This window comes from Mesoplodon bidens (genome assembly GCF_964165515.1).
Source record: "Mesoplodon bidens genome assembly, chromosome: 7".
In the NCBI taxonomy this organism is placed as follows: domain Eukaryota; kingdom Metazoa; phylum Chordata; class Mammalia; order Artiodactyla; family Ziphiidae; genus Mesoplodon; species Mesoplodon bidens.
In genome coordinates, this window is record NC_138164.1 from 3,986,833 (window position 1) to 4,115,571 (window position 128,739).

Below are 128,739 nucleotides of genomic sequence, written 5' to 3' on the forward strand. Positions count from 1 at the left end.
TGAGATTTTGAATATCAAGTACTTAATGACTCACAACAAATGCTCAGTAAGTGAAAGCTATTCTTATTACAGTAATGCTTCCATAATTTAATACATTTCTGAAAGTTTTCTTTTGGAACCACCTTCAAAGCCCTTTTATAAGCCACATGTAAAAGTCATGGGGGTTTTTTTCTAATTTTTTTTATTCCTTATTTTGTGCTAAAATATTACCATATTTGAGTCTCCATTTTATTAATCAGATTTATCTAAAAATTATATTTAGAGGTTCACAAAAGTCAAATCCACTGTTTAAAGAACAAGTGTTGCAATCACTGACTATACACTTTAGGTACTTAAGGAATTCCAAAGGCATGGTTCAAAACTCAAATGTTGTATAAAAAGCACTTACATCTTACTCAAACAGCCCAGACCCATTCTCCACAATATCTAGAAAAAGGTTAGAACCACTGTTCCCAGCTTAATTCAAATCAAGTATTTACTGAATAAATATATGAAGGTTATTGAGGGATGACAATTGTAAAAATCAGGTCTTCTGAATCCATAGACTAGAATGCCAAGAAACCCAAAACTGTGGAAGCAACCCAGCGTGGAAGCTGAGTTAAGCTGCCGTTCTAGATGGCTCCAGGGCACTTCAGTGGAGGCATAGTCTCTGAGCTCCCTTCTGGACCTCAGAATAACTTTAATTATTACCTCATATTCCAATTTTTCACTGCTTAGCCAGAGAATATCCTTGAAAGGTCACTGGATTCACTCACAGACACTGCCAAAGCTCTGATTTTTCAAGAGTGGATTATTATTCATTCAATCAACAAGCACTTCCTGGCTCCTCTTGTAGATACAGCACTTAACACCGTAGGAGTTACAAGGAAGATAATGCATGAACCCTGACCTCATGGGGATTCCACTCTAGAGGAGACTAGAATCTAGAATTCCAATGTGAAAAATGTCAGTTCTAATCAGTTTATAAGACTACAAAGAATCTATCATAAGTAATGTAATGACTCTTTGCGTAAAGAGTAGAAACAATGCACGCTATGGAGAGAAAGACACCAGTGGGAGTGGTCATGGAGGTCTCGGAATGAAACTCAGCCTTAGAGGATAGAAATGCTTTCAACAGGCAGCGAGAAGGGGGACTATTCCAGGGGAGGGGACAATTACAACAATGGCATAGTGATATAAGTGGCCTTGGAAAATGGAAAGTGGACCAAGACTCAAACAGGGGCTACAGTAAGGACATAGTGGTTATAGAATGGGAAAGGTAGTTTGGGACCATATTGTAAAGAATCTGAATGGCAGGAATTCATACTTTATCCTATAGAGTCTAGGACGGGACACTCCCCTGTTGTACACTGGAGAAAGTTAGGCAGGAGATATGGAAATGCTAAGCTTTCAATGGGTCCTTGTGACATGAGCTCCAGAGTCAAAGGACTTCACAGGCAAATGGGTCTAAATTTTCTGCCTGGAAAAAAAAAATGGGGGATTAGCTGTACATTTTAGTCTTCCGTGTTCACCCTGGCCTCTCTGACTGAGGGTCACCAGTAATGGGCAGCTGAAGCAGGAAAAGCCAAAGAAACTGAGAGCTGCTGGTGGCTGGAAAGAAATTGTTCCTGGCAGTGAAATCTGCCCCATCGATGCCTGGGATAAAGCAGTTGGGATTAGGTGGTTTGCTGGGCCCCGTGGCATGGTCTGTGGTGCTGTCAGCAGTCTTTCATCAAAACATGACGGTGTAGCGCGCAGTGGTGGCTGGTTTATGTTCTGGATATGAAATGCAGGCTTACGTGTCCGTCTATTTATATGTGCACCCAGGCCTGCTGGATGACTGCCATTCCATTCAAGGGAGGTGAAATAAAACCCTCTGGTATAGCACGCTGAGATACACACCACACATTCCTGGAAGCAGCAGGCAAGAAAGGGTTTGACCTGCAACCACAAAAAAGAATACAGTAGGGGAAACCACACAGTGGCATAACAGACCACAAAGAGAAATCCATTCTCGGAGTGTGGAAAGCTGGTCTTGGAAAAAGCAGTAGGTGGGATTTTGAACAAACCACACCGATTCTGAAAGCAACATGAAGGGCCCTGGGGCACCACCTGTCCCATCTGCGTTAGCTTCATTGTCCAACTCCAGTCCTGTCGAAATCCTTGCATTGGGAGCCCACGTGGTTTGCGCTGACTTCACTCCACCATGCCTTAGGCATACCCTACAACAGAGACTAAGCCAATTTCAACCCAAAGGAAAGCAGATTGCAGAAGTCAGCATGGTTGGTTGTGTGGGAAATGGCTAAATGGAGTTTGAAGGCTCCCAGAGTTACCACGGGTCGGCGGCGTACCCTGACGAAACCCACTGCTTGTGGACTTTCAGTTCCAAACACCAGCCTCCCGCTCCTCTCGGATTCCCCACCCTTGAGCATTTACAGACAGACCCATATTTTATTTTATTGGCTACCCCCTGCCTAATGCTTTCCCAGGTTACCAGGACTGAATGCTGCCTCTTTTGAACTGGTGCTCATCTCATGGCACTTTTCACATACCTCATTTTGTCTGATTATTTACATACACAGCTTTTCCCCCACTAGTTTGTAAACTCCTGTGGGTGAGATATAATTGCCCTCTCCCCACATCACCTTAAACATCAGAGATGTTCAATAAACTCTTACTGAAAGTATATACAAATATATTTTGTATAGTTGGGAAACTATAAATCATCTAAAAAAATGGAAACTGTTGAAGATTTGTGAGTGGGAAACCAATTAGGAGACAACTGCCATAGTTCAAGGGACAGTTAGTGAGCGTCTGAAGTCAAGGGGGCGGAGAAGGAGACGTGAGGCCTCAATACCTGTTGCTGACGCCACTGACTTTTAGAGCAAAGTGACACTTAAGCAAAGCACAAATCACCTCCAAGATGAAGATCACAGCCAAATAGTATCGCTGTTTGTCCAAACTCTGACTTGCTCTGAATGGATAATTGGGTATTAAAACCAGTACTATTTTAATAAAAAAGTAGAGAGACAGTCAGGTTTGGGGAGGTGACCACCAACCTTGAGGAAAAGAAGCAGATGTGAGGATTCTTCCCTCCAGCCTCCCTCACCTCCATCCCTTCCTTTCCATCCCCACAGTCATCCTTTCCCCAGCCAGTCCTCACATCCCGTCTCTCCCCTGCCCCTTGAGCTAAATGCTCACTAACTGTCCCTTGAACTGTGGCAGCTGTCTTCTAATTGGTCTTCCACTCAAATATCTTTGACAGTTTCCAGTTTTTTTCCTAGGTAATTTATAGTTTCCCAAATATGTCCCACACATTTCCACCCCCAGATCTTTGCTCAAGCCTTTGTGGGGCCTCTGGACTATTTTCCCCCATATCTGCCTATTCAAATTTTATTTATTCTTCAAGATTCAGTCTCACCACATCATCCTTCATTGAGTCTTCCCTGAAATTTCCTCCTGGAAGCAATTTCTCTTTTTCTGAACTCTCATAGCACTTGGCACCTTTCTTACTGTATTTAGCACACTCTGTATTACAGTTTTCCATGTACATCTTTGCTCTCCAATTAAAATGGAAATTCCTGGGGACACAAACTTGTATCTTATCTCCCATAGTACCATGCATTGTTAATTTCATACAATATGTCCTCCATGAATACTTGTTGAGTGAAGGAATGTATGAATGAATGAGGATATAAAGCAATACAAATAATTGAATGAATGGGATGGATTGTCAGTATTTCCCAGACTTAAGGAAAAAGGAAGGTCACTCCAGATGCTTATCAGGTTGAACCTCTTACCTTTACTTAGGTTAATTATTATTAGCCTCATTTTACAGACAAAGTAACCGAGGCCAGTGTAGACCAAATGCTTATGGAAATCATATTGCCCAATTCAAGGCTCTTTATTCTAGGCCATTCTGCTCAATATTAGCCTCTATTTTTTAATCTCTGGCACGTATGTCATGGGATTATCTTCAAGAAGACCAGAAAAGATACCCTAGCTCTTTTTATTCCCTTCTCATTAGCCCCTCTTTTTAGTCCCATGCCTTCATAGCGGGTACAGATGAGCACTTATAATAGGAAGATGTCCTACTCTCTATAAACAGGGCAGACAGGGTCTAAATACATCCCAAAAGCAAAAGTTTTTCGGGACCAAAAGTAATTCCCAAAGAATCCCCTGGCGGTCCAATGGTTAGGACTCAGCACTTTTACTGCCGTGACCTGAGTTCAGTCCCTGGTCGAGGAACGGAGATCCCGCAAGCCAAGCAGCTCAGCCAAAAAAAAAAAAAAAAAAAGTAATTCCCAGATTAGAGTCTATGGATACAGTGAGGAGGGAATTTGATCAAAAGAAGCAGCCTAATTGTGCAGAATGTGAGAAATCAGCCAATCACAGACGCCTCCATCAGCAGGCAGGGCCAGGAAAACAGCTGTCTGCAAGTGTTCCTGTCTCTCCTGGCCACAACGCCACCAGGACCCCCTTGGTAGATGGTTCCCTGGACTTGGTTCAAAGCCCATGAATGGAAACTCTCAGGACAAGCTTTTTCTTCTTGCGGCTGGCAAACTGCCCCAGAAGCATTCCAACCCCCTGGGCTCCACCGGGAAGCAGGCATCACATCACAAGAACAGAGCACCAGCTACCAGGGACAGGGTGGACCTGGCTTGGTAGAGGCCCCAGGCTCCAAGAAGTGAGAAGATCACTAAACAGGCTAGTTCGGCTACAGCATGAAGAGTTAAGCCTGCTCCTGAGAAATCTCTGGCAAATGTTCTCATGGTATCATCTGTGAACAGCAGCTCCTGATAAAAGCTCAGAAAGAAGATAGTAGTTATTAACACCCTTTGGTCTGAGGCCTGCACCTCTTTTGACAGTTTTTCTGCATGGTAGACAAAAGGGTGCGGAAAATCAGAAAGATTTACAGGCAGTTGGGGGTTAGTGCCGCAGCCTGGAATCAGAAGGTAGTTCTCACCTGGCCTTTCTAAGAGATAAAAAGCTAAATGGTTCTGTGCCTCTATGTCCCCAGCCGTAAGATGGGTTTTCCTGGACTGGGACTGTTGTGCTTGTATGTAAGATGCCAGATCTACGCTCCGAGCATCAGTCGAACGTCCTCAAGCCACATCAGCCTGGAGTGGGAACCGTGATGGTCACTTCAGGCTCAGTTCTCAGCAGTAACAAGAACCTTCCTCGTGGGCTGCTTCCTCCCGGCAGCTCAGTCCCCGGACGCCGTGCCCTTCCTCTGGCTGCGGCAACGCCACTGGAGCCCCAGTCTGGGCTGTGGGCCGTGCTGACCTTACAAACCCTGGTGTGGCATTCTAGGGCTCGGCTCCAGCACTCCCCTCCCCAGAGGGCCCAACTGCTCCTCTCCGGTTTCATTCCATTCTCTTCTTGGGCTCCCACATCACATAGACCTTGAAGTACCTGACTGGTTTCTGCAGTTCACTAAGCTTCCTTGAAGGGTTGGGGTAAAAGACTATTCGAAAGGTGTCTCACCATGTTACACTCTTTTTTTTTTTTTTTTTTTTGGCCAAGTCCCCTGCATTGGAAGCGCAGACTTGACCACTGGATGGCTGGGGGAGTCCCAGTACACTCTTCTAAAGTGTCCTTATCTTAACGTTGAGGGCATTTTAAAACATAATCACTGTGCCTTCATCACACTTATCAAAAATAACAATAATTCCTTAAAGTCCTCTCCTACCAATCCCTATGCATATTTCCTTGATTTTCCCAGTCTTTTTATTGTGGATTTGTTTCCATCAGGATCCAAACAAGGGCCTCACAATGCATTTGGTTATCTCTTCTGAGTCTATTTTGTCCGATAATAACTCACCCTCCCTTTTTCTCTAATGCCATTTTTGTTGGAGCATAATGCATTATTAGTTGGAAAAACTGGGTCATTTTTCCTACAGAATGTCCCATCTTTTGGATTTAGCCAATTGTATCCTTGTCATTTAAGTAGTTCTTCCATCCCCCATATTTCCTATAAATTAACAGCAGTTCTAACGACTTGATTAAAATCAGGATCAGTTTTTAGGCAAGAAACATTATAAGAGATACTTCCTGTTGCATCACCACATATAATGTTTCTGTTGTCCCACTTTTAGGGAGGCTAAGGTTGATCACAGGGTGTAGGTGGGGTCAGCCTGACCCTTCCATCATAATGCCCCCCACTGACATTTCAGCTAATAGTTTTAGCCTCATTAATGGAAGTTGCCTAGATCAATTATCTCTTTAGAGGTGGAAAATGGTGCATTTTTAAAAATTCTATCATTCCTTCTGCATTTATTGGTTGGAATTCTCCTATTATAGGACCCACTTGTATCAAAGATTTAGTTACCCCATAATATATGGCATAGGAAAGATAAAATACTTTCTCATCATTTATTCATTTTCAGAATAAAAAAATATTGCCCTAGCAACTTCCAATGGCAAGCCTATTAGGTTGTTTGTGATGTTTTTGGTTTCATTATGAACTCATGGTTTTTATGTATTTGATGGTTTTAATCCATTGAAGTTATTATTCTTTTCGATGCAGAAATTGCCCTATTTTGGCCAATAAGGGCCCCTTTAAAGTGGTTCCTGTGTTGTTTTGACATGACCTCTAATAGTCTGGGAGAGTTTCCTTGCAAAACAAGTGGTCCATGGCTCATCATGTAGATTTCTTGTCCCAGGCCTGGAATCAGCCATTTCACCATGGGAAATGGTATTTAGAGACCCATGTCAGGATTTTTTTTTAATTAAGCATTGCAAACATAATTGAGACTTTCTGTGTGGACATCTCTTGGATCTCATTGCCCTTTTTTTTTTCCATTGGAGGTAAATACTACCATGAATGTGTTATTTATCCTTCTTGTTTAAGTTTTAATTCTTTTACTACATATTCTGTATACATACATATTGAACGGCATTGTCTTGCAGATATTTAAATCTTGTAAGATGGTATTACACTGTGTATCTTATTTCAACCAGGGTTTTCCACACAATACTATATTTTTTATATTTACCCATATTGGTAGATATATTGCCAGTTCATATTAACTGCTGCGTGTTCTTTCCTGGTATAAATATACCACAGTTATTTTCCTGTTGATGAATTCTTTGTTTTTCAAATTTTGCTATTACAAACAATACTGCAATGAATATTCTCCATCACACCTCACTGTGCATAGCATGAGAATTTCTCTAGGGTATATTTCTAGAGAAACTGCTCAGTCTTTGGGTATGAGCACCTTCAGATTTACTAGATACTGCTAATTGCTCTCCAAAATGGTTGTGCAAATTGATACTTTCACCAGCAGTGTACAAAAGTTCCCACTTTCTTCCTACAATCTCACTCAAACTTGGTATTATCAGACTTTTTAATTTGTGAAGTGATTTCTCCTTGGCATCTTAATTTTCACTTCTGTGACTGCTAGCAAGGTGTGTTGGCTCCTTGCGTGGTTGTTTCTATTGTGTCTGAGAGCATAGTTGTTAAGACCATAGGAACTGAAGCCAGACTCCTAGGCTCAAGCTCAGCTCTATCACTTAACTATCAGTGATGTTAGGCACAGTTTAGCCCTTTCTGTGCTCGTTTCTTCATCTGTAAAGTGGGGGTGATAAACACCTATCTCATAGGGGCATATCGTAAAGATTAAATGAGTTAATAGATCTCGAGTGCTTAGGACAGTGCCTAGCCATCATCATCATCATCATCATCGTTATTGGCTTGCCAGGGTTCTTTCTATATTCTGGATACTATTTTCTTTGTTAGATTTTGCATTTTAAATATCTTTTCCCAAATGTCTGCAATTCATCTTTTTACTTTGTTTTTGGTATCTTTTGTTTTGGCAGAAAGTTTTTTTGTTAATACGATGTAATAAAATTTGGTCCTTAGTTTTTCCTATACGGTTCAAGGTTTTGGTATAAAGCCTAAGAAATCTTTCTATACACAAGGTCATAAAGACCTGTATTTTCTTACAAAAGTTTAAAGTATTTTTTGTTTGTTTGTTTGTTTTTTTACTTTTAGGGTTTTAACCCACCTGTGATGTAAGAGAGGGATCCAACTTTGCATTTTTCCACAAACATAATCAATTTTCCAAGCACCATTTATTGAACGGTCTTTGTTTTCCCATTTATTTATAATTCTACATTTATTACATATTGTGTCCACATATGCGTGAGTGTGTTTCTGGGCTTCCTATCCTGTTCCATTGATTCATTTTCCAATTCTTGCACCATCCCACTATGTCCGAATTTCTAAAACTTTTATTTTAAAAGAAGCCTTCATATCTCATAGAACAAGTCCCAACTCTTCTTTTTTTTAAAAACATCTTTATGGAGTATAATTGCTTTACAATGGTGTGTTAGTTGCTACTGTATAACAAAGTGAAACAGCTATATGTATACATATATCCCCATATCTCCTCCCTCTTGTGTCTCCATCCCACCCTCCTTATCCGACCTCTCTAGGTGGTCACAAAGCACCAAGCTGATCTCCCTGTGCTATGCGGCTGCTTCCCACTAGCTATCTATTTTACATTTGGTAGTGTGTATATGTCCACGCCACTCTCTCACTTCCACCTCTTCTTTTTTGAAATGGAATCTCAGTTCTTGGCTCCTTGCTCCTCCACAGAGTCTCCCGGAGCCTGAAGGACACTGTAGACTGTGTCTAACGTCTGAGAAATCTGGCTGGTAGCTGCTCTGACAACGGAGCAAAGGGAGGCATTAGGGAGATCCCACATCCCCAGAATTTATCTGAGTAAAGTGTGGAGGTATTTCCCCTGAGCCAGTTGTGGGCCATAGGAAAGACTTGCCTTTGTGGGATCATCTTAGACCCATGTAAGAGGGCCAGCTTCTATAAAGAACTAGAGCTGACGGTAAGCTAAGTAACCCGGTGGAAAAGATGCACTGTCCCATATGAATGAAATTGGGGATGAGAGATTCCCAGAAACAGCAGGTGCCCCAAAATGCCCACAGAAGACCTCCGTGATAGACAAAGTCAGCTTTAAACCTCCTCCCAGTCCCGGGTGGTCTGATAACCAGCTCATAACAGGGCTGGGCCAGTAGGACCTTTCCTTTTGCTCCCCTCTCTTTCCCTGCTTCAATTCTAGAGGAGCCAGAGACCACCTAATGAGTGCAAGGGGAGGAGGAGAAAATCTAGTCGAGGAAACAGATGGCACGCAGACCATGCTGTCTATTCCCACTGCAAGCTTTCCACCTGTTGCAGACTCAGGCTGGGGATGAAGATAAGCTTCAACTTTGTGATGCTGGAAGTTTTGACTATTACCTGGGACTATATATCTTAATTCATAAACTGAGACCATTTCTCATGATCAAAGGACTTTTTAGTTGGAGTGGCCAAAAAAGTGAATGAGTTTTCGTTTATTCAGTGGCAAGAAAGAACTGGTCCACAATTCAGCTTACAAGGACAAGAGCAGGAGGCAAATGATGACACTGCACAACTGTACTCCATGGATCCTACTCATTTGAAGTACTTATTATCTTTATTACGTTGCTGAATTAAATTTGCTAATATTTTACCTAGGAACCTTGCATCTACATTCTTAAGTGTGGTTAATAGATAATTATCTTGTCTTGTCCTTGTCAGCTTTGGTATCGAACTTATACTAACTTCATAAAAAGATCTGGGGAGCTGTCCCCCTTTTCTATCATCTGAAACAGGTATAATATAAGGATTCTATGTTTGTTGATGACTTTGTAAAACTTGTCTCCAAAACCATCTGGGCCTGACTTTGGGGTGACTTTGGGGTACAGGAGACTGGGTCATATAACCTATAATTCCACTTAGTACAATAAGGTCTCAATCGCTGGGAAGCAAACAAATGTGGGGCGCCATTCTCCCTCTGCATCGTGGAACCCTCACCCTCCTCTTAGGCCCCCTCAGGTAGCATGGGTAGCCCAGGGCTCATGATGGAGGGAGAGTGCCAGTGCCAATTTAGATATCAAATTTTAGTAAAGCTGGATTTCTTTTTCTTTTTAGAAAAAATTAAATAGAAATTGAAGAGAAAGGAAAAATATTGCCTCCCATACACCAGTGGAACCTCTTATGCACCCCATCTTTGGAGACCACCGCACTAGAGAGTGGACTGAACATGACCAGCAGCTAAAGCGGTCTGCGCAGAGCCTCTGCGGGGAAAGGGAGAGGCAGGAAGAGGGGCTGGCAGTGGCAGCAGCCACGTGCAGGCTTTACCTGTGAGTCTGATCATAAGAGTCCCTGAGCGCACTTGTTAACAAAAGAGACTCCCAGACTTACCAAATCAGAATCTCAGAGTGGGATGTGGGTGGGTGCCTGGAACCTGTATTTTCATTTTAATAACCACTCCAGAAGTCTTGTAAATGGGCAAGTTTGGGAAACACACAAAAGGAGAACAAGCATGGGCTCTGGAGTTAGGCCAGAGCTCCATAATCACTCACCCTTTAACAGTTGTGGGCTTAGAGTGTGCCATTTAACCTCCCTGTGCCTCCATGCCCTTATTAAGGAAAGGGGGTTCGTCGTACCTGCCTGGTAGGGTAGCCATAAGGATTAAATGAGAGGATTCATGTAAAACACTCTGTACAATGTCCAGCACTTGGTAAATGGTCATCTTTTTTATGGACAGGCTTCTGGTGGAAGATGTGAGGCTTGAATTTCCAACCTACAAAACATTCATCCGTGAGGTTGAGATGAGGGGATAGTGCCTCAGTTCTTGTTTGTTCAGCATTCAGTTCCATTTTTCTGGTAGCAGTGACTGTTTTTTCTTAGAGAATCATCACCACCTTCTAGTGGCAGTTCATGTAGCTCAGGTTGATGGATCTGACCCTGCCCTTCACCTCCAGGGCTGAGTGTGACCAAGGCCCGGCCAATCGGCATACTCCTTTCCCCCCGGCCACCATGACTGGTTCTGAATAAGGAGTATGACCCAAGTTGGTCCAATGAAATTCCACCTTGGGACTTTTCACTAGAGCGGTGAGCCTGGAGCTGAGCCGCCAGCTGCCCTCTTGCCAGAGGAAGGGAGGGCCCACCTGAGAACGCAGCAACAGAGGAGAGAAAGGCTGAGATATGGGGAACATGGGATCAAAGCTCAAAGGAACTTTGAGCCCTGGAATCGAGACATGCTGAAGCAGTTCCATCCTGGGAATTTTCAGTTATGTGAGCCAACAACTTTTTTTTACTTAAGATAGTTTGAGTTAAAATTTCTGGTACTTGCATTCAAAAAGGTTCTGACAATGAGTTTTAAGGCACTTCTATTTTAGACTTCAACTTACTGTATAATCATGTAAGCCCCTTTCTTGTCTGATACATTTCCTAACTTTATTAGGAAGAAGCAATCCCATGACCTTAGCATTTAGACTTGATGGATAATAGAAATTGCTAAGGCATGATCACTCCCTGGGGATTAGACAACTCAAATCCTTTCCATCTAAATAGATTCTTTTCTCTCAGGGTGAGAAGGAGCTGATATTTAGGTAGGTCTCTGTTTTTGTTCTCCAAACTCTGAGAAACGTTGTCGTTAAAGGGCAACACAACAATTAAAAGCTGTTGGATATAAGAATGACACGCTTGGTTGGTATGCAGTACTGTGCAGCTGAGATGATTATTCTCAATTAATGGGCAAACATTACACAATTGTCTCTTTCAAGTCCAGAGTGCTAATATATAATACACAATCAGAGGGCATTGTACATCGGAATATAACTCATTAGCCAGGGCCAATTCTTTACCCCTTAGAAATAAAATAGTCTGTTGTTTATGAAAGCCACAATTTGGAGTCTTTTAAATTTGCAGCTATAGACCAGGTGAAGGATTTCTATTTGGGAAGAATCCAAATGGAATTGGGAACCGAAATTCCTGTTGGGAACTCATTATTAAGGCAAAATCAGTGTTAGTAGAATGGGCGTGGGAGGGAGGCGGGCTTTGATCTCCTGTGCCTCCCACCAGGAACCCCACTCAAGGACTCTTGGCCAGTCTGGCTGAGGCAGCATCTGCCCTGCTGAGGGACATCCCAGAATGGACATGTCCCTATGTGACTGCCCAGGGAATGCCAAATAGATTGGGTCATTTTATTCAAACCTGGGGGCCTTGGCCGCCCAGGCACATGCTCTGTGGATGAACTCACTTTTCCTTTAGTCCACATGGCTGCCGAAGTCTGCAGCTCAGACAGCAAGGGAAAGAGGTGAGGAGAAGGCAGGGCGGGAGATCAGAGGAATCTGTGGAAGAGGATTGAATTACCGTCGGATCACAGGGTGTGGGAGACTCTGGGACAGATTGATGGGAGAGCCTACCCGGCTGGCAGGGACCTGAGAACTGTCACAGATGGCTGTGCTGAGCCAGCTGCCTTGCTTGTGCATGCAGGGAACAAGCTAAATGGGAGCAGGACATCTTAACAGTTACCAAAACACCCAGCCGTGTATCAGCCCACCTAACTGGAAAACAAAGCAGGCCTTTGGACTCCAAATCCCCCAGGCCAAAGCCATATCTACAATGTTATCCAGTGTCTTGCTTCACAGGGCATGTCTCTATCAGTCTTTCAACAAACACCTATTAAAAGCTTCTAAATGTCAGGGCTGGCTGTGCTAGGTGCTGGGGATGTGAAGGAAATATGCACAGTACTCCCCTCTAAGGGTCTCACCACCTAGGAAACAATTATAAAAAAGGGAAAAAATGCAGTAGGAGCTGGGGTAAAAGAGAGGACAAGTACTACAGGAACCCAGGAAACAGGCACCAGCTTATGTTAAGTTGTTATGTAAAGCTAAAGAATTTGTATCTTCAAACATGCATGAACCACTCTTCAAATTCCACCCAACTGTTGTCTCTTATCCAATCCAGGCTCATACCTATGACCTCAGCATGGTAAAAATATCCCCCATGGCCCTTAAGGTCTAGTAATAATTTAATGTTTTGTTTTTCTCTGTATGTTCTCTGATGTGTTTTCATATCTCAGATGTCTTTCTTTTCGAGGGTGTTATTTACTCTGGTTCGTAGGATATGATATTAAAAGGTCAAGGCTTTAATTTTGTGGAACATTTAGCTTCATTTGGAAAGAGAATTAAGCCCCCACAATCAGAGGTTTACCCCTCAATCTAAGCCAGAGGCTTAGCAAATGTGGACTGTGTCCTTGCTTACTGGGGCCAGACAAGAGACAAAAAGAGGTTCGCTCCATTCAAACCCATCGTCATTACCAGATATTATGGCATTGACAGGACACAGCCATTAGGTGGTTTGGCAGCGTTATTGTGCTCATAAATAATGGTAAATATGAGCGTGTGTGTGTGTGTGTGTGTGTGTGTGTGGGCATGTGCATATGCACATGTAATGTTTTGCAATCTCCTTGAGGGCAGCGATAATGGTAATTATTATGAACGGACAAGCATAACCCCAGATACTGACAAGGCACACTCCCTCATATCTCTCATGTCTGTGCTCAGCATTACCTCCTCAGAAAGCCCTTCCCTGATCACCACTAGAATGTAAATCCACTGGGATTTTTGTCTATTTTGTTCACTGTCCACAAAATTAAAGACCTGAACTTTTAAAATGTCATATTCCACTGAGTACATTAAACAACATAGTCAAGAAGAAAGATGTCCTATATATAGGATGAATAAACAACAAGGTCCTACTGTATAGCACAGGGAACTGTATTCAATATCCTGTAACAAACCATAATGGAAAAGAACATGAAAAAGAATATATATGTGTATAACTGCATCAATTTGCTGTACAGCAGAAACTACCACAGCGTTGTAAATCAACTATATTTCAATAAAATGAGTTTAAAAAAAAAAGAAAAGAAAGATGACCAAGATGTGAAAACAGAGGATCTACACGGAAAAGAACATAAACATTAAATTGTTGCTAGACCTGAATGGCCTGGGGATAGTTTGACCCTGTTGAGGTCATGGATATGAGACTAATGGGACAAGAGAAAACCGTTGGACTGACATAATGGAAGATGTGGCATCTGAAGAGTGGTTTATGTGGCTGAGGACAATCACGAACTCTTCGGCTTCACATCACAACTTACATGAAATGGTGCTACCTTCTGGGTGCAGCTCCTAGAACAGTGCCTGCCACATGATAGGCACTCAGTAACTTCTTATTGAATGTCAGGTGCTCTTCAGTGAAGTTTTTATTTGTTTCCTGTCATTTAATTTTGTAAAAAGGTAGTATGTTGACATAGTTCAACATTCATTTTAGTGTAAAAAGGTAACACAAGGCCTTGTTCTTACCCTATTCTCTGCCTGACTGGTTCCCACCCAGCAACCATGTCCTGTAACCATTTTTATTACTTTCCTTCCAGACTTTGTTTATGCAAATCAAATACAACTATATTTTTATTTTATTATGCAAAAGATAACATACTATCTACTCTGATATTAACCTTGCTTTTTTTCATTCAATAATATAAGTTGATGAATGGGTAATGTGGTATATTTATACAATAGAATATTATTCTACCATAAAAGAGAAGGAAATGCTGCCATTTGTGATAACATGGATGGACCTTGAGGGCATCATGCTAAGTGAAATAAGTCAGACAGGAAAGACAAATACTGCATGATCTCATTTATATGGGAAATCTAAAAAAAAAGTCATACTCATAGAAACAGAGAAGAGGTTGGTGGTTGCTAGAGGCTGGGGGCAGGAGGGAGAAACTGGGGTGAAGGCAGTCAAAAGGTACAAACTTCTAGTTCTAAAATAAGTAAGTTCTAGAGATAGAACATATAGCATGGTGACTATAGTTAACAATACTGTATTGTACATTGGAAAGTTGCTAAGAGAGTAGATCTTAAAAGTTCCCATCACAAGAAAAAATAATTGTAACTATGTGAGGTGATGGATGTTAACTAAATCTATTGTGGTGATTATTCTGCAATACATATGTACGTCAAATCATTATGTTGTACATCTTAAACTAATACAATGTTATGTCAGTTGTTTCTCAATAAAATGGAAGGGAAAGATATAATTCGGAGATTCTTCAAGTTCGATTTGGTGTCTTCAATTTTTTTTTTTTTTTTTTACAGTTCCAGTCAATTCTACTATTTAAATGTTCCACAGTTTATTAAACCAGCCCATGTGGATGGACACTTTTGTTGTCTCCAATCTTTTGCTATTAAAAAACAAAAGCACTCTATACTGGGCTTCCCTAGTGGTGCAGTGGTTGAGAGTCTGCCTGCCGATGCAGGGGACACAGGTTTGTGCCCCGGTCTGGGAAGATCCCACATGCCGCGGAGCGGCTGGGCCCGTGAACCATGGCCGCTGAGCCTGTGTGTCCGGAGCCTGTGCTCTGCAACAGGAGAGGCCACAACAGTGAGAGGCCCGCGTACAGCAAAAAAAAAAAAAAAAAAAAAAAAAAAAAAAAAAACAGCACTCTATACTATATAATAGTATAAATTTCCAGAGATAGGATTGCTAGGTCAAATAGTTTACGTCTTGGTAATTTTATATACATATTGCCAAATTGCCTTCCAAAGGGGTTATGTAAATTTAAGTCCTCACCAGCAATGTAAAAAAAAAAAATGTCTGTCTCCCCACCACCTTGCCAACAGAGTTTTATCAAACTTAGAGTTTTGTTAATCTAGTAAGTAAAAAATAATATCTCAGTATGGTTTTTATTTGCATTTCTCTTGTGACACAGAGCACCTCTTTATTTCTATGAATGGATACTTCATACCTTTCTTATGTTTCTGTTAGGTTAATCGTCTTTGTATACTTGGCTTATAAGAAGCACAATACATATAGGGAGATTAGCCCTTTCTCTGTAATGTGAGTTTCAAAATTTTTTTCCAGTGGTGTGTTGGTTAGTGTTTAGTAATGGTCTCTGGGGAAAATAAATCCTGGTTTATAGCATTTGCCAAGTTTCATGATTAAATATTCCCACCACAGCCAATTTCAAGCTACCAACATGACATCACTAAATGTGGAGTTGGGGAGAAACGTGCAACACCAGGCCATTATGTAATATCTCCATGATACAGACACAACAGATGTAAATCACTCCAAGAGCATGGATGATAGCAAAATGTAGTTAAACAATTAGAGTGATGAGTCTTTGAGCATATATTACCTTTGTATCATTCTTTATTTAATTATAAGTTTGTATAACTTAATTTTAAATAATGGCTGTGGTTGACAACCAGCTTGCAAAATTTCTAAAATTTAATAAACAGCTCCTGTGAGCCAGTGCAGGCCATCTCCAACACCCCACTGCCTTTTATTCTATTTATTTTCTGCCTTTTGACTTTTTTTTTCAATGATGTTTTTCATCATGCAAAGGTTTCATTTTGATGTAGTTTTATTTATCAGTCATATTATTTATGAGTTCAGAATATTAAGTAACAGTTAGGAAGACTTTCCCCATTCCAAGATTATAAAAGAGTTTTACCATGTTTTCTTCTGACACTTCTATGGTTTCACTTTTATGTTTAAATCTTTAATCCATTTAGAGTATACACTAGTGTATGGTGGGAGGTGCGGCTCCTACATGCAGTTTTTCCATCCAGTTATCTCACAAGAGGTGTTGAATAGTCCATCTTTTCCCACTGATTTGTAAAGCCATCATTATATGATGAAGCTTTCTTGATTTTAATGAACATGGTATTTATCATTATTTGAATGATGTTTTAATCATGATTATAGTTTATAAACAGCTTCCCTGTGTCTGCTCATTTGATTCTTTAACCTATAGTGGTAGGCTTGGTAGATTATAATAGCTACCATATTTTCATGCCCAGCATACTCTCCCATCCTCTGTCTCTTGAATCCTTTAGGGAACTCCCCCTTCATACAAAGTGATCCTGGACAGACAGTCAATTATGGTACACTGGCCAAATACTGTGTTATATATGCAACCTAGGCTGGCCAATCCAAAAATCCCAACACATGGTAATAGGCTAGGGTTTGGACATCTGACCTGAGCAAGGCAATATAATCTTCCTTGGGAATGACATTTGAAAAAGATTTTCTGTTGGAATTGTTAAGCTGGGAGATAAGTTCTTTAGATCTTCTTAACTGACACATAAATTAAAACTATCTGAGAAAAAGCCAAACAAAAACAAGCAGAGCTAAGAAATGGAGAGCCAAAAAGTTTTAAAGGCATCATTTGGGTCTTTGGATCCAGCCTTGCCCAAAAGCCAATGCCCTTGGACAACCAGGAATAAAAGCCTACAAATTCCTTTTTTTATTTTTAACTTATGTTAATGTGTTCAATATGGCTTCTTATAATTTGCAGTCAAAAGAGTTCTAACCTTCTTCAATAGATATTACTGTTCCCACATTACAGAGGAAGAAACAGAGGCTGGTAGAGGTTAAATTCAATCAGTGTTAATGTGCTTCCCACTCTTTGCTCTTACCTTCTGGGACCCGTCCTTCCAGCGCTGGCAGCTCCTCACTTTGTGTACTGTATCCCAAAGATTTTCTGGTGATGACAGGGAAGAAAGGCCATATTAATGTATGGAGGCTGCTTACTATCTTCTAAAACAGTTAAGATTCTAAATTAAATCTGTTCTATTCCTCCTCATCAGCCTTTCTTTTCCTGTAGCAAGGTGAAAATCTCCCTGACCTGACTTCTCAATATGATCAAGGTTTTGGCTTTATCCTTGGTATCTTTGGCTGGAAAGGTGTAAAAGCTCATTATCCAATAATGTCACACTCAAATCAGCCTCAGAGCATCTTTTCATATTGCGAGGAGAAATTTGATTTTCTAAAGTCCCTTTATAATTGGGAATTTCTTTATACTATCTAGAGTAGAGTATACCTTAAAAACATTCTGAGTTAGAACCAGGTCCTCTAAAAATTCTCTTTCCTATGGAACAGCTAATACTTTTTTTTTTTTTTTTTTTTTGCGGTACGCGGGCCTCCCACCGCTGTGGCCTCCCCCGTTTCAGAGCACACCCTCCAGACGCGCAGGCCCAGCGGCCATGACCCACGGGCCCAGCCGCTCCGCGGTACATGGGATCCTCCCAGACCGGGACACGAACCCGCGCCCCCCGCATCGGCAGGCAGACTCTCAACCACTGCGCCACCAGGGAAGCCCTGGAACAGCTAATACTTAGAGCTTCACAATTAGAAATGTTTTCGTTTAGCTTGAAATACAGTCTTCTGTTAAAATGCAAACAGCCCCTGGACAGGTTTACACTCGAGTCTTATTGGCTATGTGCACCTTAATGTGAATTCATTTAGCAGACTGGAACATATTTTCACTGAGGTAGTAGGAGGCAAAGGAGGATAAGTAGGCAGAGAAGAAAAAGGACAGGAGAGGCAGGGGATACTAATGATAGGAGAAAGAGTGAAGAAATGGAGAGGTGAAGACAATTACTAAAGGCTTTCCTCCCAAGTCACTTCTGAGATAGAGCTGTGAACCACAGTCAGCGTTAGGACAAGCTGATATGACAGCTACCATTAGGAATGAACTGAATTAGATTCTCTGAGCTCTGAGGGGAGGATCTAATTGAGCACTAGAAGCAGCCATATCATGATCTTCACATTTTCTTCTACTTGGTCATTTTTGGCATTGCTCAAGACCCTTCATGAGCTGGAATTAATATGCATCCAGAAATCAGAGCCAACCATTTGCAGCATGTAACTGCAGCTGTCCCACACTGTCAGCAAGCACCAACTCCCTGAGCAATTTACTACCTGGACAGAAGTTCATTTCATAAGCTTATCTGTTCTCAACTGTCATCCAATAACCTAGTGGATTCCTCATCTATAAAATTTCAACTCTCCAAGCAAGTTCCTATTCCAAGCCTCCTTACAGTGGCTCAGAGTGTCTTTGCTCCACCATTTTTTAGTAACTACACACACCTTCACTTAGGTTACATGCCAAGTGCTCTGATGCTCTTTGGTGAAAGTCCAAGTGAAGGCAAAACAAGGTTAAAGAAAAGACTTCAGCAAAATGGCAGCCTAGGAAGCTCCAACTTTTCATTCCCCAACAGAAATGTTTTTTTTTTTTTAAGGCAGAAACTGTCTGAACCAATCTTACTGGAGCTCTGGAAGACACTCAAAGTTTTGAGCCACCAAACAAATACCCAATCAAGAAAAAGCCATCTTGGGGCTTCCCTGGTGGCGCAGTGGTTAAGAATCCACCTGCCAATGCAGGGGACACGGGTTCAAGCCCTGGTCTGGGAAGATCCCACATGCCGTGGAGCAACTAAGTCCGTGCACCACAACTACTGAGCCTGCACTCTAGAGCCTGCGAGCTACAACTACTGAAGCCCGTGGGCCTAGAGCCCGTGCTCTGCAACAAGAGAAGCCACCACAGTGAGAAGCCCGTGCACTACAAGAAAAAGTAGCCCCTGCTCGCCGCAACTAGAGAAAGTGCGCATGCAGCAACAAAGACCAAATGCAGCCAATAATAAAATAAATGTAAAAAAAGAAAAGAAAAAGCCATCTTCAAAATGGTAGGAAAGTTCTGTGGCATTTTTAGTTACCCTTACTCCACCTTTCCCCAGCATGGCAGTGGTTTTGGTCTTGAAGTGGTGGCAACCTGGTTTCTAGTATCATTCCTCAAACTAGGAGAAGCAGAGCAGAAATTATTTGCAAATTACTGTGTACATTTAAACTGTCTGGTGGATACCTGAAGGACTGACACAAGAGCCTGTCTCTGTTATGTCTAACTCAGAAGTCAGGTAGTAAAAGTGGTGGACACTACTCATAAAACTTGCAAATGACTATAGCCCCACAGACTCCTGGAGCAAGAAATCATAGGTGGAAACATACAGTAGACCTTCTAAGGTGCAGAGGAAAATCTGGGGTAAGACTGGGAATCTAGGACATTTGAAAGCAGCCAAAAATATGGGGGGATTTAGGAAGCCATATGCACACCCAGGCAAGATGCATGCTCAGAAAATTGCTGAGAAGACCTTAAGATTTTACCTCAGACTGATTGCTAGCCTCAGAACTAGCCTAGCTAAGTACTGAAGGAATGCCCTAGTACAGAGCCAATCTGCAAACACTGGAAGAGTTCCTGGCACTCAAGAAAATTTCTACCAAAACATCTGATTTTGAGCTGAATATGAGCTAAAGGAACAGAGACTTCAGTGATCACATCTGACCAGCAATAGCCTCTGCAAAAATAGTTAGGAAATCACTCAAAACAAACAGACTATTACAGCCTTCAACAACAATAGCAACAACAAAACCAGCAAACCCTGGGAAAGGGGAAGAATGTGATTTCCAGAGTCATCATATATATATATTTGGCCATGCCCCTGGCATATGGGATATTAGTTCCCCATCCAGGGACTGAACCTGCACCCCTACAGTGGAAGCATGGAGTCTTAACCACTGGACCACCAGGGAGGTCCCCAGAGTTACCATATTATAATAGTTAAATATCCAATTTTCAGCAAAAGAATATTGCAAGGCATAGACAGAAACAGGCAAACATTCAAAGGAACAAAATCAATTCACAGAAACCATTCCTGAGGAAGCCCAGACATCATACTTACTAGATAAAACTTAAATATGCTCAAAGACCGAAAGGAAAACATGGATAAGGAAATAATGGAAACCAGGAAAAATCACGTATAGATAAAATATCAACAGAAATTATAAAAAGGAACCAAACAGAAATTGTGGAGCTGAAAATTACAATAATTGAAATGAAAATTTCACTGGAGGGATTCAACAGCAGATTTGAGCAAAGAGAAGAAAGAATCAGAGAGCTTGAAAATAAGACAATCAAAATCATAGAGTCTGAGGTGCAGAAACAAAAACAATGAAGAAAAGTGAACTAAGGGATCATGAAGTATACCAACATACACATTATGAGAGTCCCAAAAGAGACAAGAGGGGGGTGGAGACTATTTGAAGAAATAATGGCAAAACATCTCAACTTTGATGAAATAAATAAACCTACAATTGTAAGAAGCCTGATGGACTCCAAGCAGGATAAACTCAAAAAGACCCAACCAAGACATAAAAGCAAACTGTCCAAAGATAAAGAGAGAGTCTTAAAAGCAGCAAGAGAAAAGTGAATCATCATCATGTACTAGGGATTCTCAATAACAATATCAGCCAATTTTGCACAACAAACCCTGGAGGCCAGAAAGACATGGGATAAAATCTTTAAAGTACTGAAAGATAAACCTGTCAACCAAGAATTCTATAGCTGGCAAAACTTTCCTTCAAAAATAAAGGAAAAATTAAGACATTCCTAGATAAACAAAAGCTGAGGAAACTGATTACCACCAGGCTTGCCCTACCAGAAATGCTAAAGGGAGTCCTTCAGCTTAAAATGAAAGGATGTTATTTAGTAAATTGAAGTTGTATGAAGAAATAAAGGTCTCTGATAAAGGGTTTAAAAGAAAAAATGCATAAAGAATAATTATAGAGCTATGTTATTGGGCACTGTTATGGGTGGTATTATGTCCCCCCACCACCACCAATTAATAGTTGAAGTCCTAACCCTCAGTACCTCAGAATGTGATCTTATTTGGACATAAGGTCATTGCAGATACAATTAGTTAAGATGAGGTCATACTGGAATGGGTGGACCCCTAATCCAATATGACTGCTGTCCTAATAAAAAGGGGGAAATTGAGAGAGGCATACAGGGAGAATGCTATATGAAGATGAAGGCAGAGATCAGGGTGATGTTTCTACAAGCCAAGGAGCAACAAAGATTGTCAGGAGACCACCTAAAGCTAAGTAAGAGGCTTGGAACAGATTCTCTCTCACAGCCTCAAAAGATAGCAACTTGCTAACATGTTGATCTCAGACTTCTAGCCTCCATACCTGTGAGACAATAAAGTTCTCTTATTTAAGTGACCCAATTTGTGCTACTTTTTAGAGTAGCATTAGGAAACTAGTATAGGCACATAATAGATAAAGATGTAATTTGTGACATCAATAACATAAAGTGGCAGGGGAAGACAGAGCTATGTAGGAGTAGAGTTTTGGTATGCAGTTGTAATTAAGCTGGTGTCAGTTCAAATTAGGTTGTTATAAATTTAGGATGTTAAATGTGATCATGATTATAGCCACAAAAATATAGCTAGAGAATATATACAAAAGGAAATGAGAAGGGAATCAAAATGTGTGACTACAAAAAAATCAACAAAACACAGAAGAAAGCAATAATGGAGTAAATGAGGAACAAAAAAGCTAACAGACATACAAAAACCAAATAGCAAAACGATGGAAAAAAGTCCTTCATTGTCAGTAACTGCTTTAGATGTAAATGGATTAAACTCTTCTATCAAAAGGCAAAGACTGGCAGAACTGATTTAAAAACACGATCCAACTATATAATGTCTAAAACAGATTCACTTTATATCCAAAAACACAAATGGGCGGAAAGTAAAAAGGTGGAAGAAGATACCCCATGCAAACAATAATCCAAAGAGTGCTAGGGTGGCTATACTAGTTAGACAAAATAGACATTAAGTCAAAGACTGTTACAAGAGACAAATAAGGACTATATAAGATATTATATATCTATAAAAGGGTCAATTCATCAGGAAGATATAATAATTATAAGCATAGATGCACCAAACAGCAGAGCCAAAGACTATATGCAGAAAACCTTGACAGAATTGAAAGGAGAAACAGTCCTTCAAAAATAGTTGGACAGGGCTTCCCTGGTGGCGCAGTGGTTGAGAGTCCGCCTGCCGATGCAGGGGACATGAGTTCGTGCCCCGGTCCAGGAAGATTCCACATGCCACAGAGTGGCTAGGCCCGTGAGCCATGGCCACTGAGCCTGAGCGTCCAGAGCCTGTGCTCTGCAACAGGAGAGGCCACAACAGTGAGAGAGGCCCACGTACCACCAAAAAAAAAAAAAAAAAAAAAAAGTTGGACACTACAAACCCTACCTTCAGTAATGAATAGAACAACCAGACATAAGATTAATAAGGAATAGAGGGCTTAAACAACACCATAAACTAAATATATATTTTTATATATACATATATATACAGAAAACTCTAGCAACAACAGAATACACTTTTCTCAAGTGCACATGGAACATTCTCCAAGATAGACCATACGTTAGATGACAAAACAATTCTTAATAAATTTAAAAAGATTGAAGTCATGCAGAGTATCTTCCTATCAAACTAGAAGAGAAATTAGAAAATTCAAAAATATGTGGAAATTAAACAACATACTCTTAAATATCCAAAGGGTTAAAGAAGAGAAATTAGAAATTAGAAAATACCTTGATAAAAATGAAAATAAAAACACAACATATCAAAATTTGTGGGATGCAGAAAAAGTAGTATTAAAAGGAAAATTTGGGCTTCCCTGGTGGCTCAGTGGTTGAGAGTCTGCTTGCCGATGCAGGGGACATGGGTTCGTGCCCCGGTCCAGGAGGATCCCACATGCCATGGAGCAGCTGGGCCCGTGAGCCATGGCCACTGAGCCTGTGTGTCCGGAGCCTGTGCTCCGCAACAGAAGAGGCCACAACAGTGAGAGGCCCGCATACCGCAAAAAAAAAAAAAAAAGGGAAATTTGCAGCCGTAAAAATTTACATTAAAAAAAGGAGAAAGATCTGAAATCAATAACCTAACTTATACCTTAAGAGAACTAGAAAAGACAAACAGGGAAGCTCAACACTAACAGACAGAAGGAAATAATAAAGATTAGAGTGGAGAAAAATAGAGAATAAAAAAAATAGAGAAAATCAACAAAACTAAAAGTTTATGTTTTGAAAAAAATCAGTAAAATTGACAACTCTTTAGCTAGATTGGATAAGACAAAAAAGAGAAAACTCAAATTACTAAATAAGGTTGGGGGGAAAAGACATTACTATTGACTTTACAGAGATAAAAAGGATTATAAGAGAATACTATGAATAATTGTATGCCAACACACTGGATAATCTAGATAAAGTGGACAAATTCCTAGAAACATACAACCTACCAAAACTGACTCATGAAGAAAGAGAAAATCTGAATAGATCCATAATTAGTAAGAAGATTGAATCAGTAATCAAAAACTCTCAACAAAGAGGCCTTCCCTGGTGGCACCGTGGTTAAGAATCCACCTGCCAATTCAGGGGACGCGGGTTCAAGCCTTAATCCAGGAAGATCCCACATGCCACAAAGCAACTAAGTCCATGCACCACAACTACTGAGCCTGTGCTCTAAGGCCCATGAGCCACAACTACTGAGCCTGCATGCCACAACTACTGAAGCCCATGTGCCTAAAGCCCGTGCTCCACAACAAGAGAAGCCACTGCGATGAGAAGCCTGCACACTACAACGAAGAGTAGCCCCCACTCACTGCAACTAGAGAAAGCCCACGCACAGCAACGAAGACCCAATGAAGACCCAATGCAGCCAAAAATAAAAATAAATAAATAAATAAATTTATTTTTTTAAAAATCTCTCAACAAAGAAAAGCCCAAGATCAGATGGCTCACTGGTGAATTCTCCAAACACTTAAGAAAAATTAACACACGTCCTTCTTAAATTCTTCACAAAAATTGAAGAGGAGGGAATACTTCCTAACTCATGCTATGAGGCTATCATTACCCTGATATCAAAGCCAAAAAAAGATACTAAAGAAAACTACAAACCCACATCCCTTAAGGATATTGATGCAAAAATTGGGGTGCATGTCTTTTCAGCTATGGTTTTCTCTGGATATAAGCCCAGGAGTGGGATTGCTCTATTTTTTAGTTTTGTAAGGAACATCCATACTGTCCTCCATAGTGGCTGTACCAGTTTACATTCTCACAAACAGTGTAGCAGGGTTCCTTTTTCTCCACACCCTCTCCAGCATTTATTTGTAGACTTTTTCATGATGGCCATTCTGACCAGTGTGAGGTGATAACTCATCGTAGTTTTGATTTGCCTTTCTCTATTAACTAGCAAGGTTCAGCATATTTTCATGTGCCTTTGGCCATCTGTATGTCTTATTTGGAGATGTCTATTTAGAACTTCTGTCTATTTTTTGACTGGGTTGTTTGGTTTTTTGATATTGAGCTGTATGAACTATTTGGATATTTTGGAGATTAATCTCTTCTTGGTCGCATCATTTGCAAATATTTTTTCCCATTCTGTAGGTTGTCGTTTTTTTTTTTTTTTTTGCAAAAGATTTTCAGTTTATTATCGCTAGGTAAATATCACACTAGAAAACAAGCTCCTCTTCCTCCCCCCCATCCCCCGTAGGTTGTCTGTTTGTTTTGTTTATGGTTTCCTTTGCTGTGCAAAAGCTCTTAAGTTTAATTAGGTCCCATTGATTTATTTTTGTTTTTATTTCCACTACTCTAGGTGATGGATCCAAAAAGATATTGCTGTGATTTATGTCAAAGAGTGTTCTGCCTATGTTTCCCTCTAGGAGTTTTATGGTATCCAGTCTTACATTTAGGTCTTTAATCCATTTTTAGTTTGTTTCTGTGTATGGGGTTAGAAAATGTTCTAATTTCATTCTTTTACATGTAGCTGCCCACTTTTCCCAGTACCACTTATTGAAGAACCTGTATTTTCTCCATTGTATATTCTTGCCTCCTTTGTCGTAAATTAACTGACCAGAGAGATTTCAAACTATCTAGATATATCAGACAGGAGCCCAGCAGGAAATAGAATTCAATGAGACGGGTTTTGTGAAAGAACTATCTTTAGAAGTACTGTTGGGTTTAAGGGAACAAAGAAGAGATGCCAAGGTACCTGTCAAGAACTGTTAGGGATTTGAGATTTTACCCTATTTGAAAGCTAATGAGATAGCCTGTTACAGCTTCATGGGCAGTGATTGAAGACATGACACTCCTGGATCAAAGATGAAGGATAGTTGACTACACATAGCAATAACAGTAGCAAGAGCATCAGCATTTTTGTTTTGGTTATCTAAGCCTCAACTCCCCCAGAGTGACACGAAGGGGGCCAGATAACAACTGCACTTGTGATGGGTTGAATTACAGGCCAGGAAACCCTGAGTTAGGAAACGCAATCTTTTATAATGGGCAGTAGGCATGTCTGCCCTTTGCTTCAGAGGAAGACGTTATCTTCATTACACTGGACAGTGAGTATGACTGCCTTTTGCTCCAGAGAGAGACACTATCTTCACTTTCCAAGACTATTCGGTATACAAACATCTTTGAAAAGATCATCAGCAACAAAAGGGCATTTGGTACCTTACTCACAAGATGTACAAAAACATGAGAGAACCGTGGAGAATTATCTCCTGATATTATCTAGAAATCAGTGGGGTAAAAATCTGTTATTCATAGGGTCAAAATGCAAGAAGAAGAAAGAGTTATCTGAGCCCAGTGAGAGCTGGATCCATGGAAAAGGGGCCATTAGTGGGAACTCTAGTCATGGAGAGACACATATGCTACTAGAGAAGCAATGCTGAAGCAGGGAGAGAATGTGAAGGAACTCTGTTCTCTCTTTCACACACACTGATTTTTGGCCAGTGACTCCAATTTGTCAAACTCCACGTAAAGCCAGCTAGCAAGGACACCTGCAGGACACAGTTCATAGGGGTCAGTCTTACATATCCAAAGCAGCACTGAGAGAAGATTAGAGAATCTATTTGGGATGCAGTGGAGGAAAATCATCAGTATAATATGTGGTCCCTCCCATATCTTAGTTTCAAAACTTCTTGACTTTCTGGGATCAAATGATCTTCATGCTGCTCACTCTAGTCAACCACCCTTGAGGCTACATGAAATTTATCAGCACACAGGACTCCTCCACCTATGAAATATTAAGCCTAAATATACAGATCCATGACCACACTTGCGAAACCTCCAGCTTTTTCACTCTCTTTTCCCCCAGGAAACCTGCTTTGCTTACTTGAGCACCACTGATTCTTGCATTCCATTTATTTCTTCCGATTCCAATTTCCTTCTTATTGAGTTACTACACTTAATGATGCTTTCAGAAAGAGTCACTGAGAGATACATTCTCACTCTTTTGACTGGCTGAACATGTTTTTATCCTATCCTCAATATTCTATGTGAGTTTAGCTGGGTATAGAATTCTGGTGTACCAGTTATTTCCTCTCAGAACTTTAAAGATATTATTCCAGTGTTCTCTAGCTTCTAGTCTTAATGACGAGATACTGGGTTAATACTTTTTTTCTCCATAGGTGACCTTTGTCTTTGTCTCTAGTGTCCTGTGTTTACATAAGGATTGTTATTGATTTATTTTGCTCATGAGTCAGCTTTCTTCAATTTGAACAATCAAGTCTTCTAATTCTTGGAAAATTCTCAGCCTACATCTTTTTTGATATTGCCTTTCCCCCATTCTTTTTTTTAATTTAATTTTTTTTATACAGCAGATTCTTATTAGTCATCAATTTTATACACATCAGTGTATACATGTCAATCCCAATCGCCCAATTCATCACACACTCCCCACCCCCCGCCACTTTCCCCCTTTGGTGTCCATACGTTTGTTCTCTACATCTGTGTCTCAATTTCTGCCCTGCAAACTGATTCATCTGTACCATTTTTCTAGGTTCCACATATATGCGTTAATATACGATATTTGTTTTTCTCTTTCTGACTTACTTCACTCTGTATAACAGTATCTAGATCCATCCATGTCTCAACAAATGACCCAAATTTGTTCCTTTTTATGGCTGAGTAATATTCCATTGTATATATGTATCACATCTTCTTTATCCATTCGTCTGTTGATGGGCATTTAGGTTGCTGCCATGACCTGGCTATTGTAAATAGTGCTGCAAGGAACATTGGGGTGCATGTGTCTTTTTGAATTATGGTTTTCTCTGGGTATATGCCCAGGAGTAGGATTGCTGGATCATATGGTAATTTTTTTAGTTTTTTAAGGAAACTCCATGTTGTTCTCCATAGTGCTGTATCAATTTACATTCCCACCAACAGTGCAAGAGGGTTCCCTTTTCTCCACACTCTCTCCAGCATTTGTTGTTTGTAGATTTTCTGATGACGCCATTCTAACTGGGGTGAGGTGGTACCTCATTGTAGTTTTGATTTGCATTTCCCTAATAATTAGTGACGTTGAGCAGCTTTTCATGTGCTTCTTGGCCATCTGTATGTCTTCTTTGGAGAAATGTCCATTTAGGTCTTTGGCCCACTTTTGGACTGGGTTGTTTGTTTTTTTGTTATTGAGTTGCATGAGCTGCTTGTAAATTTTGGAGATTAATCCTTTGTCTGTTGCTTCATTTGCAAATATTTTCTCCCATTCTGAGGGTTGTCTTTTCATCTTGTTTATGGTTTCCTTTGCTGTGCAAAAGCTTTGAAGTTTCATTAGGTCCCATTTGTTTATTTTTGTTTTTCTTCCCATTACTCTAGGAGGTGGATCAAAAAAGACCTTGCTGTGATTTATGTTGAAGAGTGTTCTTCCTATGTTTTCCTCCAAGAGTTTTATAGTGTCCAGTCTTACATTTAGGTCTCTAATCCATTTTGAGTTTATTTTTGTGTATGGTGTTAGGGAGTGTTCTAATTTCATTCTTTTACATGTAGCTGTCCAGTCTGCCCAGCACCACTTATTGAAGAGACTGTCTTTTCTCCATTGTATGTCCTTGCCTCCTTTGTCATAGATTAGCTGGCCATAGGTGTGTGGGTTTATCTCTGGACTTTCTATCTTGTTCCATTGATCTATGTTTCTGTTTTTGTGCCAGTACCATACTGTCTTGATTCCTGTAGCTTTGTAGTATAGTCTGAAGTCAGGGAGTCTGATTCCTCCAGGTCCGTTTTTTTCCCGCAAGACTGCTTTGGCCATTTGGGTCTTTTGTGTCTCCATACAAATTTTAAGATTTTTTGTTCTAGTTCTGTAAAAACTGCCATTGGTAATTTGATAGGGATTGCATTGAATCTGTAGATTGCTTTGGGTAGTATAGTCATTTTCACAATATTGATTCTTCCAATCCAAGAACATGGTATATCTCTCCATCTGTTGGTATCATCTTTAATTTCTTTCATCAGTGTCTTATAGTTTTCTGCATACTTTTGTCTTTTGTCTCCCTAGGTAAGTTTATTCCTAGGTATTTTATTCTTTTTGTTGCAATGGTAAATGGGAGTGTTTCCTTAATTTCTCTTTCAGATTTTTCATCATTAGTGTATAGGAATGCAAGAGATTTCTGTGTGTTAATTTTGTATCCTGCAACTTTACCAGATTCATTGATTAGCTCTAGTAGTTTTCTGGTAGCATCTTTAGGATTCTCTATGTATAGTATCATGTCATCTGCAAACAGTGACAGTTTTACTTCTTCTTTTCCAAATTGTATTCCTTTTATTTCTTTTTCTTCTCTGACTGCCGTGGCTAGGACTTCCAAACCTATGTTGAATAATAGTGATGAGAGTGGACATCCCTGTCTTGTTCCTGATCTTAGAGGAAATGCTTTCAGTTTTTCACCATTGAGTATGATGTTTGCTGTGGATTTATCGTATATGGCCTTTATTATGTTGAGGTAGGTTCCCTCTATGCCCACTTTCTGGAGAGTTTTTATCATAAATGGGTGTTGAATTTTGTCAAAAGCTTTCTCTGCATCTATTGAGATGATCATATGGATTTTAGTCTTCAATTTGTTAATATGGTAAATCACATTGATTGATTTGTGTATATTGAAGAATCCTTGCATCCCTGGGATAAATCCCACTTAATCATGTTGTATGATCCTTTTAATGTGTTGTTGGATTCTGTTTGCTAGTATTTTGTTGAGGATTTTTGCATCTATATTCATCAGTGATATTGGTCTGTAATTTTCTGTTTTTGTAGTATCTTTGTCTGGTTTTGGTATCAGGGTGATGGTGGCCTCATAGAATGAGTTTGGGAGTGTATATTCCTCCGCAATTTTTTGGAAGAGTTTGAGAAGGATAGGTGTTAGCTCTTCTCTAAATGTTTGATAGAATTCACCTGTGAAGCCATCTGGTCCTGGACTTTTGTTTGCTGGAAAATTTTAAATCACAGTTTCAATTTCATTACTTGTGATTGGTCTGTTCATATTTTCTATTTCTTCCTGGTTCAGTCTCGGAAGTTTATACCTCTCTAAGAATTTGTCCATTTCTTCCAGATTGTCCATTTTATTGGCATAGAGTTGCTTGTAGTAGTCTCTTAGGATGCTTTGTATTTCTGCGGTGTCTGTTGTAACTTCTCCTTTTTCATTTCTAATTTTATTGATTTGAGTACTCTCCCTCTTTTTCTTGATGAGTCTGGCTAATGGTTTATCAATTTGTTTACCTTCTCAAAGAAACATCTTTTAGTTTTATTGATCTTTGCTATTGTTTTCTTTGTTTCTATTTCATTTATTTCTGCTCTGATCTTTATGATTTCTTTCCTTCTGCTAACTTTGGGTTTTGTTTGTTCTTCTTTCTCTAGTTCCTTTAGGTACAAGGTTAGATTGTTTATTTGAGATTTTTCTTGTTTCTTGAGGTAGGCTTGTATAGCTATAAACTTCCCTCTTAGAACTGCTTTTGCTGCATCCTATAGGTTTTGGATAGTCGTGTTTTCATTGTCATTTGTCTCCAGTTATTTTTTGATTTCCTCAGTGATCTCTTGGTTATTTAGTATTGTTTAGCCTCCATGTGTTTGTGTTTTTTACGTTTTTTCCCTGTACTTCATTTCTAATCTCATAACGTTGTGGTCAGAAAAGATGCTTGATATGATTTCAATTTTCTTAAATTTACTGAGGCTTCATTTGTGACCCAAGATGTGATCTATCCTGGAGAATGTTCCCTGTGCACTTGAGAAGAAAGTGTAATCTGCTGTTTTTGGATGGAATGTTCTATAAATATCAATTAACTCTATCTGGTCTATTGTGTCATTTAAAGCTTCTGTTTCCTTATTTATTTTCATTTTGGATGATCTGTTCATTGGTGTACGTCAGGTGTTAAAGTCCCCCACTGTTATTGTGCTACTGTTGATTTCCTCTTTTAGAGCTGTTACCAGTTGCCTTATGTATTGAGGTGCTCCTATGTTGGGTGCATATATATTTATAATTGTTATATCTTCTTCTTGGATTGATCCCTTGATCATTATGTAGTGTCCTTCCTTGTCTCTTGTAACATTCTTTATTTTAAAGTCTATTTTATCTGATATGAGTATTGCTACTCCAGCTTTCTTTTGATTTCCATTTGCATGGAATATCTTTTTCCATCCCCTCACTTTCAGTCTGTATGTGTCCCTAGGTCTGAAGTGGGTCTCTTGTAGACAGCATATATATGGGTCTTGTTTTTCTATCCATTCAGCGAGGCTGTGTCTTTTGGTTGGAGCATTTAATCCATTCACGTTTAAGGTGATTATCAATATTTATGTTCCTATGACCATTTTCTTAATTGTTTTGGGTTGTTTTTGTAGGTCCTTTTCTTCTCTTGTGTTTCCCACTTAGAGAAGTTCCTTTAGCATTTGTTGTAGAGCTGGTTTGGTGGTGCTGAATTCTCTTACCTTTTGCTTGTCTGTAAAGCTTTTGATTTCTCCATCGAATCTGAATGAGATCCTTGCCGGGTAGAGTAATCTTGGTTGTAGGTTCTTCCCTTTCATCACTTTAAGTATATCATGCCACTCCCTTCTGGCTTATAGAGTTTCTGCTGAGAAATCAGCTGTTAACCATATGGGAGTTCCCTTGTATGTTATTTGTCATTTTTCCCTTGCTGCTTTCAATAATTTTTCTTAGTTTTCAATTTTTGCCAATTTGATTACTATGTGTATCAGCATGTTTCTCCTTGGGTTTATCCTGTATGGGACTTGCTGCGCTTCCTGGATTTGGGTGGCTATTTCCTTTCCCATGTTAGGGAAGTTTTCGACTATAATCTCTTCAAATATTTTCTCAGGTCCTTTCTCTCCCTCTTCTCCTTCTGGGACCCCTATAATGCGAATGTTGTTGCTTATAATGTTGTCCGAGAGGTCTCTTAGGCTGTCTTCATTTCTTTTCATTCGTTTATCTTTATTCTGTTCTGCAGCAGTGAATTCCACCATTCTGTCTTCCAGGTCACTTATCTGTTCTTCTGCCTCAGTTATTCTGCTACTGATTCCTTCTAATGTAGTTTTCATTTCAGTTATTGTATTGTTCACCTCTGTTTGTTTGTTCGTTAATTCTTCTAGGTCTTTGTTAAACATTTCTTGCATCTTCTCGATCTTTGCCTCCATTCTTTTTCCGAGGTCCTGGATCATCTTCACTATCATTATTCTGAATTCTTTTTCTGGAAGGTTGCCTATATCCACTTCATTTAGTTGTTTTTCTGTTTTTCATCTTCTCAATCTTTGCCTCCATTCTTTTTCCGAGGTCCTGGATCATCTTCACTATCATTAGTCTGAATTCTTTTTCTGGAAGGTTGCCTATATCCACTTCATTTAGTTGTTTTCTGTTTTCAAGTTGTTTATCTTGTTCCTTCATCTGGTACATGGCCCTCTGCCTTTTCATCTTGTCTTTCTGTGAATGTGGTTTTTGTTCCAAAGGCTGCAGGATTGTAGTTCTTCTTGCTTCTGCTGTCTGCCCTCTGGTGGATGCGGCTATCTAAGAGGCTTGTACAAGTTTCCTGATGGGAGGCTCTGGTGGTGGGTAGAGCTGACTGTTGCTCTGGTGGGCAGAGCTCAGTAAAACTTTGACTGCTGATGGGTGGGGCTGGGTTCCCTCCCTGTTGGTTGTTTGGCCCGAGGCAACGCAACACTGGAGGCAACCCTACCTGTGCTCTTTGGTGGGGCTAATGGCAGACTCTGGGAGGGCTCACGCCAAGGAGTGCTTCCCGGAACTTCTGCTGCCAGTGTCCTTGTCCCCAGGGTGAGCCTCAGCCACCACCACCACCCCCACCTCTGCAGGAGACCCTCCAACACTAGCAGGTAGGTCTGGTTCAGTCACCCCTGGGGTCACTGCTCCTTCCTCTGGGTCTCGATGTGCACACTACTTTTGTGTGCCCTCCAAGAGTGGAGTCTCTGTTTCCCCCAGTCCTGTCGAAGTCCTGCAATCAAATCCCACTAGCCTTCAAAGTCTGATTCTCTAGGAATTCCTCCTCCCGTTGCCGGAACTCCCAGGTTGAGAAGCCTGACGTGGGGCTCAGAACCTTCACTCCAGTGAGTGGACTTCTGTGGTATAAGTATTCTCCAGTCTGTGAGTCACCCACCAAGCAGTTATGGGATTTGATTTTACCGTGATTGCACCCCTCCTACCCTCTCATTGTGGCTTCTCCTTTGTCTTTGGATGTGGGGTATCCTTTTTGGTGAGCTCCAGTGTCCTCCTGTCGATGACTGTCCAGCAGCTACTTGTGATTCTGGTGTTCTCGCAAGAGGGAGTGAGAGTACGTCCTTCTACTCCGCCATCTTGGTTCAGCTCTCTCCCCCCTTCTTTCTACTTTCTTTTCCTGGAAGCGACTGTATTCTCTATATCTCCACTTTTCTTTCATAGTCTCCATCCTTTCTGTTTGTGCAGTCATTTGGATAGTTACCTTTTGGCTATGTTTCACTTCACAAATCATTCATTAATGTGTTAGTCTATAGTTTAACCCACTTATTCAGTTTCCATTTCAATAAAAATGTTTTTCATTTTGAGAAACTCTATTTGAAGAAACTCTTCTTCAAATCTACCCAGTCTATTTTCACAGAGTCCTGTTTTCTCATTATGATTTCTATATCTTCTTGCATCTTTTTAGTTAGTTTCAAACTACTTATTTTATAATCTTTTCAAGACTGTTTTATAAAAACAAGGTTTCAGAGTTCTAATTCCACTGATAGAATTAGATTTGGATAAATCTCTGCATAATAGATCATTTCCCATGTGGTTTGGAATTTTGAGTATAAGCTCATCTTTAATAGAGATTAGTTTTCCCATGTGAGTCTCCTGGTTGATGGAGGTATACTACATAGTGACTTTATATTTGCATCCTCCAGGCACACAAAGGATTTCACTGTCCAGGATAACAGACTGTCCAGGACCAGCCTTTATACTAATATCTCCTCTTCAGGAATCCCATTAATGAAAATAAGGAAAATTCAGATTCAAAATCTGAACATGGGGCAGAAATACATTTCCTTATTACTTCCCTGGGAAGTTTGTAGTTTTCACTGAGATACCAGGGGTAATTTTATCAGAGTCCTGGCTTGATTTAGGGATCTCAGTTCCAGCTTCTTGCCTTGTTCTCTCTTAAGGCTCTATCTCTTATCCTTATACAGGTGTTGTGAGCCCAGTACCTAGCCTCTAAAGTATATACACTGCTTTGTTATCTCCCTGGCCTATGAATCAAGTTTACAGATCCAGAATTTAGCTCCTCTTTCACTTTTGGCACCAGGAACACCATTTCTATGCCTGTGCAGTGGAAAGGGGTAGCAGAGATCCTCACTGGCTCATTCTGCCATGATGCTAAGACTGGCAGTCCCCTTACATTGCTACTTCATTAATAACTCTAATTCCTTCATTTCTCTATTTGTCCAGGAACCTTACTCCATTCGTGGCTATGGTGCCAACCCTAACCAGACTGGAATCCACAGTACACCATTCAACCATTCTACTTCCTACAACCCACCTGTAGACTTCTTTTATTCTGCCTCACCCATGTAGCAACACTCAAGATTGGATCTATCTGAAAATCCCTTTTCTTATAGCAAGCCTATGATGAACACAGTGCAAGCATGGACTTTGGAGTAAAACAGCTAAATTTGAATCCCAGCTCTGCCATTCACTAGCCAAGTAACCCTGAGCAAGTTATGTAACTTCTCTAAGCCTTCATTTTTCTCCAGTAAAATGTAAATAATAATATGTATCTGAGAGTTATTGTAAGAACAAAATAACATAGTAAAGGCAAAGTACTCAGCACAACTCCTGACACTTTCAATTAATGTGGTTATTATTAGATTCTGGAGAAAATCTCCAGATTTTCACCCTCAGCAAGACCCTCTGTGGGGCTTGGGGACCTTGTTTGTGAGGCCTTTTCTATTCCCCACAAGTGCTCTTGCAAATCTGCAACATTCTCTTCAAGCCATGCACCACAACTCTGACCCAGCAGGTAACTTTGCTTCCTATCTAGATGAAAACATTGAGAGTATCAGATGCCTTCACCATCAACTTACTGCCCTCATGAAAGCCTTGTATCAAATGTGGTTTTTCATTTCTTTTTTGAGTACATGTTGTGTGCCAGGCAGTGTTTTAGGTCCTGTGTATACATCAATGAACAAAAGAAACAAAAATCCCTCCCCTATATAGTTTACATTCTACTGGCAGAAAAGAAAACAATAAAATAAAGTAAATAAATTACATTGTATCTTAGAAAGTTCTCAGTGTAATGAAGAAAAGTAAAATGCTGGCAGGATTACAATTTTAGATAGGGTTATCAGGAAAGTTCTCACTGAAAAAGTGGCATCTTAATAAAGGCAGTGAAGGAATGAGGAAATAGAAAGTACAGGCAGAGACATGCCTGGTGTGTTTGAGAAAAGCAATGATGCCAGGTTGGCTAAAGAGAGGTGAGTGAATAGAGCACTGTGGGAAGTAAGGTCACAGAACTAAGGAGGGGTGAGATTGTGTAGGGTCTTGTAAACAATTACCAGGACATTGAATTTCACTTTGAGTTAGATGGAAAGCCTTTGGAGGATTCTGAGTAGAGGGATGACTTGAGATGTTAATATTTTAATGGCACCTCTCCGCTGCTATGTTGACAATTGGCTGAAGAGATGTAAAAGCAGACTCAGGGAAACTAGTTAGGAGGTTACGGAAATAATACAGGCAAGAGATGCTGGTAACTCCTATCAAGGTAGTAGCAGTGAAAGTAGTGAGAAATGGTCAAATTCTGTATATATTTTGAAGAAAGTGCCAATAGTATTTGTTAATGCACTGAATGTGGAGTGGGAGCAAAAGAGAGGAATCAAGGATGATTCCAAGGTTTTTTCCCTAAGCAACTAGAAGGATACAGATCCAACAAATTAATTAAGAAGTACTGAGGGGATTGGGTTTTGGTGGGGAGGATAAGGATGATGAGGAATTTAGTGTAGGGCACGTTAAATCGAAGATGCCCACTTGATATTCAAACAGAGATGTCAGGTAGATTACTGGAATTTGACATTCGAGGGAGAAGCCCAGGCTGGAGATATACATTTGGAAGGTGTCAGCATATTTAAAGCCATAAGACAGGGTGATATCACCCACCAAGGGAGTGAGTGCAAACCTACTCTGCAAACAGAGTAGGTCCAAGGACTGAGGAGGAGACAGTAAGGACGATTAGCAAAGGAGACTAAGAAAGGGTGCCTAGAGAGGCAGGAGGAGAGCTGGGAGCGTGTGGTGGTGTCCCAGATGTCAAGTGAAGAGCATCCCAAAGAGGTAATGATCAACTCAGCCAAATGGCACTAAGTGAGGTGAGGATGGAGCATTGACCGTTGGCTACAGCAATCCAGAGGTGATCTGTTACCTGGACAAAAGCTGTCTGGGTAGAGCAGTGAGAGCAAAAGCCTAACTGGAGTGGATTTAAGAGAACTAGCTCAAATAGATACTTGTACGTCACTGTTCATAACAGCATTATTCACATTAGCCAAAAGGTGTTAACAACCCAGATGTCCATCAGTAGATGAATGGATAAACACAATGTGGTATATACATACATACCATGGAATAGGAAGGAAATTCTGATACATACTACAAGATGGATGAACCTTAAAAACTTATACTAAGTGAAATAAACTAGAGAAAAAAGGACAAATATTGAAGGATTCCACTTATACGAGGCATTTAGAATGCTCAAATTCATAGAAACAAAAGGTAAATGGTGGTTACCAGAGGCTGGGGCGAGGTACTGGGGGTTATTGTTTAATGTGTACAGAGTTTCTGTTTGGGATGATTTAAAAGTCCTGCACAGGCCTCGACGTGGTCATGATTGCACAGCAGTGTGAATGTTCTTAGCGCCACCGACCTGTACGCTTAAAAACAGGTAAAATGGCAAATTTTATATTATGTACATTTAACCCTGCAACAACAACAAAATTTTTAAAGGGAAAGAATTGGAAACAATGCAGCGAATCTTTCAGGAAGTTTTGTTGTAAAAGGGAGCAAAGAAATGGGGCAGTAGAAGGAGAAGGAAGAGGTCAAGAAAGAATTTAAGAAGGGAGAAATTACAAGTTGTTTTGGTGCCAGTTGTAATGATCCTGGAGAAGGGGGGAAATGATAATGCAGAGAGCAGGGAGATAGCTCCAGTGGTGTTACTGAGTGAGCAAGAGGACATGGCCTGGTGCCAGGTGGCAGTGAGGCCTTGCTGGCAGCAGAGGAAGGGGCAGTCTCTGAAGGAAGGGCTGGGACTTCCCTGGCGGTCCAGTGGTTAAGACTCTGCACTTCCACTGCAGGGAGTATGGGTTCCATCCCTGGTTGGGGAACTAAGATCCCACATGCCGTGAGGTGCGGGGTGGGGGGAACAAAAACACGAAACAAAATGAAGGAAATGCTGGGAGCAAGAGAGTTTCAACCACCCCACAGGAAGGAAGGCAGAGTCCCTGGATCCACACAGTGGGGATGGGTGGGTAGATGTGGTGATAAAGAGTCTGTCAAAATTCTCTTCTGACTGCTTTTCTTTCCTTTCTGATATAGGAAGGATGGTCATTGTGGTAGACAGAGTAATGGCCCCCCAAAGTTGTTACATACTAATCCCTGGAACCTGTGAATATTAACTTACATGGTCAAAGGGAATTTGCAGATGTGATTAACGGTAAGGACCCTGAGATGGGAAGATTATGCTGGATTATCTGGGTGGGCCCAATCTAATTACATGAGTCCTTAAAAGTGGAAGGGGGGAATGAAATACTGCCACATATTACAACACGGAGGAACCTTAAAAACACGCTAAGTGAGAGAAGACAGGCACAAATGAGCATGTATTGTATGATTCCACTTAGATGAAATGTCCAGAATAGGCAAATCCATAGAGACAGAGAGTAAATTAGTGGTTGCCAGGGTTTGGGGCTGGGGAGAATACAGGGTGACTGCTAAAGGGAACAGGGTTTCTCTGGGGGATGATGAAAACTGTTCTGTAATTGGTAGTGGTGAAAGGTGCACAATTCTGTGAAAATACTAAAGATGATTGAATTGTACACTTTAAATGGGTGAATTGTATAGTATGTGAATTAGATCTTCAATAAAGCTGTTACTAAAATCAAACAAACAAAACTGGAAGAGGGAAACAGAAGATTGCAACAGAGCAACATGTGACAATGGATATAGGGTCAGAGAGTTGCTGACTTTACAGACAGGAGACCATGAGCCAAGGAATGCAGGTGGCCTCTAGAGCCCGAAAAAGCAAGGAAATGGGTTCTCCCCTTGAGCTTCCAGAAAGGGACACAGCCTTGCCTACACCTTGATTTTAGCCCAGTGAGTCCTGTGTTGACGTTTTGACCCATAGAACTATAAGACAATATATTTGTGTTGATCTCAGCCACTACATTTGTGGTCATTCATGTTATGGGTCATCAACTGTGAGTGAGAGTAAAGAAGAGGTATTAGAGGTTTGACAGGAGAGGAGACGTTAGGAAATAGTCCTGTAGGAAAGCAAAAGAGTGAATTGACTGGGAAAATAGAGCACGATTACCTGCCAGTGTTAAAAACACGCCTAAGGGAGTTGGGAACTTCGTTTCCCCCATCTAGATGGCTACTGTGGGAAGTCTGGTTTTTTATGACCCACAACTGGGCAATATTTCACTGATTGTTTCATCCAGCGAGTGGATGCTCAGAGTAAGCAGCAGGTGGGAGACGGGAATCTGTCATTTGCTTGGTTGGACTCAGTTTCTGGTCTCAGTTTTGTGGACACCCAGCAGTCTGAGTGCGAGTCGCTAAACAGAAGCCCACAACCTTCTCCGGTACTCAACAGAGGAGTGAGCAATCTGACCCCACACTGGAGGGAAGACCCACTGGGTCAGACATAGTGAGAGGTGGCATGTCAGCCTCCAAAGTGGCTCATAAGTACAACATATTGTGCTCTATGGGTGATTTAAGAGATCTTCCAAGGTAATTTCAACTACACCTGATTTTTAAGATTTGTAACGTGTTTGTTGTATAATTTAGTTATTTTCCATGTTTACTATAGAAAATAAGACAAAAAAGAAGTCGGCTAGATGAAACCGAGTATAGAAGCCAATGGCATGCAAGGAATGTTGGAGAGATATAAAAATAAGTAGAGCGTACATGTTCTGAGCTAGATAGACAGAGAAGGAAGGACCAAGACATACCAAATATTCCTGATTCACTAAATATACATGAGATACACCAAGCATCCAACGTTTATGAGCCACCCATAGATGATGCCCTTCTGACCCCACTTGTCCTCTGCCCGAGAAACATAGGTGAAACCACAGCTACTGGACTTCCCTGGTGACGCAGTGGTTAAGAATCTGCCTGCCAATGCAGGGACACAGGTTCGATTCCTGGTCTGGGAAGATCCCACATGCGGCAGGGCAACTAAGCCTGTGAGCCACAACTACTGAGCCTGCATGCTGCAACTACTGAAGCTTGCGTGCCCAGAGCCTGTGCTCTGCAACAAGAGAAGCCACCGCAATGAGAAGCCTGCGTACCGCAATGAAGAGTAGCCCCTGCTCGCTGCAACTAGAGAGAAAGCCCGCTCACAGCAACGAAAATCCAACGCAGCCAAAAAGTAAATAAATTAATTAATTAAATAAAATTACTTAAAAAAAAAACACAGCTACTCATCAGGGTAATTGATGAGATACAGGTATTTTCCAGGTAAACTTGCCCCTGCATCATTCCAATAAACAAGTGTGTATGATGGCCCTATGTACCTTCAGTCTATGGGATCCCCTTGCTCAGACACAACTCTGATTCCCATAAAGCCCCACCACCAGAGAGGAAAGCTAACACAACAGGGAAAAAACAGGAATATGAACATTGTATAATCCAGACTCAGGTAGTATGTTTCTTCCACCGTGCTTGTAGCTTATCCAATGTGTGTTCACATACCCCACCTTTCCCCTTACTTCTCACTATGTGTTTTAAACTTTATTGATAAACTGTGGGATTTGAGCTTCTTAGTTTGGTCTATGCACTCTTCTCCTCTGTGGCCTCTGGGATAACTTTGCCTAATATGGGTCTTGGAGGTTATCACTGGCCCAAGGTAAATTCAGCATCAGGAGCTGACTTTAGAATCTTTGCAAACGATTGTGACTCTACTGTTTTGAGAGTAATCAAATTTGTCATTTAGCCGATAGGTTGCAAAACTGTGTGCAATCATATCCAGACATGGTAAAACAGAGATTCTGGGAATCAGAGATGGATGTGGTAGCTAGCTATGTCTTTGAATAGTTTCTCATTGAGGAGGCAAGGTATCTGTTGTTCTATGTGGGAAAAGTGTATTATGTTGGACAAGGGAATTTTTGATACTGGATGTATGGGAAGAAATATGTATGTACCCTCTATGAGATTGCCTACCTGGCATTCCCCCTTCTTCTGGAAATTGCCCCTTTGCATCCACATATCTGGCAAAGAAGCTGCATGTTCTTAATGATGCCCATCGTGCTGATTTTGGTTGGTTGGTTTAGGGATGAGTACCTGACCTGACCTAAGCTAATAAGCCCCTTCTCTGGCATTTTTGAATTTAGGACTCAAAGAATTGAGGTCAGTTCCTCTCCAGCGTAGACATTTGTGTTGTTTTTCTTACAGACTGCAATACACTAGGGTTTTAACCTTATATCTGGGGTTCTAGAGCCAGATTGCTTAGATTTCTTTTTTTTTAAAATTATTTAATTATTTATTTATTTTTGGCTGCGTTGGGTCTTCATTGCTGCTAGTGGGCTTTCTCTAGTTGCGGCGAGCAGGGGCTACTCTTCGTTGCCACGCGCAGGCTTCTCATTGCGGTGGCTTCTCTTGTTGCGGAGCACGGGCTCTAGGTGCATGGGCTTCAGTAGTTGTGGCTCACGGGCTCAGTAGTTGGGGCTCTAGAGTGCAGGCTCAGTAGTTGTGGTGAACGGGCTTAGTTGCTCCGCGGCATGTGGGATCTTCCCAGACCAGGAATCGAACCTGTGTCCCCTGCATTGGCAGGCAGATTCTTAACCATTGTGCCACCAGGGAAGTCCCCAGATTGCTTAGATTTCCATCTTGACTCTGACATTTACTATCTATGTGAACTTGTGCAAATAGCTTACTCTCTCTTCAGTTCTTTATCTGTCAATTAGAGGTAATTATAATATCTACTTCATAAGGTTATAATGAATATTAGAAGAACTTAGGAGAGTACCTTGTTCTCAATAAATGTTAGTTATATTTACTCTTTACAAATCGAGACAGATGTTTTATTTTTCCCAAATCTGACTTCAATTCAATGTTATTCAACATTTATTTTTTGCACACATACTATATTCCGAGCATTAAATTAAGCTTAGGAAAAAATATGGTACCAAAATAGACATGGTCCCTGACTTTTTTGATCTTATAGTTTCGTGGAGGAAGCAAATATTAAACAATTAATCACAGAAATAATCTTAATACAAGCTATAAGACTTGCTGTGAAGGACAAGTAGAAGGTGGTATAAGAGATTATAACTGGAACACCACTCTAGCCTTCCTTAAGAAAGCAATGTAAGAGTTAGTAAGGGAAGAGGACATTGGAGAAAGCTTTCCAGGTAGAGGGGTCATCAAAAGCTTTTTGAGGCTTGGATATAGTGAGAAAAGGAGGAGGAAAATAGCATGAAATGAGGCTGGAGAAACAGGCAGGGACCAGATCATTCAGGACCTTGCAAGATGAATAGGGCACTAAAGGTTCAAGATCTTGGAGGTTAGGTTAAGGATTTTGGATCAGGATGGTGGCAGTTGAAAATAAGAGTAGACAGGGTTAAGAGACAGTGAAAGGGAAAGAATCAAGCATTTATCCTGCTTTCTTACATGAACTATACCAACGGGTAATCAAATAATTGAAGAGGGGTGATTTCCCTTGTAGAAATATTGCAGCTTCTAAATGAAGAATGATTGAATTATATCACCATTTTAAAACTCCTCATGAATGAACTGATGCAGGCATTATTCATCAACAGCTGTTAACACTACAAAAAGAGAGACAAGCCCACACTGTGTGTCTCCTAATGGAAAAATACACCACCACCTAGGAAGGTATCCTGCCAAAAAATTAAACTCGAATTTGATAATACATCTAGATCTTACTACCAATTTATAGAAAATAACAGAGGACAAGGTAACACGTTAAAGTATGCTGTGGGGATGCAACTGACAAAATCTGGATTGTGGCAAAAACTAAAGGACAAACAACTAACTTCCTTAAATTAAAAAAAAAAAAATACTAGGAGTTCCCTGCCGGCCTAGTGATTAGGATTCTGGGCTTTCACTACCATGGCCCAGATTCAATCCCTGGTCAGGGAACTGAGAACCCGCATGCTTAGCGGTGTGGCAAAAAAAACAAAAACAAAAAACAAAAACTGGGAAAACAAAGAAAAAATAAATACAGAGGACTTTCAAAAATGTACCAACCCAAAAACAATCTAAAAAAGAATGGATATATGTACATGTATAACTGATTCACTCTGCTGTACACCTGAAACTAACACAACATTATAAATCAACTATACGCCAAAAAAAATTTATTTTTTAATTAAAAAAAAAGAACCAACCAAACACAGTATAGCTCCTCACTGAAACATTTGGTTAAAAAAAAATGTAACATTTATGAGTCTATTGGAAATGTGTATACTAACAGGATATTTTATGACATTAAGAAATCATTGTTATTTTAAATTTGTGATTATGGCATTGGGAGTTTTTTTTTAACTCTGTTAGAAATACAGACTATTTACATAGAAAATCATATGACATCTGGACTTTTCTTCAAAATAATATGGGAAGGGGAAAAAATTGATGGGGGTATGGACGAGGCAATGTTGACCACTGATTGGATTTGGGGGGTGGGTGTTAGGTACATGTTTATATATATATTTGTTTGTTTGTTTGTTTCATTTTGCGGTACGCGGGCCTCTCACTGTTGTGGCCTCTCCCATTGCGGAGCACAGGCTCTGGACGCGCAGGCTCAGCGGTCATGGCTCACGGGCCTAGCCGCTCCGCGGCATGTGGGATCTTCCCAGACCGGGGCACAAACCCCTGTCCCCTGCATCGGCAGGCGGACTCTCAACCACTGCACCACCAGGGAAGCCCAATATATATTTTTAACTGTTCTTCCTATATTTTATATGTTTGAAATTCTCCACAATAAAGAAGATAGGGGCTTCCCTACTGGCGCAGTGGTTGAGAGTCTGCCTGCTAATGCAGGGGACACGGGTTCAAGCCCCGGTCTGGGAGGATCCCACATGCCGCGGAGCAACTAGGCCCGTGAGCCACAACTACTGAGCCTGCGTGTCCGGAGCCTGTGCTCCGCAACAAGAGAGGCCGCGATAGTGAGAGGCCTGCACACTGCGAAGAAGAGTGGCCCCCGCTTGCCACAACTAGACAAAGCCCTCACACAGAAACGAAGACCCAACGCAGCCAAAAATGAAATTAATTAATTAATTTTTTTAAAAAGTTAAAAAAAAGAGGTTTATATTAAAAGAAATTTGGAAAGCAAAATTGACATAATTTAATAATAAATCGAGAGACGGAGGTGTCAGAGATGACCCTGGGTTTTGATTTTTGTGCCTGGTTCTAAAATGGTACCCTTCGGTGATTAGAAAACAGTGAGCAAGAACACTGTCTATAGAAGAAGGCCATTCGTCTATCTTGGACATGTTGAGTCTGAGGTATTTCTGAGACAACCAAGCAAAGTGGAACTAGTAGGCAGTTAGACAGGCACATCTGGAGCTGGGTAGAGAGATACGGGCTAGCAGTGTGCATTTACGAATCAATGGCTTGGGTGGTCCAGTGGTAAAGAATCTGCCTTCCAATGCAGGAGATGTGGGTTCGATCCCTGCTTGGGGATATAAGATTCCACATACTGCAGGGCAACTAAGCCCACGTGCCACAACTACCGAGCCCACGTGCCACAACTAGAGGGAGAAATCCCACACGCCACAACTAGAGAGAAGCCCATGTGCCATAACTAACACCCAATGCAGCCAAAAATAAAAATAAATAATTTTTTTAAGTGCATTAAAAAAAAAAAGAATGGCTCAAAGAGTTTATGCGAGTAGACAGGTCTGCCTGGGCACCAGTTCTTAAACTTAAGCAAGGGTCTGAATTACCTGGAGAGTTCAATTAAACACAGATCGCTGGGCCACTCCCCCAGAGTTTCTGAATCAGTAGGTCTAGATATGACTTAAGAATTCACATTTCTAACAATTTGACAGGTGACGGTAATGCTGCGGTCTGGAGACCACATTTTTGAGACTCACTGGTTCCAGAAGATAGTATATACACTAGTTCTCAACCCTGCATGCACATTGAGAATGTCAGCAAAGACAAGGGAGAGAGTGTTTCAAGTTTGATCGAGTACTCAACAAGTCCAAATGCTGCTCAAAAGTCCAGTAAGATGGGGAATTCCCTTGCGGTCCAGTGGTTAGGACTCGGGCGCTTTCACTGCCGTGGGCCTGGGTTCAATCCCTGATTGGGGAACTAAGATTCCACAAGCTGTATGGCACCCCCCCAAAAAAATCCAGTAAGATGAGAGTGCAAATAAATATCCTCTGGATTAGCAACATAGAAATAATTGGTGACAGTAAGAAGGTAGAGTGAAGGGAAGATCAAATTAGAGGGGATGATGAGAAGTAAAGAAGGAGAAGCATGATCAAAGAACAGTGAGTGCGGATAATATTTAGGTTTGAGAAGTCTGGCTGTGAATCCTGTGAAGAGGAAGAAAAATAGTGTTGTGGTGGGAGGCAAGGTGGGCTGAGAGCAAACAAAAGCATTAAGATCAAATTACTGACCAAAGCACCACCTTCTTCCTTGAATTAAAAAAGAAATTAAACCACCAATTCCCCATCTGAAGATGAGCTGTATTTCAACAGTTGCATCTTAAAGATCTAATGAGTCTTCAAAAATCAAAAGGATGTTGTGACCAGATTTGACAATTATGAATAAAGCTGCTACAAACATTCAAAAAAAAAATCAAAAGGATGGACTTTTTTTTTTTTAAAGGATGGACTTTAATTGTGGATATTCTGGCATCTTGGAGAAGAATGGGTAAGTCTACTGAAGCACAAGCTTCTTCCCTGACATCACAGGTCTTGGGAAGTTGCCATTCTACTAACTGATAAAATTGGCCCCCATTTTCATTGATTAATCATGATTCATTCCTTAAACATTTATCAAATACCTATTATGGGCTAGACACTGTGCTAGGCTCTGGGATTAAAATGGTGAATGATAAGAGGGAACTACAGTGGTAATTAGAAGAGTGTTGGAGAAATGCAGGGAGCTCTAAGAATCTATACCATGGGATCTAACACAGTCAGGGGAAACAGGGGAGGAGCACTTGAATGAGTGGTTGTCAAAAAGAAAGCTGAATTCCATTTATATGAAACGTCCAGAATGGGCAAATCTGTAGAAGCAGAAAGTATACAGATTAGTGTTTGCCTAGGGCTGAGGAGTTGGGGAGGAAGGGAGAGTGACTGCTAATGGTAAGAGTTTCTTCTTGGGGTTACGAGAATGTTCAAAAATTGACTGTGGTGATGACTGAACAACTCTGCATATACTAAAAAACACTGAACTGTAACACTTTAAATGGGTGCATTGTATGGTATGTGAATTCTATCTCATAATGTTCATGTATATTGTTAACAAAACAAAATTCAACTCAGTAAACTTGAAGATCTAATTCAGTTTATTCGATTCCTGAATCAGGTAGCATCCCATCTATAGCAATGAGAAGTGTGCTCTGAGGGGTTGTACAAAATGGAAGGTTTTATAGGAAGAAGTGGTGGGGGGGGCAAGGGATGTTTGATAAAACAATAGAAAGGATTATTTTTAGGCTAGGACACCTTCTTCCGTGGGGGTAAGTGACAACAAGGGTTTCATCATGCAGACTGCATCTTCTTCCTGGGGCGGGATGGGGTGGGGAAGGGAGAGGGTCCATGTGACAGATTGTTATTATTGCTGACCAGAAACTTCCAAACTGGCTGATTAAGATTACATTCCTGGTAAAGGTCGAAACTGCAATTAGGTCAGGTATTAAATCTAGGCTTGGTACCATGGGCTTTAGCAAGAGTGATACCATTTGGGCTTGTGGTTTTTCTCTTTATTTTGTTATTATTATTATGTTAATTATTTATTTTTGGCTGTGTTGGGTCTTCTTGCTGCGCGCGGGCTTTCTCTAGTTGCAGGGAGCGGGTGCTACTCTTCCTTGCGGTGCGCGGGCTTCTTCACTGCAGTGGCTTCTCTTGTTGCAGAGCAGGGGCTCTAGGCTCATGGCCTTCAGTAGTTGTGGCACACGGGCTCAGTTGTGGCCGGTGGGCTCTAGAGGGCAGGCTCAGTAGTTGTGGCACATGGGCTTAGTTGTTCTGTAGCATATGGGATCTTCCCAAACAGGGGCTGCATTGGCAGGCGGATTCTTAACCACTGAACCACCGGGAAGCCCTGGTTTTTCTCTTTAAATACATATATTATGTAGAAGAGACGTGTGGATTGAGAGGAATTAGCTAAGGAACAATGTATACAGACACAGAGGGAGTAACGTGTGCACTGGAGGAAAGAGTGTGGCATTTTAGAAGATGTGAAAAAAAAATCTGCATCTGGCATGTTCCTTGAAAGAGTATAATGAGAGTTGAAGCTCAAGCTATGTATTGAACAGGCCCACATTTGTAGCTGTGAAAGCCTTGGTAAAAGTTTGAGATTTTATCCTAAAAACAATAGGAAGCCATTGTTGTGTGATAAGATCACTATGCATTATAACTCCAGCTACCATGCAGAGAGTGAAGAGAAGGGCGCGGGGTATATTCGGGAAACCAGGTAAGTGGTATTACAGTTCTCCGGGTACAAGGTATTGGTTGGTGTCTTAGATTGTTAACGCAAGTTCGTGTGCCCAATGCACAGTGAGGGCAAACAAACTGAAACATTGGGGCCATGCGAGGAGATGAGGTGGCTCATGCCCTAAAAAGCCCTGAGCTCCCGCAAGGTTGGCAAAGCACTTTTAAAAGCCAGGGTGGCAGGGGGAGCCTCAGGGCATGTGATCAGCTTATCAGCTTATCAATTCTCTGATTGTCTGATGATGAGGTAGTGGGGTGGTATCACAGGGGTCAACATGATCAGTCCTTAGGCTCCAGGAGGCCTGGGGCTATGGGCTCAAGGTTAACAATCTTCCATTTGTTGGAGAGGGGGGTTTTTTACATCTGCAAAACAACTCAGGAAATGTGCATCAAATCCACTATTATCTAGGTACTTCAGAGAGCAGCAAAGCAGAGGATCTGGGGGAGGGCCTGTCCTGGGAAGGGAAGGCCCCATGGCGTCCTGCTTGGTTACAAGATGAGGATGGTGGTTGTAGGCATGGACGGATTCAGCAGGACTTGTTCATGGGTTGGAACTGAGATATGGCAGAGTAGTGAAGTAGCCAAGCTGACTTGCTCAACTCGGATGATGAACTGGGAATACTAGAAGAGGTGGTAGTTTCCGGGTCGGGGAGTAAGACTAATTTTGTTAATATAGTTGGAATTGATCTAATAGGGAAGCAAGGCTGCTTTGTGCAGTATTGAGTTCTCCTTTATTGGAATTATCCGAGTTGGGCTAGAGATCTTTCAGTGTCCAGTATTCTTGCTCTGAAATAAGTTGTGGACTAAGTAAGTAAGTTCCCACTCAGCCCTTATGGTCTACCACAAGTAAGGGCCATTTCTGCCCGAATTTGGTCCCCCAAACAGCTCAGGGCTGAAATAAAACCCTCTTCGCCTGGTATTTGAATTCCTCAGAATCACCTACACCAGGTTAATCATTAAAGGTTCCTCATAACTGTCTCCGTTTGTTTGTTTCACCTGTGTGCAGGATTCTGGTTTCATAAAATCCTCCCAGCAGTATTATTTAATCTAGTGTGGAAGAAAGGTGTATATAGTCCGCCAACCCAAGGGCAAGTCTCTACTAGCCCAGGAGAAGGTGGGAGGCTGCAGACGCCACAGACAGTGACCCTGCCCACAGCCAAAGCAGAGGAGAGGACTCCTACAAAGTTAATCTTTTTATATTTTTTCACACCCTATCCAACCATCTAGCCCTGTGCCCTCAGGATCCCACAGCCATTGGGTGGTTAATTTATCCTCCAGTCCCAGTAAGGGGGTGGGGGGAGAGGATGATAATTTTTAAATATAAAAAGAAAAACAGAAAAGTACAAAAAGGGAGGAAATGGAGAACAGACAAGAGAGTAATACAAGAAAAGCTGTATTTTGTGCCAGGGCTGCCACCTCAGTCCCCTGGGAAGCAGTAAGGACTTGCCTAGAGGTCCCTTATCGACTCTCCGATTAAATGCCCTAGGAGAGGTCTGCGGGATTTGTTTGACTGCTTTACTCCCACTCTGATTCTTCTCCAGGTATTACCTTGTGCACCTGCTCTAACACACACCAGGCCCTTCCTGAGACTTACTCTGTCACTGCCGGTCCCCTCCCAGGGTAAGCATTCCGCCTTCTTTTTCTTCTCCTTCTTCAAATCTCAGCACAAAACTTTCTGGCCTCATTCGCATGTTCCTGACTTTCCTCATCTCTGAAATGGGAATAATAAAAATGATGGTGGGAATGACAGCAAAACCTACGTATTACGATTGCTGTGAGGATTAAACATTATATATACTTGAAAATCTGTTGGAAACCGCAGAAGACTATACAATTTGACGTTGCTTTTTAGGGCCTTTATTTCTCACGTAGATTTCGGTGGCTAGAAAGAGGGGGTGCTAGGGTGCTGGGGTGCTTGTCTCTCAGTGAGATCAATGCAAGACGTTGCCAAGTGTTTCAGAAGAAAACACCACTCTCCTTCAGACGGGGTGCCGGGCCATCTTGCACAAAGCCCTTTGGAGAAGTTTTTCGGTGCAAAAGCTGAAGGCGTGGGAAAACACAGCATGCAGCTGAGGAGCCCCCCGGGCGCTGCAGGCCGCACCCCCTCGGCCCCCGCGCGGCCGGCCGACTAGCCTGGGGTGCGCTTCTGCCAGACGTCCAGGGCTCCCCTCCGGGCCACCGGGCCCCGTCCGAGTGCCCGCCCGCCGGGCCGGGGACGCTAAGGCTTGGAGTCCCGGGAGTTTTTAACACTTTACGCGATTTTGCAGTTGACAGAGAACTCTCAAGCCCCCCGCATACTCCCTCGCCGGAAAGCCAGGTTACTGGCGGTGGAACCAAATGAGACTCCAGGTGTGAAAAGAACAGGCATATTTGAGGAGCCCCGTGTTGGGGGAATGAGATGTACTTCTCCAGTCATTTCAAAACCGCACCTCCCGCCGGGTGGCCCAGGGAAATTCTAGAACAATCCTCGGGCGCCGAGAGGACGCCCCGGGCTGCAGAGGCCGCAGGGAGCCGGACACCGCCCGGGCTTGGCTGCCTGCGGGGAGGCGGGCGCGGGAGCCGGCGGCGCACGGCATCCTCACCTGTCCGGGGCCGCCTCTCCGCAGGCCTCCGTTTCCGCGTGTGAGAAATGGGCTGACTACCAGCTCACCCTCTCACCGAGAGAAAGTGTCTGGGGTGTTCCGGTTCAGCGCCGCTACAGAAACCACTCGAGAAAACGGGAGTTTGTTTCGGTTTTAGCTCAAAGGAGGAAATAAAAATGCAAGAAGCGTGCACCGTGCGCAGAAATGCTTGTCAAGGTTAGCGGGAAGCCGGCTGAGCGGACGGGCAGAGGAAGGACGAATTGGCCAGGGCCTAGGCGGCCTGTGAAGGTAACTCTACACGTGTTCACGAAGGCATGAAGATACACGGCCCCTGTCAAAACCCGCGGGTGCGTCGGGAGACCGAGCTCAAGAGACGGCGACCGGGAGCAGACTACTCTGCGCCTGCGCAGTACCCGCGTTCCCCCGCCCTGAGCTCGCGCCCCGCCCCCGAGCTCGCTCCGCCCCGCCCACTTGCCCTCCCCCTCCCCAGCCCGGCCGCCAGCGCAGAGCATTGTGGGACACAAACAAAGTGCCCCCAAACAGGCTGGAGTGAACGGAGCGGCAACCGCGGCGGCGCCGGCCCGCACGCGCGCGGCGGCGGCTCCCTCCCAACCTCCCCCTCCCCTCCCCTCACTCCCCTTCCCCTTCCCCACCCCGCCCCGCCGGGAAAACGCGAGCCGTCGCCGCGCTCCCCAAACCGCCGCCTGCCCTCGGCCAACCGCCCCCAACGGCCGCCCGCGCGCGGCTCGCCGGGCCCCCTCGCTCCTCCCCTCAGGCCCCCAGAGCGCTCCCCTCCCGCCGCCTCGCACTCTCCCACCTCGCAGGCACGCCGCTGCTCGGGGCCGCCATGCCCCTGCCGCAGGCTGTCCACGGGCCTAGGCGCGGCGGCCCGAGATAGGGTCTCCTCCGCCTCCCGGGGGAGGAGAGAGGGAGCGGGCCGCGCGCTCCGCCCCCTCCCCCCGGGCTGCCGCCGCCACCGCCGCCACCACCCCCTCGCCGCCTCAGCCTGGCGGGGAGGAGGAGGAGGAGGAGGAGCAGCAGGCCTCCGGGCCCTGGCACCGCCGCCCGCAGGTAAACGGGGAGGGGAGGGCAGGGCCGGCCCCTCTTGGCCGCCCGCGCCCTCGGGCGCGCCCTCCGAAGGGCTGACGCTGCGCGTCCCCCATCTGGGCTCTGGACGGAAGGGAACGCCTGGTCTTGTCACCCCCTCCGCGCCGGGAGACACCCCGCAGGGTCCCCTCAATGGCATCTGAGCCTTCGGGAAGGAGACTGGCCTTGGGTCCCGCCGTCCAGGAGAAATTGCCCCGATCTCCCAGGACGCCCCGCATCCGCACGCGCGTGTGCCCAGCACCCTAACCTCGAGGAGGCGGGGTGTTAGCGTCTCACCTGGTCGAGCCTGCAGCGCGAGACCCACTGTTCCCTCTCTCCCCTGCTGCTTTTTTTCTCTGGTACTGGGAAGAAAAGGTTGGCACTTACTTAAAAAACAAAAAATGAAAACCTTTTTTTCTTCCCTATCTGGGGATCAGTCTGCATCTAGTCATTTTCTGCTGGCCTAACCAGAAAAGGGTTACCTGCGAGTGAAGTGACGAGTACGTTAGAACTGATGAAAGGAAGCATGCTTGTGAGTTGTATGAAGGTTAACCAGAATTTAGAGTAAAGCCCAGTAAGTCTGCTTTATTGGGACTGACTTACAGAAATGAAGGCCAGAACTTATTTTTTTCGACGTATAAGTAGATTTTCTGTTGGTTAGGAAGACATTCCCTTTAACTTCCACTTATTTTCTTACTGTTTTATTCGGATAAGCGGCTAATACCAAAAGCAGACTTCACAATTTGATAGATACCAATAGTTTGGGTAGGTAGATTTTTTTTGCCTAGAGGGTTTCGGTCGGAATTATTGCATTTAAAAAAATATTACGTAAATCTTCATTTATACAGTTACTTACCCCCATTACTTCACTTTCACTGCCAATGGATATTTAATTTTACCTAATGTAGCTTCCTAATCATGGAATGTGGCAATAATGAAAGGAATGTTTTCCTGTAGTCTTGTATTTTAGGATGATTGCATTAATTATGAAAACCAGATTTACTTATTGTGTGCAACACTGCTAGGCATTTTACATATCTGACGTGATTTTATTCTCAGAACAACTTAATGACTTAAGATATTATTGCTTGGGTTTTACAGATGAGACAAACTCAAGTGATATTAAGTAACTTGCTTTAGGCCACACAACTTGTTAGTGATAGAGGTGAGATTTGTATCCAGATATAATTCCAGTGTAGATGTGTTTTCTACCATTCCTCTCAGTACAGGTACACTTTTTTAAAACTTAATTATGAAAAATGTCAGTCTCTTTGAAATTGAGGGAAAAATGCAGTGCCTAGATTCAGTGATTGACATTTTTGCCATTTCCCCACTCTCCTCCCTTTCTGTGTCTCAGTATGTAATCATTTGAAAGTAAATTGCAAATCCCATGACACTCCAGTATTTCAGCATGGTTTCCTAAAACTAAGGACATTCTAACCCCAGTATCATTATCAACACCTTTCTAAATTAACAATCCATATGCAAATTTCCTTAGTATGCCAAGGTCTCTTTTGGGAAATCTACCCCTGCCCCCAGCATTGCATTTGTTGATTACGCCTCTAGTCCTTTTTTTAGAAGAGAGGTACCCGTCTTTTTTTATTCTGACAATTAACCAAACCACTTGCTTTACAGAATGCTCCCACTTCTGGGTTTGTCTGTTTCCTAATGGTGTCATTTAATTTATTCTTCTATCCTCCTGAATTTCCTGTTACTGGAAGTTAGGTCTAAAGAAAAGCTTGAGTAGCTTAAGGAAAACTTCATTTGGCAAGAATATTTAATAGATGATGCTGTGTACTTCATGTTATGCCATTTAGGAGGTATTTAACGTCAGATTGCCACACTGTTAAGGATACTAAATGTGACCACTTGATCAAAGTGGTGACTACCAGATCTGTTATAAAGATGTGGTTTCCCTGTTTGTGATTTGTACGTGATCTTGGAGTAATACCTTGACACCAAGCAAATACCTGTTTCTGCCTACCCTTTGCTCAGTGATTTTAGCACCCATTGATGACTCTTGCTTAAATCAGTTATTTTATTGGAGATTTTCTGTCAGGAAGATTTCCTTCATTAACTAGGAGTGAACTAAACTTCCTCCTAAAAATGCTAATGTCCTCCCTCCAGTTATCAGTATTCAGAGTAAAGAATACTGGGGCGATAGTCACCCCCAATGGTGGCAAATAAGGTTTTTTTTTTTTCTTTTTTATGGGGATAACTGTAACCAAGCAGGACCCCATGGGGCCTTCCGGGGGGACAGGCCCTCCCCCAGATCCTCTGCTTTGCTTCTCTCTGAAGTACCTAGATAATAGTGTTGGATGCACATTTCCTGAGTTGTTTTGCAGATGTAAACCTACCCCCCTCCAACAAATGGCAGATGTTAACTCCTTGGCGACCCTGAGCCCATAGCCCCAGGCCTCCTGTTGCCTAAGGACAGATAACGTGAACCCCTGTGACACCACCCTGCCGCCACACCATCAGACTGTAAGAGAATTGTGCACAAGCTGATCACATACCTCGCAACCTCCCTCCCTCACCTGGCTTTTAAAAGTACTTTGCTGAAACCCTTCGGGGACCCTTCGGAGAGCTCGGGGCTTATTAGGGCATGAGCCACCTCATCTCCTTGCATGGCCCTGCAGTAAACCTTTCTCTGCTCCAGACTCCGACGTTTCAGTTTGTTTGGCCTCACTGTGTGTCAGGCACATGAACTTGCGTTAACAGTTTCACTATGGACTCATGGGTTTTAATTTATTCTTTTTTTTTTTTAATAACCATGACAGTCGTTTTTCTTCTTGATGATCTAACTGTCCCACATTTGGGCAGTAGGAACCTTTTCAAGCTGTCTCCTGTGTCTTTTTAATGCTGGGAGTGCTTTCTGGCACAGGATATCCCAGGCTTGCCTTGTTACTTTCCTTGTTCCAGATCTGGAATGGGCTGTTAATCTAAGGAGTCTTGGTTCTTTTTAGTGAGAAATGGTGTATAGAAACCAAGATCTGGATGTTTGGCATATTCATTGCTGCTGGAGTGTCACTATTTCTAGGCCCTTTCAGAGGGGAGAACTAAAAATGGTTTTTTGCTTGTGAATCAAGTTCATAGTGATATATCCAATTCAGATTTAACATAGCAGATTTTTCTTTAACTTCTTTGATTCTATATTGGTCTCTTTTGTCTTAAACAAAAATCTTGGTTCCTAATAAAATTAACATACTTGCCTTATCCTACTATGTATACTTAAAATCATTTCAAAATTGTCATACCAATATCATTACTAACAATAAACTGAGTAAAGTTTAAGATTTCTTTGCATTTATTTTTGTCCTTAGAGTATATTACATGAAGGCTGTATAATCAGAGTACTTACTGTGTTCCGAAGTCACCTGAAGTACTTTCCTCTGTTTGGTTATACTGCCAATTTGATATGGTTCATTGGTTTCATTTTTTATCTTAAGGTTTTCTTTTTTAAACTTTATTTTTTTTCCGAAAGAAACAACTTTTTATTGAAGTGTAGTTGATTTAGTGTTGTGTTAGTTTCAGGTGTATAGCAAAGTGATTCAGATATACATATATTCTTTTTCAGATTCTTTTCCTTTATAGGTTATTACAAGATACTGAATATAGTTCCCTGTGCCATACAATAGGTCCTTGTTTATTTTATATTTAGTAATGTGTATCTGTTAATCCCAAACCCCTAATTTTTCACCCCCCCTTCCCCCTTTGGTAACCTTTGGTTAACCTTTGGTAAGTTTGTTTTCTTTGTGAGTCTGTATTTTGTAAATAAGTTAATTTGTATCACTTTTTTAGATTCCACATCTAAGTGATATCATGTGATATTTGTCTTGGTCTGACTTACTTCACTTAGTATGGTAATCTCTAGGTCCGTATATGTTGCTGCAAATGGCATTATTGTTTTTTATGGCTGAGTAATATTCCAGTATGTGGAGGGGTGTGTGTGTGTGTGTGTTTGTATACACACATACTACATCTCTTTATCCATTCATCTGTCAGTGGACATTTAGGTTGCTTCCATGTCCTGGCTATTGTAAACAGTGCTTCAGTGAACATTGTGGTCCATGACTCTTTTTGAATTACGGTTTTCTCAGGGTATATGCCCAGGAGTGGGATTGCAGGATCATATGGTAGCTCTATTTTTAGTTTTTTAAGGAACCGCTATACTGTTCTCCACAGTGGCTGCACTAGTTTATGTTCCCACCAACAGTGTAAAAGGGCTCCCTTTTAAAATTTCATGTTTGAGTATATAAAATATATACAAGGTTCAAAAGTCAAAATAATATTTTTAAAGTATGCTTAAAGAAGACTCACCCAAATTAGTTTTTAAGATGAAGTGTTCTTTAACTTCGTCAACCTTTTAATATCTAATCTCATAAATCTTGACTGCAGTGGGCAAAGTATGTTACTTATGTGAAGCGATATAGGACTACTTTTAAATTTTGCAATTCAATTCCGATTCATCTGGCAAAGAGAAAGCACTAGACTAATCTTCAGAGGTGAGCAGAGAAGTAGATTTCAAGCTTGTTTTTTTTTTGTTTTTGTTTTTTGCGGTACGCGGGCCTCTCACTGCTGTGGCCTCTCCCATTGCGGAGCACAGGCTCCGGACGTGCAGGCTCAGCGGCCATGGCTCACGGGCCTAGCCACTCCGCGGCATGTAGGATCTTCCCGGACCGGGGCACGAACCTGCGTCCCCTGCATCGGCAGGCGGACTCTCAACCACTGCGCCACCAGGGAAGCCCTCAAGCTTGTTTTTGCAAGCTTTACTTTGAAAATCATATCTTTATTGTTTGGTCAAATTTTTTTTTTTTTCCTTTCGGCTGCAGGCTTGCAGGATCTTAGTTCCCCGACGCTGGGCCCTGGCATTGAAAGCCCGGAAACCTAATCACCAGACCACCGGGGAATTACAAAAACCATGTCTTTAAAGGGGCATGTAGTTGGTAGAGCTTTATGAATCCATCTACTTATATGTCACACAGCAAAACTGACATACATATGCTATCTGCAAATATAAAAGGTATTTGGATATATGATCAGTGAGGATAGCACTTTTTTTTCGATTGGGCAAAATATGATAGAAATTATAATTATGCTTTCAAATGAGAATATATAAGGGAGCAATCAGTAGTTGTCTCAAATAAGCAGAATACAATTATGCAGTTTATAAGCTGCTTATCACCCAGGAAAAGTTGTGCCCACGGTGTGTTTCCCTCTGTGTACACCATCACTGCTTTTGGTAATAGAGCAAACATCTCTTTCCTTCAGGAAATGGAGTGGGAAAATGAGGAATGCATATGCTTTGGTCCCATTTGCCTTCATTCTGTCTTTAATCTTGGTAAAATATACTACCCAAGGTTAGAACACATAAGGTGATGAAAAAAATGCCACAAAGTGTAGCATAGGGAGTGGGCTAATACAGGGATGATAATTGCCAACATTTGTTGAGCCCCTTTAAAAAGGTAGCACTGTGCTAGACATTTCATACATCATCTCATTCACATCTCACATTAACCCTTTGTTACTGCTGCTGGTATCTGCAAATAAGGAAACTGATATCCAGGTTTCAAACTCAAGTCTGTCTTCAGTGTTTCACTTAACTACTTTGCTGCACCTCACAGCTAAATATATGTCATAAAATTGGATATATTTTCACTCAGCATGAATCAAAGGAAGTGCATGACTGACATTAGTCCTGTAGCAGCACTGAAGATTGCATCTAAAATTTTTCTAATAAAATGTTGGAGGTTTTAATTTTTTTTAAATTTTTATTTATTTACTTATTTATTTGGTTGTGTTGGGTCTTCGTTGCTTCACATGGGCTTTCTCTAGTTGCATCGAGCGGGGGCTACTCTCCGTTGCGGTGTGCGGGCTTCTCATTGCAGTGGTTTCTCTTGTGGAGCTCGGGATTTAGGCACGCAGGCTTCAGTAGTTGTGGCACATGTGCTCAGTAGTTGTGGCTCACGGGGTCTAGCGTGCAGGCTCGGTAGTTGTGGCGCATGGGCTTAGTTGCTCCGTGGCATGTGGGATCTTCCTGGACCAGGGGTCGAACCCATGTCCCCTGCATTGGCAGGCGGATCCTTAACCACTGCGCCACCAGGGAAGTCCCCAGTGTTGAAGGTTTTAAACTTTAAGTCTTCCTAGCCTTGTAAAGGATAAAACTCTCTTGTTATTGAAAATGGTCAAGCATCAAAGACTATTGTAAAGGAGTTTCCTTCATTAGTTGGGGGATCCTAATTAATTTGGCTTCTTCCAACTGTAATTTTTTAATATCTTTATTATATATATTGAATGTGTGTGTGTGTATATATATATTTTCCCCCTCCTGTGGTTTCCTGGTATTCTGTAGACTATTGAGCATGTCTTTATATAAGGTATAATGGAATGTTTTTACTTTAAATGCAACCGCATTCATGACTGAGACAGTTTTCCCTGTACCTCAGACTGATTGCTTGAAATTTATCTCCTGTTAAGCTGAAAGCCACATTTGTTCTTTTTATCAGAAAAACTTCACCCCATTTTAGACAATGAGCTGGAAATCTCTGGATTCTTAGGCACAGGATCTAAAATAAAATAGTGATTGCATATGTGTTTTTTAAAATATAAAGATACATTGAATTTATATTACACTCTTGCTTGAAGGGCACATTGAATATTACATTAATTTCTTCACTGACGTTATTAGGGCCAAAGGTGACCTTAGCCAGCACACTTTTACATAACTGATCATGGAGTACATCAGTGGCTTATATCATTGTGGTATTTCACATTGATAACTGTCTTATAAGAGTGAAAGTTGATGGATGAAACTTATTAATGTCTCACTTTTCTAGGAGAACATTTTCTTTGTCTCCATATTGAATGTTCTTCCATTTTAATAATTGTATAGCTTTAAAAAAACTTAAAAATTACAAATGTTTGATACTCCAAGAATTTGTAATTTCCGTATTCTATATTGTTATTCTTCTATAGGTATTCAATGGTATATATATGGTTTTTTTTTATGTTGACAAGATTTGCTGTTTACTTGGTTTTCATAATTTTTATTTATTTTTATTTTTTTTTTGTGGTATGCGGGCCTCTCACTGTTGTGGCCTCTCCCGTTGCGGAGCACAGGCTCCGGACGCACAGGCTCAGCGGCCATGGCTCATGGGACTAGCCGCTCCGCGGCATGTGGCATCTTCCCAGACCGGGGCACGAACCCGTGTCCCCTGCATTGGCAGGCAGACTCTCAACCACTGCACCACCAGGGAAACCCGCTTTTGATAATTTTTGATGCATTCAGCATAACTGTTGTACAAACGTCTTTGGGTACCATATAACCAAGACTTTGAATCTTTGGAATCAAGATTTTGTGGAACTACTACCCTCGGGCTTCTGAAATGACTTTAGATAATTCCTTTTAAAAATGATTTTCTCTAATTCAGATCTTACCCTAAGTATCTGATCTTCACCTACTGTTGGCAAGCAAGCCTATTCAGAACTACCCTCTATTAAATGTTAATTTTATTCACTTTGATAAAATTAGTAAATTCTTTGGTCCAAACAAAGAAAATAAAATGTAAGATTTTTCAGGGACTCGAGGGATACTTACTTTGCTTCCATTTCGTTTTTCTCTTCTACTGGTATGTTTACTAGCGTGTGTGTGTGTGTGTGTGTGCTTGCTTCCATTTTTACCTTTTTCTCCTTTTTTACATTTTGACTATCTGGGTTTTACTTTTTCCTTTGCTTTCGCTTTTCTTTCTTTTTGCTTTGGATCACCCAACATTGCTCATTTCCTTTTTGTGGCTTTCCATTACTCCATGAGGACAGTTTCTTTTATCTTTGGTGCCTTTTATGTGCCATATGAAACTATACCCTACTTCTGTGAGAACTGTTTCTATTTACAGGAATCACTGCCTCTGTTTTTGGCCCACCTGGTATGTTTCCTCCTCTTTTCTTCCTACTTCCTTCAACTAGGTTCACTTAGCTTTACTTTGAGAGGCAGTTCAGTGTAAAGCATCACTGAGCATACCGCCTAGGTTCAGATCTTGACTCTAGTGTTTACTAATTGTATGGCCATGGGCTGGCTCCTTAACTTCTCTGTGCTTCATTTTCCTTGGTTAAGTGGAGATACCAAGTGATACCTATCTCAAAAGGTTGTGTGAAAATTAAATAATTAATATGTAAAAAATACCTAGAATAATGCTTGGTACATATTGAGTACTATGTAAGTGTTAACTAATGATTATTACTGCTTTTTTAAAAAAAATGGTTCAAAGCCATTGATTATTCTTTAACAGTTTCTTGAGATATACATAACTCAAAAGCCATAGATTATTGACACTAGAAATTTGTGGTCTCCAATTTCAGTGGGGCCTTCAGTGCCACCTAGCCATCCTTTTTTTCTCCTCCACGCATTTTTTGCATATTTCATTTTCCTCAAAATTCTGCTTTATGTCCTCTCTTGTCAGCAGTCTAACCTCTACCTATAACTTCAGAGAGAAGTAAAAGCCAAAGCTATCAGAAAAGAACTCCCACTACTTCTCACCACCCACCTATAAGCCTAACTGTAACTACACCCTTCCTTTCCTTTTTTCTTACACTGGGTCTCATTCTGTTTAAGGCTAATTCTTTTACTCAAGCACTGAATCCAGTTTCTTTCTATTTATCCAGGGATCTTACACTATCTGTTATCACCTGTTTTCTATATCTTTTCCTTCTCTGATTCTTTTCCACCAATACTCAAAACATTCTCTGTATATTTTACCACAATTTAGAAAAGCTTATCTGGGGGAAGAAACATTCTGTAGTTTCTCCCATTTTATAAAAATATCAGTATCCTCCCTCGAGCCCTTATTTCCCTCCAGCTAACCCCCTTGCCCTATCTTTAGAGCCAAACTTCTTTAGATTGAATTGTCTACTCAAAATTTTCACTTTCTCATTTCTATATAGTCTTTATCTTTATTGCAGTCTAACTCTACTGCCTCTCCATTATGTGCTGTTTTAAGGTCACCAGTGACTCCTTGCAGATAAATTGAATAGACTTTATATCTTATTTGACCTATCAGCAGCATTGGACACTGTCAACCACTCCTCCTTGAAATGCTCTATGCCCTTCATTTCTGGAGCATTCTACCATCCTGGTTGTAACAGGGAAGAACAAAATCTGACTCCATGTTAGATCTGTTTCTTTTACTTTGACCTTTGCTTTCCATTGTTTTTGTTCTGTCTATAGCTATAGGCATACATAATGGCCTGCCCCTCTGCCTGAATGTTAAACTGAAGTGCCCTTGTTTAGCTCACAGGGAAACAATGACCTGCCCACCTGTGAATGGCTGCAGAAAAGAAGAAATTAACACATCCCCTCCCTGGGACTGGCCAGAACCAGGAGATATTTTGCATGACTTACGGGCTTTTTACTTTACTTCCTCACCTCCTCTGCCTCTCTGTTCTATAAAAGAAACTAGTATTCCCATCCGGATAAGATGGTACTCTAGGCCGCTAATCCACCATCTTTTCGGACTCCCAGCTTTCCAAATAAAGTCACTGTTCCTTGCCTCAACACCTCGTCTCCTGACTTATTTGCCTGTCATGTGGCAAGCAGAGTGAGCTTGGACTTGGTAACATGGTCTTTCTATATATCACTTGCCCAGGTTTTTCTTCTGCTGCTCCCTCCCCCTTTTTTTCCCACCTCTTTTTCCCTTGGTCAGTCTAGCTAAAGACATCAATTTTGCTTGTCTCTTCAGAGAACCAAGTTTTGGCTTTAATTTTTTCTGTGATTTTTCTATTTTCTGTTTAATTTATGTCTGAGCTTTATTTCCTTCTATTTTGAGGAGGTTTGTCTTGCTCATTTTCTAGCTTCTTAAGGTAGAAACCTAGGCCATTGATTTTTTTTTTTTAATTGTAGTGAAGTACAGAAAAAAATTTTACCAACTTAACCTTTTTTTTTTTTGCGGTACATGGGCCTTTCACCATAGTGGCCTCTCCCGTTGTGGAGCACAGGCTCCGGACGCGCAGGCCCAGCAGCCATGGCTTACAGGCCCAGCCGCTCTGCGGCATGTGGGATCCTCCCAGACCGGGGCACAAACCCACGTCCCCTGCATCGGCAGGCGGACTCCCAACCACTGCACCACCAGGGAAGCCCCCAACTTAACCATTTTTAAGTGTGCTGTTCAGTGGCATAAAGTACATTCACATTATTATGCAACTCTCACCACCGTCTGTCTTCAGAACTGCTTTCATGTGCAGAACTGTAATATAATTCTGTACTCATTAAACAATAACTCCCTATTCCCCTCTCCCCCCAGCCCGTGGCAACCACCCTTCTACTTTTTATCTATGAATTTGCTCTAGAGACCTCATATAATTGAAATCCAACAACGTTTGTCATCTTGTGACTGACTGGTTTCATTTAGCATTATGTCCTCAAGGTTCATCCATATCATAGCACATATCAGAATTTCCTTCCTTTTTAAGGCTAAATAATATTCCATTGTACATACCACAGTGTGGTCTATACCACATCAGTGTGTACATACCACAGTTTGTTTATTCATTTATCTATCGATAGACATTTAGCTATTGTGAATAATGCTCCTGTGAACATTCATGTACAAGTATATGCTCGTGTCTCTGCTTTCAGTTCTTTTGGGTATATACCCAGAAGCAGAGTTGCTGGATCCTATGGTAATTCTATGTTTAAGTTTTCGAGTCACTGCGATACTGTTTTCCATAGTGTCTACGCTTACATTCCCACCAGCAGTGCACAAGGGCTCCATTTCTCCACCTCCTTGTCAACACTTGTTATTTTCTGTTACTTGGTTCTTTATAGTAGTCATCGTAATGAATGTGAGGTCGTAGAGTGTGAGGTGGTAGGCCACTGGTTTTTAGACCTTCTCTAATATATTTATCTAAAGCTATAAATTGTACTTTAAGCACTACTTTAGCTGCATTGTACAAATGTCGATAATGTATTTTCAGTATTTTACTCGGTTAAAAATACTTTGCAGTTTCTCTTGTTGATTCCTTCATCACTATGGGTTATTTAGAAGTGTGTTATGTTTAAAATACGTGACATTTTCTTGATAACTCATTGACTTCTAATTTTTTAATTGTGATTAGAGGACATACTCTGTGTGCATTCATTCCTTTAAAATTCATTAAGAAGATCTGTCTTATGGCCCAGCATATGGTCTGTCTAGGTGAACATACCTTGTTGCACTTGAAAAGACTGTGTACCAGTGACCTTTGTGCTATTAAAGATAGCCGGCTCTAGCCTTCCTTTACTTGTTGTTTGCGTGGTGTATCTTCTAAAATACTTCTCTGTCTTTTTATTTAAAGTAGGTTCCCTGTAACGAACATGTAGTTGGGCTTGCTTTTTTAATCCTACTCTCTGCCTTTTAAATTGAAATGTGTATTAGTCCATTAAAATTTTACATAGCTACATTTTACATTATTTTGAAAAGCAGGCAGGTATTAGTTTGCTAGGGCTGCAGTAACCACAAACAGGATGGCATGAAGAGAAACTTTTGTCTCAGTTCTGGAGGGTAGAAGTCTGAAATCGTGGTGTTGACAGGGTTGGTTCCTTCTAAGGGAAGGAACTTATGAGGGAAGGGTCTCTTCTTGGCCTCTCTTCTTGCTTTTACTAGTGCCTTGGCTTGTGGCAGCATAATTTCAGTCTTAACATGGCATTCCCCCTTTGTGCATCTGTCTTTGTATTTCACTTTATATAAGAACATCCTAATTACCTCAGTTTAATTTGATTGCTTTTTAAAGAGCATGTTTCCAAATAAGGTAACATTCTCAGGTACTGGGGATTAGGATTTCAACCTATCTTTTCAGGGACATGCTTCAATCCATAAGACGCATATAAGGTTGGCAACAGTGCAAAAGCGTATTAGGTAAAGCCACTATACTTGTGTACATATTTTAAAGCATACGTAGTAGGACTCGTGAGTACTTGGTAGGAACACTTAAAACACTCTTTAGAGAAACACAGAGCTCTTTAAATGCTAATTGACTAAAACTGACTTGAATTTGATTTGCTTATGTAAGGATCCAAGAGACTAAATAAGATATACCCTTTCTTCAAGCTTTTTTTCTGGTAAAAATGATTTGAGGTTAATAGCTGATATCCCTTAAGTACTGTGATTGAATTCTTGTAAATGGTAACTGATGGGATGGGGAGAGAGAGGGGACTGTGAATTTGAGTTTTCAGTCAGACAGACCTTTCTTCAAATCCTGGTTTTATTATAAGAATGTGGACAAGTTAATTTAACCTTCTGTTAACTCCTTTATAACTGGATCTTAAAAATTCTTTTCCTAGAATTGTGAGACCAGAGTGTGATAAAGACACTTGGTAGGAGTTACTCAATGTATATTAACTTATTTTATCTGGATATAGAAATTAATAATCAGCATGACTCTGTGGTTACCAGCAATGAGAAGAAATTCTAATAGTTTAATATCACTGGTTTAACTCCAGGTAAATCTCATTCTCTCTTCTTCTCAAAGCTCTGAACTAGAAATAACTACTTCTTGTAGTAAAATGATTAAAACCTTTACTTGATTAAAAAGTGGCTAGTTACAAAAGTTAAATGATTTTTTTTTTAATAACTCAGATACGGTAATTCATTTGGAATTCTTCCTGAAAACTCAGTAAAGACTTAAGGAAGACCCTTGGGGATTAAACAGTTGTCACATAAATATCACAAGCACTTTTATTAGTGTTCATGTTCTCAAATATGAGTACTCATGTGAATCCATTCTGAAAAGTGTGATTCCTTTCATGGAAAAATGTAGATATTTGTTTTTGCTTAGATTGACAACACAGTGACAGGTTTTCTTAGAACGAAATTTAAAATATGAGGTGCTGTAATATTTGTCCAAAAAACTTGATTCTAAAGGAAATAATAGTGGAAAACATCTTATTGTAGCAATAACTTTATGGAGAAGGAAGTGAGTTGTAATTTTCACTACTTCACTCAGATTTCTGTGTAACTTTAGCATGAAGTTTTTTCTTCCATTCTTAAACCATCTATACTGACAAGTTTTCTATAAAAACGTTTGCATGTTGTATATGTTAAACTCCTTAAAAAATATTTATTTCAGGGCTTCCCTGGTGGCGCAGTGGTTGAGAGTCCACCTGCTGATGCAGGGGATGTGGGTTCGTGCCCCGGTCCGGGAAGATCCCACATGCTGCGGAGCGGCTAGGCCCATGAGCCATGGCCACTGGTCCTTGCATCTGGAGCCTGTGCTCCGCAACGGGAGAGGCCACAACAGTGAGAGGCCGCGTACCACAAAAAAAAAAAAAAAAAAAAAAAAAAATTATTTCAGGTATTTTGCCTCAAGTTTTATTTTGTTGTCCGTCATTTATAATTATATTTTTATTAATAATGTGAATGAACATAAAAGAATATGCTTATTCCAAAAGTAAGCACCATAAGTCACAAACATTTATTCAACTTTTTAAAAATGCCCTGTGTTAGGCGGTTAAAGAATATACACAGGCTCAACCTTTTCCCTCAAATAGCATATGGATCTATAGGACAGCAAAATCTGTAGGCAGCTAACTGATCACCTATTATACATAAAATACTGATTAAAAGAGCAGTGATCCTTTTGTGGCCGTAAAGGGATGCCTAGTTGAGAACCACTGCACTATAATAAGGAACGTTACTGGTAAGAGTATAGCACCTGTAAATGGTGTAGAGACAGAAATGGTTTAGAAACTCTGCTGGTGTGTCTGCACGAAGACTTGTGCACAGATATTCATAGTAGCTTTATTTGTAATAGCCCCAAAGTGGAAACAACTCAAGAGTTTGTCCTCTGTTAAATGATAATCAGACTGTGGTACATCCACATAATGGAATAGTACTCAGCAATAAAAAGGAGCAAAAATTCTTGAGCCTAACAACATGAATGAATCTCAGAATAATTATATCCAGTGAAAGAAGCCAGATGAATAAGAAAATATATACTGCCTGATTCCATTTATGTTAAAATTCTAGAAAATGCAACTAGTCTAAAATGAAAAGCAAATTCGTGGTTGCGGGGGTGGGTAGGAGGGCTGGAGGGAGACATTGTGAAGAGGCACAAAGAAAATTATAGGAGTCATGGAAATATTCCTTATCTTGATATCTGTGTGAAAACTGACCTAATTGTATGCTTTAAATATGTTTGGTTTATTTTACATCAGTTATACTTCAAGCATTTATAAAATGATTTTTAAAGAACATGGGTATAATTGATTCTAAAAATATACTGGAATTATCCTTGGAGAGACAGGACATATACCTGGTAAACCTAAATTGGTATTATATCAAATACCTAAACTGGTATTATATCAAATGCCAGATCAGTGGTCAAGACAGAAAATGCTACAGGAGTTCAGTGGAGGGAAAGGCAGCATAGTTTAATAATAAAATGAGGAGAGGATTAAAGTCAGAGTACTTGATTTCGAGGCCCTATTAGGCCACTTATTTTTTCTAATCTTTATTTTCTGTGATCTTTGAAGAATTTCCTAATCTACTTCATAAGATTTTTAAGGTCCAAAGAAAATATATTTAAAAATACACTGTAGGGGCTTCCCTGGTGGCGCAGTGGTTGAGAGTCTGCCTGCCGATGCAGGGGACGCAGGTTCGTGCCCCGGTCCGGGAAGATCCCACATGCTGCGGAGCAGCTGGGCCCGTGAGCTATGGCTGCTGAGCCTGTGCGTCCGGAGCCTGTGATCCGCAACGGGAGAGGCCACAACAGAGAGAGGCCCACGTACCGCAAAAAAAAAAAAAATACACTGTAATCTGAAAAGTGGCATGCAAATGGAAGGTATTGCTGATATCCAGAGTAGAAGGAAGAACAAAATAGAATAGTATTTGACCTGTTGAGAGAAATAAGGGAATTCCAAAATGAGACCAGAGGTGGGGAAGTGGAAATATGTATAATATGTTCAGAGAATGAGTCAAAGATCAGTTTGACTGGAGCAAAGAGTTTGTGTTGGAGAGCAAGGAAGAAAAGATAACTAAAGCATCTAAAAGCACAATAGAGCAGAGAGAATTTGAGATATATAGCGAGAAAGACTAGCATCAGAATGTAAATTGCTTTTTAATTGCCTTATGGCTTTGGATAAGTCCTTTATCCTCTGAGCTTCAGTTTCTTCATCACTATAATGGGAGGATAATAGTCTGCCTTATCTTGAGTATTTTATGTATTGAAATCAATTGATGTCCAATGATACATATATGAACATGCTGAAAAGAACTTAGTGCTGTTCAGAGTTGTACAATGTGATAGCTAAGGCATGAGGTAATAATTGCTGTACTAAAATGATTGGATTTTAGACATTGTGAACTGTGGTGGAGGATTAACTCAAGATTGGTGAGACTAAAGACAAGGAGACCAATCAGGATGTTAAGTAGCCCAAGGTAGTGTGGCTAATGGAGAAAAGAATGGGTGGATTTGAGATAGGTCTTAGTGACCAAGTCTGTGTTAGGAGGAAAAGTGAAAGATAGAAGTTGTGTTAGCTTCCTGTGGCTCTTGTAATAAATTATCACAAACTGGATGGCTTAAAACAACAAATTTATTCTCTCACAGTTCTGGAGGCCAGAAGTTCAAAATCAGTATCACTGGGTTGAAATCACAATGTTGGCAGGTACCCCCTTCCTCCAAAGGCTCTGGTGGGGTGGGGAATCCATTCCTTACCTCTGCTAGCTTCTGGTGGCTATGTAGTCATTCTGTGCCTTGCAGCCAAATCACTCCAATTTCTGCCTGTCTTCCTATCACCTTCTCTGATATTGGTGTCAAATCTTCTAACCTCTCTCTTAGAACAGTGCTAAAGATTGTATGTAGGAGCCACCTGGATATCCAGAGAAGTCCTCCTATTTTGGCATACTTAATCACACCTGCAAAGTCTGCCATAAAAGTACCATTTGCAAATTCCAGGGAGTAGTTCATGGACATATTTTGAGGAGTGACCTTTTTTAGCTTACCACAGAAGTCAAAGATGACTCCTAGGTTTTTCACTTTTGGAACGTGGTATCATTGGCCAGAGAACTTCAAGAGGAAGAGTACATTTGTGAGAAGTGATGATTAATTCATTTGGACCTTTTGAAGTACCTATGGGACATCTGTATATGGATATTCATTTTGTGTAGCAGACAACTTTGAATTGGGTGACTTAAACACTAAGAACATTCACTATTTCAGCCAAAAACAAAACAAATCCTAGAGTAAGACAGCTTCAGAGTTACTCAACAATTCAGTGACATCATCAAGGGCCTCAATTCTCAACTTTTTGCTTTGCCATCTTTAAGGAAGCTCTCCTTGTGGTTCCAAGGTGACCCCTTAGAGTTCTAAGCCTTAAGTCCAGAGATGAAAACACCTAACCGGCTTGTTTTGTGTGCCTTTTTTTTTTTTTTTAATCAGCAAGGAGACCTAACCCTAACCCCTGAATCTCCCCAGCAAGCTCTATTCCTCTTAGCCAGATAAACATTTTTTTTTTTTCTTTTTGCGGTATGCGGGCCTCTCACTGTTGTGGCCTCTCCCGTTGCGGAGCACAGGCTCCGGATGCGCAGGCCCAGCGGCCATGGCTCACGGGCCCAGCCGCTCCGCGGCATATGGGATCCTCCCAGACCGGGGCACGAACCCGTATCCCCTGCATCGGCAGGCGGACTCTCAACCACTGCGCCACCAGGGAGGCCCCAGATAAACATTTTAATGTTTTCTTGACTAACTTTTACCTAAATAGATGTATTATGTCTATGTTGCAGTTGGTCCTTTATGGTCCTTTATCTTGACAAGTGGATTTTACTACTCTTTGATGTGCAAATTTGAATATACAAAACCATCTTTCTCTGGCTTGGCTCAGTTTGAACGGCAGTCTATTCACCTTGCTGAGCCTTTTCTAAGTTCTTATCTACAAATATTTAACCATCTCCTGATTTAACATTAAATGTTAAGGCAGTGGTTACTGTGGTGTGGGAACTCTCCTGAGATCCCCAGAAGCTTTCAGAGGGTACACGAGGTCAAAACAATTTCATAATAGTATTAAAATATTGTTTGTCATTTTCATTCTTATTCTCATGGTGTACAGTGGAGTTTTCAAGAGGCTACTTGAAGTGGGATATTACAACAGACTGAATGCAGATGCAGATAGGAGGATTCCACTGATATAATAGTAAACCAGATGAAGAGATTTGAAAAAATCCATGCCACTCTTGCTTCTCTTTTGTTCTGAGAAAGTGTAGGTTTTTGAAAAATATGTTGTGCTAACATGTAATGGGCTTATTATTTTTAATGAATGAAGTTTTTGCATTTCTAAGTTTCAATGTATAATATGGTAATATTAGTAAATACAGTTCACATAAACAAAAGTTCTTTGGAATTCTCCGTAAATTTTAAGAGTGTAAAGGCGTCCTTGAGACTAAAGAGTTTGAAACCTTGCCATCTAGTGTCGATGCTACTCTAAACACATACTCAAAAGTTTTTCCATTTTACTAGTTTTCCTTGTCTCCCTAGCTGATTATTATCAATTATCTCGTAGATAGGGCATCTTTATGTATTGCAGGATTTGTTGTGCATACTTCAGAATCATTCATACTGCTCAGTGATTTATTCCATTCATGGGGGGGGGCAGAATCCTTTCTCACTGTTTATTAAAATGTTTAACTCTGCGTTTTGTTTCCCCCATAATCACATACTTCTCTTTATTAAGCTTAATGGTTTTTGTGTTTATTGACCATGATGGATTTAATAGTTCATAACTACCTCAAAACTAAGCACAGAGAGATAAACTAATGAAGACTAGAGCAAAGATTTAAATGACCTTGCAAAACCATTATTATTGTCTCTTGGTAGTGGGTATAGTTAACATCTTGCTCTGGAGAATGACTTTGAATTATCAATAAACATTTATAAGTTGGGGAGTATCTGTAATTTTTCTGAATTTGCCTATGAAGGGAGAGTAGCTAAGGGAAGACTTCCAGGTTTTGACAGGAGATGGTGAATCAAAAATGAGTACTAGATTTTAAGCTCTGGGTGACTGGATAATTGAAAGCATCTATCATTAATAGTTAGAAGTCCTGTTGTGGAGTATTAGTTGAGGAGAAAGAATTTGAGTTCAGTTTCAGACAGTGAATTTGAAGGATGGCAAACACATTCAGATGGAATTGTCTAGCACTCTAGCTCATCATAAGAGGTCCAGAATTGGAGTTCAGGAAGGATGCTGGGGTTAGAGATTTGAGATTAGTTCAGCCAAAGGTGAGAGAGTCAGACCTATCAATAAGGATACTTCATCTGTTACTCAGTGCTGTATCACATTCTTGTGTGTATACTATGTGCTAGGCGCTGGGTGCTTCCCACGTACTCATTTAACCTCATTTAAGCCCCTGCCACATTTAACTTGTATAAGGGCATCCAGTCAGTTCAGTGATATAGTCATGATTAAGATCCAGGTTTGTAGAGAAAGATAAATACTGTATGATATTGCTTATATGTGGAATCTTAAAAAAAAATACAACAAACTAATGAATATAACACAAAAGAAGCAGACTCACAGATATAGAGAACAAATTAGTGGTTACCCGTTGGGGGGGCAATATAGGGGTAGGGGAGTGAGAGGTACAAACTATTGGGTGTAAGATAGGCTCAAGGAGGTATTATACACCATGGGGAATATAGCCAATATTTTTTGATAACTGTAAATGGAAAGTGACCTTTAAAACTGTATTAAAAATTTTTTTTAATTAAAAAAAAAAAAACAGGAGTTCCCTGGCTGTCCAGTGGTTAGGACTTGGAACTTCCACTGCTGCGGGCATGGGTTCCATCCCTGGTGGTCAGGGAACTAAGATCCTGCAAGCTGCATGGCGCAGCCAAAAAAAAAAAAAACAGAAAAACAGAAACAGATTCACAGACATAGAAAACAAACTTCTGGTTACCAAAGGGGAGAGGTGGAAGAACAAATTAGAAGTATGAGATTAACAGATACAAACTACTATACATAAAACAGATAAGCAACAAGGATTTACTATGTAGCACAGGGAATTATACCCAATATCCCGTAAGAACCTACAATGGAATGTAGTTGTTGTTTTATAACCTGTTTATTATTCAAGCATAGTTAATTTACAATATTTTGTTAGTCTCAAGGATACAGCATAGTGATTAAGGTTTTTCTGAACTAAAAAGCAATTGCTCTTCCTACTATATAAGCTGTCTCTAGGCACCATTAATATATTAATTGATAATTGAGTATAGTGAAATAAATAATGCTTAGTTATACATGAGGTGGAGAAATCTGTTGTTGGATTTGGGCAATATGAAAAGACTTCAATTCTTTTAATTAATGCATTGTACTGTGTCAAAAGACTCAATGTATTTATCCTTATAGCAATTTTCTATAGTTCAAAGGGGTGTGGATACTAAGAGTATCTATCTATGGCATATCTAGAATTTAAAACCTTAATAGGAATTAAGGAGTTATGATGTAAGATATATATTGCTCATTGGGGAGGTTTGAGGTAGTAAGTTTCTAAGAAAATTCAAATTAATAGGTTTTTTTTAAAACTTTATTGTAGATTTCTATATAGATTGAAGAGTTGTAACTATAAGCATGTATTTTTCTGGGACATTCAGATAATTACAATAGGCTAATGTTTGATATTTTCAGTCACCTTTTCTTCTTTAGGTTGTTTTGCAGCAAAGACTACAACTAAAACTCAGCTTTTAAAATTCTGGCCCAAGAGCAACTTTTTTCTTTATTTCAAACATTTTGTTATAGAATTTGCCTAACTAAATCATTTGTTTGAAAATTTATAAAGGTATTTACTTGAATGAGTCATAACCTTTTCCCATCCCAAGCTGTTTCCAATTGTTTCCTATATGGAAACAATTATTCTTATACTATTATCAAATCAGTGGAAAGAGTACTTGTAATTTAGGAATACTGGCTCCAGGTCCTGTTTTTAACTGTGATTTTTGTACAAAGCAGTAGACTCCAAGAATCAAGTAATCTGAGCTCCACTCCCATCTTCCATTAAGTTATGACTGGTTAACGTTTCTGGGCTTTTTAGCATAGTATCTAGCACTTGGTAATGTTTGGTAAACTAAACTTTTAAACACATAATCTACTAATATACCTTTCAGCTTTAAAATTCAAGTTCCTTCATTCTATTTTCTGAGGGTTTTTTCCCAGTTGAGGGGGGAAAAATTGCATCTTTTCAATCTGTTCCTCCATCCTTTATCTCTTTAAGCTCTAAGATAATGTTCAAGCCATGAAACATTCTCTTATAGTATAAGAGAATGAAAACCATCAGTTCCAGAGACGTACCTCACAGTCTGACATATGGTTCCTCTGGAGACACTTAACATAGTATTGACTATATCAAAGTGCTATGTTTTTCCATAGTTGTCTGTATCTTCAAAGATTGGTGATTTCCAGAGTTGCTGTAGAAAGTCCTGTTCTTGACCAATTTGAGTCAGGGTCCTAAACGGACCAGATATTACCAGAGGTTTTGTGGTTCCTGTCTCTATCAGTTGTGAGTTAAAGCTAGAGGTATTGTAAAGAACCATTACTAATGTACAGTACCATTAATAGTTGTGGCAATTATGAATTATTTAAGTGATTATTACAATTACTTTTATTTTATCCATGAATAAATTTTTAATGAAAAGGATGAGTAAGCAAAGTGAGTTGCACTTCCATATTGCCTATAAGCAAGAATGATTCAGTGAAAAAATTTGCAGTAACATACAATGTAATTCTATAAATTTTACTTAACTATGTGCTGCCTTTTTATTTTTTTATTATTATTATTATTATTTTTTGCACTACGCGGGCCTCTCCCGTTGCGGAGCACAGGCTCCGGACGCGCAGGCCCAGTGGCCATGGCTCACGGGCCCAGCCACTCCGCGGCACGTGGGGTCCTCCTGGACCGGGGCACGAACCCGTGTCCCCTGCATCGGCAGGCGGACCCTCAACCACTGCGCCACCAGGGAAGCCCCCTGCCTTTTTAATATTATCTGTGGAGTAGAGAATCAAGGAAAAAAAAAAAAACAAGCTTCCTTCTCATTGTCAAATAAACTCAATTTTTAAAAGTGAAGTTGAACCTATTAATTTATTCTTTATATAAAAATGAAGTTTTTTGATTTATTTAAATGATGAACTTATTTCTTACACACTTTGTAAAATCCTTTTGGGAATACCATGCCAAAGTAAAGTCTAATGCTATTTGCTTTGGTTCTCTGCAGTTCTTTTGACGGTTGTCGAAATCTGGCCTTGTCAATGAAGAAGTTTTAGAAGTAGGTGATGGTGCTGTCTGCACAACAGTGTGAATGTACTTAATGCCACTGAACTGTACACTTAAAAATGGTTAGAATGGCAAATTATATATTATATATATTTAACACAGTTTTTTTAACATCTTTATCGGAGTATAATTACTTTAAAATGGTGTGTTACTTTCTGCTGAATAACAAAGTGAATCAGCCATACATATACACATATCCCCACATCTCCTCCCTCTTGCGTCTCCCTCCCACACTCCCTATCCCACCCCTCTAGGTAGTCACAAAGCACCGAGCTGATCTCCCTGTGCTATGCGGCTGCTTCCCACTGGCTATCTATTTTACATTTGGTAGTGTGTATATGTCCATGCCACTCTCTCACTTCGTCCCAGCTTACCCTTCCCCCTCCCCGTGTCCTCAAGTCCATTCTCTACATCTGTGTCTTTATTCCTGTCCTGCCCCTAGGTTCTTCAGATTTTTTTTTTTTAGATTCCATATATATGCGTTAGCATACGGTATTTGTTTTTCTCTTTCTGACTTACCTCACTCTGTATGACGGTCTCTAGGTCCATCCACCTCACTACAGATAACTCAATTTCATTTCGCTTATGGCTGAGTAATATTCCATTGTATATATGTGCCACATCTTCTTTATCCATTCATCTGTTGATGGACACTTAGGTTGTTTCCATGTCCTGGCTATTGTAAACAGAGCTGCAATGAACATTGTGGTACATGACTCTTTTTGAATTATGGTTTTCTCAGGGTATATGCCCAGTAGCAGGGTTGCTGGGTCGTATGGTAGTTCTATTTTTAGTTTTTTAAGGAACCTCCATACTCTTCTCCATAGTGGCTGTATCAGTTTACATTCCCACCAACAGTGCAAGAGGGTTCCCTTTTTGCCACACCCTCTCCAGTATTTATTTGTAGATTTTTAAAAATTAATTAATTTATTTATTTTTGGTTGTGTTGGGTCTTCGTTTCTGTGCGAGGGCTTTCTCTAGTTGCGGCGAGCGGGGGCCACTCTTCATCGCGGTGAGCGGGCCTCTCACTGTCGCGGCCTCTCGTTGCAGAGCGCAGGCTCAGTAGTTGTGGCTCACTGGCCTAGTTGCTCCGCGGCATGTGGGATCTTCCCAGACCAGGGCTCGAACCCGTGTCCCCTGCATTGGCAGGCAGATTCTCAACCACTGCACCACCAGGGAAGACCTGTTTGTAGATTTTTTGATGATGGCCATGCTGACGGGTGTGAGGTGATAATGATACCTCATTGTAGTTTTGATTTGAATTTCTCTAATGATTAGTGATGTTGAGCATCCTTTCATGTGTTTGTTGGCAATCTGTATATCTTCTTTGGAGAAACTATTCAACACAATTTTTTTTAACCTGAATTTTTGCCCATGGAGGTGTATCATATATGTGAACATCCTCTTTCATGTGTTATATGGCTAAATAAATAAAATTAAAATACTGGTGGTAATTGCCAACTTGGAAAAGAGAAATGTGAACAGTTTAAAGTGGTAGCCACTCTTACTTAAGATGATACAGAACTTTATGATTGTGGTAACTTCTGTCAAGTGATTTTTAAGTATTAGAAGGCTGTGGAACTAGATGACCTCCAAGATTGATCTCTACCTGGAGATTCTTTGAATTTGTGAATAAATCTTGCTTTCATTAGTTAAGTAGAGGATTAAAAAACTGGGAAACAATCCAAATTTTTATCAACAGATGAATATATAAACAGAATATACGTACAGCGGGATATTATACAGTCTTTAAAAAGGAAGCAAATTCTGATACATGCTACAGAACGGATGAGACATTATGCTAAGTGAAATAAGCCAATTACAAAAGGACAAATATTGGATGATTCCATTTATATGATGTACCTAGAGTAGTCACATTGATAGAGGTAGAAATAGAAGGTTGGTTACCAGGGTCTGGTAGAGGGTGAAGAATGAGGAGTTATTGTTTGATGAGCACTGAGTTTTGTTATTCGATGATGAAAAAGATCCAGACATAGTGAAGATGGTTGTACAACAGTGTGAATGTCCTTAAAGCAACTGGACTGTACACTTAAAAATGGTTAAAATGGTAAATTTTATGTTATTTATTTTTCCACAATAAAAGAAAAACCTTTATTAACTGCTGTTAATTAAATAACTTATTAGATAATGTAGGTGTTTTCATTTATAATAGAGTTTTGGAGAACTTTTTTTTAATAAAGTGATTTGGGCACATTACCAATACAGTAAAACTGCTTTTTGATATATTACTTGAAGTATGGCTAGTAAGACTGAGGAGCTGAATTTTCAATTTAATTTATTTTACTTGATTTAAATTAAAATAACCACATGTCGCTAGTAGCTCCTTCATTGAACAGTGTAATTCTATATTTTCTTCATCCTTTTATTTCCAGCCTACCTATATCATTATATTTGAAGTGAGTTTCTTACGGATAGCATGTAGTTGGCTCATGGTTTGAAAATATGCATTCTACCAGTCTGTGTCTTTTAGTTGGTTTTATTTGGATTATGTACATTCAAGGAAATTATTGATATGTTGAGGCTTAAGTCTGCCATTTTTTTGTTTTTGTTTGTTCCCTCTGTTCTTTGTTTCTGTTATTTTCCTGCCTTCCTGTGGGTTACTTGTACCTTTCTGAGAATCCATTTTGATTTATCCTTAGTGTTTTGAATGCATGTCTTTGTATGTATTATTTTGAATTTGCTCTAGGTATTACATATACATAAATAACTTATCACAGCCTACTGTTGTTAGTATTTTACCAGTCTGAGTGAAGTATAGAAGGCTTACCTCTTTTTGAAGTTACACTCCCCTGTTTATAATTGCCTTAAATATTTCCTGTACATGCTTTGAGAATCACATCATTGTTGTAGTTTTTGCTTCAATTATGTGAAACAATTTAGAAAAGTCAGAGGAGAAGGAAAGACTATATAGCCTATACAGTTGACCCTTGCGCACGGCAGGGATTGGGGCACCAAGCTGACCCTCTGCACAGTGGATAATCTGTGTATAACTTAGAGTCAACCCTTCGAATCTGAGGGTTCCTCTGTATTCAAGGTTCTGCATCCTTGGATTCAGCGAACCTTGATTAAGCTAACCGGAGATCATGTAGTACTGTAGTATTCACTACTGAAAAAAAATCCACATTATGAGTGGACCTGCACAGTTCAAAGGGTCACTGTAATTTGATATTTTTCATTGTTCTTCCTTTCATTTCAAGAGCTGTCTGAACTTACTCTTTCTGGGTGGATCTGCTGGCATCTGATTCTCTAGTTTTCAATCATATAACAATGTCTTGATTTCCTCTTTATTCCTGAAGGGTGATTTTTGTTGGCTGTAGCATTCTTGGTTGGCAGTTCTTTTCTTTGAGTACTTAAAAAGTGTTGTGCCACTTCCTTCTGGCCTCATGGTTTCTGATGAGAAAGACTCCATTACTTGAATTGTTTTCCCCTTATAAGTAGGGAGTCATTCCCCTCTTGCTGCTTTTAAGATTTTTTCCTTTGTCTTTCTGTTTCCAACAGGTTGCTTATGATGTGTCTGAGCATGGACTTCTTTGAATTTATCCTGTGCAGGTGTGTTGAGCTTCTTAAATCTCTAGGTATAGAGTTTTTGCCAAATCTGGCAAGTTTTCAGCCATTATTTTTTTCAGCCCCTGCCTCTCTTTCCTCTCCTGTCGGAACTCTGAAGATATCCATATTAGATCTTTTTTATAGTTCCATAGGTCCCTTAGGCACAATTCATTATTTTTTCAGGCACAATTCATTATCTTTTCTCTCTGTTGTTCAAACTGAGTAATTTCTAATGTTCTATCATCAAGTTTACTGATTCTTTCCCCTGTCCTCTTCATTCTTTTGTTGAACTATCTCTTGAATTTTTTGTAACAGCTTTATAATTAGTATACCATACCCTACATACTCACCCATTTAAAGCGTACAGTTCAGTGGCTTTTAGTATATTCATTGATTTGTGCATCAATCACTGCAATCAATTTTAGACCATTTTCCATTACCTAAAAAATCCCTGAACCCCTTAGCTGTTACCCCCAAATTTCCCCACTCCTAGGCAACCACTGATTTACTTTCTGTCTCTCTAGATTTTCCTGTTCAGAACATTTCATATAAAAGGAATCATACAATATGTGGTCCTTTGTAACTGGCTTTTTCACTTGGCATAACGTTTTCAAATTTTATCCATGTTGTAGCATGTATCAGTACTTCACTTCTTTTTTGTTACCAAATAATACTCCATTGTATAAATATACCACATTTTATTTGTCCATTCATCAGTGATGGATATTTGCGTTGTTTTTACTTTTTGAGTACCGTGAATATTATGCTATGCTGTATAGGTTTCTATGTGGACATCTCTTCAATTCTTTTGGGTGGGTAGAGTTGTTAGAACATATGATGACTCTGTATAACCTTTTAAGGAACTTCCAAGACTGTTTTCCAAGTGGCTGTGCCATTTTGTATTCCTAGCAGCAGTGTATGAAGTTTTCTGTTTCTCAGCAACATTTGTCATTGTCTTTTTGGCAGATAACAACATCCTAGTGGGTGTGAAGTGTTATCTCATTGCAGTTACTGTATTTTATCTTTTATCCTTTTACTGACATTTTCTTTTTTTTCATTTGTTACAGGCATGTTCATAATTATTCCTTAAAGCATTTTTATGATGGCTACTTTAAAGTCCTTGTCAAGCAGTTCGAACATTTGTGTCATTTCAGCGTTGGCATCCATAGACTTTTCTTATTCAAATTGACGTTTTTCCTGGTTCCTTGTATGATGAATAATTTTCTGTTGTATCCTGGACATTTTTGGATTTATGTTACGAGGCTCTGGATCTTACTTAAATCTTCAGTTTTAGCAGGCCTCCTCAGACACAACTCCAGCAAGAGAAGGGGGGCTCTGCCTCATTACTACTAGGTAGAGGTGAAAAAATACATGGTGGAGAAAGTAGTGCCTAGTTACTGCTGGTCAGAGCTGGAAGTTTGAGTTCCCCACTAGGCCTATGTTGAACTACCCTGGTGAAAGAGGAGGAACACCTTGTTTACGCTCCCCTTGTGGCCTCCACTGACTGATGAGGATCCTCTTTATCACTGGGCAGGGATGGAAGTACGTACCCGCCTTGGCCTTCTCTGACACATACCAACAGGGGGCAGAGGCACCTCGTTACGCTTGCAGAAAGGGAGACATCTCAGCTCCTCGCTTGGCCTGTGTTGATGTGGTTGAAGTAAGAGTTCTTCCTGTGGCGTTCGACTGAGTAGAGCAATTATTGTCTTAAACATTTTCTTTCTTACTAGGCTTCCTCTTGCCTTGTTCTTTGGCTATAAAGAGCTGGCTTTTCTTGGAACTTTTTTTTTTGTCTGCACCCTCTGACATTTGTTGGCCTTCTGGCTCCTTTCACCCAGTCCAGGATATAATAGGTAAATATAAAACTCAGAGGACTCACCAGTGTCATTCCTTGCAGGTCTACTATTTCTCTGTCTTTCAAAGTTGTCTTATATTTATTTTATACATAATGTACATAGTGCTTAACTGTACTAAGTGGAAGGAATAGAAAGAAGTGTTATATTCATCTTGGCCCAGAATCAAAACTCTCTCTTGCCCATTTTTTCATGGGGTTGTTTTCTTACCATTGAGTTGTAAGAGCTCTTTACTTATTTTGGATAAAAGTTCTTTGACAGATGTGTGATTTGCAAATAATTTCTTCCAAGCTGGAGCTTGTCTTTTCATTCTCTTTTAATAATAGTGTTTTCACAAAAGTTTTTAATTTTGAAGTCCAGTTTATCATCTTTTTGCTTTTCATTGTGCTTTTGGTTTAATATCTAAGAACTCTTTGCCTAACCTCTGGTCACGAAGGTTTTCTCCTATCTTTTTTTAAAGATGTTGTATAGTTTTAGCTTTACATTTAGATCTGTGACCCATTTTGAATTAACTTTTGGGCTAAGGATGAGGTTTCAGTCAAGGTTTTCTTTTCATATATGGAATTTCAGTTGTTGCAATAACATTTACTGAAATGACTTTCTTTACTCCATTGAATTGCTTTTGCTCCTTTGTCAAAAATCAGCCATGTTTGTGTGGATATATTTTTGGATTCTCTTCTGTTCCATTGGTCTCTGTTTCTGTCCTTTTGCTAATACTACTCTGGCTGGATTACGGTAGCTTTATAGTAAGTGTTTAACTTACTTTGATAACTTTAACTTCATTTTTCTTTCAAAATTGTTTTGTCCGTTCTATTTCTTTTTGCTTTGTATGTAAATTTTAGAATCAACTCGTCTATACCTACAAAAAAAATCCTGCTGTAATTGTAATCGTGTTAAATTTGTACAACAATTTGAGAAAGAATGACATTTTTATTATATTCTTTTCCAATTCACGAAAATAATATGTTTCTGCATTTACCTAGGTCCTCCTAAATTTCTTTTATCCATGTTTTATACTTTTCAGCATATAGGTTCTGTACATGTTTTTTTAGTTTTATATTTAAGTTTTTTTTTTTCTGGGATTACTGTAATGATATTGAGGGTTTAAAATTTTTTTTAATTAAATTTAGATTTCCTATTGTTCACTGCTATTGTATAAAAATACACTTGACTTCTTCATGTTTACCTCGTGTCCTGTGACTTAATAGTTGTAGAAGGCTTTTAAAAAATTTTTTTATTGAGGTATAGTTGATGTACAGTATTATATTGTTTCAGGTATACACAATAGTGATTCACAATTTTTAAAGGTTTTACTCCATTTATAGTTATAAAATATTGGCTACATATGCCAGAAAAAAAGCAGGCAGCACAAAAGCTGCCTGTGAGAGAGAGACCAGTTATCAGATTTAACAGAAAAAGACTTCAAAGTAACCACTGTAAATATATTCACTAAAGGAAAATAAAGGGACTAAAGGAAATCGTGATTAAAGAAGTAAAGGATGGTGTAATGACAATTTCACATAAAACAGGGACTATTGGTAGTAAATAGGAATTGTTGGAAATAACAATAGACATTCTGGAATTGAAAAACAATGACAGAAATAAAAAATTCACTAAAGGGGCTCATTAGTAGGTTTGACCTGGCTCAAGAAAGGTTTAGCAGACTTGAATGTAGCACAATAGAGATTATTCAAACCAAAGAACAGAGAGGAAAAAAGATGAAGAAAAATGAACAGTCTCAGAAAAATGTGGGACACCATCCAGCACACCAACATATGTGTAATTGGATTACCAGAAGGAGAGGAGAGAGAAAAGAGAAGAAAAAATATTTGAAGAAATAATGACAGGAAACGTCTCAAATTTTTTGAAGAACAGTAACCTACATATCCAGAAGCTCTATGAACTCCCAAGTAAGAAAAATGCAAAGAAATCTCCAAACAGACCTATCATAGTAAAAAATGCTGAAAATCAAAGACAAGGAGAAAATTTTGAAAGCAGCAAGAGAAAAATAACTCGTTACTTACAATGGAACCCCCCCCAAGTAAGATTAATAGCTGACTGCCTATCAGAAATAGGGGAGGCCAGAAAGCAGTATGATAACATATTCAAAGTGCTCAAAGAAAAAAACTGTCAACCAAGAATCCTGTACTGTCTTTCTAAAGTGAAAGCAAAATATTTTAAACAAAAACTGATTTTCTTGCTAGCAGACCACCTTATAAGAAATACTGAAAGAAGTTCTTAAGGCTGAAAGCGAATGATCCTAGATAGAAATTCAAATGCACACACAAACAAAAGAGCACTGGTATAGGTAAATACGTAATTATTAAAAATAGTAGCAATGGATATTTTTCTTTCTTCTCATAACTGATTTAAAACACAAGTTATAAAATAGGTATATAATGTAATATTGGGCCTATAACATACAGAAGTGTAATGAATATAATGTATTTGTCAATAATAGCTCAAAAACGGGGGGAACAAAACTGTATTGGGCTACACAAGTGACTATAGATGGTAAAGTAATTATCATAACAATGTTGTGTTTGTAACATTATATAATATATATATAATAATAGTACTAGGAAAAGGGAGGAAGGAGTAATGTTTCTGTGTGTCACTGATATTAAGCTAGTAGAAATCAACAGCTGATTCTGATAAGTTGAGACATATGGTAAACTCTTGAGCAGTCACTGAGAATGTAACTCACAAAAATAAAAAAGTCATTAAGGAAATTACAGTGCTACATTAGAAAATACTCATTTAATCCAAAAGAATTCACTACAGGAAGAATAGAGGAACAAAAAAGACATGAGACATATAGAAGCAAATTAGAATGAAAGGCATAAATCCAGCTATATCAATAATAACATTAAATGTGACTGGATTAAACAGTCAAAAGGCAGAGATTCTCAAATTAGGCTACCAAAAAAAAAATGATCTAGCTACATGCTGTCTACAGGAGACACATTTTTTTAAAATTAATTAATTTGTTTTTGGCTGCATTGGGTCTTCGTTGCTGCGCATGGGCTTTCTCTAGTTGCAGCGAGCGGGGGCTACTCTTCGTTGCGGTGCACAGGCTTCTCATTGTGGTGGCTTCTCTTGTTGCAGAGCATGGGCTCTAGGTGCACGGGCTTCAGTAGTTGCGGCATTCGGGCTCAGTAGTTGTGGCTCACGGGCTCTAGACTGCAGTCTCAGTAGTTGCAGTGCACGGGCTTAGTTGCTCTGCGGCATGTGGGGTCTTCCTGGACCAGGGCTCAAACCCGTGTCCCCTGCATTGGCAGGTGGATTCTTAACCACTGTGCCACCAGGGAAGTCCGAGACACATTTTAGATCCAAAGATAGACACAGATTGAAAGAGAATAGAAAAAAGATTTACCATGCAAACAGCAACTACAAGAAAACCAGAGTGGTTGTACTAATAGCAGACAAAATAGACTTTAACAAAAAATGTTACTAGGGACATTTTATAATGATAATAGGGTCACTTCATCAGGAAGATACAACAGTTATAAAAATTAATGCACTTATCAACAGAGTACCAAAATACATGAAACAAAAATGGACAGAAATGGAGAGATAGACAATTCAACATTAATAGATGGAGACTTCAATACATCACTTTCAGTAATGTATAGAATAGCTTGGGAATTCCCTGGTGGTCCAGTGGTTAGGACTCCACACTTCCACTGCAGGGGGCACAGGTTGGATCCCTGGTCGGGGAACTAAGATCCCACATGCCACATGGCATGGCCAAAAAATAAAATAAATAAATAGAATAGAATAGCTGACAGAAGATCAACAGGAAGTAGACGCTATAAACCAACTAGACCTAGCAGACAACTATAGAACACTGCACCCATTAACAATAGAATATACATTCTCAAGTGCATTCTCCAGTGTAACTCATATGCTAGGCCGTAAAACAAACCTCAGTAGATCTTCAGAGGTTGAAATAATGCAAAGTATGTTCTGAGACCTTATTGGAATGAAATTAGAAATCAATATAGCAGGACAAATTTTGGAAATCTCATAGATATGTGAAAATAAAACAATGCATTCCTAAAGAACCAGCAGGTCAAAGAAGGAGTCGAACAGGAAATCAGAAAACTTTTTTTTTTTTTTTTTTTTTTTGCACGGTATGCGGGCCTCTCACTGTTGTGGCCTCTCCCGTTGCGGAGCACAGGCTCCGGACACGCAGGCTCAGCGGCCATGGCTCACGGGCCCAGCCACTCCATGGCATGTGGGATCTTCCTGGACCGGGGCACGAACCCGTGTCCTCTGCATCGGCAGGCGGACTCTCAACCACTGCGCCACCAGGGAAGCCCCCGAAAACATTTTGAGGTGAATTAAAATGAAGATACAACGTACCAAAATTTATGGTATGCAGCTATAGCAATGCTTAGATGGAAATTTATAGTTGTATATACCTATATTAAGGAAGAAGAAAGATCTCAAATTAATAACCATCCTTCCCCTTAAGACACTAGATAAAGAAGAGGAAACTAAGGCTAAAGCAACCAGAAGGAAGGAAGTAATAAAGATTATAAAGGAATACTATAAACAATGAACCATCAGAAATGAAATTAATGCAGTTCCATTCACAGTAGCATCAAAAAGGATAAAATACTTAGGAAATAATTTAACAAAGGAAGTGCAAAACTTGTACTTTGAATACTACCAAACGTTGTTGAAAGAAATTAAAGATGGTCTAAGTAAATGGAAAAACACCCCATGTTCATGGATTGGAAACCTCAGTGTTGTGAAGATGGCAGTACACCCCAAACTAATCTATAAACTTGAGCACAATCACTGTCAAAATCTCAGCTGAGGGACTTCCCTGGTGGCGCAGTGGATAAGACTGCACTCCCGAAGCAGGGGGCCCGGTTTCGATCCCTGGTCAGGGAGCTAGATCCCACATGCATGCTGCAACTAAGAGAGAGTTCACATGCCAAAACTAAGGAGCCCGCATGCTGCAACTAAGGAGTTGACAAGCCGCAACTAAGACCCAATGCAACCAAAATAAATAAATTAATTAATGAATTAAAAAAAAAATCTCAGCTGATTTTTTTTGTAGAGGTTGATACCCTGATTCTAAAAGTTACAAGGGGGGCTTCCCTGGTGGTGCAGTGGTTAAGAATCTGCCTGCCAATGCAGGGGACGCGGGTTCGAGCCCTGGTCCAGGAAGATCCCGCATGCCGTGGAGCAGCTAAGCCCGTGCACCACAACTACTGAGCCCGCAAGCCACAACTACTGAATCCCATGTGCCTAGAGCTTGTGCTCCACAGCAAGAGAAGCCCATGCATCACCACGAAGAGTAGCCCCCGCTCGCTGCAACTAGAGAAAGCCTGCACGCAGCAACGCAGACCCAACGTAGCCATAAATAAATAAATAAAGTTACAAGGAACCCAGAATAGCCAAAACAATATTGAAAAAGGGACAAATTTGTAGGACTCAGACTTCCTTATTTCAAATTTACTATGTAGTAGCAGTAATCAATAAGAATAAGGATAGACATATAGAACAGTGGAATAGAATTGAGAGTCCAGATGTAAATCCATATATCTATGCTTAACTGATTTTCAACAAGGCTGTCAAGACCATTGAATGGGGAAGAATAGTCTTTTTAACAAGTAGTACTGGGACAACTGTGTAGCCACATACAAAAGAATGAAGTTGGGCCTTTACCTCACATCATATATAAAAAATAACTCAAAATGAGCTAAAACTATAAAACTGCTAGAATAAGACAGAGGTAATTCCTCATGACATTGGAGTTGGCAAGGAATTCTTGGATATGACACCAAAAACACAAGCAACAAAAGAAAAAAGTAGATGTTAAACTTCATCAAGATTAAAAACTTGTGCTTCAGAGGACACCAAGAAAGTGAAATAACAACTCACAGAATGGGAGAAAATTTTTGTAAACTGTATATCTGATAAGCAACTCGTATCTAGAATAAAGAACTTTTACAATTCAATAATAAAAAGACAACCCAGTTAAAAAATGAACAAAGTAGCTGAATAGACATTTCTCCAAGGATGATTTGCAAATAGCCAATAAGCACATGAAAAGATGTTCAACATCATTAGTTATCAGGGAAATGCAAATCAAAACCACAGTGAGGGGCTTCCCTGGTGGCACAGTGGTTGAGAGTCCGCCTGCTGATGCAGGGGACGCGGGTTCGTGCCCCAGTCCGTGAAGATCCCACATGCCACAGAGCGTCTGGGCCCGTGAGCCACGGCCGCTGAGCCTGCGCATCCTGAGCCTGTGCTCTGCAACAGGAGAGGCCACAACAGTGAGAGGCCCGTGTACTGGAAAAAAAAAAAAAATTAACAATTTCTTGACACTTTCAAGTAGTCAATAAAAACAAATTTCCAATTATCTCATAAGTTTATTCTTTAAGATATGCACAAAGTTCCCCATTCTGGTTCCCCCTTTATCTCTTTCTTCCTTGCTGTTTTTTTCCTTCCAAGTCTTTTGTCCTGTAGAGTTTCTCAGTCTAAATTTTGCCGTTTGCACTGCAGTGGTATAGCTTAATATATTTCTGTTCCTCTGTATTTACTGTGAATTGGTAGTTGGATCTAGAAACTTGGTCAGATTTTTGTTCAGTCTTTTTTGCAGTGTCTTACTGCTCTTTCTGTGAAGTTATAAACCATGACGATTAATGCCTCTTTATTTGGGGGGGGCATGCAAAATGGTGTTCTTCTAATTCTGACATTCTTTCTTCATTTATTAGCTGGAATATTTCTATAAAGAGAAGCCTTTCATATTCTATTTGATTACTTAAAAACACTTTATATTGGAAAGGCAGGATAAACGCTTTATTCCCCCCCCTTTTTTAATTAATTAATTAATTTGTTTGTTTGTTTATTTAGGCTGCACCGGGTCTTAGTTGAGGCATGTAGGATCTTCATTGTGGCATGTGAGATCTTTTATTATTATTATTATTATTATTATTATTATTATTATTTTAAATTTAGTTACACTGGGTCTTAGTTGCAGCTCGTGGGCTCCTTAGTTGTGGCATGCGGCCTCCTTAGTTGTGAACTCTTAGTTGCAGCATGCATGTGGCATCTAGTTCCCTGACCAGGGATCGAACCTGGGCCCCCTGCATTGGGAGCACGGAGTCTTAGCCACTGGACCACCAGGGAAGTCCCTCTTTCCCTCTTTATAAAACCAGTTTTCAAAATAATTTTTTGGTTCATTAGCATCTTTAAAGGTGATGGATTAGGTTTGTTTTTGTTTCTAGTGTCATGTGAACTCATGAATGTATTTCATTGATTCAGTTTACTGTTCCATTTTTTGCCATTGGGAACCTCCTCAAAGTGACTTGCATTTTGGCATACCCCTAGTGATCTTTGATAGCTTCCTTGCATAGCTGATAAGATGCTCCAGGTGGACATTTACTGCCCCCAAAGTGCAATCTGCCTTTTCTCTAAGGAGCCATGATTTCTTTTAGTGGGAAATGGAATTTGAAAGCCAGTCTGGGTGCTAGGGATATTCATGGCTGAAGATGAACTACGTTATGAGTTCATACTGATGCTTTTAATTCAAATTCAAGGCTGTAAATTCAAATTGCAACTTTATCTTCACCTTTTAACCACTGATAATGAATAGATACAGGCACTTTATATAGCCAAACCAGATAGAAATTTCAGGACATATATCTATCCATTCACGTATTTCACTGCTTCTGTATTATGCTAAATACTGGACAGGTTAAAAATGTAGATTAGACACCATAAAATGTTTTCACCGAATCCTTTTGCTCTCTGCTTGCTCCAAGCTTCTCACAGCTTGCTTTTCTGCCTCTGCTCCCTACACATTCTTTAGATGTCTTAGGCTCTAACAAATTCAACAGGATGAAATTTGCCAGTGACTTACGTAAAACCCAGTATTTAGGTCCAGCTCCGACCTCTTCCCTGAACTCCAGGCCAGAATGGGCAACTTCATATATACATGTACTCTCGGATATTCCTCTCAGAAGTATTTCAGATTGTATGCTTAAAACCAAAATATTTCTTTTCATTCAAATATAAGCCCTACCAAAACCAGCTCTTCCTCTTTCACTGCCTTGTTTGGTGAAAATACCATCCACTCAACCATCCATGTCAAAACCTAGGGTTACATTCTTGTCTGCTACGACTCCCCCATCCCATCCCCAACACAAAATCATGCCTAGGTGGTTTTACCTCCTAAATATTTCTCAACTTATGTTCTCTATCCTCACTGCCACTGACTTAGTTCGATTTTATCTTATCTTACACTTGTACTGCTATAACAGCCACCCTCTAGATTGCTACCAGGATAATCTTAAAATGTAGCTGTAAATAACACTGCTCTCCAATGGTTCTCCAGTGGTTACCTATTGCATAAGGTCCTAGGTCCTTAGCATTGGTATAAACATAAGTGGCCTCAAACAAGCAGTGTTTCAAGTCTCAATTCCTCTGTAAAATCAGATTATTTTATCATCTTACCTCATGTGAGATAACATATCTGAATGTCCTAGTGCTGCATTTGCTACTGTACATGGTCAACTAGTACAGATACTTCATATGTAAATTCCACCTGGATATTCCTATTAGAGGCATCTTAAATTCAGTATGTCTCTCTCGCTAACCTTCTTTTCTGTCCTTGATTGGTTTTAATTAGAATATAGGGTGGGAATGAAGTTATCTCAGTTCAGTTTTAGCATAATTAAAACCTTGTTAGTATAATTTGGAAAGTTAGTGTCCAGTTTTGAGATGTGGCTGGATATTTAAACATGCAAATTCTTATTAAATATCAAGTTTCACATCCTTGCAAAATAGTTTCAAGGTTAGCAGTCTCATTACTTTCTCTTTAATCATCTGAGGCAGCCACCTCACTTTATATGCTGAAGAGCTACTCCATTTTTTTTGTTTTATTTATTTATTTGTTGGCTGTGTTGGATCTTCGTTGCTGCACACGGGCTTTCTCTAGTTGCGGTGAGTAGGGGCTACTCTTCGTTGAGGTGCACAGGCTTCTCATTGCGTTGGCTTCTCTTGTTGTGGAGCACGGGCTCTAGACGTGCGGGCTTCAGTAGTTGTGGCGTGCAGGCTCTAGAGCACAGGCTCAGTAGTTGTGGCTCATGGGCTCTAGAGCGCAGGCTCGGTAATTGTGGCACTCAGGCTTAGTCACTCCGCGGCATGTGGGATCTTCCTGGACCAGGGCTCGAACCCATGTCCCCTGCATTGGCAGGCGGATTCTTAACCACTGTGCCATGAGGGAAGTCCAAGCTACTCCATTTTAATCTCAAATCCTCTGATAATTTTTATCAGTTAATCTTTACATCAAAATATACATATTCAAGATGTGCTCTGTGTCATATAAGAAATAGAGTAGATATTTTGAAATTTTATCTCCATTTCATTTTATTCACACTTTTTCTAGGGTAATAATAGAAGCTAACATTTATTGAATGTTTACTTTGTGCCAGGAATTGTGCTAATTCAGTCCTCTTGACTATCTTGAAAGTGTAATTTCCATTCCTGTTTTACAAATGAGAAAACTGAAGCATAGAGAGATGAAGTAACTAGACTTAAGATTTAATGCCTGAATGGTAAATGGAAGAGTCAGAATTCAAAACTTAGTATTTGTCTAACTTAAACTATTCTAGCAACTGGGCTATATACCTTATTTGGTAAATGTTTTTCAACCCAACTGCAAAACAGAATCATAGGATATTTTTCTCTCCTTAAAGTATATGTTGTTTAGCAGCGGCCGCTTTCATAAACACGTATATACTATTTCATAAGTAATTTGGAATAAAAGGGATGGGAAGGAAACTTTCTGAATTACTCACTAGTTCAAATTGCAAACTATTACAAAATACATTTTTATTTTGAATGCTACATAAATTCTGCATTAGTAATTGGATTGAAAAAATATTTATTTGAGAATTTTAAATGAGTTCCAAATTAAATATATAACTACACACATACATATTCATCTACACGCATATGGAGAGATACGAGGTTTTTTTAAATAGAATTATCTAATTTATAAAAATTTCAGGATATACCTTCTGGCTTCTGTACTACCCATATTATGTATGACTTTTTCAAATAACATAATTTCATCCCAAGTTTTGCCACAATGTATGTTACTGCAGTATTTCTAAATTATATTTGTCTGTGTAATTTATTATAGAGTATGTCATGAGACTGAGTTTGCACAGACCTGTGTTGGGAAATTAATGTAATAAATACATGGCATACAGGGCATTTCCCAGTCTAATCTTCATCTTCCTTCCATTCCATACCTCCATCTGTATTATACTTTGTACCATATGTGTGTAACCATTACATTGAACAAACACAATCTACGGAAGGTACTCAGAATCCATTTTATTTTTGTCTTCCACCATCCATATAAATTTATTCTGTGGGGTTAATACTCCCTCCAACCTCTTGAAGGGCAAGTCTTAATAACTTTTCTGGTTACTTTCAGGGAATAGAAACATTATTTTCGAGAACTAATAAATTTAATTCAGAGCTAAAGGTTTTCTTCTTTGCCCACCTCAGGCTTACTGTAGGTCTGCAGTGGAAAGTGAGGTTTGTTTGGCTTCCTTTTTCTTTCTGTTTTTCCTCTCTGCCCTTTTATTCCTCCTCATTTGCTGACTGTGGTTTCTGGCCCCTCCAGGATTGAATAAGAAGAAAAGGTCTTTAATAACAGTAGCAGCAGCGGCTGATGTTTCAGTAGCATTTATTTCGTGCTAAGTACTGTTAAAAGCACTTTATGTGCATCAGGCCAGTTAATGCTCAGAGCTCTCTGAAGTAGGTTCTGTTATCCCTGTTTCACTGCTGAAGAAATTACGGTGAAGTTTGGTGACTTACCTAAGGTCCCACTGCTACACATGGCGGTACCAGGATGTTCACCCAGCATTTGGGCACCAGAGTCTCTTCAGCCACTCCGGGCGCTGCTTTTATATACTGTTGGGAGATGGTAAGCATACTTCGTAGTCTTGGCCAGAGTTTAAATCAGACTTGTATCCATTAGATTTTTTTCAAGTGTGACACATTTTCCGTAGACCTGAAACAAAGGGCAAACTTGCCTTAACCCCTTTCCATTAAGGGGGAGTAGAAGGGAGTGGGAGAGGGTTTGAAACTCACAACACACTGATCACTCTGCAAAGTCCTTTTCTAATATTTAACTCTTTGAACGTTGAAGGTGGGTGTAACTCAAGGTTGAAACTAAGTTTTCCCCTGCCTCCATGCCCAGGTGGCCTTGCACCTCACTTTGGATGCAGTATCTGTTGTTTGGGGCCTCCACCCAAACCAAGATTGAAATGTTTTCAACACCCTGTTGCACGTGTTCTCCAAATATACTATTTAATTTCTTGCTTTCGCACCTTTGTTCATGAAGATGGTCCCTGGATTATGAGTGTCACTTGCTTGAAGGCATGTTCCTCCCTGAACCACGTGATCCCGATCAAACTAAGTGCTCCTGATGGCCTGGCTTTTAAAGAAGCCAGTTTACTGGGGTACAGCAAATGAACAAAAAACTTCAAGTAAAGCTTTCCCATTTTTTCCCCTCTTCATCTCATTCCTGTGAGAGAGAAATCAGCAGATACGTTAAATGGTAGTTTGGTCAGGTCAGTCTTAGCTGCCTGGTGTATCGTTGTAATTGCTTGTCTTTGGGAAGGCGCACGGGCAGGTTTATATTTGAGATGTCGCCTCTGATTGGTCAGGGTAGTTACTTCAGCGGCTTTACCTGGCTGGCTCGGCACAGAGCTTCATGCCATTTATTGTGTTATCAGACCAAGAAGAACCTCAGATTGGTCATTTTGTCTTCTCATGTTGGAATATTCAGTGAATTTTTTGTATTTATTCAGCTGGAAATCTTTAGGGTGTCTTTTTTAAAAATCTTTTCCCCTTCACATGTACATTTACTTACAAAGAACATTCGAAAGTGATGTTTATGTAGTGGATTGATGTTTGAACTGACGACCTCTGCATGCCCACATTTAGAGTAACTTATAGTGCCATTAACAACAATTTGCCAGTACGGTGCACACACTGTACGCAAGGCACGTCAGGATGGTGAGCACTCACTGAGATCGTGTGAGGTCCCATGAGAGCCTGGCACTCCCATCTGCTTTATCACCCAGCAGAGTTCTACTTTCATTACACCCTGCCCTCCATGGTGCCTCTCCTGCCCTGCACATTCAGAATTACATTTTTCTTTGTTTGCTTTCACATAGCACTAGCTGTGTAGTTTTAATTAGGTACATGTGTTGTCTTCATAAAGACTGCAAGTTTTCTGTGTTTTTTTTGGCTGCATTGGGTCTTCGTTGCTGCACGTGGGCTTTCTCTAGTTGCAGTGAGCGGGGGCTTCACACTGCAGTGGCTTCTCTTGTTGCGGAGCATGGGCTCTAGGCGTGCGGGCTTCAGTAGTTGTGGCACGCGGGCTCAGTAGTTGGGGCACACGGGCTCAGTAGTTGGGGCTTGCGGGCTCTAGAGCTCAGGCTCAGTAGTTGTGGCACATGGGCTTAGTTGCTCTGTGGCATGTGGGATCTTCCTGGACCAGGGCTCGAACCCATGTCCCCTGCATTGGCAGGCAGATTCTTAACCACTGTGCCACCAGGGAAGCCCAAGACTGTAAACTTAATGAGGTCAAGGACAATGTTTCATTTTTAATTGTGTTCCTCTCTTTACATAATAAAGTTCCTCACATCTAATCAGTCGATTATTGAATTAAGTTTTCAATAGTATAAACAAAATCAGTCAGTAGTATGATTTGACTGTCAGAATACCAGGTTTAGTCTTACTAATATTTGTACCCAGACAAGGGAGGTAAAAATAGTAAAGTTATGCTCAAGTTATAATCCTGCCATACTTGTCATATTGTGTACGACTCTGAGAACCAGTCTTAAAGGAATATGGGAAATGGAGATTGTTGAGAGCATAGCAAGGATGTTCATCAAATTTTAAGGAGAACTTAAAGGGACAAGGGATGTTTAGCTTAAAGAATAGAACCTTAGGAAATAATGGAATGTGATTGCCATCTTCAGTTTTTGAAAGCTTTTTCAAGGGGAAAGAAGAAGTAGACCTACTCTGCATGACTTTGGGGTTCGAACCAAGAGGAACTGAAACCCTAGGGTTTTGCAGCAGTATGGTGCTTTTTAAAAGAAAAAAATTGTTTAATGTGCAAAAAGAAGAGAATAAACACCCATAGTCTACCAGTGATTCCCTTGAATATGATGAAAGCTACCATCAATACACACATTCTTGTGTGCAATTTCAGAAGGATCATGGCATCCTTAGTGAATCCATGAATCTCTAGTTAAGACCTCATGTTCTCTTGTTCTGTGTGTGTGTGTGTACAAATATAAACATATGTTATGTATTTCACAAAGATGATTATCGTCTATATACTCTCATCACATTTTTCTCTAAATACATAATAATGACCACTATTGAGTGTTCACTGTATTCAGTAATTGTGCATTCGTTTAATACTCAGAACCACACATTTTTCCAGGTCAATTAAATATTCATCATCTTCAACATCATTTTTAACTAGTGGCTATATTTTTGAGGCATTTGAAATCTTCTTTATCTAGAGATGATTTACAAAAAGTGTTTCCCCGAATTTGTTTTGCATTTATTTTACTACTTTTTTTAAAAAAAAGAAAAGTTATTTGTCTTAGATAAAATAATTGATGTACATAGCTATGTGTTCTTGTATTGGAAAAGCAATCTAACAGTCAAAAGACCCAGATCTTAGCTTTGTTTGTCATTTGTTAGCCATTTAACTTCTCTGAGCATTAGTGTTTTCTTATCTTTATCAAGGGCCTAGTACAAGCCTCCGTGACTTGCACATAGAGGATGTAAAAAGAGTTTAGGGGGAAAGTACTGTAAAAACTTATTTAAAAGTATTATTAGATTTGCAAAATTAGAAGTTATTTAAGAATGTCAGTTTTTTACATTTTTAGTGAATAAATGTAAAATGTGATACAGGCAAACCAACTTTTTTTTTAAGGGAAAAATCCAATCAGTTGATTACTAAACATTATTTGTTTTATAAATTTTCTTTCAGAAAGGTGCTTTTATCGTGTTCGAAATCTAACACAATAGCAGCAGCTGCTTTCACTTGAGTGCTCAGCATGTGTGGCGTGTATTGTCTCATTTAGTCCTTATAACAGCCTTGGAGGAATTGTTGAAGAAAGAAGGCAGACCTATCACGTCATAAAACTTAGACTCTTGGTCACTTGTATTTACTCGCTTTATATCCTAAAAGAGGCAGGATAAAGCATTGAGGTTAAGAGTGTAGGTTCTGGAGCCAGCCTGACTGGATTTGAACCCTAGGTCTGCCACTTAATAACTTTCTGACTTCAGCAAGGTAGTTAACCTTTTTCTGTTAAATGGGGATAAAATGTACCTACTGACATTATGACAATCAAATTATCGAATGTGAAGCATTTGGAACTATATCTGGAAAATAGTATTCTATAATTGTCATTATTTGCAAACTATTATTATTTAAAACTATGCAGCTCATTAAGTGTGATAATAGCTCACAGACTCCACTGATAGGACACTTTAGGGGACAGATATGGAGAATGTAGTTTAATATATTTCTTACCTTGAACTAACTTTCTCACTACAGTCTTTCAGCTTGTTGATTTAGCATGGTGGCCTCATGAAAACGACCTAAATCACCTTTTATTTCAGCTACTAAACCATCAATTAATGCTTATTTTATGTATCTTTTAGGACATTCTGATTCATTTGCATCCTTGAAGAGCATCGGTAGAAGAGGAAGGAAAAGATGGGTGTGAAAACATTTACTCATAGCTCCTCTTCCCACAGCCAGGAAATGCTTGGAAAGCTAAATATGCTTCGAAATGATGGACATTTTTGTGATATCACTATTCGTGTCCAGGACAAAATCTTCCGGGCACATAAGGTGGTACTAGCAGCTTGCAGTGATTTCTTTCGCACCAAACTTGTAGGCCAAGCAGAGGATGAGAACAAGAATGTGTTGGATTTGCATCATGTTACAGTGACTGGCTTTATACCCCTTTTAGAATATGCTTACACAGCCACTCTGTCAATTAACACAGAAAATATCATTGATGTTCTAGCTGCAGCCAGCTATATGCAAATGTTCAGTGTTGCTAGCACCTGCTCAGAGTTCATGAAATCAAGCATTTTATGGAATACACCCAACAGCCAACCAGAAAAGGGTCTAGATGCTGGACAAGAAAATAACTCTAACTGCAATTTTACGTCTCGAGATGGAAGCATTTCTCCAGTGTCTTCAGAGTGCAGTGTGGTAGAAAGAACCATTCCTGTTTGCCGTGAGTCGAGGAGAAAGCGCAAAAGCTACATTGTTATGTCTCCTGAAAGTCCTGTAAAGTGTAGCACACAAACAAGTTCTCCACAGGTATTGAATTCTTCAGCTTCCTACTCAGAAAATAGAAATCAACCAGTTGACTCTTCTCTAGCTTTTCCCTGGACTTTTCCTTTTGGAATTGATCGAAGGATTCAGCCTGATAAGCTTAAGCAAGCAGAAAATACCCGGACTTTAGAATTACCTGGCCCATCTGAGACAGGTAGAAGAATGGCTGATTATGTGACTTGTGAGAGCACAAAAACTACCTTACCTCTGGGTACCGAGGAAGATGTCCGGGTCAAAGTAGAAAGGTTAAGTGATGAGGAGGTCCATGAGGAAGTATCCCAGCCTGTCAGTGCATCTCAGAGTTCACTGAGTGATCAGCAGACAGTGCCAGGAAGTGAACAAGTCCAAGAGGACCTTCTGATTAGTCCGCAGTCTTCCTCTATAGGTATAGTGTCTTCTGTGTTTTCCATAATGCTATGAAGTCAAGTCTAGCTTTTCTTTTTTTAAAAGATGTAATTTAATTTTCTTTTTTTTCCCTGCATTGGGTCTTTCTTTTTTTTTTTTTTAATAAATTTATTTATTTATTTTTGGCTGCATTGGGTCTTCGTTGCTGCACGCTGGCTTTCTCTAGTCGCGGCGAGAGGGGGCTACTCTTCGTTGTGGTGCGCAGGCTTCTCATTGCAGTGGCTTCTCTTGTTGCGGAGCATGGGATCTAGGCGCTCGAGCTTCAGTAGTTGTGGCACACGGGCTCAGTAGTTGTGGCTCACGGGCTCTAGAGCGCAGGCTCTGTAGTTGTGGTGCACAGGCTTAGTTGCTCCGTGGCATGTTGGATCTTCCCGGACCGGGGCTTGAACCCGTGTCCCCTGCATTGGTAGGCGGATTCTTAACCACTGCACCACCAGGGAAGTCCCTGCATTGGGTCTTTGTTGCTGCGCATGGGCTTTCTCTAGTTGCGGCGAGCAGGGGCTACTCTTCGTTGCGGTGCATGGGCTTCTCATTGCAGTGGCTTCTCTTGTTGCAGAGCACGGGCTCTAGGCATGCGAGCTTCGGTAGCTGTGGCTCACAGGCTCTAGAGCGCAGGCTCAGTAGTTGTGGCTCATGGGCTCTAGAGAGCAGGTTCAGTAGTTGTGGTGCACGGGCTTAGTTGCTCCGCGGCATGTGGGATCTTCCCAGACCAGGGATTGAACCCGTGTACCCTGCCTTGGCAGGCGGATTCTTATACACTGCGCCACTAAGGAAGTCCCTAAGTCAAGCATTTTTTAAGTGCTTATTAGATAAAAGTTTTGTGCTGTATCCTATAGGAAATATTAAGTAGAATAAAACATGGTAACTGGGTTTTTTAGATGGTATTAGTACTACAATATTTTTTTAGTAAGTCACCCACGGGGAACAAAGAAAATAGTTGAACAGTATCTGATGGGACACATATATGATGGCACAGTTCATATATCTGTGATTTGTGAATTACTTTCAATGCAAAAAATACCAGTTTAAAAAATCCAGTTAGTGTTTTATTCTTTATTAAAATATTTATTGAAAACTTAACCATGTGCCAAACTTGGGGATATATGATGAAAAAGACGTATAGTGCCTGCGTCTGAGGAGTTAATAGTCTAATTGGGGAAGCAGATGAGTAAATCAACAATCAGCACTAGACTAGAGGTAGGAACAATGTGTTACAGGTTCACTAAGGAAAGAGCAAGTTAACACTGTGTATTTGAGCTGCATCTTACGTAATAAGTAGGAGTTTGCCCAGGTGAGGGAATGACATTTCTTTGAAAATGTATAAAAGCACAGAGGTGTAGAAGAACATTGCATATTTGATAAAGCAGTGAATTCAGTGCACAATGATGTGAATAAAGCATGGAAACTTACAAGTATAGAAAATAATGGGAAATAAGAAAAACGAGCAGTTGAGAACATGTTGTGAAAAGCCTTGAACACTAGTTTCAGCTAGGAGTGCATTCAACTGCATATAACAGAATCCCTTCAAAATGGCTTAAACCAAATGGGATTTTATTATTATTGCATAAAATATTCAGAAATAGGAAGTCCAGGACTGGTAGAGTGGCTCTACAGTGACCTAGGCCCCTTATATTTTTATAATCCACCATCCTTAGTTTGTCATCCTTATATTTATTGCTTCATGGTTATAAGATTTTTGCTTCATCTTTAGCCTCATATTCTAGAAAGGGGTAACTCTTGTATGGAAAATGTTCATAGAAGTCCCCAAAAAACTTCTGCCAGTTTATGTCACGTCATCTTTCCTAGCTGCAAGGGAATCTGGGAATACATGTATATTAGTTTGGTATGTAACTGCCTCACAAAATTACAGGAGAATGGATATTGTATGCAACTAGCAGTGTCTACCACAGCTTGGCCAAGCAAGCTTGGGTTTTATCCTAGTGGTAATAAGGAGTCTACCTTAAATGAATGAAAAATAAAACATTTACAGATATTTTAGGAAAATGAATTTGATACTGGTCAAATTCATAGGGGGTTGGCTGGGGAGAGACAGTCCAAAAACCAGTTACAGTACAGTTGTCTTTGTATGAATGAAGATGCTTAGCATAATACTATAAAGAAAATGGATATTAAGAGACTTTGTAAAGGAAGAATCATTACTACCTGATGATGTTGAATATGTGGTTTGAGGGAATAAGAGGGTCAGGGTACCTGGATGACTAGGAAAATACTGATAACATTATATTCATTGATTATAAGTCACAGTTTTTCATATTTTATTATCTCTAAATTCAGATATGTTTTGCAATTAATAATCTTTACAGTTACTTTTTCTTTCTTAATGGTACAAAAAATAATGGTAATCGTACACTCGATAGGAATCTATTAGATGCCATAACTACTATGAAAATCATTGGGAGGAGGTGGGAGCCCAGTTTTAAGAGTAAGTCAGCAAGGTTCCGTGTGAACCATGCTTGGGTGATGACCAGGCAACATGCCACAGAGCCGTTGAAAGGCAGGGTGGGTGAGATCAAGACTGGAGATTACCAGTTTAGGACTTTTAGCAGTGACAGATTGACTCTCAACAGGAAAATGTGTGTAAGAGCCAAAGCCAAGGAACTGATCCTTGAGAAGTATCTATGTTCAGGGAGAGAAGAAAAGCCAACAAAGATCAATAAAGAGGATTTCTCCAAAAGATTGGAGAACCAGGAGGGCCCCTTACCTTTGTTAATTCCTTGGATTTTGATCCACCATATGAGTTTCCCAGGGCTGTCACATACTGGGTGATTTAAAACAAGAGAAGTTTATTTCCTCACAGTTCAGAAGGCTAAAAGTCTGAAATTCTGGTGTTGGCGGGGAAGGTTGTAGGGAAGGATCCTTTCCTTCTTCCTAGCTTCTGACGGTTACTAACATTCCTTGACAGTCCTCAACATGTAGCTGCATCTCTCCAATTTCTGCTTCCATCTTTATGGGGCCTTCCCTCTGTCTCTGGCTTCAGCACCAAATCTCCCTTCTAAGGACACCAGTCATTGGATTATGGCCCACTCTACTCCAGTATGACCTCATCTAACTTGATACATCTGCAGAGACCCTATTTCCAAATAGGGCTATATTTACAGGTACTAGGGGTTAGGACTTGAGTATGTCTTGGGCGGGGGGGGGGGGGGGGGCGGGGGGCGGCGGGCACAATTCTACTCATATACCTACTAAAGATAATATTCCGAAATTTGGGTCAAGATACTTGTGCTTTTCAAGTGACCACACACTCAGTAATATATTTGATGGCAGGAGATCCTAGCTATTTGACAATGTAACCAAGTTTTTGTTAAATCACTAACATGTTTAATCTTGAAAACACCTTGGTACCTTCTGAATAATGAACTAATAAGTAATTACTATTTTAATTATTTATCTGAGAACTTAGAAGCCAAATATTAATCTAACTGATTATCTTGCTAACTAGATATGTGAAATAGCCTTATTTTACCACTCTCAAGTATATCTAATCAGTTCACATTTTGCCTTTATTATATTATTAACATGATTAAATAGAGAAGTTAGGAGCATAAGTAGAATAAGCCTTTCAGTTTTATAAGAATACTTCCTTTCCAATATATACTATTACAAATGTAGGTTCTGTTACAAAGCAGACATACAAAGAACTCTGATCTGAATATCATATAATCAGATAATCCAAATTAGGTTTTTTTCCCATTTCTTCATAGCAAATGTACTAATCACTCTCAACTAACCTATCTTAACTCCAAATCTGTACGCTAAAATAAAGCCTTACAGAAAAAAGTTAAATTCCTAAAGTATACTAGGCAGTGAAAATTGTAGGAGGGAGAAGAGGAAGATGTGTGTGGTACTTTTTATCCATATTCCATAAGAATACTTCATAAGAGTACTTAATTTTACTAACTTATTAAAGATGATATATAGCAGGTAGTTTGTCATTCTAGAGACTGAGAGTATAATACTGAATATACTCATTATGAAATTCTAAAATAATAATTTAATTACTAATGAAATTAATTCAAATAAGATTTTACCTGTTCTTTTTATTGCCAGTTGCCCAGCAAAAAGTTATAAAATCTGACACTCCCAATAAATACAATAAGTACAGCAAATTTAAGAGACAAACAATTGCTAAGTTTAGATTGGGTCTTGTTTCTCAAAAAGCTGGCCATCTATATCTGGTATGGTTTAAGGAAAATTTGTTTAAGTGAGAAGGACTTCATGATAGGGCTTCATTATTTGTCTTGAAGTATTCGATTATCTGTATACACCAAAGATAAAATAGTTTTAGATAATCCACAGTTTACTAGGCTAACAAAGAAATTCAGGGTTTTTTTCTAGACTCTAAAATCTGCCGTTAAAAGAGAAGTGACTGTTATGAGGGTCAGTTAAGATGTTGAGAAATTTGACAGTTTGTGTATGAATAGTGAATAAACTTGTTGAGGTGAGCAGTTAGAATGATGGAAGAATTTGCGACACTGAGCATATATGCAGTATAGCGTAATGATTAAAAGTTCAGGACTTGGGCCTCCCTGGTGGCGCAGTGGTTGAGAGTCCGCCTGCCGATGCAGGGGATACGGGTTCGTGCCCCGGTCTGGGAGGATCCCATATGCCGCGGAGCGGCTGGGCCCGTGAGCCATGGCCGCTGGGCCTGCGCGTCCGGAGCCTGTGCTCTGCAACGGGAGAGGCCACAAGAGTGAGAGGCCCGCATACCGCAAAAAGAAAAAAAAAAAAAAGTTCAGGACTTGAAGTCAGTCAGGTTTGGAGTCTGCTACCAGTTTCTGCCACTTACTAGATGTGTGACTTTGAACAAGTCACTGAACCTCACCAGGTTTCCATAACCATAAAGTAATGGTAGTATTACCTATCTATTAAGTATGTCAGTGCTCTCCAGCAAGACCACCAGGAACACACCTGTAGTTGAACAAGTTGGGGTGGTGGTTTTAATACCTGAAAATCCCAAACAGTTACTTAAATATACAGAATGAGTTAGTGTGCAGCGGGCATATGTAAACCCTATGTCCAACATAGAAGTAGTATCCTAGTAGTGGGCGTATTGGAAATGTAAGTATCATTCATTACAGCAAGAGTGAGCCAGTTTTGGTCCCTTAAAATGGACAGATTCCTTAAGTGGAGTTAAATAGTTCCTGCAAGCCAGGCTCAAGTGTCTCTGAAGAGAACAAACTGGCTATCGTAATCAGGATGGTCCCAGGATTAGTGTCTTTCTGACTGAATAGGTTTTGCTGTTAGTATTGTAATGACTTCAGCAGAAACATGTTAATTTGAGGTCAGGGTCCATTTTTCTATGGCCGAAGCCTGGGATATGATAAAATATTCCCTCTAAAAGGGAATCTACCTTCTGTAGTGCTTAAAAGAACAGTTATTAAGTTTTTGTCAGCAGGGTCAGATGGAGGATCCAGCAATCTGTTAAATTCAGATCAGTAACTATGGTCTGGGGCGGGGGGGAAAGTACAAGAGTTTTGTTTTTTCTTAAGTGGCAGAAGGAGATCTTAGGAGTTCAAAAACAATAGGATGAAGATGAAAGATCGTATTGGTTTTAAAGGCAAGATTAATAGTAAAGAGTACTGAAGAATCAGAAAATTAATCTGATTTTGTCATCTTGGGTAGGAACTGTCCACTTTTGAAGTCAGTATCTTCTGGAGAATCCCTTAGAAGGAATGGATGCACAGGAGTTCGAAGGGTGTGATACGTGTCTTTTAAGTTGGGAAACATGAATCCAATGAATGCTACCTCAAACTGTTACCACTGAATCAGTTGTTAACAATATCTGATCAGTTCCTTTCTATTGATAATCAATGGAGAGTTTTCTCTGGCGCCATCTTTTCCAGAAAACCAAAACTCCAGATTTTAAATCATTCATAAGCTCTTCTCTGTTTGTGATAAACCTGGGGTATCATTGTAGTATCAGTTGGTAATCGTGTAGAACCTAAGATTTAAACCAAAATTCCCACTTGAAAAAGGCAGCCTACTGTTAACTCATAAAGAGTCGACTTGTGGGTTGTAGAGATGATTTGTCTTATTGCCATCAAGGCTCTTGGCAGTACTTAAGACTGTGGAAGTTAAGAGGGTTTTTAAGTGCTTTGATAAGTATAGTTTTAGGATCTCATGTGTTCTCTTTATTTCTCTCTTGAAGTTTGTGGATGATGGGGACAGCGGAGAGTCTGAGTAAAAGATCAGCTTATAGAGTTCTTTCAGAGCAACATCAGTGTAATGTGTGGTCCTGTTACTTGAGAATAGTTGGGATTTCCCCAGTCAGGAATACAGAATCTATTAATTTTTCTTTTGCCGTTACAGCATAGCTCTTTAGCATGAGGATGTCTCAATCCACCCTAAACATAAAGAATCATCAAACAAACTCATAGCTCATTTAGAGGTGTTTAAAGATGTACGTCAATGCTTGGTTCCTATCTTTGTCTTACCAATGTTGTGTCATTGCCAGGAAGGCCATGCACTGGAAATACCCATGGGGGTAGCTCTTGAAATCCCCGCCCCAGTGTTGGTACAATATTGATGTATCTCAGATGGACAATCTTGTTCATGTCGGAAGCTCCCTGCAAAATGGCTAATTCCAATTCCAAATTGTCCTTGGTGAAATTGAGTCAATTGAGAGATAAGTGTAACGTGTTAGGATTACGGAGAAAACATGAAGGAAACAGATGCTTGGCCTGGAAGAGATGCAGTTTCAGATTGAGATGACTCATGAGAACTGCAGTGGTCCATAAGAATAATGCTTGTGTAACTTTTTATTTCCAGTTGCAGAGGCCAGGGACCAGATGAAACCCTCCTGGTTCTGGGCATTTGAAACTAAGCAAAGCAGTTCACACAAAGACAAAATTGAAGTCAAGTCCTAATAAGGTTTTTTTAAACATCTTTATTGAAATACAACTTACATATCGTAAAATTTGCCCATTTAAAGTGTATACTATAGTGGTTTTTAGTATATTCACAGAGTTGTGTAATTATCCCCCCGAAAAGAAACCCTGTACCCCTTAACAATGCCTCTCTTCTAGTCTTACCCCTATCCCTAGGCAACTACTAATACACTGTCTGTATAGATTTGCCTGTTCTGGATATTTCGTATAAATGGGAGTATGCAATATGTAGTCTTTTCTGACTGACTTCTATCACTTTCCATTATATTTTCAAGGCTCATATGTCATACCTTGTAAAGTTGTGAAATGTTTTTGCCAGTCGGAGATCTTCTGAACTCAGCCTCCAGGGCCAGTTCAGATGGACTAATCGGGTCTCTGTCCATCCTCTCATTACAGTGTATTTCTCTTGTAGACAAGAGTCAACACTAGATAGATAGATCATAGGAGCAGGTGTTAGAAGGCCAGAAAACAGTTTCGTCAGGGAACAATGACAAGTCCAACTGGATAAACAAAATATTCCCCAAAGACCTTTTTCTAGGAAAGCAAAATAAGCCCAACACTGAAAGGCTTCAGTGAAATATTTGAGCTCACTTGAGCATGAACTTACCTCCCAGCCAAAGGCAGGTTGCACCTCAGAAGGACTTTTAGATATGCACTCTGTTGTCGAGGTTCCCGGTGCAAGCCAGTAAGACCTTCAGCCAAATCTCGATGAGCCCTTTATTTCTGCCAAAGCCCTGTTGCCAGAGGCCACCAGGAGCATACCTGGTTAAACAAGTTGAGTTCAGTACCCATTTGAAGTGTGGGAGATCACACACCATGGGGTCTTTCGGGCTTCTCAGTAAGAGGGTGTTAGAAAGGACTTATTAGAGGATTTGGGCTTGTGTTACGTGATTTCAGGACAGCTGCAAGAACAAAGGATTGTTTGTTCAATCCAATTCAAGTAAGTGGGGTTTGCTCGGGGACTGGTGATGTCAGAAAGCATAAATAACTCTGTGACTGAGAATCTTAACAAATATCTAGGAATGCAGACCAAAGTAAACCTAAAGCCAACAGGGACTTCCATTAGCTAGAAAGGGGAGGTTTGGTATTTTTGTGATTGCACAGTGACCTTGTTTTTGTCTGTGATTAAAAAAAATTATGTGTTTGAGACCAGTGTGATCGGGTCTGATGCTGGTGTTCTGCAAGATTGTTTTATGTCCAACAATAAACACCGGGCCTAGCTGTGAATATACCAGGCCCACTCCTAAATGTCAGTGTCAGGCCAGTTCCTCTTTCTCAAGTATGAAATGAGGTATTTAAAACATATAGAACTGTGGCTGGAACATGATAAAAGCTCAGTAGTGGCTGGACCACTGTAATTATTTTTCACCACCAGAAGGGTTTTTGCAAGTGTCTTAAGTACTTAAACAATAGTTAGCGAAAACAGAAATCAGTTTGATGGAACAGAAGCTATCATACAGCACTCCTTAATGATGGAAGAGAGTAGATTCTCTCTTGATAAAATAGCCCTTAACATACAAAGCTCATTGTCTATAAATCAGCTTTACTGTTTTATAAGAGAGAGGGTTCTGTTCAGAATTCTTAGTCCTCATTACCACTGAGAGCAGAATCCCTATCGTTTATTTATTTATTTAATTTTTATTATTTATTTATTTATTTGGCCGTGCTGGATCTTAGTTGCAGCACGCAGGATCTTTAGTTGCAGCATGCAGGCTCTTTCAGTTGCGGCATGCAGGATCCAGTTCCCTGACCAGGGATCGAACCTGGGCCCCCTGCATTGGGAGTGCAGAGTCTTACCCACTGGACCACCAGGGAAGTCCCAGAATCCCTATAGTTTAGAAAGGAAACTTCATTTTAATAATTTAAGAAACATCACTATCACCTCAGCAAAGTAAAATTGCTGGTATAGCCTGCTATTAAATCAGTTCAGTTAAAATTCCATAAAATTAATATGGTTGCTTGTGCTGTCATGGGCAGAAACCACCATCTCAGGAAAAAGTTTACAAGATTTATTTGTGCTGATGGTTACATAAGTGATATAACACTATGTGTTATAATGTCCACAGTATGGATAGATTTCTAAAAGTCCGTTTTAACTCTTAATTTAGCTTGGTGTTATTTTTATTTTTAGCTTTTGGCACATCTAATGTGCCATGGACTAGAAGAGAGTACCCTTTGTTTTACTTTCCATGCTTACTATCCATCAAATTAGGGATCTAGAGGCCAAGGTTTAGATATTTTAGAATGGAAATAGATTTAAGAGGGACCATCTGCTAGATATGTCTTGTTCTCCATTTTAGTTCTTTTTGACCAGCCTTTTAAGCAGACTCCTGGTAACACCAGAACCAATCCAAAGCACAGTGGGTTTCATTTCCACCTCACCATGACCCCACTCCCTCCTAAAAGTATTACAGTTTACTTCATGGTCAAATTTCAGTTAGATCAGTCTTCCTGGCCTGCCCTAATCACACCTCCAGGCCTTTTTTGCACGTCTTTACCTATAAGCTTTAATGTTGCCTGCGTTCTGAAGAACTGCAGAATACTATAAAGTCGATTTTTCTGTGTGTCCATGGTGACCAGATCCAAATACCAGGATTTTTCCGGTTTTTAATCCTAGGACAGATTGAAATGTTAGTGTTTAGTTCCCTCTTTAAGGAAAAAAGTGACAGTGGGAAGATACTGACAAGTGAACAGCTCTTTCTTAAGCAAAATGCAACATTATCTGGTCCTCCAACCCACATCTGGTTGAAAAACAAATGAGAAGGATCAGGAATAAGTTGGATAAATAGGCATAGGGAAAAAGCATAAATGTTTTTTGATAGTAAGGGAATGAGAAAAAGAAAAGGCATGCACAGAAATGCCAAACACACACCAGTAAGGGCGAGATGGGGGTGAGGGGACAGGAGGAATAGAGGTGCAGTTGGGGATGAATGTAAACGCATAGGGTCTTGTCTCCTTTCAAAAACCTCTATCAGTGTATTAGAACACAGTATAACAATTGGTGTTCTTGATGATTACAGTGAGTCATCAAGAAACAAGAAAAGAATTATATTTAGTATTATTTATTTAAGAAGTCAAGGCAAAATACAACTGTCACAAATTTTCTAGTGCAAATTATTTAATAAAGTAAGCTTGGATGCCTTAAAAGGGATTAGGTTCGGTTTTTGGAAAATTTTACTTAAGTAGAAAATGTATTAGGTTCCTAATGTCAGCAAATTCAAGTGTTCCAAGGGGGAAAACTGAAGTATCGGATTCAAAATTTTCACTGGGAGGAAGTTTCATCCTATGTATCTGTTAACAGATGATATTTATTAAATGTTCACATGTATATGGTGTTGTACAGCTGTTACAGTTAGTACCTTTTAGCTTTCATTAAAATACTGCAACCAGAAGAGTGCTGGCCGTAAGGACTGCACAGCCGCAGAGGCGCGTTTGTTCACTTGGGGCAGCACAGCTTATTCGCACGCCATAAAGACATTGGCCAGCTTTAGTACCTGATGAGAACAGGCGAGGCTGGTTGGATCTACCCTCCCACTGAAAACAACGTGATCTTTTTAAGTCACCTTTTTAAAGTATTTGAAAAGATGGTTAGGGAACTGCCAGGTTAATTTTAGGGGGGAGTCTGACGCAGAGAGGTAAGTACATATCAGAGCACTAAAACCAGTTTTTCCGTAAGACATTTGCCAAAACACAAGAGGGCTTTGGTTCATCAAGTCGAAGAGTGAGGGAAACAGAGGTCGCCCCAGAGCATATGAAAGCTGTGAAGTCTTAAAGAAGTTGCCCCACGCATTAAACACTAGGACTCAACCTGCTCCCCTTCCTCCAGACTCCAGGGGACTCTAGAAACAGCTGCCTTGGCAGTGGGCCGACTAAGACATGAAAAGGGAAAAGGGGGGAAAACGCATCCCTGAGAAGTGGTGGGCACAGACCAGCCTCCTGCAGATTTACATCCTGCTTGCTTCTTGCATGAGTAGGCCAACGAATCTCAAACAGTGAATTGGGTTAGATAGGGCCTGCCCTCTAGGAACCTAGCAGAGGCAAACAGAAAGCTTTTCTGAAAGAGGGCATATTCATCCTCCCCTTAGCAAATCAGTCTCCTGCAAATCATTTTCAAGGGCAGTAACCACTGTCAGAACAACCAGAGCACGCAGGAAACATGGATATCAAGCATTTTGGCAGCAGATGGGATTTCAGCAGAAGAGAGAATTGGTGAATCAGAAGATAAATTAGAAGAAATCACCTGAGTGCTGCACAGAGAGAGAAACTATTAGAGTTCTCCAGAGAAACAGAACCAGTAGGATATATATAGATAGACAGAAGGGGGTTTATTAGGAGGGATCCGCTCACATGATGATGGAGGGTTGGAAATGCCATAGTCTGCTGTCTGCCAGGTGGAGGCCAGGAAGGTCGGTTATGTAGTTCCAGCCCAAATCCGAAGGCCTGGGAACCGCTGGCCTGTTAGTGTCCAAAATCCCAGTCCGAGTCCAAAGGCCCAAGAACCAGAAGTGCTGGTGTTCAAGAGCAGGAGAAGATGGATATCCCCGCTCACGCAGAGAGCAAATTTGCCCTCTTTCACCTTTTTGTTTTGTTCAGGCCATCGCCAGACTGGATGATACCCACCTGCAATTGGTGAAGATGATCTTCCTTACAAAGTCTACCCATTTAAATGCTAATCTCTCTGGAAACACCCTCACAGACACACCCAGAAATAATATTTTACCAGCCCTCTGGTCACCCCTTAGCCCAGTACATCGACACATAAATTAACCATCACACAGACAATGGTAGGGACTACAGGTGTAAGAGAGAGTAAGGTTTATGGATGGTGCAAACATAGGTATGATGGAAGTCCTAAAAGGAGAGGAGAGAATGGCTGAGAATTTTCCGGAATCTACAAAAGACAACAGTCCATAGATTAGAGGCCAGCAAATCCCAAACTGGGAAAAGATGAAAAGAAACATGAACCTAGACACATTATAGAGAAGATTCCGGGAAAAAACATTAATGACAGATGATCTTCAGAAGAATATCTGACTTTTAAATAACATTAGAAAATAGTGAAATGATATCCTCAATATGCTGAAGGAAATAACTACCAATCCAGATGTCTACACGCAGTGAAAATATCTTTCAAGAATGGAGATAAGACATTCTCAAAGAAAAACAGAATTCAGCAGTATATCATCACTAAAGAAATGTTTAGGGCTTCCCTGATGGCGCAGTGGTTGAGAGTCCGCCTGCCAATGCAGGGGACACAGGTTCGTGCCCCGGTCCGGGAGGATCCCACATGCCGCGGAGCGGCTGGGCCCGTGAGCCATGGCCGCTGGACCTGTGCGTCCGGAGCCTGTGCTCTGCAACGGGAGAGGCCACAACAGTGAGAGGCCTGCATACCACAAAAAAAAAAAAAAAAAAAAAAACGTTTAAGGATAGACTATAGGTAGAAGTGAAGTGAACACAGGTGGAAGGTTTAATACACACAAGAGAATGAAGAGCAAAGAAAGGTAAACATGTGAACAGATGTGGACAAACATTGCTTATATGAAAGAGTAGGGGCTTTATCAAAACAAGTAAAACGTCAGGCAATAATTTGTAAATTGAAGAATGGGTGTGTATGGGAAATGAAGTTAAAATGTTCTAAGATCCTTCTGTTGTCCATGAGGAAGGAAAAGTTTTTAGACTTGGTTAAGTATGTGTCTAATTTCCAAAGCAACCAGTAAAGTGAATAGGAAAAGACTATAATTTCCAAACTAATAGAAAGGGGGAAATGGAATGATTATTATCATTTATATTCAACATGTTGATTCTAAAATGTAAAAAATGCGAAGGGCCAGGAATAGCCAAGATGTTCAGGGAGCAAATGAACAAGGTGAGAGGATTTGATCCACCTCAAATCAAGATTTATTATAAAGCTACAGTAACTAAAGTGTGGCATTCATGCAAGTACAGACAAGCAGAGGGAACTAGTAGGGAACCCAGAAACAGACCCATGCTTTTAGAGCACTGCAGAGCAGAGGAGAAGAGACAGACTTTCCAGTAACTGTGTTCCGTTACAAAATCAACTCCAGGTGTGTTAAAGAAAAGACCCAAGTGCCAAGGGCAAAACCTAGATCTTTCATAAGGTAATTTGAGATAGGGAAGGATTTTTAAAAACAAGCTCTGAAAGCCATAACCATAAAGGAAAAGACTGATCAACTCAATTAAAATATAAATTTTTTGGTCATCAAAAGAAAATGTAAAAAAACAAGCCATGTAATAGGGGAAAATATTTGTAACATCTTTTACCTGCAAAGATTTTGTATCCGAAACATGAAAAGAACTCATGATAAAAAGAACAATTCAATAGCAAGACTTGAACAGGCATGTCACAGAAGAGGGGTTCAATAAATACATGAAGTTAAAAAAATACATATTCTATGACCGAGCAAGTCCATTCCTGATATAGATACCCTAGGAAAAAAAAAAGCATGTGTATGTGCATTGTTACTTGAATATATTCCCTAGCAGTCCAGTGGTTAGGGCTCTGCGCTTCCACTGCAGGGGGCATGCGTTCTCAATCCCTGGTTGGAAACGAAAAGAAAAAAAAAAAATTCCCAGCAGTGTTGCTCATAGTAGCCTGAAACTGTCCATCAAGAGTGAATTGGATAGATGATGAATAATATCTAACTTCATTTACATGTAACAACATGGATAAGTCCACAATACTGAAGGAGAGAAGCAAGACATAAGAATACATACAGTGTGACTCCTTTTATGTAAAGTTTAAACCAGACACCATTAAATGGTATGTACTCTTGCGTACTCTTCGTGGTGAGGGCGTGATAGTAAATATTTTACACTTGACTTCTGTCCCAAGCTCACTTGCTCCACTCTGCCACTGGAGTGAAAGCAACCCTCGATGGTGCTCAGCTGTGTTGTAGCATAAAACAACGCCTAGTTTACGGAAACATGCATTTGAGGTAAAATTACTTTTTAAAAGGAAGGGGGAGGGGATTTCCTGGCAGTCCAGTGGTTAGGACTCTGCGCTTTCACTGCCGAGGGCGCGGGTTCGATCCCTGGTTGGGGGAAGATCCAGCAAGCGGAACAGCACAGGCAAAAACAAATGAAAATAAAAAATAAATAAAAGGAAGCAGGATAAGAAGAAAAGGAAAGAAATGATAACCATGAAAAGAGGATGCTGATGGTTGCCTCCTGAAAGGAGGGGTTTGTGATCAGAGAAGGGTAATGGGAACTTTCAGGATGCTGCCAGGGTTTTAGGGGCTGTGAGGAGGTTTCACAGGTGTTCACCTTACAGCTGTCTTTCTCATTCTGTGTGGAAGTTGTGTGTACAACAAGTAAGTTGTATGTCACAATAAAATAAGTTTTAAAAAACAAAACTTGTCAATGCTTCCTTAAATGATTGTTACAACATTACTTAGTTTGATGTGAATTTTTGTTTAGTTTACATTTGAATTGCTCTTCTTTCTAAAATTTATATCAAAGAAATACTCTTGAAAGAATTTAAGTAGTGATATAACGCTGTTGTTTCACATGTGATTTTTTAAAATCACATAAACATTTAATTAAAATAAAAGTAGGGACTTAACCTGGTGGTCCAGTGGTTAAGAATCCGCCTTCCAATGCAGGGGATGTGGGTTCAATCCAGATCCCACTTGCCACAGGGCAACTAAGCCCATGTGCCACAACTACTGAGCCCGTGCACCGCAACAAAAGATCCCGCACGTTGCAACGAAGACCCCGTGTGCCGCAACTAAGACCCGATGCAGCCAAATAATAAAATAAAATGTAAAAATTAAACAAAAGTAAAAAAGTTATGGAACACTACTACTTCTGACGAGTAATTCAGGGTATATACATCAGATAATCTGTTCAGAGGCTTGGAGACACAGCTTACAATTTATACCTTGGCTTTATTTATTACACCAGAGTGTTGACCGCTGTCTTTTTTATTCACAGGTTCAGTAGATGAAGGCGTCACTGAAGGGTTACCTACACTTCAGAGCACTTCTAGCACCAGCGCTCACGCAGATGATGATGACCGGTTAGTACTAACATAGTACATCGTTCTCTTGTAAGGGCTGTGCTTGTAACTCTAAATCCAGGCATTCTATCTGGGAATTATATAAAAGTTTATTGCGACCTCCCTTTAGTATATTTTTTAGTCATCAGGTAACCACATAAGTTAGACAACTTATAGTACAGGGTTTTTTTTTTTTTTTTTTTTTTTTTTTTTTTTTTTTTTTTTTTTTTTTTTTTGCAGTACGCGGGCCTCTCACTGTTGTGGCCTCTCCCGTTGCGGAGCACAGGCTCCGGACGCGCAGGCTCAGCGGCCATGGCTCATGGGCCCAGCCGCTCCGCGGCATGTGGGATCTTCCCAGACCGGGGCACGAACCCATGTCCCCTGCATCGGCAGGCGGACTCTCAACCACTGCGCCACCAGGGAAGCCCAGGGTTTTTTTTTTTTTTGGCATTTCCAAGACTTCCCAGCCCAGTTGCTTTAAACAGTATCTATATTAGGGGTTGGCAGGCTGTGGACCACAGGCCAATTCCAGCCACCACCTTTATTTATAAATCAAGTTTTATTGGAACACAGACATGCTCATTTGTTTACATATTGTCTGTGGATGGCAGAGTTGAGTGGTTGAAACAGATCATGTGGTGTGCAAAGCCAAAAATAATTACATTTGACCTGCTACCAAAAAAGTTTATCAAACCCTTCTCTATATACTCATGGTTCCCAAGTCATTATCTTCACATTGACCCTTCCTGCTTGATAATTTTCACATAGATGTAGCAGGGCCAAGACTTAATATATGGCCAAGACAGAACTGTAGCCTTTCCCTCCCCTCAGACCTGCTCCTCCAGTCCTCCTGTCTGGGTAAACAGCACCATCATCCCCCCAGTTTCCCAAGCGTTGTCTCTGGGAGTTACACTTGATCCTTCTTTCCCTCACCTCCCACCACCATATTTAATCTTCAAGCAAGTCCCGTCAGCTCTGCATCCATAATGTACGTCTCCTCCTTCTCAGTCCACTTCCCCTCCAGCCCTGCTACTACCACCCCAGCCCAGGTCACCACCGTCTTTCGCCTTTACTACAGTAGCCTTCAACTGGCCCCTGATTTCCTTCTCCCCTACTCCAGTCATTCTCCATGTAGCAGCCAGAATGATTTTGTTTTTTAAACTAAGTCAGATTATGTTGCTGTTCTAAGTAGCAGATTCTTAAAGTTCTCCAGTAGATTCACACTTCAAATCTAAACTCCTCACTGTGCCTTTAAAGGCCTACCTGATGGGACTTCCTTCAGACCATACTCCTCCTTGCATACCATATCCAGCCACGCTGGCCTTCTTTCAGTTCCTAGAATATTTCTAGTCCATATTTGTTCTGGCTTTGGAGCCTGTCTGCCATTTTAGGGCCTTTACTCTGCCTGAAATGCTTTCTCCCCTAATTTCCACATTGCTCACTCTTTCCTGAATCTTCAGATCACTGTCGAAGTGTCAGTTCTCAAGGAAGATTTTCCTGACCACCAGTCTAAAGTAAAACAGCACCGATCGCTATTGGATCACTCTGTTTTAATTCTCTGTTCTGATCATTTTCTCGAGTGTTTATTGTCTGTCTCTGACCACTGAATATAGACTTCACTGAATTAACTCCTCCTCTTAGAGTCCGGGACAGACTTAAAAAGTATATTTGTTGAAAACTTGAAGGATTCAAAGAACTCAAACAAGGTTTATTGTTCTTGAACAGCTAAACCTGATAGAGCAGGTTACGAACCAGAGTCATTTGAATAAGTTAATGAAGGTGTAAACAAATGGAAATATGCCTAGATTCCTTAATTTCAAACATTAATGAGGTTGTCTGTTCTGTACTAGATACTGTGCTGAGTGGTGGGCATATTGAGATGAAACGTAATAGCCCCTTACCCTCAAAGAGATCAAGCCAACTTTGGGGGAGGGGGAAGAGGTTAAAGACAGACAAGTAAGCAGATAATCATGAGTCATCTGCAGAGGGGTCTGTTGCTCTGCATAGGAGGGTACCTACCTAAACCACTGATGAATCAAAGAAGGCTTTCGGGAGGAGGAGGTAACTTCTTGGGTACATTTCATAAAACGACTGGGCGTGTTATCTAGGCAGAAACAGTAGGCACGTGAAGGAAGTTAAATATATGAAAGCACAGCACTGAGAGAGAACTGTTAAGGAGGAACTGCCTGGTATGAGTTTGTTTGGGGAGTGTGACAAGAAATGAGGCTGGCAGAGTACACAGACCCAGATCATGCGGAGTCTTGTCTGCCTTCACTCTGAAGATAACAGTGAACCATCCCAGGATTTTTATCAGGGGACTGATTTAATCAGAGATCACTGTGAAACAGTGAGGATGGATTAAAGGGGTGTGGGGCTAAAGAGAAGGAGTTACTAATTCAGCCGTATATTGATGAGGGCCTGAATTAAAGCAGTAGTAGGAAGGAAAGTATTAGAGAGATTAAGGATACCTAAAGTAAAAATCGTTTATGATATGTGCTTGGTCATACGACCTTGCTTAACTTAAGATACTTGACATTCTGGACAATAACACTGTTTTTCCTATTGTTATAAATGAAACTTGTAATCTAACTTTTAAACTGCTTCAAAAAGTCTTAAAATGTTTTTTTGTTGTTGTTCATTTAAAGTTGTGCAGAAATGTTTATTGAACTTAAAAATCAGAGCCTGGTTGCCTTCTTTGGTCTGTTTTTTAGATTGGAAAATGTTCAGTATCCCTACCAACTCTACATTGCTCCTTCCACCAGCAGCACAGAACGGCCAAGTCCAAATGGTCCAGATAGACCTTTTCAGTGTCCAACATGTGGGGTGCGATTCACCCGTATTCAGAACCTGAAACAGCACATGCTCATCCACTCAGGTAATGTCATCATCCGTTTTGTGGCATAAATGAGCACTCCCAAACATTTTATTTTGAAATTCCACTTAAAAACAGTAAACAGATGCTTTTGAGTTAGAAAAAAGTTTATCTCTGGGAAGTCTAGTGAGAACAGATAAACATAAGTCCATTGCTGAATTGGTGCAGTGTCAGAAATGTATTTGCTTACAGGCATCAATATTCTCATTAAGACTTGGGTCGGGTGTAATATGTAAATGAAAAAGATATCAGATGCATGTGTGTATATATGTGAGGGAGAAAAGCACAAATACATACAGTAAAGCAAATGGGGTTAACAGGGTTATATACTGGTGTTCTTTGTACTATTCTTGTAACTTCTCTAAATTTATAATTATCTCCAAATAAAAAGTTTTTAAAAATTCATAACAATAATTTAATTTTAATTCTACAATCCTAAATTTCTCTGTGCCCTGATTAGTCAGCCTTGTAGTATTTTTTTGGTGTAAAAGAGATTTTGGATAAATGATGTGTAAAACATATTTGAAACTTAAGTGTTCACATAAAGGCAGTAAAATTCTTGTGGATAGAACACTGACCTCTGATAAGTAAGAAATCTTTACTGCTATTCTCAGCTGTATAACTATCTCACTTAGATAGGTCTAACAAACCCTGTGCTAACACTAATTCCCTATGACTTTGTTGAATCAACAGATGATGTTTTGAAGGGTTTTGAAATTTTATTTGCTAAAACTGTGATAATGAATTGGAAGAGACCATTAATGTACTTCATATTTCATATATTAATTTCTACATATTTTTTCCATCACTATTACATTAAATACCCAAAAACTCAATCAAGTAGTAGTTCTATTGCAATCACTAATTATGTTCAGAGATGTTAGAATTTCCCTTTTTTCTTCTCATTTTTCTCTTGAGATAGGAAATGAAGAGTAGGTACTGATCATTTTCACATCTTCTCAATGTAAACCTCACTACTTTAATGAAATGAAGTAATCTTATGTGAAGATTTAGGCTCTGCTTAAATACCCTGGTTAAATTGTGTTTTGAAGTCTATAAGATACAAGATTTGGAAGCGTTCAAAAATCCGTTGGAGTATATATTACCTCGATTACCCCCACCCCATGGTGCCTATCTTTCTCGCTTTCTTTTTTTCAAGCACTAGTGACTTCTTAGATGTTCTGTACCCTTTCTGAGATACTGAGTTTGGAACTCATTTTTGCTGGTGATTTCTGTCTTTTCAGATTATCTCTTGCTACTGAATTACAGTTCAGAAGTCTGTGAGGTTTATGACATTTCCACTTATTTTGTTTTTAGATGATATTTTGTTGTGCTTTACTTTATAGGAATTAAACCATTTCAGTGTGACCGCTGTGGGAAAAAGTTCACCAGGGCTTACTCGCTAAAGATGCATCGCCTAAAGCATGAAGGTAAACGCTGTTTCCGGTGCCAGATATGTAGTGCCACTTTCACTTCCTTCGGGGAATATAAACACCACATGAGGGTTTCCCGGCACATTATCCGCAAGCCTCGGATTTACGAGTGCAAAACATGTGGCGCCATGTTCACCAACTCTGGAAATTTAATCGTGCACCTGAGGAGTCTGAACCATGAAGCGTCAGAGCTAGCAAACTACTTCCAGAGCAGGTGAGGTGCACAACAAAAACCGAACCAGGAAAACTGCTTTCTAAACTCTCTTTTCCTGCTTTTAGGGCAGCCTGCTGTGTTTTTTTATCAGGTTGCCAGCTAATCAGTCACATTCCTTTTAAATTCCCACTATCCAATAATTCTCTGATCTCCTGATCTGATCAAATTTTGCTGATCCTTCTAAGTATAAACAATTTTAAATACATTTATAGTTGGCATTAGAAACCTTTTCCTACAGAAGTAGACTACTTATCAGCTTGTTTTGATTTTTTTGTGGGTTTTTGTTGTTGCTTTTTTAAATACAAGGTTAAAGTAATTCTGTAGTACATTTTAAAATAGACCTTATTGGAGAATTTACCGTGTCAGATGATATTTAGTGATAGTGGATTACTTCAGACTCTTTGGATGTTAATTAAATTCTTGACCACTTCTCTCTTTTTTCTTTAAATAATAAGAGAGAAACTTCTATACCAACTGTAATGGATATGATAATTTACATCAAATGAAGTTTTCCTTTTTTTCTTTCAGTTTAGAGCTCCATGCTTTTAATATAAAGAACTTATAATAGAGTTACCTTTCTGATTTATTGGGTATCCAAGGATCAGGTTCTAGTTCTGGCTCTGCCACTAACTAGTGTTATGATTTAACACGTCACTTTACAGATGAAGAAGCTTGAAACGTAGAGAAAGATAAAATGTAAGCTTTAAAGATGATTTCTAAGGTCTCCTCTACATATAAAATTCTGTTGTCTATTTTTAATACTTTATCAGAATTGTACATCTGTAGGAATTCTTAGTTTCTTATAAAATCAAATCTTAAATTTTTAACTGCCTTCATTTTTTAAATCTTATTTTTCAGTAAATTATTCCTGCATAGATTTTGTTTTCTCTTCAAGCCAGACATTTTGTTTAATGTAATCATTTCTAACTCTGGGTGTCTGGTTATCATGTCACTAAACCTAGATTATACATGACATAACAAACTTTGTTCAGGACTAAAATAGTGTCCCAGTTAACCACTCCTGTCTTCTGTATCTTCCCTGTACTGAGCCCTCTATCCTCTACTCTTGTTTAACACCTGAAGACTCTTTAGAAAATATAACATAGGACATCTTAAATTGCTTTGCAGATGAGCAGACTTCAATTTTTTTTTATTAATAGTGGACAAATTATAAAATAACCTTAAGTATATTAGTTATTGACATTATAAAGTGTAATGAATTTTTTTTTGTTTAACTGTAAAGATTTAAATCAAGCATCTAAGTAGTTTTTTACATTTCTCTATATAGTAGATTATATAAAAGGTCACTTATGCCTGAGGATTTAGTTTCTTAACTAATTTATATCCAGGAAGTAATAAAAAGCTAGGTTTATATACCTTATAATTAGTGTATAATCCAAGAAAGGTTATGCATAAGTTATTCAAATGATCTTTGTTTAAATGAACATGCTATTTCCATCTGTTTTGTATACAAAAACTCTTCTGTATAGAACAAGTATGGCTGTTTAGGTGTCCAGTGTGACACTGAAGGTGATAATCTTATCTCTCTTGGTGGTAGGGAGAGTTGATATACTTTGGTTCTAATGGATGGTTTTGGTTTGTATACTTAGGAAAGTTTAGAAGTTGAAAATTCCTGAGTTCTAATCTTCATTCAAAAATCAGAGAAATGAAAAATCCCAATCTTGTTTTACAAATCAGGTCTTTGTATTGTGTCTTATTTATTACTGGCTTGAAAATTAACTCCCTGTTTCATCCTTTGCCTCTTACCTAGTGATTTCCTAGTACCGGACTACTTAAACCAGGAGCAAGAAGAGACCCTTGTTCAGTATGATCTTGGAGAACACAGTTTTGAAAACAACTCCTCTGTCCAGATGCCTGTAATTTCACAGGTCTCCTCGACCCAGAATTGTGAAAGCACTTTTCCCTTGGGGTCTCTTGGTGGGCTGACAGAAAAAGAGGAGGAAATGCCAGGGCAGCCAAAGACCAGTGCTTGTGCCGAGGCAACCAGAGAGGACCCCCCAAAATCAGAGCTGTCTTCTGTAACTATTGAGTAATTTCATGGTTTGGCTTCATTTTTGATTTTTGGAAAGTGCCTGTGCTTGGTCTTGTACATTTGAATTTAATTTAACTTCTTAAGCAAAAAAGGGTTTGGGAAAGAATTTCCCTTTTTACTTTGTAAGTTCTGCAACTGATGTTTTATTTTTCATGACTGAGAGATTGCTTCTGTAAGTGCACAGTAACATGGTGTTGAAATATAATAGAAACCTTGAGACTTAAGGAGAACCAGCTGACTTAAAGCTTGTATCAGTTTCCTCTTCCATTATCAGGAGTAGGCTAACAACAGATCATGAGGTCAAGAAGAAATCAGATGATTATTGACCTTCCTGAAATGAAAGCATACACCAGAAACATATTACTGAATGAATCTGGCAAATGGCCTGAATAGATGTTTACTCCTATACACAGGATATTGTACAGTCTTTTGTAAAGCCTGTTGTTTTTGGAAGTATTTATGGTGAGCTTTCTTAAAAATTATTAGGGTATATACTTCTGAAATCCCACGTGTTTTGTGTGTTTTTTTTTTTTAAGCTTTGTCACTATAATTTTTCATGGTGAAAATTTGGTATTGGGATAGGTATTCCCTGTACCTTTATAGTACCACTCCTCCAAATAATCTTTCTTCTGTGAAAGAAGGCGAAGAACCACGGTTAAGGATAGTCAACTTGTGCATGAAATGACCAGGAACAGAGAATATAGTATGTGAATAGGAACTCTTTCATACTGCTTTTCTGGATAAAATTATTGTTTACCTGGTCTTTGAAAGTTAATGCCTGGCTAATTGGGTCATTGCCTAAATCAGTTTTCTCTTGCCTATACTTGGCATGATCCCATGAAAAGGAGATATACTGGAGATGTTCTATATTTTATACATAGGTCTGTGTATTGTTGAGGATGTTTTTATTCTGCTGTTTTGGACAAAATAAAGAATTCTCTGTTAAGGCTATATTCTTAACCCAACTGCAATTGTTTACAAAATACCCATATGACAGTGATAAATTGTCCTTATTCCAAAATATTTTAAGACATTGCCAAATGTCATACTAAAAGCAGTTAGGATAGTTTTTACACAATTAAGCAATAATGTAGAAGTAGAGGAGAGTCTATAAAATGATGATCTATGACTCAAATCTATTTGGGGGAGAAAAAAGAATTGTTAAGACTAAAGAAAAACTAAAAACCTTAAATTAATGACTATTACCTCTTGCTGCTAAAAAAAGAAAAGAAAAGAAAGATACTTCATGGTTTATAGTTGAAATATATATGATACTCTAGACTGGAATATACATTTTTACTTGGTGCCATTAAAGCATCACTGACCTTGATCCTAAATATTCATGAGTCCATGAACAATGATCTTTTGAGTAACTCTTTTTTTCTATGTATATACCCAAAGTTTAATAATTATGAAAACACCTGATTAGGTTAGAAAAAGAAAATACAGTTTCTTATTCAAAACACAAGATCTCAGTTTTGTCTGGGTGCTAGTCGTTAATAATAAAATTTTTCTAAGTTATAGTGATTTGTTTCATTTTTTTTTTAATTGGCTAATTCTATAACTTCTTTTATCCCCTACAAATGTAAAGGAAGGGAAAGTGAACTCATTGAAGATTTTTTTTAGGCTAATGTTCTTTCTGTCTGTTTGAATATTCTGCTATTTTTAACTTGTTTCCAGGTCCTTTTCTCACTCATGAACTTGCTGTTTCCTCTTTGCTCCCAAACATAGGTATAGTACCTTCAGGAAAATCAACATACACAGATTATGATGGCCTTCCATTATTTATGCTTCTTTACTAATAGGTTGAATTACTTTCTTCAACAGACTGTGATACTAATAGCGGTACTGCTGTGTCTCAACTGGAAAGGTCAGGAATTTTTATTTTTAATGTAATATAGATTCTTTGGAAACTGTTATGCCTACCAGTAGATAAATCTCAAAAGTTAATTTTAAAATCTTAATGGAGAAAACAAAGAATCGGTAAAATTATGACCAGGAGTCATTGTTGCCCTCAGTTCTAAGAGTTATTTTTTTAAAAAAAGAAGAAGAAGGAAGGAAGAAAAGGAGGAAAGAAATAGGGTTAATGAGAAGAAATATATCAGAACCATTTGGAAATTTGTTGGTTGAAAGTGTTTTAGCACACCCCCTGTCCTGAGAATTTTGTATTAAGAGAGTCCTACACAGTTTTGGCAGCTCTGAGGTGTTCTGTGTTCTCAGAATGTAGGATTACCACCATGACTGGCTATTTTTTCCCAAATGGAAACTTTAGATTTTCACTGATAATTACAAATTATACAGATTTCCAAGTTTTATGAAACATTTGAATCTACTGTGAAAATGCCGATTGTTGGTTGTCTGCTCCCCAAATCGTATCAATACAGGTAACTAACTAGTACTTAACATGTGATATAAACAGAGTCCTTTTTTTTTCTATTTCAGTGAGGCTCTACATTTTTCTTGATACACAGTTTAAGGATACTTAGCTTATGGATCTGTTTTAGGAAACTAAGCTATGAGGGATAATTGTATATAGTGCTATTTAGATTTATTTAAAATTCCTCTAAGAGAAGGATGCCTGGATGTATAATTTTTACCAGAATATATGGAAAACATTGCAGAGAGATGAAAGCCAGTTATATTATCTCATCCATTAGAAATTACCAGTATAACTAAGCATAAAAAAAATTCCAGTTTAGAATACTTTAGCATAGCTATCTTTCTGAAAGGCCCAAGGGTGGGTAACTTTGTTAAAGGGCTTGAATTTTAGGATGCAAGATAAATTGCCTTTTTAAACCAAGTATTTTGTATAAGAAAAGCATTTATTTTTCATTTTAAAGCTACCAAATAGGTATGATATACATACTTTAGAAATGAGCAAAGATGTTTGTTGTGATACTGGATATTACAGCTCCTGCAGTCATTCTTTCCATTTTTAAGGGTGTATTCTAACAGTGGAAGCATCTAGCATGTCAGTGATTGTACTAATTCAGAGACAAAAGCATTAATACTTGTTTTCATTTTTTTGAATTTTAAGTTCGAGAAAGGGATGCAGATGGAGGTTATCACCCACAAATGTATTTAAATGGATATTTCTTACTTTGAATTTAAAGTAACCTTCTTAATTTTCATTTTAAATAATTAGTTATATATTTAGTTACATTGCCAGTTTTTAAAGTTCTCACTTTCAGTGAGGCAAAAGTGTACTAAAATGTTTAAATAGCTTCATTCATTCTTACATTTTAACATTTCAGCAACCATTCTGGCTTACAGAACTTACATTCTGGTTCCATGTTATGACACATGCCCTTGGGTTTTAAAAAAAAAACCCTTCCATTTTGTTAAAATATGTTACCAAGTGGAATGAACCAGCCAGCACATCTAATATACTTATCATTGGTAACTCTGTTACCGTCTAACTACTGAGCCAGTCTCTCCGGATGTGTAAATGGTTCCCTGGGAGCCTTTGGAAGTTGTATTAAGTCTTCTCGGTCTTTTATTTTATCTCTTATTATTTTTTATTCTCATACTTAATCTAAATAGAGATGAGTTATCTAGCTTAGTGGCTTTTATTTTGAAGATTCTCAGATCATGGTTTAGTTTCTTTTAGCTTTGTAGCCCCTGAGAAGTACATTACTTTATAAGGTAATGGCAGTTTGTACTAGTATACCACATGGAGAGAATTATTCTTATTACTTGATGAATGAACAGTCCTAAAATTATAATATTGTACCTGAAAGGGCTTTGAGATTTAAGGAATTGATGAAGAGAATTAGAAACTTTTGTGTGGCACTTACTCTATTTTCACCCATCTAGAAAATGTGAAGCTCTGGAGTATACAACTAAGTGAGGGAGAATAGTTTTCTAGTTATTAATATTAATTGGGAGGGAAAAAACTAGTAAAGTTCACATCTGGAAGCGACCCAAAGTTGCTAAAAGGTAGTAAATGTGGTTTTCAGTGTAAGTTATTTATTTATAATATATTTAGATTTTGAAAGTTACTGAGAGAAGCATGTATACAAACATGATTTTCTTTTCTAAATCAGTGGTACAGAATGGGGGGTGCTCCATTACATTAACTATGTCTATGAGGAATATTTATAGCTAAGCATACTCCTCCAGGCTTTAGGCTCAAATCGTCAAAATTTAAGTTATTCCGTATTTTGCCTATACCCTTTTTTATCTTTCAGTGTCATTTTTGCTTGACAACATGTTGGTGACCATAGGGTATTTTTATTTGGAAGGTCCTCAGCAAGACTAATTTGCCAAAAGCAATAATGGTTCACATTAACAATGAAGTAGAGTTGAACCAATTTCCAGGTTCAACTAAGGAGCAGACAGTTTATGGGTATTTCATTTTTAGATTATAAATATGTTGAGATTTATTAATGGGGAGTTAAGCCTATGTCAGATTATGGGATGAAGACTCTTAGTGACATCATAGTTGTACTTTTTTTTTTTAACTTCATACTTGACACAGATATTTCTACTACATCATAGTGATTATATTTTTATGATTAAAAAAAAGTAATAGCTCCATATCTTTACAAATAGTCTCTGCAGAGATGTCAGGCGATGATGTTACTGGCCTCTCAATTTGGCACTATCCAGAAATTGAGACTGCCTTCAAGTGTATATGCTACTTCTTCAAGTTATATAGCTTCAAGTTATATAGCTCCCTCTGCTTAGGGGCCAGGCCAGTTCCAACTAATACCAAGGTTTTTATGTACATAATAGTTTTCGAAGAATTTAAGGGTTCAGACCATTGGTTGAAAACAAAAAACTTTTTTAAAAAATTTTTTAAAGACTTAAAATTTTTTAATTTCAGTTTGAAGTGCCTGGTTTATAAAATCTGATTCTTTGATGATTGCCTTTCTCTTGTAAACTGACTGATTTTGCTGAGTAAACTTAAAGCCCTAGGCTCAGTTGTAATGATTTATTGATAAAATTGCTGCTTGATGGTTTGAGGGCCTACAGTGTCATGACTTTTATTAAATTGTCCCTGTTTTCCCAAATACCGGTCTAACCATATCCAGATTTCATTATTCAATTAAACAGGTTTAAAAATCATCCTGTAAACGAATGTTCAGGTTACCAAAGTACATCATCTGCTGAGGAAGGATCAATCTTCCCTACATTAAGAGGAGCCGTCATCTCCTCTAAACACATGCTGTTTCCTTGGTATTAGTGGAGGCTGTGTTCATTTAAAGATGGGAAGCCTTTCATGCAGCCCCTAGAAACACCTGCTTTTTCTAGAAAGAACCTTTTCTATGATTAGGTTATAATTGTGTTTTCTCTAAGAGCTTTCTTTTATTTCAGTTATCAGTTTTCAAGTTGACAAATGCTATGTAAAGTCTCTCATACTGAGAGTGGTCCATTAAATTACTGAAAGTTACGCTGCTGTTCATCTTTCAGGTAACTGAAATGAATGCCATCAGGTGATCAGGAGTAAGATCATAAACTTTATTCATTTTCTTCCTTATACAAAGTGATGGCTTCTAATGCTTATATTTCAAGATATTTTTTAAAAAGGCAACAGTCTCTTGTAGAGTAAAATTTGATTTCAATCCAGGTCCCAATAATATATTTGATTTTTCTGTTGTTGCTGGTGCCTCCTGTTGCATCAGATAGAGATTGCCTGCCTCTTTGTAGGGCACCCTTGTGGCACCTTATGTCCAATTGGAAGATAGTATATGGCTTGTTTGTGCCTCTGCTATCTTTTCAAAAGCCATTTTATAAAAATCCTAGGTAGCCTATTTTAATATTTAAATATATATATTTGTGAGAGATACTTTTAGAACAGACCTCTTTTTTTACTTTAAATTTCCTGTATTCCCATTTTCAAGAGTAAATGTAAACTTTCCAGGATTTGAACTTGTCTTTTTCCACAGCAGCATAATGAAAACGTCGATTTGAGACAATAGACCATAATTCAGCGATAGAAGAAATTAATGTCTGATTAAAGGAAACAGATGTGAAGGGAAAAAAATTGTTATAGTTTCTGTAATTTTGTATTTGCTGCTACAGTAGCTCAATATTTTACAGAGCTAACATATAAATCTGGCTCCATTCAAAAACTGGAGTACTTTCTAGTACAACCAGCCTAGGAGGAAGGTGTGTATGTACCACAGTCTTCCAGATGGGTGACTGGCGGTCCTGTTTAGCTAATGAATGCATGCTTTAAAATCCGCCTATAGCCCAACATCAAGGAAGTTTGGGAGAAACGTTTATCTTGCTAGTTACAGCATTATGATTCTTTTTGGGCAGTGGCATTTGGTGAAACCCTTGGGGGAGGGAAGGTGATGCTGGGGAAGAAATGTGAATTAAATTATGTGGAAGGGTGTTGTCAAGTCTTCTACCCTCTCCTAGAACCAGTACAACTTTCTTACCTGTGACAGGCCCAAGTTCACCAGCTTTGTATCCAGTTATCATCTCCTTCAAGTTTGGCTTTACTTGGTTACAGTGGCCATAGCTAAGTTATTTGGCATGTTTGACTTTCAACAGTAACAAAAATGGTTTTGGATTTTGTTTTATTTCCTAAAAATGTATACAGTGTCAGAACTTCACATTTTATATACTAGTATCTGGCTATTAGTACTTTACAGGAACCATAGTTCTTGGTGACTACATACATATATATATTTTTGTGACTTTTTTGTATACTAAGTGCCGTTTCAATGTTACAATCATTTTTAGAGTTACTGTAATCACTGTGAATATCATGTTTTTTCAAATATGTTCTGAGCCTATAGTGTTTGCTTTGTGAATATATGTGTATCGTATATATTCTGTATAGTTACATTGTACTGAAATATTAGCTTGTTTGATATAAGGAAAGTATGTATTGAGTACTTTTTGCTAGCCTGGTTGGTTAGTCTTTTTTTAAAAGGTTTAAACTTTTTAAAAAACAAAAACAAAAACCTTAAACCAGCCTTTATTACATGGTCACAAATAAAGTTGCAGTTAGAAGGGATGGGCAGGGAAAAAAATAGTTTTAAGTGTCTTTGAATAGAAACGTAAGACTAAGGTTTGTTTGGCTCCCACCCACCCACCCTGACCCTTCATTAAAATATCTTATTAATGCTTTATGGAGTAAAACTTCCTGCTGTTGTTATTTACTGTTGGCTGGAAGGAAGAATTGGTGGTGCTGATCGAGGTCAAGTGGATAAGAAAAGTCATGAGACTGAGGCGCGCCTTAAGTAAGCATCCATTGAGTTTGTACAGACTAGAGAGTGTTCTGCGTGGCAGCACACACATCAGCTTCCTGGGCAGGTAAGAAAAGAGCTGAAAGGGCAAGGAGTCCATGAACACCATCCCTAAAACGGAAAAGAATATAAAGGAGGCTAGTTGGAGAAAGTCATCAGGTCCTGGAACTGTTGAGCCAGGTATCTTGTGCAGAGCTGCTTTCCTGAGTGGTGGGTTATGTCTTGAGAAGTTGCCTTGAATCTTTCTGAGGCTATACTTTATTGATTAGAGACCTCTTGGGATATTTCAATAATACCTTACAACCAAGGAGTAGAGAATGGTACTTACTGGGGGAAGGCAGCTCATTGCCTAGGTGATGAGCCTGTGAGAGCCTGAAGGAAGGGCATTCTAACTACAGATGCACCTTGCTGTGGATTTTGACAATAAGTGGTCTCTAGAGTGAGAGCAACAGCCAAAGGAGATTGTGCACTGACCCCAAGCTGCCAGCATCACTTAAGTTCAGGGAGGAAAAGGGCAAATTTTTAAGAAGCATTTTCTATCATTCAGTGAGTGTGTTGAGTGTTTTTAACAGTGGTTTACCAAACCATTCAAGGCTGGCAAACTGTGTTGGGGTCCTCAGTAGCTACCTCAGCCACAGGTGATCCATATAAATGCAGAACGTAGAATTTTAAGTACTCGTGCTTTACAGTTTGATTTGCATATGAATAACAGGCCAGAAAAATTCCTTTCAGAGAATGATACTAAAGGTAGTAAAGGAAGATGTGTGCCTGTCTCCTCGATGCATGGCACTGGGGATACACAGTTGGGGCATTCTTTTCTGAACAGAATATTTGTTCTAAGTACTAAACTGAGAGATCTGCAAATGTACTGAGAGTTTAAATGGGGGGAACTTGCTCATAAACGTCAAATCCCAAAATGTAATGTAATTCATTTTTCACATGGGTAAACTTTTATACAGATGGGAGAACTAAGATGGGGCATAGTCAATCCAGAAAGAACTTCCTCATCAGCAAAATGATGAGAACTAGGGTTTGAACAGCCGTGGGGACGAAGGGAAAGCTGTTTTACTGTTGTTAAACTCTTGATTTGTTTACTTGAATTCTTGTGCCAAAAATACTTGAAATTTTTATACCCACCCATTTTGTAGATAAGCAAACAAGTCACTGCAGAGGCTAGGGGCAGAGTTGTCTTTAGAGTCAATTTGTGGGGCGCCTCCATACAGTCCCACACCCTTCTTTCTATTGTTGCCTACTTTCTTCCCACAGCTAACATTTCTGGGGGCCTTTGGCTGGACTCTGAAAGACTGAATAAGTGAATGAGTGTGTCTCATTGACCAGAGAACCTGAAAAGTTAGACAGGCTTAGCAACATACACATACACACACTCAGTAAAGGGCCAGCTGCAAATGAATGACCTCTGATGATCCTTGCCATCTAGGGACGCTCTGTTGGGAAAGTTGCTTTAGAACATAAGAAGAAAAGATCACAGCCAAATAAAATTCCACTAGTCCACCTTAATCTAGGGGCTGAGGCAGATGTGCTCTCTTTGGCAGTTCAGGCAGCAGTGGTACATGTGGTAGGACCTGTGTACATGATAACTTTTGTCCAGAAACAGAATTCTCTGTTGAATGCAAATGAGTCTACCTACAAGATTAGTACAAATTCCTTTTCAGTGTGTTTTACAGTTTATAAAATGCTAGCACTGTGAGTGATTTGGTTTTCAAAAACCCAGTGACATAATAACAAATGTATGACCCACACAGATAGGGCCCTTCCTACCCATTATAAAAAGGCATTAGATCCACCCTGAAATCCCTAGGCACCAACAGGGCTGCAACCCGAGAAGTCTTGAGTTGATACAGCTCTCAGCTCTCCCAGACCCAGCGATAGGAAGAAAAACCTGGACCTCTGACCCTGCCAGTCCTAGCATTGCGATTCTTTGGGGCACTAGCATTTGGGGAGACCCTGGAGGGAGGGTAACGCTGGCAGAAAATGTGAGTTCGTTTATGCAGATGGGTGTTTTTTGTCTTTTGTGCCAGGGCCTAGTTCTAAAGGAGAGTCAAGTTAACTTATTCTTCTGATGTAAAACAATTACAGGTGACCTTGTGGTAAATATGTGAACTGGTCACGTGCTTTTCTTTGCGTGCTTTTACCTAAATATCACCTCTGGATTATCTTTCCCACCCCTGTTGGTAATATTTTCTGTCATTTTCTCCATCCCTGCTGCTGCTACTTAATTCAAGCCTTTGTTGTTTCTGGCCTAGAAACAAAAACAGCCCTCTCTCCAGTCCGGCCCCCTCTGGTCTATCCTCCCCGTTTCTGCTGGGTCATGTTTTAACCGGGCCACTGCCCTGCTTAAAGTCCGCCTCCCTCTCCCTGGGAAATCCATCCCGGCCTGCTGTGCTTGGCTAGTTGTAGTTGGACTTTCACTACAAAGGTCAGGCTTCACCTCCTCTCGGAACCTGCCACTCAGTCCCCACTCCCGTCTACCTCCAGTTTTGGGGTGAAGGTCCCTCATGTCTATTTCCCTAGCGGATTTTGTTTAGCTACACCAAACCACGTCTCAGTCACACTGTCTTGTAAAGCTACCTCCTGGGGCAGGTATGAGAATGGAATGATTATATGTAAAAGGCTTAGAACAGCAAGCACCTAGTATAGAGTAGCCACTTAATAAGTCTTGCCTATTATAACTAGTGTGTCTCCCTCACCCGATTTATTTCTTGACATCAGGGACTGTGTCTTCTATTTGTATATTTGCTGTAGTGCCAGGCACATAGTAGAACTCAAAAAAATGTTGAATGAGTAATTGAATGTTGCCAGGAAATGGTCATAAGCTCACTTTACCAGAATGCTCAGAGGTACTCCCCAGGGAACTTCAGGACAGAACACCAAGATACATGGTACCTGACAGTTTGCCTCAACTCCCACTTCAAGTCTAACCCTCAGAACAACTGCCATCAGCCTGGCCACAATTTCTCCCAACTGTTCTCTGAAACACTGGTGCTGCCATTTCCCTCCCTTTAGTCCGGTTTACTCATCCATCAAGTCCATACCTAAGTTTCACTTCTTAAAGAAGCATTCCCAGAGCCTCCCATGCTGGCCTGGGACTTCCTATTAGGTTCACAAGCATCCTGTGCTTTTATTACAATGGTAATTGGTTATTTAAAAGCAGTTGGACTAAACTCCATTTGATTAAGTTCCATTAGGACAGGGCCATACCTGTCTCTTGTACCAAGGTGTCCCCAGGCCTGGGGTTGATTGAATGAAGTCTCTGACCTTAGGAGCTTATGGTTTCTGAAGTAAAGACTTACAGAAATAAAACGAATATAGAAATAACTGAGTGCCATGAGGGAAACGGCAAAGCATGTCCTCTGCCAATTTGGAGGGAGAGACCTGGCTGGAGGGATCAGGGAGGCTACGTGGAGGAGGAACATTTGAGCTGGAATTTCCTTGTAAAGAGGTCTAGAAATTTGTACTGGCAGAAATGGGGGTGGCACGGCACGTAGGAAACAACACTGAGCACAAGAGGTGGAATGTCCAGGGAGTTAAAGTGGTTTGATTTGCTGAGAGTTACAGCATCCCTGAAAAGAGAAAACGGGAGAAAATGTTAGAAAGCAGACGGGAACCAGATCAGAGGAGGCCTTTAGGAGCTTGAACTGAATTTGTTAGGAAATAGAAAAGCATCACACATTTTGAGGTAGAGGGACAACTAAATCAGAGCTTTTGCTCTAGAAAGATTAAGAACAAGCATGAAGTAGATTAGAGGGAAGGCGTACAGACTGAACTGCGATCACTGAGGAATTACTTAAGTAGTTCAGGGAAGAGCCCAGAGGAAGGTGCCCTGAGTGGCACTGGAGCAGGGGTCTGGGGAAGGGTTTGGTGGCATGTGGGGCTGGGATCTTAAGCATGTCTAGTCTCTGAACAGTGGACAATATCAGCTCTATTTCAGGCCCTCCAAGTGCTATTTACTTGACGTCAAATTCTTAAGGGAACTCCCTTTGTTTTTGAGGGGGAACTCTGTGTCCTAGACAAAAATAGAGAAAGAGGCAGAGTTCTGAGCCAGGTTCCAGAGCTGAGCTCAGAGTTAGGGTGAGGAGAGGTTTAGGAATAGCCGTGCAAGGACGTTACTTAGCTGGGTGGCCCTTTCCTAGCAGAGCCTGGCTTCTACTAAACCAGGTTGGTGGGGTTGAAAGTTCCAAAGACGTTTCTCACGTCCTGCTTCGCTCTGCTTCTTACATTCCTTCTACTTTCCTTCAACAGACACTGAGTGTCTGCCACACGAGACACTTCCAGGCACTGCAAGCACAGCACGGAACGGAACAACAGAAACCTTGCCCTCGTGGGGTTCATCATCTGGGTGGAGGGGAAGGGGTTTGGCCAACACTGAAGATAAAGTGTGGGGGTGGGTAGGGGAGCGGTTTGATGGCCAAGGTGAGAGAATGGCCAGTAAGCCAGGTCCAAGCAGGTGAGGGTCCACAAGGTCAAGGGCGCTACCAGGCGCGTTCAGGAGGGAGGCCGGGCTCCCCACCCACTTCTCTGTGGGAAGAAGCCAGAGCAGAACAGGACGTGCCCGGAGATTAAAAAGGGACATAGACTGAGCGTGGAGGATGGAGGAAGTTTGTTTCCACGTGTAACGTCTTTTCCTGGACAAACTCAGAGGAAGTCTATTTCCCCAACACAGGCCAAGGAGCAGGTGGCTCTAAGTTAGAAACTGAGCTTAAAGGCCAGATACCGGCAGCAGCTGTAGATTTTTTAACTTTTTAACGCAGCTCGTTGTATGTATCCAGATTTTTGGCTTCTAAGTTCAAGGTGCCGTTTAAGGGACTTCTGCGTGTATCAAATACCCAGACGCATCCTTTCCTACAGGGGGACTGTCTCTCACAGTCTCCTATGTACCCGGAGCCCAGAGATGAGGTGTAGGCTGCCAGCGTGTAATCTCCATTGACGCAGGAAACATCAAGTGGCTTTTGGAAGACGGTTGCTCTTCCCCCCAAGAACCTCCTGACGTGTGAGGAGATAGGCATAACTGCCCTGGAAAGTTTTACCAAGTGCCTTTTGAAGAGGTACCGCAAGGAAGGCCTAGGGGAAGGATGAGATTCAAACGGGGGAACGTGCACATGCATGGAAAAGCCAAGCACCGAGTCATCCAGTCCTGCCCAGCACGTACCAGGTACATCCACGCATAATTTCTACCCAGAACTGGGGTTCCACAGCTCCCGCGGCCTCCCAGGTACGACCGTGTGATACCTGTGAGAATTCAGATCCACTGTCCAACACGGCAGGGCCTTCCGTGTGGTCCCAGGAGAGAGGGACTGGTACAGATTAGCTTTGGGGAAGTCCTAGCTTTGCCTTGCACGTTTTAAGTGCCACAAAACACAGATGTATACACGCATACATACAAACACGAAAAGTAGGGGCAAGGGAAGAAGGGAGGCGTCCGTTTCAGTCGGGGTCCATCTGCAGTTCTGGTCTCCCCATGTCAGGAGTCCTGCCCGCCCAGCACCTCCTCCCCAGGGCTGCTACCAGGCCTGCCCTCTGGGGGCCCTGGGCCTGCAGCCCTGAAACAATGGGACCAGAAGCTCTTTCGTGCCCCACCCCTCGCTGTCAGCAACAGCTGCCATTCCAGAGCCAAACAATTGGAGCCCTTTATTTGCCTCTCTTGACAGGCACCAGGTGTAAAAGGTTTTCCCCCAGTTTGCTGAATCCCTTCCCACCTGGACTGTCTCTCAGTCACTGGGGTTTTTTTGTTTGGTTTTAATTTTTTGGCCACGCCGAGTGGCATGCAGGATCTTAGTCCCCCCGCCAGGGTTCGAACCCACACCCACCATAATGGAAGCACGGAGTCTTAAGCACTGGACCGCCAGGGAAGTCCCTCAGTCAGTGGTTTACCCCAGCTCTCGTGTGCGTCAGTGGATGTTCCGGCTCCCCTCCCACTGTAAAGTATAGGTTGGAGGGGTGAGCAGAGCCAAGAGCAAAGGAAAAACCCAGCAGTTCGTTCTGCCCAGCAACCGCCAGGCTCCAGTGGGAACCAGATGCCTCCTCGAGGCTCAGCCCACAGCACGGCCCTCAGCGCCCGGGTGCCTGCACCTCGGACTGGGGCGGGGGGGTGGGGGGGGCTCTCCCTGCTTCCCCACACGTCACTCCAAGTACGTTACATAAGAAGCATAATCTGTTTTCAGTGTAGACATGGAAGGTTGGTCCTTGCTTCCCAGAAGTTGCCCATAACCAAGTCCCATGAGTCATAAGTAGAAAATAGAAGGGGTTCCCTAATCCCAAGGAGGATGAGAAGCATGTGGGGAGGTCGGGGCTGAATGTAATTCAGACTCAGTCCAAGATACTGTTAATCTAGGGTGACAGGAACATGTGGTAACAAATATGCTTAAGACCTTTCCAGGGCCAAAACCTCACCTTTTAGTAGCTGCGCATTGGTGAGGTTTTCATGAAACCCTCAGCTCTGCCGCCTACCTTTTTTTTTTTTTTTTTTTTTTTTTTTTTTTTTTTTTGCGGTACGCAGGCCTCTCACTGTTGTGGCCTCTCCCGTTGCGGAGCACAGGTTCCGGACACGCAGGCTCAGCGGCCATGGGTCACGGGCCCAGCCGCTCCGCAGCATGTGGGATCCTTCCGGACCGGGGCACGAACCCGTGTCCCCTGCATCGGCAGGCGGACTCTCAACCACTGCCCCACCAGGGAAGCCCCCGCCTGCCTTTTGAAGGTTCTTTCCCTCCTGTGACTGATGCACAGGACAGGAGCGTGTGTGGGCTCGTGAGCCGCTTACCTTCCCGGCCTCGCTTTCCTCCTGCCCACCCCCATGCCCGAGCCTGGCATGGGCCTGGCACACGGTGAGAGGTCAGTCAGTGAGGAGGGACGAATACACATCCTGGAAATGAGTCCATAATAATGGCAGTCTGGCCTGCCACAGATGAAAAACAGGTGTAACACGAACCTCAACACACCTCCTACCTCTCACTTTAACTCTCAGTGATGGAGAAACACCTGATTATGAGCTGCTTGTGAGGGGTGATGGAGAAACACCTGATTATGAGCTGCTCGTGGGGGAGTGAAGCTCTTCATTAGCTTCCCTAGTCCTTGATGTGAGCACGACTGAGAAACTAGAAAACGGCATCAGTGAGGAAAGCCGGACGGG

The 128,739-nt window shown here is 40.2% G+C and overlaps 1 protein-coding gene and 1 long non-coding RNA gene across 6 annotated transcripts; one reads left to right on the forward strand and one right to left on the reverse strand.

Annotated features, from left to right (window-relative positions):
- Nucleotides 1–8,000: 8,000 nt before the first annotated feature.
- On the reverse strand, nt 8,001–50,173 carry LOC308619916. Of its 2 annotated transcripts, XR_014016273.1 has the most exons (6): nt 50,086–50,173; nt 48,281–48,397; nt 19,387–19,467; nt 17,308–17,372; nt 12,069–12,159; nt 8,001–10,974 (listed from the first exon to the last, which is right to left on the reverse strand). It is a non-coding gene; the product is annotated as an uncharacterized lncRNA (long non-coding RNA). The 2 variants fall into 2 exon arrangements; XR_014016272.1 differs by lacking the exon at nt 19,387–19,467.
- Nucleotides 50,174–50,205: 32 nt separating this feature from the next.
- On the forward strand, nt 50,206–121,478 carry ZBTB44 (zinc finger and BTB domain containing 44). 4 transcript variants are annotated; one of them, XM_081239191.1, is made up of 6 exons: nt 50,206–50,339; nt 91,798–92,870; nt 107,755–107,839; nt 110,530–110,693; nt 112,037–112,337; nt 114,109–121,478. In XM_081239191.1, exons 2-6 carry the CDS (start codon nt 91,853–91,855, stop codon nt 114,389–114,391), a joined length of 1,851 nt encoding a protein of 616 aa, XP_081095317.1. In that variant the 5' UTR covers nt 50,206–50,339; nt 91,798–91,852; the 3' UTR covers nt 114,392–121,478. The 4 variants fall into 4 exon arrangements, with proteins under 4 accessions (XP_081095317.1, XP_081095318.1, XP_081095319.1 ...); XM_081239192.1 differs by having other exon boundaries at nt 110,581–110,693; XM_081239193.1 differs by having other exon boundaries at nt 110,584–110,693.
- The last annotated feature ends 7,261 nt before the right edge of the window (nt 121,479–128,739 follow it).

Bases quoted from the DNA above. Each gene is read 5' to 3' on its own strand.
- ZBTB44 (XM_081239191.1), top strand. From the start codon at position 91,853: ATGGGTGTGAAAACATTTACTCATAGCTCCTCTTCCCACAGCCAGGAA. The intron at 92,871-107,754 runs GTATAGTGTCTT...TTTTATTCACAG, and splicing joins TCCGCAGTCTTCCTCTATAG to GTTCAGTAGATGAAGGCGTC. The intron at 112,338-114,108 runs GTGAGGTGCACA...CCTCTTACCTAG, and splicing joins GCAAACTACTTCCAGAGCAG to TGATTTCCTAGTACCGGACT.